The sequence below is a fragment of the Falco punctatus genome (assembly GCF_963210335.1).
Source record: "Falco punctatus genome assembly, chromosome: 7".
In the NCBI taxonomy this organism is placed as follows: domain Eukaryota; kingdom Metazoa; phylum Chordata; class Aves; order Falconiformes; family Falconidae; genus Falco; species Falco punctatus.
Window position 1 is genome coordinate 54,494,560 of NC_137587.1, and position 121,896 is coordinate 54,616,455.

General features: G+C 40.1%; 1 protein-coding gene and 1 long non-coding RNA gene across 6 annotated transcripts in view; both read right to left on the reverse strand.

The window, feature by feature from the left end:
* The window catches only part of LOC308067583, a 134,105-nt gene extending 85,616 nt beyond the window's left edge, over positions 1 to 48,489 (reverse strand). For 4 of the 5 annotated variants that reach the window (XR_013929666.1, XR_013929667.1, XR_013929668.1 and 1 more), the window contains exon 1: positions 37,386 to 48,489. This is a non-coding gene — a long non-coding RNA (uncharacterized lncRNA). The remainder of the gene's footprint in view (positions 1 to 37,385) is intronic. The other variant, XR_013929665.1, reaches the window with a different exon arrangement.
* Positions 48,490 to 58,029: 9,540 nt separating this feature from the next.
* On the reverse strand, positions 58,030 to 121,164 carry LOC308067483 (myocardial zonula adherens protein-like). The gene is made up of 18 exons (XM_080396357.1): positions 120,999 to 121,164; positions 114,825 to 114,914; positions 105,365 to 105,523; positions 102,683 to 102,775; positions 100,198 to 100,311; positions 99,184 to 99,336; positions 96,255 to 96,380; positions 95,264 to 95,392; positions 90,674 to 90,759; positions 87,888 to 87,993; positions 74,909 to 74,992; positions 74,387 to 74,487; positions 72,818 to 72,912; positions 65,984 to 66,006; positions 64,769 to 65,010; positions 63,264 to 63,959; positions 62,380 to 62,602; positions 58,030 to 61,390 (listed from the first exon to the last, which is right to left on the reverse strand). The coding sequence occupies exons 1-18, from the start codon at positions 121,080 to 121,082 to the stop codon at positions 61,253 to 61,255; spliced, it is 2,742 nt and encodes a 913-aa protein (XP_080252483.1). The 5' UTR covers positions 121,083 to 121,164; the 3' UTR covers positions 58,030 to 61,252.
* Positions 121,165 to 121,896: the final 732 nt, after the last annotated feature.

Below are 121,896 nucleotides of genomic sequence, written 5' to 3' on the forward strand. Positions count from 1 at the left end.
CTCTTTAACCATACAAGGTGGTTATCCTGATAGCAGCCCACGTATGTAGTCTAAGAATACTGCTATGTAAGGAAAATGTTACGGCTATGATACGTCTGGATCAGAGATACGACATACCTAAATTGTGGTGTCAATTCCCTGTATGAATGAGAAGCTTTATGATGGTATGCTGAAAAAATTAACAGTGAGACAACATGATACCTCGTTAAGCAACCTCCAAACAAGTACTTTGGGGGACAATCACAGGGCAGCAGTATTCTTCTAGACTCCAGTTGCATAATTGTTTTGACACTGATAGGATCTACTAGCTTGATGGCTGCAAGATAACCTACAATGGCTGCAGTGCACTGTGGCCACATCTGAGTTAGCTTTAAATTAGCTAACAGGAATACCAGCTACTGGTCTACAGTTAGCTGCTTTAAAACTTCCCAGACTTGGGCCATACATTAAGATTCACCCTGTTCACAGATGAAGGAAACCATCTGGGGCAGAAGTACAGTTATCAGTAACATTGCACAATAACATCAGAAGTGATAATGATGAATACTGTGTATCTTTGAAATAGCCTGTTGCATGAAATAGGCTGATGATAAACTTAAGTAGAAATAACTCCCCTAAGAGTTTGGACAAAGGACAAAATACTTCTGCAAAGGGGGCAAAATCCTGGCATTACCTCTCATGCAAAGGACAGGTGGAAAAAGTCTTTTTATATCTTGAAGTTTCAAAGACCACCATTTTCACGTTTTCCACTGTAGTTAGCTTTACCATGAGCACAAAGCACATTACATGGAATCAAAATTTTTACGCATTTTCGTAAGAAGTCAACTTATATTGAAAAAGAAGACTAAACATCATAGTCTAAAAGTCCTGGTCATGAAATATACCTATAGTTTCAAACTTTTCTTACCACCAGCAGAAGTCAGCCTCACAAGAGGAAGGTCTATGCCAATGTGAACAGTTTGGGGTTTTTTCCAAAGCCCATGATGGGACAAAACTGACAACTGTAGTGACTTAGCTGTTCCTTCTCTTTCATACTTCTGAGTTAAGAGAAAGGACAGATAAGAAAGTAGTTTGGAATCCCCAAAAAGTGAGACAATCCAAGAAGGAACAAACAACTGGGAAAAGGCAAAAACTGCTCTGTTTTGAGATCTGTGGATGGGCAGAACTGGGCAGAAAGAAGTATTATGAAGGAAGGGAGAAGAGGAAATGACTGGTTGATGAAAGATTCCCACTTATTCTAAGCATCAAGAAATTCATCCTCCCTGAAGAATAAGTCTCTGAGGAAGGCAAAGATGTTTTCTGCATGAATCTTTGTAGGTAGCGTAGCTGATATAGTCAGGATGTGCTAAGTCACACACCAGTGAAGAAAACGGATACTCAAGATTCAATTTACTCATGTGTAACAGCACGCAAATTTGTTGCAAGAGTGAGCCAGCAACACCAACACACTGAGCTGCAAGAACGTAAGCACCACTGCTGCATCATAAACATAAAGGATGGCCAAATCTCAAATGATTCCACTAACTAGAGCTGACTACAACACTTGAAAAGTTACTGAAATTCTAGCCCAGAAAATCAGTTTCCAGTAACATAAGTACCTAGGTCCTAACCATGTGAAAGACTACAGCTAGTAACTCTAGTCATGTTCTAGTATTTTCACCTATAAGGCAGCCACAGAAGGCAGAAGTACATTAAAGTCTCTGGATAAAAGTTGTCTGTGGCTTAATAGAGATACAAAGAACTCCAATACAGGTTTGGTTTAACTTGGAACAATTACTTTTTACTGTGCAAAACATAAGACAGTTCAAGAATGTTGGGAATAAGAGTTGGGATTAGTGAAAGAAGACAGACTTATTTTTCATGTTATAATCATACATATAACAAAACAGCATATTTCCTGTATTTTTTTTCCATCATGGCTAGGTATCACCTCTGTTGCAATGCAAGATATTTATTTAAAACCTTTATCACAAATACCTTCCAAATCATTTTTTTCTCCTAAACTAAAGCAACAACCAAACAGTGTAGAACTATTTTTCTACTCTCAACAGGATCTCAGCAGTAGGAAAAATTCTTCTATTCCACTAATTTTTTGAGGCTGAGTTTCAGCTCAGCATGAATGTGAACATATACAATATGAGGGAAACTGACAGAACAATGATAATACAACTCAACCTGTATGTTGATGCCAAAAGAAAATTACAGCACTTCTTACCCTTGTTCTGCATTGACATTGACTGACTGCCTAAAATAAGCACTAAAAGCAGAGCACATACACACTGACTCTGTTCTTTCTATCCAGAGAGATAAAAATACCTAGAGGATATGAATCTTGCAGGAATTTTATGAGCTTGAGTATTGCCTCATTTCACATCTGTATTCCAGAATGATTTTGGTTATGTTTATACTTTATGGCCAAAGCTTCAGGTACTGTCTACTGCCTTCTATTGAGGATGATGCCTTTGTGTCATTGCACCTGTTGTGAATTTTGCTTTTATTGTTTGGGGGTAAGGGATTGTTTTTAACACTTAGCTGGCTCCATGTCAACAATACCCAGTGAGATCTTGGGGAAATGTATGGAAGACACTAAGAAAAAAGACCATGGTGAAAGTGGAGAATACCTAAAGGGATGCTGTTCGGATGTATGTGCTTCCTCCAATTGTTCCATCTCTGGCTCTTTAGTGTTGCCACCTATCCCTCTCCTTATCATTTATCTTTCACACAGGCTTTTTTCAGTTACAGCTGCTGTTCCTCCCTATAAAAGGTACATTTATAAAATGGAAATGCAAAATCCCTGTTCTCTTCTGACTGATGTGCATTTTGCAGAACATAAACAGCTGGAGTTTTAAGCTCTGTGTTCTGGATTGTACGTGGCTAGGAGATGAGGGAGTGTGGGGGAAACCACCCTAAATTTACTGTTAAGTTTTAATACGTAGAAGAATCTAAGGAAACAATTAAAATGGTCTTAGTCATGGTGTGTAAGAGCAGATACCCATTGTGCCATGTGCAGTTACTACTGAGTAAAGGTTATAGTGTCAAATGACACAACATTACCACATTCCTCAATATTGTAGTATGGCTGACATACAGGGCAATATTTGTCAGTATATCTTTATTTAAGCAATTTACACCAGGGATATGTTTGGTCAAAAGAGAATTAGCATCAATTCTAAGGATTTCTTAGAGCAACTTCTGAAATAATAACCTTTTCTCACAGGTAATTACTTAATATCAAACTGAAATGTAATTGAGATTTAAGTTTCTCTCAGGAGAACCCAGGCGCTAAAATAGTCAAATCATTAATAATCAAATACTCTCCTTACTGCAAGTATACATAGGGTTTCAATTTAAGGAAGAAGTTAATGTTTTCGTATGGACCCTATTATGCCATTTGATGCTTGTACCATTTGATGCATCTATGATTTTCATAGAAGAAAGGATCGTGATGTTACTAGGAATCTCAATGCTATTAAACCATACAGAGAAATGTCAGTGGGCATCACAGAGCAGAGTTTCTATTCTGACAGAAATGCCTCTTCTCCCAGCCAGTCTTGTCTTACTAAAAGACTGGACCTCCCCAGTAGTGCCCCCAAAGATGTTGGCCTGCTCACCTTGCCTTCCCTCATGCTCTTTTGTGTGGCACGAACTGCAGATTATCACTCTCCCTTCCTGCTGTCAGCTGCCCTTGTGAGCAGCACCTTATCCCATCCGAAGCCTTTGGTAGGAAGGGGGATGCACAGTATCAGCAGAAGTGGGGGAAAAGGGGACAGAGTGTGGCAAGTCTGGGTGCCCCACACAGCCTGGCACAAGTATCACAGAATCAGCACCTTGTAACTAATTTTTCTTTGGTACTGTTTCTATTGAGAATCACCACATTATCCTATCAGTTTTCAGCCATTATTTCTGTGCTAATAGCCAAGCACAATGCCAGTAATTTGCTGCTCAGATGAATTATTTAAAAGGAAGGTAGCACTGGCATGAAGCACAAAGCTCTCCAAGTGGGACAGACGTCAAGATTAAATGTTGCATTTCTAGTATATTTACATTGGCATTGTCTGTTTTCAAGCAGCATGATGAAACATTTTATGAGAATAAGAAGAATTAATTGCAGCATCTCTCCCAAATTAATGAATGTTTTTATTTGCTTTGAAAATAAAAACATTGGTGTGTTCCATTCAATAGTTTGTTCTACAACACTTAATATTTCATATCACAGTGTTAAGGAAAATAAAGAGGTTTCTTGAAGAGTCCTGCTAGGGAGGGGGCTCTGTCCTGTGCTCTCCCATTCTCAGAACACAATAAACTCTTCAGCAATGCCTTCCAAGCTCCTCCTATTTCTCTCTCTCAGTACCTCCTATACCAGCATTCCCTGTAACTGGACCTTCTTCAGGAACTCTCCCTTTTATTATGATAGAACTGATTGTTCACTACTTAGTTTCTTCCTAATAAATGCCACCTCTCCTGTTAGACAGTCTCAGCTCCTCATTTCTCCCATTTTTACCACACGCAACACCAACTACCTCTCCTGCTGTCCACTGTCAAAACTGGCAAGCCATTACCTCAGGTTAGAGATCTTCAAATCCACTTTCCTCAGAGCCAAAGATATCCTCCCTAGCAAAAATGTAAAAAGTACGACAAAATCTCTTGCAAAACACTTCCCAAATAATCTCTCATTCACATCCATCTTTTATTAAAACACAAAACCTAGCATATCAAACTGACTTCTACTCCACAGCCCTACTTCTGGAGAAGTCTCAAGTTGTTCTTTTCCCTTCCTATCTAATACTGTTGAAGGAAAACTACCCGTTTCTTCGTAGCTTTAATTAGAAATTGCTGACTTCAGCCCTTTCCTATAAATTGAAATAAATAAAAGTGAGAGTTGCCATACCTTTCTAATAGTGCTGTAATTCCAAATACCCTCCACTTATCACCCATTTATTTCATGTCTTACAACACTATGCACTAAATGTGGTGGTGGTTTTTTCCATTTCTTGCTTGTTTTGTAGCTAAAGACTGAATTTCATAACAGATCCATTTTACTGATCTTTTCATCTAAATAGAGCATCGAAAAAAAATCTATTTTAAACATAAGCCCCAGTTCCAGAGAGCACCTTAACCTTATATAAAATACAGTTTGCATGCATGCTAAGGTGCTTCTACTGAACAACACAATCCTTTCTTGGATGGGGTCTAGAATTTGTTAGGTGTAACTGAACAATAGCTCTACTACACTTTTCTTATCCAGAGACCTAATTAATTACTATTACATACATAAACAGCATTAGAACTTTCATATGAAGGTTTGGGAACACTTATTAGAACCAGAAACTGTGCATCCTAAAAATTTCTGTCAAGAGTACATTTGCTGTAGCACAAGTGATAAAGCTATTACCGACAGCCAAGTTTCCTTCCAACTTTTCATTTCTGAGTAATTTCTGCAATGAAGACAGAAGTGTAATAGACATGAAGGAATGTGGCAATCCATTTGTTTTATTTCTATGAAATTATTGCTGATTGCAGGTTTGGAGGATGTGTGGGTGAAATTTGCTGATTTATTTCAGTTTGGCCAGGAATGCTTTTTTAAAACACCTTTAACCTTTTTCTTCCAAACAGTTAATTTGGGTCACTACTTTTGCACTGAAGTTTTGATTGTTAGAGGAAATACTTCTGCATACTTTTGCTCTGCTGTAAGAGAGGCAATATGTTGTGGGCCATATGCCAACAGATTTTAACCACAAACTTAGGGAAAGGAGACAGATTAGATTGTGGTGGTCTTATAATCAGGGTTTCTCAGTATTCTTTCCTTGCTAAGAGCAAGTATTTCACTGTATTTCACCACTGTATAGTCATTTTATCACAGAAGAACTTTTTTAAAGTGTCCAGCCAAGTAATATGCTTTCAGATCTTCAGTGAGTTCTGAACTAGTTTTCATCTGTCTGCATGCAAGAGTCTGCATGCAAGAATCTTATTCAATAGAGGGAGGTAATAAACAAGGACCTGGAGGTTTATGATGATGAGGAAAAGCCTAACTTCTACTAAAACCTTTACAAACACTGTTTCTTTTAAAATCTGGTGGTCAAGGAACAAAAAGAAACAAGACCTATTTGGTCACAGTCTGCCTGCCATTGCACATTTACCTCCAGTAGCAAAGAGCTGTTGGGCAATCTTAGTTTTAACCACCTAAGGCATGGATCAAATAGATCCTCCACCAAGTCTCTAGAGAGACTACTCAACCATTTAACAAATATCCATGATACTTTCCTAGTACTACTGGTTAAGGTCTTCCCTTTCTTAAAGTCTTCCCTTTCCATGAAACAGTCGGTCATTGTGTGTTTTTATGCTGTGCATTCTTTTATTCCATCCTTACTCCTTAGCAGCGGCACAGGCCAGAGTAGGATCAGTTGATGTGGTGACTCATCCAGTTAGCATCTGGGCCTGTCCAGATCAGAGTGTGTGAATGCCCTGGCCAAGAAAATGTATTAACACAGTGGGTGTTCCAGTGAGCTGTGAAGGAAGAATGAGCCATGCACCTCATAGGTGGGAACTCAAAAGTTTTTAAAATACATAGCAGGCTAGCCAGATGCAGTTTTTGTGATACAACAGCTGGGGAGGGACGTACCTCTTCCATGTTGACACTGTGACACAAAAGTACTGAACAACCTGACTGCTTCCATATTCCATTTTACTTGAAACACAAACATGCAAGTGAAAACACAGTCTGCTGTCACACTGCTGCAAGTCAAGAGCTCAAAACAAGGTATTTTTTAAGCAATGCAATAGATAATATGTAGAGCATGAACCCACAAAACCACTGATGCATCTTCAGAGAGACGGAGTATTGGCAACCACTGACTTCCATTTCATATCCTAACGGCTGAAATTTCTAATCCGGACGATGTTTCAGTGTTGGTTTTGTTTGGTTTTTAAAACAATCCTCAAGTTTATAGACACTTGATTTTGTAATTTTTAATTGCTTAGAAGATCTTAAATTAATGCACAGGAGCACCTGCACGACACTACAGACTTCAATATTTAAATAACTTCCTATATAAGTGAAACTTCTAGGGTTTATACCCATATTTCCTCCTGAAGCTATGTTAGTGCAGCACTGAGCCCATGCTAAAAAACTCCCGATTAAGCCTGCATGGATTCCTGTTCTGTAAATCAGTTTCAAAGTGGTTTTTCTCAGATCTCATCATCTCTTCGGTGCCTCTGCTGTGTAGAAAACTGGAATTTGTTACTAAGGAATGAGTCTCAGGAACTTGCAGAAGGAACCTCTCTTCTGAGGAAGAACGAGTAAATGATGGGCACCTACATGAGACAGTAACATCAGCTTTTGCTTACCATGTCCATTACAAATGCACGCAGGACTAACAGGAGGCAGCTCACTGTGGGGGGAGGCATGGAGGGAAATGGAGCTAGCAAGACAAATAAATCTGCTTCCTACCTTAAAAAAAAAGCATCAGGCCACAATTTAAGTTTCTATGGGGAAACAAGCCCTGTAATGCTGGCACATGAAAAAGGATGGTTGGAGAACTTTGTCCTGCAAATCAAGTTTCTACTCAATTCATAATCTCAAGGGTTACCTCAGAAGCAAAAGCAAAAAGCAGCGGCAGTTTCTTGCCCCACTTAAGGGGACCTGAAGTATGAACTTCTGATGGTCACTTAATTCCTCTCTAATTACTCCCATTCAGATATCCTCATTTGACGATACAAATGTATATAATACAGATGGTACACATTACATAGACATAAATAATACAGATGGGCTTAGACGAATAAACAGTCTCAAACTAACATACGTGGTAGCTAATTAGACTACAGTCTCCTCAAGAGGTACCACCATCACTAATACATTTACGTTAGCTGTAAGTATATGGCACTCAACTGAACACACTGGATCCCACACTCACGGGGATCCCCAGAGATCAGCTTTCCGTAGGATCAGACACACTGCTTCACATTTAAATATCCCCATCCTTTCCTTGTTCACCTCTCCTGAAAGTCACCTTTGCCATAGATTCTCTTCAGGAGAGGAGGCATAATAGACGTGTTATCAAGGATTAAAGTAGTATTGCTGGTCAGCTTTTGAAAAAGGTAGAGAATAAATCTGAAAGCTATAGACTAGCAACCCTTTCGTCCACACTGAGCAAGTGATTCAACACTGGAAGAGAAAACTGAATGGCATGCACCATACGAGAGAAAGAACAAAGTGAGAGAAGGAAGAACAAGCTGACTCTTGTAACCAGAAATTAAACCAAGAACTTTTCACAAGACACTAGAAAAGACTCGTCAGGACTCTCAGCTGTCACATAAAAATAAAAAAGATCCTTCCTTTAAGAGAGAGAAAGGAAAAAGTAGAGACTAAACAGCCATTTTGCACCACAAGTTGCAGCAGAAGTTGGCCCTAAACAACTGGAACAAGTACTGTTCAACCTATTCCAAATCATGCAGAAAATGAAGAGAATGGTAAGAAGGCACAGACTACTGATGCCACAGAATTCAGGGTAAACAAAATCAAAAATAACTATGAAGAGCTGAAAAAAAGTTACTGTTTTTGAACTCAGTGCTCAATAAGAATTAAAAGAAAATGGATTGGTAACAGTCATCAGGAACAAAAGTGAAAACAAAAAAGGATCATCACACCTCAGAAAGTATTACATGTGCAGCTTAAATGGACAAGTTTGAGAAGAGGCCAGCTATCTGTTAATTAGATACACAGATTATGGTAGAAATATGCATTAATTTATTCTTATGAAAATAACAGATTATGATGAAGAAAGAAAGAATTGGTCTGTAATGATGGAAATTATCCATGCCAGAAAAACACCACCTTTACTATTCTACCACTTCATCCTTTTCAGCCCAACACTGTAACTTGTGGAAAACGGAGTTCTGGCAAAGTATTCTGTACCACTTTTACCCCAAATGAGAGCATAAACATGTAGGTTTACCAAGCCATTCAAAGCAAGAAGTGATTAAGTAAAAAATAACTCTGTAGGAGTCATAGATTCATTTTATTGTGTTCCAGAACCAGTAATTCCAATCACCACTTCAGTCCAAAAATGAAGAATAATTTCTCTAGCCATTCTTGTCAACTTGCTTTCCTGAATTGTGGTAGAGACATTTGAAAGTGCCAGTAGGGATGCGCTTTTCTGCAGACATCACTACTTTGTATCTCCTACCCCTACAGCAAAGATACAAAGATATTTTCAGCTTCTTACTCCTTCCATCCTTTCCACAGATGATTTTTCCTTTGACAAAGCTTTGCTGTGGACAAATGGTGCCTTCCAGACCTCTTCAGAGCATCAGTCTAAGTGAGTGTATTTTACTATCAGTGTTTAGCATATTGATTAACTTGTTTTTAGATAAAAGCTGTGAAGGAGAAGATACCTCTTTCTTCTGTTCCTCAGCAGGGATCTCAGCAGTTTCTCATCACCTCCAGACTACATGCAGAATAGAGGCGTGGGGCCAAGTTGTCTGCAAACACCAACAGCTGTGCTTGGTGTAGCCAGCAACCCATGGACATGTCATCTCAGCATCGCCCCCCAGGTATGTTATTTACTTTTAGTGGGACAAATACCAGGAAAAAAAGCTTATGAGAGAAGTTCTATACAACACAGTAGGAAATATTATCCCATTAGTTCACTGTTCTTCATCTATCCTATAGAGTTGGTACTAATAATATCACATCTAGACTATTTACCAAAAAACATACAAACATACAAGGAGAAATAAGGTTCAACTTGTCATTCTTTAGTACATGTAGGTTTTCAAGAGTCCTTTTTAAACTATTGTATACATTTTACTCCTACCCTATCCTAAAGGCTCTTCAGAAAGGAGTGGAAAATCCAATATTCAGAATGATTCAAAATATCATTCAGGAATAACAATTTCTCGTTTCATTTATCATTTTGGTGATAGATATGGCCCTGATTTCCAGTCTTTACCACAGTTACAGTTCTGGTAACCGACTCCCAAAGAATTTTTGAAAGATCAGGGAACTTAACAGCCTTATGAATAGGGATTTGCAGAATTTCATGTTGTTCAGCATAAGCACTTCCAGCATTTTTCAAGCATTTTTAACATAAAACCTGAAAAAAAATGTTTTTCTCTGTCTTAAAAGTCTCTACCCTGCTACTCACATGAATCTGAAACAGTTTTGTCATGTCATTTATTAGCCACGTACTGTTTGAGGTCAAAGAGCACATAGGTATTCATATAGCCACTGCTGGATTTCAGGATCACCCTGCCTGCAGCAGTAATGCATGACTGCAGGCCATAGTAACTTGCCAAGACTGGCTCTCATCAAACTAGCCTGGCACAAAAGCAGTAAAACCATGAGGAGACAGAGCAGCAGCTTGATGCTAGGTGGAGGCTCAGAGCATTATGCAGGCTTTCTCAGGCTCAGCCAAAATTTTCATGGAGCTTCAGTTCATGCTATTGGCTATGACAGATTGTATCTTGTTGGGTCAAGACTGCAACAACAGGGGAGGACACACCAGAAAACAAATTACAGAAGCTGCTGCAGACCACTACATTGTGAAAGCTCTCCTGCTGGCAGGAGTATTCCTCACAGTAATGACACAGGGTGTTTCAGAATCCAACTCTCCAGGCCTTCCCTGACGCACTGGGATATGGCAGTGCACACTCTAATTGGATTATAAGTAAAGCAACAAAGGAAACCCAAGTTGCCTCCCCTGATTCAACACACACCCCGACTGGTGTTTGTTTCATAAGAGGATGCAAAACCAGAAGCACAAATTGTTCTCTTTAAAAGCTAGGAATGCAGCTGAGCAGCACTTTCTCTCAAATTCAGGTACCATGGGAACAAGGCCATGAAGTTTGTGATGCAGATCCATATGGTCTAACACTTTCATTTCTTCTCATGAAAGAAGTGATCTTTTTAATGTCATTCAAATAATGAAGAATAGTTGCAATGTCAGGGTTGACAACTACTCTTCAGTGTCATGCTGCTTTTAAGTTAACATCTTTAGAAGAAACGCAGGCATAGTCATGTCCTCAGCAAGCACATGAAAGAATATCACTAGAGAACCAGAAGTTCACTAACTAAACACATGGATCAGAAGCTGACCATTTGCTTGCAAGCATATGTAACATTTGTTTAAATTCCCATGCTATTGAGATGATTAACAAATACCTTATTTGCCCTGTTTTTTCCCCCATGTCCTAAAAAGCTCAGGTAATAAATAGTCCTTTACAAAGGTTAAAAAAAAGTGTTCCCCAAACTCATAGAAATCTGCTGAATCCAAATAACTGAAGACTACTAGTTTGAGAAACAACATACCAAAACAGGACACGTTGAATTGAATATAGTTGCTTAAAAAGTGTATGTCCAGGAATAGCTATTTTGGAAACTAGCCCACATTTTTCTTCAGCTTTTTACATCTAGCGTCATAAAGAAAATTCCAAAAATTGACTCGATACCAACAGTCCATAATGTGGTCAAGCAATGTATGAACAAACACACAAATCATCATCCAACATCATCCTATCACACATTAAAAGCAGTTAGAACCAAATGTACTGGGTTTTTTTTTCTGGTAGCACAATATTCATTTAATCCAAGTTAACCACTGAAACATACTGATGTTCAATTGTTTCCCTTTATTATTTCACATTCATACAAAATTAAGTATGAATTTCTGGAGTGTAGAGATGTAATCTAAAGATTCTTCCTCATTTGCCTGTCAAAATACTAGCTCCCTGATGTAGCAGAAGTTATCTATTACTATTGCACTTTTTAAAGAAAAAAGAAACCCATGTAAATTGAAGCTGCATATGCAATCCAGCCTGTTACAGGCAAAACAGCAGTGTTTACCTACCCTGTATTTGAATTTTACTTTTATAACTGCACCTGCATGAATTCCATCCATATATATACACTAAGTGCTTTTTATGAAACTTTTGTTTTTCTTTTGAATTCTCTGAATGATCCAACACAGATCTATCTGTCCACAAAAATATCTCATGCCATTTATCTGAGGCTGTATCAGGACCTTTGTACTATGAGCAGGTTTTAGAGGCATCAGTACTTGTGGAAAGCGTGTTGCCTTGGGATCTGCCAGTGTTCTGCTAAACCACAGTAACCTTTTATCAAAAATATCATGAGAGGAAGAAGGCCTGCAAATCAAATTATTGTTTTCATTTGCAATTTACATAGCTTGTAAGTGGAATGTATGGATTATTTTCAGGCAATTCAAACATATTGAGAAGTTAACATCAGTGAAATTCCTCCAGTAGGAGAAGTTAATGTTCTGATCAACATTTTTCTATTTTCAAGTCAACGTTTTCAACCATGACCACTGAAATAAATCTGATTCTTAGGAAATGTGCATTATACACTTTCTGAGAAGCCAGGACCCTGCAAGATATTTTGAAATAGTCACTCAGGAACTGAAGGACAGAAAGCCATAATCATTGCTGAAAGGCCTAATCATGAGTTATCCCACCTGAAGTGAAGTGGTAAGAGAACACACAATAACTTGACACTCATTCTGGTTACTTGGAACTTGGAAAGGTTTTAAAGGACACATATAAAAGTCAGTTTAAGAATGGATTGAAAAACATAAAAAAATACTTCAAAAGGGTTTTGAAATTTTCAAAATTATTTTGATGTCAAAGCAAATAGTTTTTAATTTACTTTTAATCAGTCATTTAAAATTTGTATTAAAAATCATTTTCACATTTGTTTTTTATACTCCTATTTGTCTCTTTCCTTTCTCTTTTCAGTTTTGAAAAAAAAGGAAAAGCAGGGAGGATAAAATGTGGAAAATGCTTTTGTCTGTTGGTATTGTTCTACAGAAGAGAAAATACCCACATGCAGATCACTGAAAGAGCAAGAGAGAGAAATGTGCATGCACACACCTGTTCTGTTACACATTACACGTACAGTTGTCTGAGGATGGAAAATCTCTAGTTAACACACTTGCACTTCTTTAAACCATTGAGATTTACATTTGCTATGCAGATAATTACCCCATGTGATGAATTTATCTATTTGCCTGTAGAATGGACCATAGCGTTGTACCTAACTAGCTAAAAATCAAAGTTCTGCCTGGGTTTATTTAATTTCCTTAGCAATGCCATTAGGGTATGGTACTTTGTGAAGGCAACAGATTACAGTTTGGCTAGCATCATATCCAGCTGCCTTGTCCTGTCTATGTGAGGAGGTACCCATTTTCATCTGGTTTGGGAGGGTCAGCTTTCAGAACAGACTAATCCTAGACCCAAACAAGCCAATCCTTTCTGCTCCTTTAGGCAATTTACCTTCTGAAACATGAAACCACATGGTACCCACATGCAGCTTTAATATTGCCTGAGACATTTTTATTCCCAAAGTAACTCATACTGATATCTCACTTCCTGTTAGGATTAGAAAGTAGAGAAAGCCAACTGTGGCTCTGTACAACTCACAATCATGAGCATTGCTGTATCATTGCCAAGATAAATTATATGTTGAGTAATACTTAGACATTACAAACCCTTCATACAAATGCTCCTCATAAGACTTCAAGCATTTGAACTACCCCAGCTTCACAGCTTTGTCTGTCAGGAGTTTTATGTTTAGGGGCAACTCTGTGATATATTTTTTCATGTGCCACAAAAAAAATAATTTTCTTAAGCTTATTTTTCCCATCAGTAATTTGGACCTAATCTTCCAAAACCTTCCTCAGATACATACAAAACAGAATAGACTACCCAGAGAGACACTTGGCAATGGGAATACTTGTGAGTAAAGCATCTCAAATCCTTTATTAAAGTAATCCAGTTCAACACTACAATACCACAAGTACCATGTATTTGAACTTACTCCATATTTCATATTTTTAAAAGAAAAAAAATGAAGTACAGAGGCTTCTCTTTCACAATGCTAACAGATTCTATCATTGGACATGCCTGGTTGTTAACAAGAAACTGCAGAACCCAGCTCATGCATTACTAAGCCATTTGTTTTGGTAACTACCTGTCAATGTTGCAAAGTGATAATCCAGCTGAGGTACACAGATTCACAGCTTTCTTGTATAAACACTGTACTTCCTCACCCTGAACTTCTAAAGACAGAGTTCAAAAGAAAAAGCCAAGTTCATTTTCATATGCTGAAACAGACAGCAATTAACAACACCTAGTTAAACAGAAAGGGGTTTACTCCTGACTTGTCAGTTTATTTGTCAATATGATTAAGCAACTGATGTGTCTGTCCACAATGCTAAATCTGAAACTCCACATTAAAATAGAAGTTATGCCTTTAAATGGGATGTGGTGTGAAACACACTTCACCATCTCTATTAGTACTTTCCAAAATGTTATTCACATACAGAAAAGTATATCTACATACCAAAGCAGCTAAGTTATTACAGTGGAGAACACAATTGATAAATTCAGCATTCTACTAAGACTTCATTAAATTTTATCAAATTATGCAGTACTGTAGCACATTTACTAAGTCAAACAGCAAAGATTTCCCCTCCTTACTAGGTGTTGCAAAATGAACAGCATAACATCCTTGCATCTTCAAATTTGAGCCCAAAGGTAACAATGTGTACCAAGGCTTCCATCACCCTAATGGCAGACCACTGGAAATTCGAATAATTTATAAATGCTTTGCTTTGTAAGCAATCGCCACCTCTCTGATGTGTTTACTAAAGAATAAACACAAGTTACTCCCAAAGTACTTTTTTTGAGGTGTAGTATCTATTGGAATACTTGGAGAAGACCTTACAACCCTGTAAAAAGCAGATACATCGCAAGCTGTGCCAGTAATGTGGCTGTTAACTGCAGTGAGCAAGGCAGCACTCCTGGAATGAAGCAATACCCTTTACCGGATTAAATGATAGAGCTGGGAAGGACAGACAAGATTTCAAGCATGTAGGTCAATCCCTTGATTGCGATACCTGACTGCCTCCGATATTTTTCAGCAGAGTGCCAGAGGGACTAAACATCCCTTCTAGCTACAAAAAAGATGACTCAAGAAATTTGCTATTTTACCAAATAGGTGTGTCTAAGGCAAATATTTGAAACAACAGTTTTCAATTCTTGGTAGAGAGTGTGTGTCTTTTAGGCTCCTTATCTGTCAGGTGTGCTGCAGTTCTGGTATTTCACCACACTTTCCATTTGATTAACCCTTCTTTGACTCATTTCTTCATTCATTTATTTCCACATACCTTAAGTGACTTTTGTGTTCTAAAGAGGCTATTTCTGCATCTTCTTACCATGAATGGCATTCCTCATGGAGCCCTTTAAGAAGCAGAACTCTAGGCAATAACATTGCATTGCCTCTCTGAAAGCAGCAAGCAAGAGCAGAAATGCAAGTTCAGGATTGAGAACACTAGTACTTTACTCAAATGGCCTTGAAAGATGTTTTATATCTGATCTCACAGACATGATGAACAGGATGAGAGTTCAAGGGTGCAAAAAGTCAACCTGAGTGCTGTTACTCCAGTGCCAAGAGATACAGAAGTCAGCAGTCTTGTTCTGGCTGCAGGTCATTCAAGTAAAGAGGTTTCTGGCCACAGCTGCTTCCCAGCATATCCATGATCACTGTCCCACTACTTGCTTCCTAATCTAGTTCAATTAAAATGACTAGGTTAGCTTAAACACTTAAAAAATATATGCATAATTTTTTTCTCAGATAGTCTGGAGAGCATTACGCATGAAGTTATCATGGCAGATCTCTAGGGAGTGGGAAAAGAAACAGAAGAGAGCCCCTGGGCAGTAACCTGTTCACCCTGCAAAGCTGCAATCAGAACAGAATGTGTGGCTTTATTGTATCTTCACATTATGGTTCCCTAGACAGTACTGAGCATTGTTTCCTTTGTCCACAGAAACAATGGCATGTATAACTCCACATGAAAAAGTTATTTGCAGAAGTTCCTTGACAGCATTGTATTAATCTGAGTTGGGGGTAGCAATTAAATTGTGGAATCGACAGAAAAGCACAATGAGTACATGCAACATACATAATAAAGGAAGTGGATATGACAAGCTAAGGGAAGGTCAAGATGTAACGGGTACCAAAGGACCCCAGAGGGATTGTAATGGAGATTCTCCAGAGAGAACTGAGCTGGCATGAGATTGACAACAGCTGATAATTCCCCAAGAGAAGAACCTTGTGCAAGTCTGCAAAACTGGCAGGTCCTCAGGAGAGCTGGACTTCTTGTAATCAGTGCATTCACCACAAGAAACAATCGGTCAATGCCACCAACACCTGAATGCCTGGACTAGAGGAAAGATGTTGAGAGAGAAGGAAGAATATTCGTAGAAAGCACAGTCTCTTGTTTAAAGAAATGGCAAAGCCTGAACAGGTAAATCAGCTGAGGAAGAATTCAGGCAGCAGTTCTAATTTCTTTTCAATGCAACAGTTCAACAAGCACTGACGATTCTGTATCATTAGTACTTGCATAAGTGATGTTATCCACACACATGCCAAGGGATGACAGCATCTGATCTAAAAAGGGGCAGTGCTGTCATTCTGACAAAATATTTGTTTCTGCAGTTATAACTAGAAGTTTGAAGAGACCCAGATTAAATCCCTCTGTGTAGTAAAACTTTAAAGGCCAAAGACTGCCTGCTGGGCAGCCCAGGACAGGCCTGCTGGAGAAACACAGGAGAGGGGTCATATAGCACAAGGATCATCCTGGCCAGCACAACCTGTAGCAGCCCAGAATACAAGATGCTCTGGAGAAAAGCCCTCTGCCCCCAGCTGATTATAGAACCTATGATAACTGGTTTGTGCCCTTCATTGCCGTTCCTACTAGTTATTTGCCTTGAAAAAGTAACAAATTCTTTTTCTTTCCCCCTTTTAAATTAAGAACAAAATAAAACAGCATAATCAAGTTAGAAATAAATTCTGACTTATTTTGTGACTCTAGCCATACAAACCCTCTGCAGGATATTGAGTTACACAATAACCTCAACCAACAAAAAAATAAAGGCATTACATCATCTGATCAGACCCAGAGGCAACAGCATTGTTACCTAACAATTTCAGACAGCTGATTAACCACTTTTTGTAGGGTGTCAATTACACCACGCCCTGCTTGTTCATAACTATGTTGTTGACAGCACAACACAGCAAGAGAAAAGCATACTACCCCCCACATCCATACCCCATGTACGCACACTAATGCAACTGCCAAAACGTGTTTAATTTATCATGAACTCAGCTAGAAGTACTTAGAAACCTTCAGTAAATAAAGAAAATAAACAAGCACAGCAACATAATGGAACATCTGGGCTTGTTACGAGACACTATAGTGAAATCTAAAATTTCTTCATGTTATGTCACTTGTTTGGGGAAACAGGGTTTTAGGAGAAGCAATGAAGACCCTTATGAAGGAAGTCATTCGCCCTTGACAACACTACTTTGAGATTCAAGAATCACGCTATGGAAAAGGGTCTTTTCTTAAAAAAAATGTCTTGTTTTATTTGATTTCCTTCACATTCTTTCTGCTCATCTTTAAGGTACATTTCATCATCATGTACATTATTGGCACCGAGGAATCTGAAGTGATCTTTTCAGTTTGACACCGAACTGATAACGCATACTTGCTTTATAACCTCTTTTTTACATGTGCCTGCTGGAAATTGTTTTTCATTGTTCGTAAATTCAAGGCGTGTTTATACTGGAATACAGGAAAAGCTAAAGGGGAATGCTAGTGTGTAAGCCATAGTGGCTTTTTTTGGCTTTTGCTGTGAAGTGATAAATGATTCTTGGTCCCCCATGGGTTAGAGGGCACCAAACTTCAAATAACTACAACATCCGATAACAAAGTTTTTCTCCATCATTTGCAATCAAAACACCAAGAACACAGCCCTCTGGACCTCTCATCCTTCATGTTCAATTGTAAATCCTGATTAAATAGCTTGCAGGTGTCAGGATTAGAGTATATTCATTGGGAGCCTAAACATAGCACCAGCTGGGTTCCTCATTTGCCAGTTGTAGTTGCTTCTTTGTTTTGAAACTGTTGACAGTACAACTAAAAATATTCCTTTGGGTAGAGACGGAGTTAAATAACAAGCAGGATGAGTAAGAGAACAGCTGTAGATATTTTTCTGTGTTTAACATACCTGCCTTGTTGATTTATAGTAAGCCCTCCATATAATGTACATTCTGTGTAATCCAAAACATTTAACCTTTCGAGCTGGGGCTCTGATAAAGCTATCAAACACAGGAAAGGATCTTGACAAGTCCTGTATTACCAGCCTTTTTCTCAAAGGAAATGTGAAATATAGTTTCACCTCACTTTTAGTATACAACAACAAGCAATATTATGCCTTATCAGCTGCTACCAACTAAACAGTACGCCAGACATCTACATAAACAGCAGCGTGGAGAAGGAGAAGAAAAGACGTAACTTTGGCAAGTTCTAAAAATCTTGTTCTAGTTAGTGTCCAGTTGGTTTAAGCATGGCTTACTTGAAGGGATGAGTTCAGTTCTTCTTTTAAAAACAGCACCAGAAGCCAGTAAGTAGAACTGACAGGCCATTTTCACAATTAGTCCTTTGCACAAAAGCAAGTAGCATCTGCCAGCCATCATCCCTTTTACCATGATTTTACAGTGCAAGGGTACTCCAGTACCAGTACTGTTCTCTTAAGATGTAACATTAGGGTTGCAACTCATTTCTATCACTAAAGAAATCCTATTGGTTTTGCTATTTTGTCCAAACCAATGCTCTCTTTGGAATTAAGTTCTGGCTACTTAAAAATCCCTAAAGTTTTCAAATAGTTATTCATTTTGACTTCCTGTCCCAAACTCTTGAGTAAAACATTACTATGTTGTAATCCCAAAGGCCACTTCATTTCAGTGGGCAGTGAACCAAGTCATACGGAATAGATGTAAAGAGACACACATATGTGTACAAAAGACATTACTACTTTCCCTATAAAAGAGCAGAGGGAAAAATCTGAAAAATTTAATAGTCTTTTTATTATATGGCACTGAAGCAAAAAAAAAAAAAAAGAGGGTTTCAGATAATCAGTCCAAGATAAGCTTAAACAAAATATTGACTACTTTACACATCTGTATTTATGAGGGGGGAGGATCATGAGTAGACATGAGCCAAATGGTCCCAAAGCAATTTACACAGTAGTGAGGCACTCACCTCACTCATGACTAATTGAACTCACTTTTCCCAACATCAGGTCTCAGGAGAAATTCAAAGCACACTGTAGCGTCTATCTTTAATACTGAGATTTTAACAAGTTAGCTTGCAATGCTGCTAGAGTTTTAAAGGCAAGTTCTTCCCAGTAAATAATATAATGAGAAAACATCAGCACTTAAGAGGATGCCACAGGGTTAATGCCAGGTTTTAAAAGACTTCAAAATGGATTTTACCCAGTTCACATGTCAGGAGGCACAGCACGGAATCAATTTACAGCAGGAGCCAAAGATCACAAATTTTAGGGGAGCCTGGGGACTGATTCTCCCAATCGGTGCCGTGGGGTGCACAGATGAAAGAGCAAACTTGTTTTTTTTCTTTAATGGTGACAGTGTATTCTGAAATTACGCACAGCAGGCAGGAGAAACCTGCACAGATTTCAAAAGATACTGCAGGTTTGTGTGCTGAAGCACATATTTAAGGTCCTAGTTAATGTGCTAGCCTTTCACCTCTGGAGGCCTGGGCTCAGATTAATCTAAGGTAAAATGAAGGAGAACTTGGGACTTCTATCTTCTTAACCCTTATTGGCCTTTAGTCCACATCACAGAAGTACAAACCAGTTATCAAACTTTGAATCAAACTCTTAATTACTTTTACTATTCTGAAGTCAACCTGAATCTACATACTAATAACACAGTTCTGGGTTTCCACTGATTTAAACTGAACTTGCTGAATGAAAAGCCAAATTCTGTTCTTTTTTATATCAGTGGAAACCTAGACCTGTACTGGTATTCAGGGAAACCACACAGAGAAATCAAGTACAGACATGAGAGAGCAAGACACCTACCCAGACTGGAAAGCAGACTTTTTTCAGGTCCACAGTATTTGCTCAGAGCCTGCTTGGAAGATCCCACATTCTCTATTTTTCTTGTCAGGCACAAATGCTGCATAAGTATACCTTCTAAAAACATGTGCATGCCTTTGGCTTTTACTAATGCTGCTCTAGACAGAATTAGAGTTCAAAATCTGGCTGGCAATTTCAAACACATCAAAATAATCCTTTTTCCTGAAAGTGTAGAGCATTACAAAGAAAACAAACAACTCTCAAAAAAAAAAACCCTGAAAAGTAACTATTTCCATGGAGGCTACACTGACAGAGTGGTAATCTAGCATCTGTCCGTTGAAGAACTGAGTTCTTAAAATAGGGGAAGACAGCTCAGAAGACCTACTGGATTATCCAGATGTGTAATTTTAGGGCTTCTATAGGACTGTTCCCATAAAGTCGTATTTCCAAGTGTTTTTCTTAATCTCATTCCAGAATTTCCAAGTAAAAAAGTACTCACCACTTCTGCAGCCCAGTTCTCACTTTTCATCTCATTCATGGAAGAAGTTTCCTCTCCATGCATTCATTTGCTCTCTTAATTTTCATTCTACTCATGTGAATCAAATAATTTACATGAAACCTCTCCTTTCTAGACCTACCAACTACAAATCCAAGTTTATATCTAATTCTGTGTATTTTAATGCCAGTTTTTATGTGTAAGCTCTATGTTTCAAAGATTTCCAGTTCATAGAATGTATCACACGAATGGATTATTACACAGTACTTTTTGTCTAGAACAACCATTTCTCTTGAAGCATGGTCAGAGGATAATGATGGTATTTTTAGCCTTATGTGCAATAGAAAGCTAGTCTGCATTCATAGGTCTCATACAGAGTTTTCTCTCACATCCTCTGTGCTGTCAGGTCTGTCAGCTGAAGCCCCCACACCTAGCCTTTAGGCTGACCAGTTTGTTCCCTATATCAAGGCCGGATGAACCCTTATTGCACTCGGGTACTTACTAGAGAAAGGTGTGATAATGAGTTTAGGTCCATGCTGATGCAGGTGAGGCTATGTAGAAAACCCACTGGTCCAGTATATAAATTAACATAATCACCTTGAATCTTCATCATCCTCTCCGGCAACAGTACGCCTGCTATGTCCTGCTAGTCCAGTATTTTTTGCAGGCTAACAATTATTTTGTTAGCAAGCTTCCTAGGGACAGACATAACTTCTTGGAGAATACAACATTCCTGAAAAGACATACAGCTTTTTTTTGTTTGTTTTAAAACACAAGGTCATCTTAGGCAGAAGTTTATCCTTCCATTTGTCTTATTTCTGTTATTTTTATGATGAGTGTAACACCACAGTAACTCATATTTACTGTTGAATTTATACATGAAAATGCACTTTCTTCTCAGTGCATCTGGTTGCAGTTTCCCTCCAAAACAAATTTAACTATCAAATTATCTCCATTAAAAAATACCTCATCATACTTTAAAGCCTTAAAGTCTTCATTGTCTCTGGAGTGGCAGAAAGAGCTACAAATGGCTATATTTTAAAAATACCTAAATAGCTTTGCTTAAGCTGATGGGGGGGTGGGGGGAATACCTGAATTTCCTCTGCAACCATTACTTTTTAAGTCCTGAAATTTAACTGTAAATAACACATGTAGCTTTAAGCCTAAAAATACCTCAAAAATATTCTTCCCACCTTGGTTGCAAAAATAATTTGTAGGAAACATGATAATCACCATTTCCGTTTCCTTGTTATGTTCCTCTTTTACATGAAGGACCTTTAAGTAAATTCTGTTGATAATGAACTTAAGAAGCCCTCAGCAGGTTGAGACACTGTTATTAGAACCATTTTTATAACCACCAAGCCAAAAAACTTCCCGTATATGTTCACTGGAGTCTCCCCTCTACACACACTTTCAGAGTTCATTCAGTAATCATGGATATAAAGAAGCCTAGCATACACAGCTGTTCCAATATTGCTGGCTAAGAACTCTGACATGAACATACAAGTTTGAAGCTTGGCAGTTGTGTTGCACGTGCTGAACAATAGTTTTGTCTGTACTTCCAAGTGACAAACTGGTTTTAGAAACACGTTTAACATGACAACATATATAGCGATGAAAAGGGCCACTTCTGTAAGATAAATGTCACCTACACAAATTACAGAGCTCACAGGAAAATATGTCAAAACAGAAAATTAGAGAACAGAAAGGAGTCAGTTATGCCCAGTCACTAACAGGAAAGATGCATTACACAATCCCATGCAAAGCAAAAAAATTTAACTGTGCAAAATATTACATGTCATAATCTGACACAGTAGACAAGCCTCTAATACACAGAAACATAAAGAAACAAATACACTAGACTGAAGGACTGAACATAAAACGACAAACTACATGTTCACACTGCAAGAGGCAGTCACAAAAGATATATTTTGCCAAAATTCTCTCTTGCTTTGACTCATTTTCTTTGCTTTAGAAAAACGTTTTTAAAAAAAGAAGAAAAAAACTCCAACGTATTAGCTTATTTTAAATCTTAAGTTTTTTCTGAACAGGACAAGTGAAGCAAGGAAAACAGGGCAAAATTCCTGAGCTACAGCTCACAACACGACAGCTTGAGCCACACTACATGGCAAACAGTCTGGTCATAACATACAGGAAAGAGCAGCTTTCTCTTTATAGGTTTCCTGCAGGTATGAAAACTCAGAAAACATGAATGTCACCTCCTATGATCAGATACAATATATGTTCATTCATTCACACAAAACTGAAGCAATGCGAGATGTTACTTTGTAACCAGGGTAAAATAACCTGAAGCTTTTCTTCAAGACAGTTCTACACCCATTGTTCCAGTTTTGGCTGGGATAGAGTTAATTTTCTTCCTAGTAGCTGGTGCAGTGCTGTGGTTTTGGATTTAGTATGAGAATAATGTGGATAACACACGGATGTTTTAGTTGTTGCTAAGCAGTGCTTACAGTAAGTCGAGGACTTTTCAGTTTCCCGTGCTCTGGTAATGAGGAGGTGCACAACAAGCTGGGAGGGAGCAGAGCCAGGACAGCTGACCTGAACTAGCCAAAGGGATATTCCATAGCACAGGACATCATGCTCAGTATATAAACTTGGGGGGACATTCAGAGTGATGGCATTTGTCTTCCCAAGTAACTGTTACACATGATGGAGCCCGGCTTTCCTGGAGATGGCTGAACACCTGCCTGCCACTGGGAAGTGGTGAATGAATTCCTTGTTTTGCTTCGCTTACGCCCATGGCTTTTGCTTTACCTGTTAAACCATCTTTATCTCAACCCATGAGTTTTCTCACTTTTACCCTTCCAATTCTCTCCCCCCCATCCCACCAGGGGGGCGCGAGTGGCCATGTTGGGTTTAGTTGCCAGCTGGGGTTAAACCATGATACCCATATATGAAGAAATGTATTTGTCCAAATGGCAATGTCTTCATTCTGATTTAATTCATTAACTGAGGATAGAAATTATGTGGAAAATATGAGTAAATTTTATTTTAATCTGTGTTTTAACTTTGTTTCTTATTGATATAAATTAAATGCACTGCACATTCTTTTCTGGAAAGACAAGTAATCTGATCTGTTCTTACTGAACTGCATTCATGTATTATATGCATGTTGTCTGTGTATATGTGTAAACAGAGAGAAATAAGAAAACCTGCATGTCATAAAAGCAGTTGGTTAAACAAATCACTGCCAATTTGAAGCTTAGATTTCACAATTAAAATACCGTCAATGCCACGAAAGTAATTTCAGGCAGCCTAGGTATGATGAACCATCTTGTGTCCAGAGTTGTCTGGATTTTGTTTGTCAAAAGTTACTTTGAAATAATCTTGATCTATCTACAGAGGCTAGAACAATGGTGTTCCAAGATAAATTATGGATCAACCTTCAACTCAACTCATGTCAAAGGGGACTTGCTTGGTTTCTAGCAAAGAGATCAGCCTGAAGCATGGCCACCACAAGCAAAGCATAAAGGCATTCATTTAACTTCAAACATTTGAATGGGGCTTTTGAGATTCCTAATCAAGCTTTTGCTCCTGTTCTACCATTCATTCTGAAGGGATTTTTTGTGTGTGGATGATACTCAACACCACCTGTGACAGTATTTTAGCTCTACTATATTTAGATGTTAAATCTGCATAAGATACCTAGCAACACACACCCCAAGTTCCATACCTCACAATTTGCACCCGAACAACAACAGATTTGTTTTTTGAAACTAATGTGTGCTAGCAGAAAACAGCATCAATTAAAAGATGCATTATTTAAAAAAAAATAATAAAATAAAATGGTGGCCTGTAAGTGATACTGCCTGTAACTGTTAGGTTATCACTGATTCCTTATGCCAACTAAAGCAAGAAAACTAGAAAAGTGGGAATCAGTTGCTCATGGCAAATAGCATTCAGAGGCCAAAATGACTATTCAACAGGAATCCAGAAAAGCTATGAGAAATGCCAATTTATACATTTTAGAAAGTATTTGGCATGGTACAAACTGTAGTTTAATATTAGAAAAACACTACCTTGCAAAAAAAAGGACAATTTTTTATCATACATTTTCATAAAGTGCATGAATTCCATAAACTTTTATTCATTAAGTAAAATAAATTTGAGATCAATATACAGACTGAAATTATTACAGCTATCTTGGTGACGTATGTCAATTTAGGATTTTGTCTTAAATGGACAAATTATTCCCAACCAATACAGGTAATTATTTTCATAATAATTATTTTCTGAATTAGTTGCTGCCATATGTTCTACAAATTCTGCCTCAGTACTCCTAAATATTTCCTAAAAGATGATGGGACTCCTGCAAATTCTTCTCTTAGTCATAAAAAACAACCCTCCTATACAATTTTCAAATACATCCATCAGGAAGAACTAATTATGAAATGATGTTTCACAGAACTTTATGCCTGATCTACCATTAAGTGTTTTCATCAAATATGATGGCTAATTTTACTCTAAGTAATAAAAAGCTCTTTCATGTAGTGTAATTTAAAATGACCACATTTTTCAGCAAATGAAACGACATGTTGTCAATGAAATTTAAGCAATCTCAGGAGTACCACAGAGGTTTGACTAAATAATGATCAGATGAAAAATTAGTTGGTTAAATCTTACCAAAGAACCAAAGATGTCCACACATTAGAGTTAAGTCTGGACTGAAATGCTGCATAAACATATACTTCTTGAGGGCTTTTTCCCCGCCCCCCTCTTTTTTTTTTTTTTTTTTTTTAAGTGAATGTTTTTCATTTGGAGATTATATCATGAACAGATGTAGGATAATGTTAATAGTCCCTTCTGGAAACATTAATCACAAGGTTTTACTTATTATTTGGTGTCAGCATTTAAAAGTTAAAGCATTTCCAGAACTGTCACCATTGAAATATTCCTTTTGCTTAAAGCTAAATTACAAAACAGTAATTTATTTTACAGTCCCAGCATCTTTTTTTAAGGCATATATAAGAAGGAATATGGCAGGCAATGCCCTGTTCTCATGGCAACAGTGTAGACTGACAGTAGTAAGCCTGTTTCTACTTTAGGAAGAGGGTTGAAAACCCAACACTACCAAACTTTTTAAACGTTTGAGCAAATTTAAGTCCACAAAAGAGATTTTGGTTGTCAGCATGATACTAACATGATGATGCTTTCAAAGGTGGATTTCCCATTCCCAGCTCACTGAGCAAACATTAACCAGAATAAAAATAAAAGCATGCTAGGGCCCTGTTACCAAAGAGAGCTCAACCTCTCTTCCATACATATTCCCACATGTAGAACATTGTGCAGGTGAAGCAGACTTCAAAATACTTGTTAATGTATGTGCAGAAATGTCCCACTGATGGAATTCAAAACACCTAAGAAAGTAACAAAAACAAGTCCAGATCTTTCTATTCCCAGGTGATGAATGATCTTGTTGTTACTTCAGTGTCCTGGAACTCAGGAACTCTGCAATATTCTTCCAGTACAAGATTTGCTATATATCACCCTGCACAGGTTCACCAAAGAGCTTACATGGACTTAGTATTTGGGCTATTGAAAAAAAAAAAAAAAAGTCAACATGCAAGCCTGTCCTTCAAGTGTCAATGAAATGTACTCAAACACGGCAGCACAGTCTCAACATCCCCAAAATCATTCTCTGTTCACATCTGACCAAGGTGAAAGTTATTAACTGCTTCACATGAAAATTACCTAAGGTTTTAAAGCAAGTAGATAAGAGAAAGACTATTCACTTGTTTAAACAGTGCTATATTTGTCAGCATTTAGAGGCCAAGAACTTTTTCTACAGCATCCTCCATCACCTCTTCCCTTTAAGAATATACAGGAAGAACATCAAATAAACTCCTCCTGGAGATGCCTGTCTCTCTCCACTGGCTCTAGAATTGAACCAGCTTCAACAAAGCACCAAGTTTTTAGAGTGCTCAGGGGATGTGAAATGAATCCTAAAGATCATTTAGCTATTCTCACATCTTCAGTTCTGAAATTTCAGTCTTAATCCTCCTCTGCCTAACTCCACTCACTGCTCCTTTAGATCTTGTTTGGCGCCTCTGGAGAACAATAGCAAAGGGCTGAAGTAATGGTGGAAATGCTTTTGTTAACATGTTTAGTAAAAGAGACCATGTCTTGCAGTCTGTACAGAAAAGTGGCTTAGGCCTGCTCCCTAGCAAACTAATTCTCTATTTAGTCTCTGCAGTGTAACTTTCAAGAACATCCATGTGAAAATGCAAGCACGTGCACCAAGGATTATTTTGACACATGGTATCCATCATTTGGATTTACTAATTTTCCAAAATAAACTGTTTTGTCAGTTTCCCTGTGCATGTGAATTTTTGAGTAAAGGCAATGTGTAACGTTACAAGACACATTCACGTGCTGACCTTTCACAAACCCAAAACTGTTAGTAAAGCCAGGGTAGTGGGAAGCACTCCATTTTTATTTTGGCCATAAGGCTAAAACACCCAGGATTTGAAAAGAGAAGCTGACTGGCACTAGCTTGTGGCCTAATTCTGCTGCCTCACATGAATGATCTGACTGAGGATACAGCATTAACAGAAGTTACTTGCACAACAAAATGTTTATGTAAGTTGATCCTTTCAGAAAATGTATCTGCATATGACATATACAAACTAAGCCTATGCAAGTAACAGTAACTACTTGTAACTTATTTCCAGATCTAATTCCAGAGGCTCTATGGTTCCTTTAGTTTGGCACTGGTATTGCCGCAGCACACACTCACAGAGCCAAGTTTTGTGTATTCCTTCCTATTCCTATAATCACAGCTTAACCCCTACCTTCACACAATATCCCCTATTACTTCCTATTCACAGGGTATGTACACACATCCAGTTTATTGACAGATTTTTACTGGACGAGATTTAATTTTTTTCATTTTGTATTTCCAATTAAATACTGCTATATTTGAACGTTTTTAGAAACCAAAATTCCAACCTTTATATAGAACCACCCAGCAGCTACGGGACTCCCTGAAACTTAACCATAGGAGGAGTTACCAATGGAAGTCACTTAAAGCTGCAGCATGCTGCCCTACCAGGATGCAGAACAGCACAGCTACAATTCCTCACTTCACTTGAGTCTCCATTCTGGAAAGCATTTGTAACACTGCATGCTTTTTCAAGAGGATTTGCATAAGATCATATAAACTGATTCTTTATTCTACTTGGACCAAACCATGGCTCACATTTTAACACAAAAGCTTTTTCAGCACTCATGCATGCAGTCTCACACAATTCACCTCTATTTGAAAGAGCTCACAATAACACAGGTTTCTAAGCTGCACAATCCAAAATTTAAATACACTGAGTTAAAACTAACTTCAGTTCAGGCTGGTCTCCTAGGGGGAGGAAGCTTACACAATCACATGCTCTAACTTTCTTTCCATCTGTCATTAAATTTTGACACCATTCACTCATTTCAACTAAATGCAATGAAGGCTAAATAGCTATAACTCTGAGACCTGATTTATTACAGCAAACCCTTAAAAAGCCAGACTTGTTCCCTCTCCTTTCACTTCCACCAAAGGCAGGAAGAAGCTTCAAAGAAGCAACAGCAGTCATTACCTTCATAGCACTGGATGGCAGCAGATCTGTTTCATCAGACCTCTTTTCCCCAACCTTAACTTCCCATTTCTAGCTCAGATATGGCCCAGGTCCTGTCCTCCTACTCCTCAAGGCAGTGAAATCTAGTTTTGCCTGCAATGCTGAAAAGCCTTTAAGTGGCAGTGGGTAATCTTGGTACCTCTTCATGAATTACATTAGTAGAGTAAAAATTCCTGCTTTGTGGACTCTTAATTTCTGCTTTCCTACAGCTGTGGTGTTCAGAATAGCCAAAACACTCTGAGGGTCTGAAAATGCATCTCATTTGTCTCAGCTTCTGGGTACCCAACTCCAGACAACATTGGAACTGTTAAGGATCATCATCAATTTGAGTCCGTGTTTAGAAAGTATTTCTGAAAACACAGTTATAGACAAAACAGTAACACTGAGCAGCTTTTAACTAAGAGTCTTTTATAGAGCTAAATGAAACCCTTACACAGTCCTTGTGGCATGCTCTGGAGCTGCATTTTAGGAACTGCTTAGGAACTGCTGTGGCTGCATGACCTGAATTGTGCACAGACACTACTACTGGAGATCTTTACTAATCCTATACCTTATTGCAGCTTTTAACTCAAATTATTTTGGAAGCTGTAAAGAAATGTTTCTCCTCCTTGTCTCCCTCCCCTCCCTACCTACTCCTGCCTCATAAAAATCCACATATTCCAAAAAACCAGATGTAAGAAAAAAAAACACCAAAAAACCCTTTTCTTCTCCTTGAAGAAAACAACATCAAGAACAATATCAAGTTAAAGGAATTCTGTAAGTGGGAATAATCAATTTAACTTCTTACAAGTAACTGTATGTAGAAATAACGAAACAATCCTTGAACTGTATAATCAGCCTTTGTAGCATAAGGAAGTTCACTCTGGAAGGACACAGAACTTTCCACCCACACAGCCCCAGCATGTGCCCATCAAGGACATCTGACTTTGTATCTATTGTATTACATGACTCAGTAATGGGGGTTAGTGTTTGCAGTTTCTGGCAGGATCCCCACAGTAATTTCCAATTAAAAGGTTAAATTCTGGTACCTGTCAAATGTGAAGACATACAGTGCTGTAACAATATGAAATAGCTTCCTTACAATTAAATTAATTTCATCAGGTATTTAAGTAGGGGTTGCAAATATTATGCCTTTGGGTAACTTCAAGAAATACCTAAGTTAAGTGCAATCATTTTCTGTCACTACTGCATCTGAAGTGGAATACAAGCCTGGCCTTCAAATCCTTTCAACTGAATGATTCAAATACACGTAGGTCCAACAAACGCTAGAAAATTTTTGTGTCCATTAATAACCTGTTTTTGTTAAATTAGCCATGTAGTTAAAAAACACATCATTTTTGTTTCCAGTACTAGTCTGGGGTATTTTCCCAAAATACGTAAACTAGCCATAAATGAAGAAATAGTGATGCTTCCAGATAATCACACAAAGAATCAACAACTTTGACTAAAAAGAGGCAGTACTGAATAAATTACACACACACAGAGGTTAAACTTCTTCAAATCGAACTGTTAAATAGTAGATTTATTTCTCTTTTAAAGGTTCATAAAATGAGGCTTGGGAAATAGAACACACCTAAACCAAGGAAAATGCAACAAATGATAGATAACTTGTGGGAACTGAAGGCTACTCTTACCCCCAGCAAACCTGTGAACAAGACTTTCATAATCTTCAATACATATATGATTAGTTATATGAATTAGTGGCCCAATTTGACTGATTGAGAATTATGAAGATACATGGAAGTATATTTAGTCAGAAGTTTGAAGCAATCTGGGCCTGCAGCTAAGGCTCTGGCCTGGATTCAGAGGATGAGCTAACAAAACTTTCATAATTTCCTGGATTCTAATACTCTTGCAAGCACTTAACTTCTACATGTTTCAGTTTCCTCAGGCGTAAAAGGGACAATAATGAAGCTTATCCTAATTTGAAATGCACTCAGACATTTGTCGATGAAAATATATCATAATTATTTTTAATATAATTAATTTACAAATCTCTTAAGTAAAATAATATCCTCTTGCTGCTCTTGTTTCATTAGGAAGTCAATGCAAAAATCCAGTGCCTGCTTTATTGTTTGAAGCATGGCAGAATTTAAAAAAAGTGTGATTGAAGCTTTGACTCGGCAGAGTCTTACAAATGAACTCAATGTTAGCGATGAGATTATCCCTGCATTTAAAATTAAGTATATACACAACTTATGTGATTAAATGCAGAAGTACAGCTTGGCTGCAAGAAACATACTGTATAAAGAAACAAAGCAAGAATAAGTCTTAATTTTCCTATGCAGATATAGGTGACAACCCCCCCCACCCCATCCCAGCCTTGTAACTGGTCCTTCATTCATCAGCTAGTGTGTTTATTTTTGCTATATGTGATGTGACTAGCAGAACTTAGGCAATGAAAACTTTTTAATCAAGTGAAGATCTTTTGAAAAAAAAAAAGAGGACCTGCCCCACTTCTCAGAATGCAAGGTCAAGAGTTATATACACACATTTAGAGCCTAGTTTCATTTTGTTAAGTTTACAACTAAGAAAACCAAACATTTTTTCACACAACCTGTGAAACCAGCGCCACACAGTTACTGAAATAAGTAACGTTTTGGCCGTAAGAGAAACAGAACTAGGTAAGATTATTACTATTAACAATTATGTATTTATGCAGATTATAACTCTGCACCAGATCACAGAGCACACATGGAAGTTACTTCCATCTGATGCAAGCACTACTCGCATCCCCAGACAAAACACTGCAGAAATGTGGTTGTATGCACCCACCCACTACCAGAGCATTGAGGTTTTCAACAAATAGATATATAAGTAGTCCTATATTGCAGTACCTAGGGCATATAATCAGAAATTAGTGTCTATCAGGAATTGTCCCTCCAACCTCACTTTGCAAGATAGGAGTGCAGTAAAGACTAACAACAACTTGGAGTAAAACACATACCTCACTATGGAGTAAGAGAGGTGGAAAGGTAGCAGAGATTTTTGAGGGATTAACTCAGCTCCTCTCAATTTTAACAACTTCAGCGAAGGGCATTATCTTATACTTATCACAGAACAAAGACACAAGACCAAAAACAGTCCTACCTCTGCTAAACATTTTTCAGAGAGACACAGCCTTCTCAAAACCTCTGAGCTCTTTCTTTGTACTCCTGGGAAATGTCCTGGGGAACCATGGGATATGTGGTCTTGACTTTAAAGTGCTAGCAGCATTTATTAGTGGTGGAAATGAGTTATTCCTACGTTCCAAGGAATGAATAGGAAAATTGGGAGAAAATTAAACTGCATATTTGTTCCTGATTTGTTATTTATTTTCCTTATTTATTTCCCTTCATTCTTTATAAAGCCAGAATATGCTCATTTCTCTTCTGCCTTCCAGGCTTGGTTAGAGAAACACAGTCAGTTTACACGAGGCTTAGAAGACAAACAAGTCATGGGAGAAGGAAGGAAGGAATCAAGCATACATCAGCAGAGGAGATGATACCTGAAACTGAAGGGACACGGGGCAGTGAAGCTGCCCGCATGGCTTCATCAGCACAAGGCACAGCTGTAGAGCAAACACCGCACTGTCTTTAAAATGATGAAAAGAAGCAAGTCAAAACTTGTAGCCTTTTCCGCTCTGTCGCCATTACTTCCTATATATGTCCAAGACTACTACTACTACTTTTTATTTAAGCAAAACCAAAAATCGCAGCTAGGTTTCCCTCTTCTGCCCAGTGGAACAGTAAAGGTTGCTTTGTCAATGGTCCCTGCTACACAGCCACAGTGCCCCGGCTTCCTTCAAGCCTCAAAGTTCCTCCCAGGATGATGGCCCCATGCTAGCCATGGGCAGATGCTTCAGCACTGATCCAGTGCAGGCACTCTCTACATTGCTGCAATCAATTCGGCAACCAGAGGTGGATTATAACATCAGTCAAACAGAATGTTACCTGCTTTCTTCACAGACTACCAGGAGGTTACCTGAAAACTAGGAGGTTACCTGAAAGCTAGGTTATTTCTGTAGTGATACATACCTCAAATGTCTGTCATTCCACGGTAACTACTTCTGTGTATGCTCTTATACACTGTTAACTGTGATAAATTAACCTGGTCTTCTCTTCTCTACCTGTAACTGCATCACGAAGCTCCTCTTGCAGCAGAACCAGAGCAGCGACAAAGGCAGTTAATGCAGATTACCTTATGGACTGGGGTTTCCCTTTCATCTGTTGCTCATTTTTGTACCCTCCTGTCCTTCAGCATGTGAAGTACACCAATAGGTTGCCAAATTGAAGATAAAGCTATGTTTCCTTATCTTGTTTTGTAACAACATTCCACAACAAAGGAGAACACCACTTGTGTCAGGAGAAAAAACTGGGGCAAGAAGGAAGCAAGTAAACATGAGAAAATGAGGGTAAGTGGAAAAACATGAACTGTTATAATCTGTAGACATCAGGAGTTTTGGTCTGATGAGAGTGAGAGGGAGAGAGTGGGAGAGAAAGAGATGCTGAAGCTTAGGAAAGGAAGAGTAGTTTAGCAACAATATTTGACAAGACCAAAAATGACATATTGGGGGGGGCAGGACGGAAGGAACGATGCAAGTAACAATATATTTCAGGCTTAGTAAGGTAACTCTTCCAGAATGCTATGGGTTCACTTTTGACTTAAAATTGTTTTATGGGAGTTAAGAGCAGAGTCAGCTTCTTTGCTCAGAAGGAAGCTTCCATTCAGGAAATTCATAATCACAGCCTTCAGTACCAATCAAGAGGATAAGATGGGATTGGGGGTTTTTTTGTGTTTGTTTTTTTTTTTTTTTTAAATTCCACAGGAAGTCAGTATAAGGAAGGGCTGACTACTTCACACAGGTATAAACTGTGGGGTGCATCAGCCCTAACACCACTCTGGCCATGCTTTGTTCTAAGCCATCAATCTTTAAAGAAGCCACAGTTAATGATTTGCAGCAGCTGATTTACAAGGAGAGACCCCAAAGTCTAGTATTTATCAATCTGGCGAGAAGATCAAGGGTGAATACAATCAGGATTCCCGGTTGAAAAATTAATTTTATTCACAAAAAAACCCAGGATTTTCAGGCTCTTAGGAGGCACTGAATGAACTTTTAATACAAAACAGATAAAGTATTTCCTTTACATAGTGGGCAGTATATTTCTTGACCTCAAGGCCAAAGGGGGTGGCAAGGACAGAGTGTATCAGCAGGTTCAGGAAGGGATTATATAAATTCATGGACAACAGGTCCATAAGCAGGTAATATACAATGATTGTTGGTGGGCTGTGCACATTGATATCCCTATATAATGACCGCAGATGCTGGGGATTCCAAGGAGAATGGACCATAGCAAGTGTCTAGGCTCATGTGCACTCCCTCTAGAGTCTCTGCTGTTGAAATGGTTGGAGCCACAGAGCTCCTCTGATCCAGTGAGCCATTTCTTATCTTCTTATTTAGATGACCTTAAGAAAACAGTCACTTTATGTAACCATTCATTAAGGAAACGTTACCTGACCTAGATACTAAAAACTTCAAGATAGCCACACATAGGTCAGATTATTTGTGAAACATGAAGCCAAATTAGGATGCTAGAGAACTGAGTGGAAATGTCGGAATGCATTAACCTGTATTGTATACAGATTAGGAACACATAAATAGAAGAATGTTATTTCTGTATTTAATTTGGAAGATCTGATCAATGGTGTAACTTATGTTTATCTGGAGTACAGTGCACTGGTATATATATGAAGAGTTTTTCACAGTTCAGTAATAGTCCCAACTGCAGAAGTCATACAAAATAAAAACTTCACATGGAGTACCATTACCATGTCAAACCAGTATGCAAATTTTGAGACTGTGGTTTTTATGATTTTTTTGAGGTATAACATTGAGAAAAACATCACCATCCTTCTTGTGAGTAATGAGCATAGCAAGTTCTCTGAACAAAAGCCCTTCTTTCACGACAAGTTCTCCTAAAACCACAAAGAGCTTAGAAATATACCTCAAGTAATGCATCTTAAATTTTTCAGGATATATTACAAACACATCTGCGCAAACGTTAGCATATGAAAAAAAGAATTTTAGCCAATTAGCATGCGAATCATCATCTAAAAGCCCCTTTTTTGTTTCAGTCAGAACAACTTACATTTCAATTGCAACTGTTCTGGGACATTTATTTTATGGCAATGCACTTTTCAAAAGTTTGAATTGACTACTTTCACTGAAAAAGATGTTCCTAAAATGAAACATCTGGCTAAAAGAAGAGGAGGAGTTTTGGCATTGCTGGTCTTTAAAAATCTTATATACATGAACCTATGGTGACATGCACATCAAAAAGAAAAAAATTAAGAGGAAAAGCTGTCATGGGCTTAATCCCGCCAGAAGGACAATTGTTTTTCTTCTGAAAGTATTACAGCAGCTTTTAAAGGATTTCAAAAGTACAACTTATCTTGACCAGAGAATATAAAACACTAATTGATGTCTACATAAATTTCCACACAGTGTATTTTCATACACTGCTGTTTTCTATTGTTATGAATGGAAAATACTTAGGAAAGATTCTTCTTTGAATACCATGTCATTCTGATTAGACCATGAATATGTGGCAATTTTATCAACAAGATTTTGTCTGCGTACAAGCTATGAGTCCTTTTAATGAGAAGAAAATTATTCTGGTTTCATGATACCTTCCTTCCTTGGGTGCTCAAGAGATGGAAGCAGGTAAGGAGGGACTTCAGCAAAGGTATTTTTGAACAAGTTATAAACATAAGAAACTGGGAGTGTGAAATATTTTTTTTATTGGGAAGTGAAAATGCCTGGTCTATCTAAATGCATTAAGTGGAATAAGTACCCCATTTGTACTATTAACTGGTGAAAAATGAATGTTATAAAAAAAAAGTTATAACAGAGCCTGTGAAAATCTGGAAACCCATGAAATTTGGAATAAATGTTGGCACTGTGGAGCAGCTTCTAGCTCTGTATACTGATATGCTAGTCTTTCAGAAGGGTAACGACAGGTGACCTTTAGCGCAGCTTTAATGCTTTCACTTCCAAAACCGTAAGGACTTGTTAAATTTTGTGACCTTCTAGAAAAAGTAGTTTTCCCTACAGCATCAAGGTTTGATCTACAGTGAAATGTCTTAATGCATTACCAATTCTCAAGTTTAACCACTAAATAAAAAATAAAATCTCATGCAATTTCTACATACTCGTTAAAATGCTGCCACCCAAGCACTAACCAAAGGGGAGTAACTTAGGATCAAGGAAGAAATTATGACACTCCTCCATAAGACTTTTGGGTCATGCCATCAGCTTCATCCACAGAAAAGTATACTGTACTACTTCTCTAATAAAGTGATACAGCCCTATAACAAAATTAGTTAGTTGTTATTCCATCCCACTGTGCTTGTTCCAGAACCTGGCTCTTCTGTTAGTTAGAAACCTAAACTGCAGGTCAGATTTTCTCAAGGCCAGTTTATATTGATTTTTTTGTGTTTAATATTGTCTTTTAAATAGCAGTGCTTTTCTGGTATGTTCTCCCATGGATATATTTTTGTCACATCTCAGATTTCATTTTGCTAGGCTAAATAAACCATTGCCAATTTAGTTTCTTCTTGCAGATAAGCTTATCATTCCCATGATCCCAGTAACTCTTCTGTGGATTTGTTGTGGCTTGAGTTCCCCTTTTTCAACAAGGAAAATTGGAGTTGTACATGGTATTCAGATACAGCTTTGTCATGCCTTGTCAGGCACAAATGCTTCCGTATTTCAACTGGGAAGTCTTGGTCAACCTCAAATTCCATTCGCCCTTTTGGGCCTGGAACATATTGCTGGCTAGTAGCTACCCTGTGATCACCTAATATACTCAGGTCTGTCCCTTCCTCCATTGTTTCCAAATGACTGTCCGGTTTATATCAGAAATTCTCAGTGATCCCAAAGTGCATGACCTTGCACTTCATTAACTTTCAGCCTGTTCCTGTTACGCTAAACCTACAGATCATCCATTTCTTCCTGTAAGATATTCCTGCCCTTTCGGCATTAGCAATGTGCCCCAACTGTGTATCATCACCAAATTTCCTCAACAATCTCTGTATTTTTATGCCAAATCAATTAATAGAAGTAGAAAACATATCCAGTCCCTGGACTGATCACCAAGGAACTTAATTTGTAACCTTCCTCCCTCTCCAGTACTTCCCCTCTCAACAGAACCCTCTCTCCTTCAGGCAATTCCTTACCCACGGAGCCTGTACAAATCTCCATCTCCTACAGCCTAATACTAGGAGTCCCTTGTTGCTCTCCAGCAAATGCTTTGCTGCAAAACATTAGAAAAGATACATTTTTTTCTAGACAAGCTATTCTTTTAAATACCGGTTTACTGGGCTGTGACCTATTGTGTTAAATGCCTGTTTAATGGGTTGTGATCTAACTTTGGCAAACAGCTCACATGTTGTTGCCTTTTTTTTTTTTTTAATCTCCACCATTAATTATGTATTTTTTTAACACTTGTTCTCAAGCCTTGAAAGCATATTATATCCACTACAGGGGTATGGAGTGGCGCACAGTTTCAGAACCTGAGTTGTATCTATTCTTGATGAATATTTTAAAATTATTTTTCTTCCTCATTGCTTTTCTGCCAATGCATTGGGGGACAGAGTGTATTACACAGAGTTTGGTACTTTCTAATTCTAGTTAATTTGTTTGATTGAAATCTTTACTAGAAAGAGACAGCAGATATGAAAAAGCTTCTACACAGTGGGAAACAATAACATTTTAGTTGAAAAGAGATAACTTGAAGGAAATCTGGTTGAACAGGGAATGACTAACCATTATTTTTTACAGTAAAATAAAAAAGTAGGAGTACCACATATAATGACATAAAATAGAAGAATTTGTTGCCATAGGGTATGTGGAAGTCAAAAGTAAGAACGTCTTATGAAAGGGATTCAATCAGTTCATGATAGATAGATATGCCCATGTCTATTAAACAAAAAACCCCAGCACAAGATATTCTTATTTATACCTGACGTTATAAGAAATGGCCACCATTGGTGCTTCATTAAATGAATATCTGGTGTAACACTGATTTTCACTGTAAAACATGATTGGGCAGAATACCTAATACAGCTAATTCATTTAATGATCCCCAATTACATCATCTATGACGCTGAACAGAACTCAGGCCCCTCCATCAATACATAGGAAATATCCCTAAGAAATGAATGAAATATATTTCCATGTTCACCCACCCACACCAAATTCCCAAAGACTGTACAATGCTATTTTATCATTCTTCTCAACAACTTACTCAGTTCTCTGCTGAAGTGGACTTGGTCCCACATCCCTCTTACACAGCACAGAAAGTATTTCTTCCCTTTAACTTTTACATTGTTTGAAATTCTGTAATAACAAAACATAAATAACTAGTCACATATTGAAAACCAAGACGACCAATTTTACAGGAAACCTTAGCACTTCAACGTACTCAAGTGAAACGCCTCACATCCAATACAAACTCTATTTGACAGTATACCTGTAAGATCCAACACACTCTAGAGAGTTCAAACGCAGCCAAAAACGTGTTTCCTGCTGAAGCGTAAGACAAAGTCACAGCCCCCAGAAGGAGGCTGTGGGTGGAAGAGAGATCAGGGCTGAATAATTTTTCTCCCAAAAATCAAGGAATTGTTTTGCCTTCTTTTTTGCTGAGGTCATTTTGTGTCTGCACAGATAATAATAAATAAATGCATACGTTGTAATCACTGTGGATTTATGAAGCAACTGAAGCTATTTGGACTCTTGCAGAAAGCAAGGCTAGGAAAATAAGCTGGCAATTTTTTTTACATGTCATATGCTCAACTAAAATAAGCTCAAATACAATGTCCCTTATTCACAGAGAATTAAAAAACAACAAACCAACAAACAAAAAGAACCAACCACAGCTGCCATTAAGCTCATCGTGTGTGGGCAGCTATATTATGTGCCCACTTTGCAGACTTTAGAAGGAGCACTCACAGGCTGGTTACAACACTAACAAAGCAAATCCTACCCCAGCTGATTCTCACACACCCTTGGCAATCAGTTCTCTTCCTGCTTATTTTTCTGTCTTAAAATAATTTTCCAAATCCTACACCACTAGCTGATTTTGTGTCATACTTATGAACACAATACAATCATTAGATGGTTTCTCCAGATGAGCCACCAGAGAAATAAACCTCACATTTTATTTTGTTTTGTTTTTCCTGAAAGCAAAAGTTCTTGATGTGGCATCTTAATTTGGGTATCTAATGACTGGTGTAGCAAGCTGTCTCTACCTCTAAGATCCAAGATGCTTCCGCTACAGATGTTAAACTTTTTGCAGCTTCTATGGGAAAAGGTCAAGGTTTAAAATATTAGGAAATAATACCGCAATATTTCTTGAAGTGAACCTTACAAGGTCAATCCACCCTGGCACACCACCTTATGAATATGATTTGCTGAAGTGACTTGAACCTACTAATGGTGCTGTTTCAGTTCTAAGTTCCTACTCATCTACAGCTTTGGAATATAAAAGGACACAGGGACCTGCTTTGGGACCCCTACCAACATGCCAGACAAGAAATACATACCTCAGGCTTCATACCATTTTACCAACCACCAGCTTTTTGCCATTTTGTCTGTACATTTATTTAGGTAGACTCACTTAAATAAAGAAGATACAGTATATTGCTTTTCCATGTTTAAGTTCTCCAAAGGACTCTAGATCTCATCTTTGTACCAAAGCCTTGCAGAGATCAGAGATAAAGGAAGGAGACACAAGGAACCCCAGTCATTTCAGTCATAAATGCACAGCTTTTAAGTGGTCAATGTATTTAATCTGCCCTGCCCCCAAACATACACTACTGAAACCAGCCAGATCTGTTACATACAATGAAAATAAAGTTTTGACTGACTTAGCAGGAAGAACTCAACAAATGGAGTGAACAGGATAAAAACTTTTGTAACAATAATGGCAGCCTTAAAGGACACCCCATTCAAAGCTGACAAAAAGGTATTCTTAAGAAAAAAACATTCTTACATCTTACCTAGGGATGGTGACACATCTCTAAGGATATCCATGAATAAGACCAAAAAATGAATCCCTACTCACTTGCTGAACATGGCATTTCTTTGTTGCTAATGTTACAATCACAGGTGGCAGTTTACTTAACAGAAAGTTCTTTAAATTCTGTTGATAACATGACTGAATATTAACTATCGCAACTACGACTTGAGGCCCACATTGTGAATGGGAGTGAAGATGTGGACCTTAGTGCCTAAAAACCTAACAAGGCCAGGAGTCCTTCCTCTAAGTATTGCCAAAGCTGGTGTACGCTGAAGCTGTTTAAGATGACAGCACAGACAAGCAAGCAGAATGAGCAACATTAGACCACCTACAGTCGTGCTAGTTCTACATTTACGTATTTAATTTTCATGGGTAAGATAGTATGCCACTACCAGCAACATAGCTAGCTGTAGTGAAAACGGGTTGCAGACCCAGAGCACTACAAATGCATATTTGCCCACCTGTGAGTTTTTGCAAGGTTTTAGGAGCCAGGAACAATATATGGCACAACATGGGTTATGCTGTGAAGTTCCAGCTTCCCTGAAGTCTACAGCAAAATTCCCATTGACTCAAGCAGAGCCAGGACTTCCTATCAGTTCCCAAGAGGTCAGCTGTGCTGAGAACTGTGAGCTGTGTGCATTGCAAAGAGCGAGTATCACCAGCCCTTCAGCTTGCACTCACTCTTCTTGTGATCGTTTTTGCATGTGGTGGTTTTAGCTTTGCATGCTTTACAGATCAAGAAGCCACCACAGCATTCTGGTTTTGTTTTATTTATTTCATGCAATAACGAGGCACGCTTAGTTTCTGGTTTCCAACCAAAAGTGCTGCAGGGATGGAAATTAGATAAAACCTCATAATTCATCTGGTTTCCTACCCCCACCACCTAGCTCTCTTTGTAATTACCCATTTGTTGCAGCTCAGTTACTAAAACATTTCCTTGCTCCAAATAAGCTTCAAAACCTTGTTTCTTCAGCTTCAGTTACACATTATCAGCAGAACTTGAACTGGTTTTGCCTTACCGATGCATGTATGGAATCTAAAGACAAATTTAGATTTGGATGAAATGCTGTCCCCATAAGGACAGTAACTGACAGTGGAAAGACATTGCAGTTCTTCGGCAGTACTGCTCCTGGCAGCTACCATCATCAGACCCTCTGGCCTCCACAGCCACGTAGCAAAGAGGAAGAGACGAAGATAATCTGTGTAAACAGATAAAGCCTGAGCTGTGGGAAATTTTGCAGGTTTGGTTTGCACAGGTTCTTGCAAATTTTTCCTTTGATTTTTCCATATATGTGTTTTTGCACCCCCTGAATTTCACTTTGAGTTTCAGGTTTGAACAAGAATGTTAAAAGCTCAAATTGAAACTCACTTGAAACCATCAGGTTTCATTCGCAAAACCATAAGCGAGCCTCAAGTCCGTTGAAAGGTGCAAATTAAGGAATTTAAGTGAAACTTAAGACAGTTTTACTGTCTTTACAAAACTTCCTTGAAAGTAGGAAAGTTTTGTGTGGTTCTGCAAGAAACATTTCATGCAGCAGTTCTCCTGGGCTTACTCCTGGTGTATGTAGAGAAATGTGCTCTCTGCGTAAGATGTTGCAATACTCTAATATGCCAGATTATTTTTTCTTTAAACCTCTGTTTAATCTCCCTCCTCCTTACTCTCTCTGGAGCAGAACTAGCACCAAGACCTTTGGGCAATGAACTTTTATAATAATTCCCCAGAAATCTGCTCTATTATAGGACCTAAGGGGTTCCTTGCTCATGGTTATGCACCATCTGCCATTATCTACAAAGACTAAAATGCCAAGGATGGCCTTCAGCTGTCAGCTCTGCCCTTCTGAACGGGGTGTTACAGGATGTCTCATTCAGCCTTTGCAGTCACAGGAGAGGGGAGATTCTTTCGTTCAGAGCAGGGAATAGCCTCCACAGCTGCAGAACACAGGAGGCCCAGCAAACTTCCTAAGGCCAGCAGCTGTGGAAGCAAATTTTGGCTGGATTGGTCCGTTATTGTTGATGTACATAAGGCCTGAAAATCAGCATCAGGAAACGGTGCATATGCAGAAAGACTCAAGGTCTTCTTTTTCATATTTAGCTATGCAACTGTATAATAGTTAAACCTTGCTTTGTTGTTATGCTCACTATTATTGGTATTAATAAAAACCTACGCCAGCTCTTCTGGTGTAGTCATATTTAAAGGAAAACTCAGGCCTGCCACGACCTCCCTTTTCAACTAAACCAATCCATCAGCGCAGTAATCATGACTTGAAAAAGTTGTCACAAACATGAAGTTAAACTAAGTCAGACATCTCTTCTTTCCTACTGTAGTAGGTATGAAGTTGGCAATGTTCAGTTTGTACTCCTACTGTGACTTAAGCACCAACTATTTACCAGCCTAAATTACCCAGCAACATAGCTGTATGCCCCATCCCATTGCAAAAGTTCATCTTTTAGAAGCTTCCTACAGACCTACATGAAGACAACAAAACCTAACACAGTCTTTGGCACTACACTTTTCTCTGGCTCTGTCATTATGCGCAACCCTGAAGATGGGGAGATTTCCTGTCACTCTGCTGCTTGAGTCTTCTTGTAAACTCTGGGCTAACTCATATTATCTTCACACTTTGATTTCAGCTCCTCTAACACAGAGGCAACTCTTGCCTAACTTCACACAGATGTGTGTTTAGCTCATGACCCTCTGATATTCTCAGATGTAAATTCAGAACATTATTAGCAATACATGTAACCCCAGCAAAGGCTAGGAAGACATTATCCCCAGCACATTCAGGCAGACACTAGAAACGATCTTTTCATTTCCTTCCAGTTTCAGTCTGAGGTGAGATGGCAAAAATTGCCCCTCCAAATTTAATGTTCTGCAAAGCAGCAGCATATTCAGCATTCCCTCCTTCATACCCTGCAGAGCAAGCCAAAATCTAAGAAACAGACTTGCTTAACAGCTGAACAACAGAGGCAGAAACAGATCCATCCTGCAAGGAGAGCCAAAGAAGGAGTCAGAGAGAGAGCCAAAGCCACCAGCTTCCTCCTGCTGGTTGTGCAAGCAAGAAAGGAGCCCAGAACAATGGAGGCAGCAGAATACGATTACACTGGGGTCACTGGGTTTAGTTCCCAAATAGCTGCTAACAGATGCCTCCCAGTAAAATTTGTTGTTGCTGCTGCCTCATCACCCTGGAGCCACATACCCCATGCTCAGTTTGGCAAACTGCTTCTCCTTGTCTGCTTCATCTATCCAGGCTGACACCCAGACATCGATGGGCCCATGTAGGGGGCCCAAACTGCACCGACTCCCCCGTGTTCTGCACCCATCCGTAGAACTGGTAGTTATTCATTTGGCAGTGCTTGCCTGCCAGACAGCATCTCCCAGCCCACCCCTGCGGGGTTATGAGAAAAGTGCAGCTGAGGAAAGGATTGATACAGAATGAGTCAGCTGACAAGCCAAAAAGAATCAAAGATCACTTGATAAGCACAGGAATAGAGGATAGTGAGACAGGAGAAGACACAAAAAGGGACAGACTGTGGGAAGGGAAAGAAGATTTGGAGAGTAAGAACATAAAGGGAATACTATGACGTGGTGGCTCCCAACCTACAGCTTGAAGGCAACACATTGTAATGTTGCCTGTGACACAGGAAATGAAAATGTTCTAAGGACGACATGGAAAACAAAGTATGATGTTGCCCACAGCGTTATACATGCTTAGTGTTGTTGTCAATAAGCCAACAGAGGTTGGGGAGCACAGCTCTTTGTTTCCCTTAGCTAGAAGTTAAAATTACTCCACCTGATTGCCCTGGAATTTTTTTTTTTTTTTTTTTTTTTTTTGTGACTGCATCTCTGGTTTTTGAGGAATTTGGCTCTGGAACTGGCCAGCTCTATCTGGCTACAGCATATGTAGGCAAATTCTGCAGCCAAAACAGCCCATTTCCCTACAGACAAGTGAACACCATACAAAATGTCCCCAGCAGTTGCCTGTGGCTGAACTGGCCTCTTCATTCTTAGTGCTGCTCGTTTTGGCACTCTCACCAATGACATAGTGACAGGCACAAGGACGGATGTTCACCGCTGCTTTCTGGGCTCATCCTGTTTCTGAGGGTATGAACTTAACTTCCAAAACTGCAAATCTGCCACACTTCACAAGTACCCAATAGATCACAAAAAATTAAAATTCCTGCTGGAGATCAGATGAAGGAAAAGACCCTCCTGTAAGAATGAGAAGATCATGAAATTTCTTCATTTCTAACCAAATAAACACTGGACTGTTTATTCTCTGGTCCCCATTTCATGTACATGATGATTTTGAAATATTTCTATTTGTTTTTAATATGCAGCAAAATGAATGCCCCTTACACACAGAAACAAACTTACCTTTTTTTCCCCCCCCCCCGACACACACACACACAAACACACAAAATTCTAGTAAGAAACTTCCTTCCACGTCCTTCCTTTGTGGTTATGAACTCCTCTGGGGCTGTCAGAACTCCCAGCAGAGCCAATAGAACACTTGCCATTCCTTTCAGTCAGAATATGATTGTGCCCTTTTCTTGTAGCAGGCAGAGAGTTAATTGAACAGAGTGGAAGATGTATTATAGGAGACAGGAGTAAATCAAATTATATGAAAACATTCCCACGGTTTTGATTTACTTCACAGAAAGAAGCAAAATATTAGACATCTTATATTACTTCACGTTTGCCTGGAGGGCAAATGTGAGGTAAATGTTCAGAAAATTCTAAAAATGTAGCAATAAGCCCCCTCTACTAAGTTCTGTATGAGTTCTGCATTGCTGAGAACAATATTATTCTAAAGATGCTGAATAGCAGTCTCTAATCCTGTTCCAGAGGGCAATAGATTCCACCGGTTTAGATGGGCTATTCCTTGCAAAACTGAAATTGGAAAACTAATTCAAATTGTAAACAGGACTCGCAAAGCTGTAAACTGAGCAAGTTTGTAGTATTGCTGACATCTACTGAGAGAAAGTGAAATTGCACATCTTAGCACAGGGATGAGGGGAGACTTGGCCTTTACTTGTTGTTTACCATCTTAGTTTTTAGCCGTATTTTATGCATGCATGCGTATTTATTAGTTATCTTGTATCAATTTTCACATGCTTCATTTAAGGTCAATAAAGACGTTATAGGGAACGTTTAAGAGGAAATAAAAGGGACATTCAGGAGATGGCTGTGTCCTGTACGTAAGTGCTGCAGACTTGCTCTTACAGTTGCAAAAGTCTGAATGCCCAGATTGACACACAGCATGGGGTATGTCAGGAAGCATGCCTAATTCATACTGACTGCCTCAAACTGTGGCAGCTGAAGCCAAAATCCACATAGTACAAAATACTAGATTTAGGAAACTATGCTGCATAGGTGATATTGAAAATGTATGTATCGTTTGTTTCCTATAGGAAATGAGTAAGAGAATAGTATTCCAAATAACAAGCCAGCGATACTTTCTGATCTGTCATCATGATGACATATGGCAATTACACTATTCAGGCAATTCAAGAAAATTTTCTGCTGGTATCTCATGCATTATAAAGCATATTCTTCGCCCATGTTGAACAGAGAAGAATCTATAGCCATCATTACAGACACAGATCAATAACTGTTACTACAGATATCATATCTAGGGATTTCATTCTACAAAGTTAACAGGAATTGTCTGCATATCTCAGTTTGTGTAATAGCAAAACTAACTGGGGGGCGAGGGGAGGATGAAACAAACATATAAAATTCTAATAGAATCAGTCAGGGTGATAACAATTTTGAGTGGATTTGTGTTTCTGCACTTTTGAGTGAATTTATCATCACTGAAGTTACACTGAGTTTACAGGATTAAAAATAAAAACTAATTTGGCCAATAAATATTTGTAATGTTTGGGAACACTATCAATAGAGCAGCTTAATTAATTTCCTTTTTGTAACATGAGAAACATCCACAGTCAAAATCAAATATCACATTACAAGATTTGATCTGTCATGAAGTTGTTATGAAAGGTCCCTCTTACCTTGACAGGGACAGGATTTCAGTGTCTCCTAAGGCTTTTTACACTAGTTTCTGCAGATTCTGAAATGGATATAAACATAAGATGAGATCTTTGGCTCATGTATCTCATGTATAAAATATCCCCAGCAGTAATTCTTGGTCACACCAGTCTAAATCCCAGCTTTTTTGTGTGAGTAGGTCCAATGAATAAAGCCGATACACACTTAGCTCCCGCTTAAGTTCTGCTTGGAGTATCACACACAGATGAAAAACTGCAGTGCAGTGTTGAAAATGCTCTCTCAATTGTTCTCCGACTGAAGGTACCTCATTTCCATCTATGCTCCAGTTAACGTTTTTTAAGTTTTCTTGGTACCTAAAGCTTGGCTTCTACATGCATTCTGACACACCACAATCTCAGGAGAACTATACAACTTGGTACTTATTTCTCACACCAGGGTCCTTCAGGATTCCTGCGCTCATCACTTGTTTCTGATCATTCCGACATGAAATCATCATTATTTCTGATTTGATACATTCCCATAGCTCACACTGGCCTCCTCAAAAAAGCAGTTGCAGCCTCATCTTTCCTTCTGGAGGAGGAATAGATGGGTTATAGAGCTTGTCCACCACAATAATGCTTCAAAGAGCAACTGGAACCTAATCTTTCCCTTCCACATGTCGGGCAGGTTGGAAACCCACCCATGTCCTCCCTCTCCCCATGGCTTGCTAAACTGGGTAACAGCTTCCCCTGAGGAGATAAGCTTACACCCGTACAGAATAGTTTGCAGGCCTGTGGCTCATGAATTCTTCAGGTACATAGAAGAAATAGACTTGAAGGGAATAGGCTCTCTGCAATAAAGGGATTTAGTTCCAGCAGAATTCTACAGTCATCTTATCAGTGGTGTGATTTTAGAGAAATGACAGTCACCTAACTTTTGAAAAGAAACACCCAGGTACCTTTTCTCCTGTCAAGACTGCAAACCCAGACGTAATTCCTTAATGGCTCTCTGTTTGCTTTCTGGTGGGATCTGGACTTTGCATGGATCTTTCAGAGGGGGCTTCTCACATGTTGTATAAGAAGCCTTGGCACCTAACTTATGGCTGTGCCTTTCACTCTTGTGCTCAGACTTGTAAAAACTGCAGAGCACAATGCTCAACACTGTCACATCTAAGTCTCAGTAAATCTCTTAATGAAATGCCATTTATACACTCTTATCAATGCACTTTCAGTGGGCATTTGGGAGGGTTAAGTATCTAGTGAAGCAAAATCCCACGGCCTGGTACCTGGATGGAGTTCTAACACAGTGTTATATTTGAAAATACACAGATCAGAAACAAAGATGAGGGAGCAGATATACTTGAACAGAAATTGTTTCCTTATTCTATTATAAATTTATTTCTGATTACCTAAAAAGAATGTTGAAACATTTGGCTTTCTAGAAATAACTTGGTTCCAAAGATGAGTCTCTGAAAAGACTCGTTCTGGCTTGCATTCAATGAAAACCAAGGCACTGAAATTAATATCAACATTTTGGCAATTCTAATAACAAAGACTGCCAAAAGTATGTTGTCTATCAATTGTACACGGAAGAAAGATGTTAGAATATTAAGAACAGATGTCACAGATATCTTCGAAAAATACTCATGCTCCCTAAGTACTCTGCAAGGCAAGAGTACAAAAGCTCATGAAAGATGAAATGAAAGCATTTTGTCCAAATGCCATCTATGTATGTAAACTTAGTTATAAAATATGTGCATTTAAACATGTTATAAAGAAGGATTGTGTCATAATTTGCTAACAGCCTTGTATCTTAAAATTTGAGAGTTTTAACACTTCTATAACATATTAAGGACTACTTTTTACAGGCTGTTATTTAAACCATTTTGTTCTCTTTCAGAGTGTGTGCAAGGCTTTCCAGTTACTATGTATTCATTTGTTTACATTTTAATTATTATCTGACTGACAAAGAAAGTTTACAAAAAAACTCATATTAGAAAAACATCTAAACAACGTAATGAAAAGTAATCTTTATATAAAAATAGCTTATTGTCTAAAATTAAAATACCACTTAAACAACCAACAACAACACCACACACCCCCAATAACCCTATTGAATATATTTTAAAGTTCATAATAAAATGATGGGCATTGACAAGACTGTGTTTCTTATGGTATGATATTTTAAAGCCAACAGCCAAGAAAATGGAACACAGCAGTTTCAGCTAATGATCAGGACTTTTAGATTTTCTTAGGGAAATCAGCATTTCAGTAATAAGTGGATCATGGCTCCATAAAATACACCACCAGCTTCCACTCACTTGAGCAAGCAGAGACAAACAAGACTTGTCGTAATATTTTAAGTTTAAACCTGTGTGCACACCTGAGGTAAAAGACTAACTATTTGATGTTACAGTGACTGTGCTGAACTCAAGAAACGTGATGATGTGGATAATAATAAATCAATACCATTACAACACAATTGCAGCAACACCAGTGACATTTTCTATTCTTTAAGGTTTTTAAAACAACCCTCATTTCTTCTTACCATATAGACCCAACAGGGTAAGAGCAATGCAACGATGACAACTACAGGAATAATAGTTTCTTGGCTACGGGCGGCCCGGGGTGCCCTCCAGGACGCAGCCTGTGGAGCTCCAGCCGGGCCACAGAGGCTGCTCTCCTGGAAAACACGTTTTATTTCCATGAGCAACAGCACGTGTGAGGGCTTGACTGGAAAGGGATCGATTTAAGCCTGGTTTTCTGAAGTCCACATGTACAGGCTTTGCTGAACCAGGCCCTAAACCATGACTTCTCCTCTTTTAAAATCACCCCCTTACAATTAACAGATGTGAAGGCAAACTTGGCATATACGGATGACTTAATTTTTTCCCTTTTAATAACCTGCTTATATCCAGTTTCCGCAGCAATTGTGTTTACCTTTTTTTTTTTTTCTTCTCATTTTCCTCTTTTAATAACAGAAAGCAGACGAGGTGCATCTGATTTATCTCAGGAGGCGTCGGGAGAGGAAGGGTGCTGCCGGCTCCTCCGCGGAATGTGCTGAGGGGAGTGGAAGGGGGCGCTGCGGCCGGAGTTATTTATTTTGTTAATATCTTCGGCCCCCAAGGGCCCCATTCTCGTCCTCCCTGGCCGGTCTCCAGACCAAGGCTGTCAGCCAGGGAGAGTATAATATCTGCAGGCTATGGCCCATTTACAGTTTTTTCCTCAGCTCTCACTGAGCTTTTCCTGCAGCTCAGGGGAAGCCGCACCGTCCCGCCTCGCCAGGCGGATGCCGCGGGCCGGGGGCGCCCCCGCTTCCCGCCACACAGCGCCCCCGCTTCCCGCCACACAGCGCCCGCCCCCCCCCCTTCCCGCCACACAGCGGGGCCCCCGCCACTGCTGTCCCCTCACGGACACCGGCCCCGGGCCAGCACCTGAGGCCGGCATTTTCCCCAGAGCCTGGGCCCTGCATGCTGCACTTCCCTTCTTCATAAGCTCCCTGAGGAGGTCTGATACTTAATTAAAGTGTCATGAAAGAGCTCGATGTTTAATCACACAATTATGTCAACTAGCCTAGTTTGACAGAACACCGTAAATCCTCAGAAAAACGTTTTAATGGCAGTGTTAAGCTGTTACCTAGAAATTGCAAACGGGCCAGCTCTAGTCCTCAAACAACAGAAACAGCAGCAGCATCAAGTAGGGTCACCTACACCTGTATTTTTCAGTAGAAATAGCAAAAGACATTTGAAGACCCTCTTAACATTCAGAATTTATGTTGGTTGGTTACTCTGCTGACACGAGAGTACACTAACACAGCACCTTTGGCTGGCAGGGCTCCACTAGCCCTGCAGCACCTGGTGCTAGCCAGGCTGCGCTGCTGCCCGGGCCCTGAGAAGCCAGCCAGCTCCTCGGGGTGCTGCCCACCACCACGTCCATGGCTCTAATGGCCTGACACCAGCAATGTACTAGCTAATTACACAAATAACTAGTTACAATTTTTACACCCTACAGCAAGTTCCAAACAAGGCCATTTTGGGGGGTGGGGGGCTGGGGGGGAAATTTGGTTTTTCTCTGCCTTAGTGTTTAAAATGACTACAGCAGCCTTGGCCCGCTGGCACAATGACAACCACCACAAAATGCCTCACAGCACAGGTCGGCACTGCAGCAGGGAACGGGGGGATCTCAGGGATATGGACTCCCCAGCCAGCAGCACAACCTGGACTTTGACTGAGGCCATGGCTCAGTCACGGCAAGCCTGGGTTTAAACTCCTAGTCCTGACCACAATCAAGACACTATGGAGCAGGTAAAACAAACTGCTATACTGGTTCTAACAGACCCCGGAAGTTTCACACTTGTTCTAGCTGTTCTAAAAACACCTTTCTCCTGGCCAGCTGTGTGCCGGGCCAAGGACTGCCCATCCTTACACTCTGGCATGAAATCATGAAGATCATAAACGCATGACCAGTACCACTGGCTTCTCCAGTGAAACTGCAGGAATAAGTTCTGTATCCACACAGTATCCTGGTTGAATTAGTACTGCTGGATGATCCTGTATTATACAGCACCAGTATTACTAACAGTAAAACCATAACCTGGGAAAAAAAAAAAAAAAAACATTTCCTGCTGCAGTGGCAGGCTATAAAGTGGAGAGTTTGTCCTTTGGTAAGTCTCCTGGTTCTCCACTGGCTAGACGTGGCCAGGTGGTCCTTGATCAAAGCCCATGTACAATGTATTTAAACGAGATCTTATCCAGGGCAGCCCTGTGATATATAGTGCTCCTACAAACATCACATTACTGCCACAGACATCCATCTCACTGCAGCGTCCAGGCAACAAAATATGGATTTCATATCAAGTTCCACGATAACGTGTAATCTGACCCCCACGTCTCCTTTACTCCCACTAGTAAAGCTATTTACTTAGACGTCAATTTGGAAGGGAACACATAAATATCAAGTATAGGCTAGGTGAGTGTCACACACCCCCTCCTGGCACATGGCTGGAAAAGGCGTTCTAGGCTTTCATCCTGATTGGATTCTTACAGTGTCCAAATATTTTGGAGCTATCCTTTCTTACGGACCGACACGCAAAAGACAGCACACCAAGCTCTCCAGAGCACTTGCCTCCTAGGCTGTGGCAGGGAGTTACGGACCACGTACACAGGTTAGACAGATGTGACACAGGCTGAAACAGAAAGTGCTGCTCCCTCCAGACCTACAAAGCTTTACCTCTCATCTCCCCGTTTTTAAAAGGTAGGAAATGTGCAGTTCGGATGACAGCCTCCCACAGATCCTCAATCCACTGGTAAAAGCACAGTCTGATCTCTCTAGCCCAAAACAAGAGGCAGAGCCCCTTTTCTGTGGAGGAAGAGTGTGATACCTCGTAAGACAGGCACATAACGGGTGAAATCTGAAACGGTGCTTTTCCAATTCCCTGTATGATAAAAGCCAAACACAACTGATAACCCTGAGCAACTACTTGTAAGACAGAGAACAGAGCTCCTCTGAACATCTGACTAAGATACCTGACCTGTACTCTGTTCTGCGGGAGGACTTTGATATCCAAATAACAATATAAACTGTTTGCTGGGCTAGTTTTTTGGTTGCAGGTTTGGGGTTTCAATTTTTTTTTGGGGGGGTGGTGGTGTTTGTTTTTTAAACAAAGTGCTATTTATGAAGAAGCAAATTGCAGCTTTACCATCTAATGAAATATTTCACTTTTTTTCTTTTTGAAACTTTCTCTGCATATAGTGCTTGCAGTGTATGTACTTAAAGGTTTGTTATCTTTGGATCTCTACAAAACTTTAATATCATTTAGGAAATAAAAATATCCAAATAGAGGAATGACTTAACATTTTACATGTACGTATGTCAAACGCCTCAACCGCTATGAAGTACAAACTTACAAAGTGCACTTCCTCTCTACTGCATGCCAGTTCGAGTCAAAGGAGGGGTCAAGACACAGCTCAAGCTCTTTTGCCTTTACACAAAACACAAAATGAATGCATAAGGAGAATTTAAATTACTACAAATAATCTGAAGTTCATTTTATTACTGTTTTCTACCAGCATTTTTCATTCTTGGGGGAAAAGTAATTGGTGCTGGAACAGGACACAGCTGGTAAGTAAAGCAGTTACACAGGCTGCCCCATCCCTTCAGCAAGATCAGAAAACAAAACTGGAGGAGGCAACCATAGCTGTTAACGTATTTCAGGTTCAAGATCTGATGAGCAATTTCCACTAAATTCCATGGGAGTGAAGGTCGCCAAACCAGACCACAGGTTTTAAAGACAAACAGAACTAACAAGAGCGACTGCCCTGTAGGAGAGGGGTATGCTGCAGTTACTGCACGGGGCAGCACACGGAACAGCAGCAGCACATCCCAGTTACCTGTGTACCTGGTCAGCGCGGAGCTGTTCTCAGCAGTCAGCATTTTGTCCAGTAGAGTTTTAAGCACCTGCAAATGAAAACCTAATGCTTCCCCGTAGGGGATCATTCAACATAATTCCTCTATTACAAGAGCTTTTTCTTAATAGTCACAATCTACATTTTTCTCTTTGCTTTATCCACTCAGCTTTATTCTCTGTCTTTTCTCAAATGCATCTGTCTGAGTAATAATCCCCTAAATAATTTGTCTTCCTCCTCTGTGTTCCTATAACATTGAGTAGATTACAGTGCCTGAACTGTAACACTAAAAATTTCCAATGAATAGTTTTAGCAATAAGGAATTAGGCATTCTAATAAATACAAGGTTAAAACTAGGGGAAATTAATTACCAAGCTATAGATCAATGAGCAAGAGGTGAAACTGCTGAAGAGATGCTCTTATTAGATTATCAGACTCAAGGCTGATTTATAGTTTTCACTGTGCTTCCTTATCCATCATTTTTATAGTATGTAAAAAGGGTTACAAAGCACAAATTGCCTTTTTTTAATTAACGTTGAAGTTTTAAATAGGCTCAGATCAGGATAACCAGGCCAGGTTACATGTTTTTTTTTTCCAAAACATGAAACCAGAAAACATATTATATTGATTTGGGAGAGCTGCAACAGAACTGAATAATACAACACACTTGTCAGCCTGCAGCTTCCTAATGTACTTGCCTAGGATTTGCCCAGAAAAGACAACGTGCCGGGGAGCAGCCCAGCTGCAAAGGTCCCGAGGGTCTTTGTATATGTATATATGTATATATGGCAAGCTGCATGAGCCAGCGGTGTACCTGTTCAGCCTGGAAAACAGCAGCTGACGAGTACCTATGAAGAGGACATCAAAAGACAGAGCCAGGACTAAGCTGAAATAAGAGAGGGTCAGACTGGGTTTAAAGAAAAGCTCCCCCTCCTCCCATCGCCAGGAGGGCAGTGATACTTGGGAACAGGTTGCCCTGAGAGGCTGTACAGTCTCCATCCTAGAAGTTTTCAATATGAGGCTGGATTAAAGCCCCGAGCAACCTCATGTGGCCTCAGAGTTGACTCTGCTTTGTGCAGGAGGTTGGCCAAGACCACTCCTGAGGTCCCTTCTAACCCAAACTGCTGCACAAACCCAAGCCCGGCTCAGGATACAGTAATTTTGACAGCCAGCACAGAAAGGACTTTCTGAATTGTACCCAAACACAATTCTGCCTTTTCCATCTCTGAAAGGGATGACAAACTGTAGGTCAAGCTAACACAACAGTTCCTTAAAACTTTCTTAACCTGTTGGTATAACATAACTCAACCAGTGGCTCAACAACATTGGCAGCCAGCTTACACCAGTGCTCCTGCTAGTGACAGGCAAGGTAGCAAACTGTAGGAACACGTGCTTGTGTGGCCACCTGGGCTGTGGGGACGCATAAATTAAACTGAAAGTGGCAACGAAGATTTCTACATCCTGAATATTCTCCAGAAGAATCCCTCAGCTTGTCCAGGGCCCCTGGCAACAAAAGATACAGATAATCTCAAAATAATCATTAAGAAAAAAATGTATGAATGTAGGCATTTTAATATAATGTGTAAACAACTTCAACCTCAGAGACACGATTCACTCCTGAAATAAGTGATTTTGCAATTACAGCCCACGCTAGAGGCTTTTCTAAGGAATATAAAAGTTGCACAAACTCTGAGTCTGCTTTTACTAGCCATTCCCTCATGACAGTTGTAGTATTGGGATCAGATCTGGACTGCAACCAGTGTTTCATTCAGTCTTGTAGCTTCATTGCTACCTCTTTTACTTTGGTAGACATAAACATCTCTTCACTGTCTGTAAGGGATACCAGGTTCTTAGCACTACCATGTTACCAAAAGTAAAAAAGATAAGGAAATAATCTTTAAAAATACTAAGAATAACTTTTAAAAATTATTATCTATAATTTTATTTTCAGCACAATTTAAGCAGTTACTATAGCTGGAATGAATTATAGTGCATTGCCAGGATTTTCAGAAAAGGCCCTTCCACCCCAGAAAAAGTTCAGTTGCATTCTGTTTTAATGGTTCTTGGCAAGCTTGCCAAAACAAAAACTATTGTTTTTGTACAAACAGAAGTAAATTTGATATAAATAAAAAATGGAACTTTATGTGAATGAAGCAAACATCAAATTCCTTAATCTTCAAAAGAAATTCTGTCCCTGAATAATTAACTATGATATATTTATAAAACTAGAATAATTGAAAACAGAATTCTAAGTTGATTCATGTGGACTGCGCTGAAATATTTATTATTGCAAGTCCAGAAGATCTGTCTGGGTTTTGTCACTGGAAATGTCTAAACTCAGTGTCCAGATGTTTATTTAAGTTGCTCCCACATAGTTCTAATGTCAATTACCAGGGGTTATCAGAGAGCATCACTGTGTATCTTCCTTGACTAATATTCTCATTTCTTCTGCATCTTTGATGTTTTCTTTCATTAAAATTCCTGGCTCACAGCCACAAAAAATCTGCTGCGCAGGCAAAAATACTGGTCTGCAGACATGACACATGATGATGCCCAATGTCTGTGCAAGGATAGTATTTATCATCGGCTATCGTTTCAGCAGTACTATAATCAGTACAAAGCCAATTTAAAGCAGCTCAGAGAAATACATGTGAAATCGAGGAGTAAGAACTTCTAGCCAACATGAAATAACTTGGGTCAGTAAAGAAAATATTATTGCATATAATGAAGATTTTGTGACTCGGGGTGGGGGGTGGGGGTCCTTCAGGAAAAAGCCAGGAGGAAAGCCAATGACAAAGTAATTTCACACATAATTACAAATGGAATTGATGGATCTGTAACTCTGGAAACCACAATTACATCAAGACTTTTATAGTAACCAGGAGACAACACAGGCCACACATAACAGTGACTCAAACTGAAAGAGATTATCACACAGTCTCTGAAGATTTCCTACATTCAAATGCAAAAAGTTGGCTAACACAGCTCATTTTTATATATACCTCTGTGTGTGTGTGTATAAAAACATCTCTCTCCCTCTCTCAAATCTCTTGCCCCAAATCAGTTGGTTCCTTTGGTTTGTAGGCAAATTCAGGAAGATTTATTTTTAAATATTTGTAAGAAAATCAAATTAAATCAATACTAATTCAATAGAAATGGAAACAGAGATATAAGATGGCTGGAGAAAATAGTGCTGATGCCACACGTTAGTACCCAGGTAATAACACCGGGTTCCTCTCGGTGAGGAATGTTACCCATTTTAGTACTCATAGATCAGTAAGAGACAGACACCTTGTGACTTCAATGGTCTCTATGACTTGGAAATGTCTGTCTCATTGATTATGTAATTTACTTCTCCCCCTGCACTGCCAGTTTGGGAAGGTTCACCCACCTACCGGACAAAGCCCTAACAGTTAAACAGTCAGATTTGCTGAGAGTCATCCTCCCTCACAGAGATCTTCTACAAATGGTGTCACTGTACCTCCAGATTCACCTCAGCCTATTTAAAACTGAATCCACAATCAGATTGCAATTCTGTGTGTGCAGTAAAAAATCTCATAGCTTCTTGCGGAATTGCAAGTTTTGTCACAGAATTTGTGCTCACAGCAGCACAGGCTGTATGCAACCTGCATGCACTGGGAGGGCAGTGCAGATGGTAGCTTCAATTTGGAGACAAATGCAAGAGATCACATGCTGTTATAACCAGAGCTACAGTACTCCCACCACTGTTTGACTAACCTCCAAGTAAATTTGATGTATATGTTACCAGCATCAAGTAACAATTGAGAAAACATTTACCGGGGGAAAAAAACAAACAAACAAACAAAAACCCAACAGAAGGAAAACACGATTTTGCAACTGACATTTCTATTCAGGAGAGGTGTATCTCCTGTTAAGTGCTCAGCTTCGGAGACTTGGAAAAGCCTTGGACTACAACTACTTGCCACATTATATCACTGCCTTGATCTAATAAGCAACTGGATTAATACCAGCTGTGTGGATAGAGGGAGGAAATATGAATATGTTCATTAAGCATTATAGCCCCACTTATCTCCCGCATGACTTCAGTGGAGATGTGCCAATTTGTGCATGATACTATTATGGTCCCCAATATCACACCTAAAAGCAAGAAATGAGGCTGTCACTTGGTGCAAATTCTTACAAAATTCTCTGTCAAAAAAAACTCTCGTACTTAACTGCTGGAGGACACAATCACTTGTATTTGGATGATTAGAAGTGAAATATGTAGCTAAATGATTCTAGCAAGTTGAGAAACCATTTACTTCCCATACACATTTAACTGTGCTCATTTGTGTCATCTCTTCACATTCCGTAATTGGTTCACAACTTTTATTCACAAATTCCCTTGCACACAGAGATTAAACAAAACACAGTCAATATCCCAGTCCAACAGAGCGCTTGCACATAAATGTTCCTAGAGGAATCAAGCTTTGACTTTAGTACATGCTTTCATGCTTCACCAAATCAAGGGCCAATTTCATAAAATCTTAATAACCAAATGATCAAAACGATTGCTTTAAACAAGAGATGACTAAATGCCTCTAAAGCTTTGCAAACATATGGAATAACAATTACAGTATTTACAAAGGAGTCAAATGGAGTTAAACACTCATATGCCATGGAAAGTCAATGTGAATATGAAATATTTGGACTACAGTCAGCTAACATTTGCCTGCCACAGTGTCAGCAGTGACACAGCACTGCAGAAGTATGAGAATAAAACACAACCATCAGCTTACTGAAAAAGAAAAAATACCACAGCAAAATAAATGTTGTTTTCACACAGCTGTCTTTTCTACTTCCCTTTCCCTCCCAGAACGTGGGAGTTCCCAACCTAAAAACAAACACTAGGAAACCAGGAAATCTCAGTGGTGATATCCACACATACCACCCTAAGAGCAGTGGACTTGCAACAAAATGTGAACCACAAGCTCAGGAAAAGTACAGTTTAGTTAGCACCTCCCTGAAACAAGACCACAGCACGCAAGACCTACTCCCTGAAAAATTTGTCCTTACAAGACACTTCGGAGAAATTACCCTTCCTTCTTATACTGCTCTGAAAAAGAAGCAAGGCTGGCAAAGCAGAGAACAGCCACCTTCTCCTACAGCAGAGTCCCCAGGGTAGGGCACAGGTGCTTTCAACACAGGACTCCCATTCCCTGCCCCCTTTATGCCATTCCTTTGATGTAAGGGGCCAAGAATTCATTGCAATTCCCCTGGCCCAAGGATACTTCTTGCAGGCACTAACTTGCTAAGGCAGATTATGAGCCAGATGCCACTCAAATTAGGCTAAATTGTCCAGAACAGGGTCCTGCTACAGATCAGTTTCACCAGCAAAACTCGGCATGGTACACAACTGAGATGCCAGTCAGCCTCCAGGATCCAGGGAATACAAAACTACCAGCCAGCCAGATCTCCCCTAACTCCAGCTAGCCAGGTCCTACCTCCTCCACGAGACTGCTGAAGGCTGCCAGCTTGTGGTGTGTCAGTGATGGGGGAATCGTCTGCACGTCCATACAGAAACCCCCAAACTACTGCCCAGGGCTGCTCATGGAGTTCGCACAGCCTTTGCCACGGCTTCCTGCTCAAGTTTCAATTCATCAGTGTGTGGTGTCTGGATATTCCTTTCCCTGACTGCTGATCCCCTGTCCCAGCGGCATGTTCAGAAATTACACAGCACAGAGCCATGGTTTTCAAATTCTCTCAATTTGCAAGCCCCGTTTCCTCCACACAGGAGCTTGCAGCTTACTGTCACTTACCTTTTTTTTCTTTTTTTTTTTTTTTGATTGCGTGGCCCTTAGAAGCAGCCCACAAGCCATCAGACAGAAAACTACTAACGGAACTGCTGACCTGTCAGGTCCAACTCTAAAAACCACAAAAAGCTTGTGCATCTTTTCTACCCTTAGTTACTCATATAGTCCCCTCAAGTAATTAAGTACAGCAGCATTTAGGTCTTTCTTCTTTCAGTGTTATTTTCCAAATACTTAACATAAATTTTTAGGCTGCTAAATCCTCTAAAGCACATTATCACCACAGGTGGCAAACTAGATTGCATGTTTTCTCCCTCAAAGCTTACAGCTGTGAACAGAAACGCTTGTTACAGTGCTTTTCTTCTGTGCAGTTTGGGGATCAGGTGCTCCTAACGATGCATAAATCCAGGGACTGCCGCTGCTGCTGCACAGATACCTGCTCACATGCTCTTGGACCTGGCAGCACACCATTTAAGCTCTATCTCTGTGCCATCTTTAGGCCTGCACCATCACCCACCTTTGGTCTTACAAATCTTTTCTGTCCATTTGCATTCCCAAAGGTTTTCTTTCCCTGTATAACAATTGTTTCCTCACTCCATCTCCAGTGTTTTCCTAGTAGAGAACTGAAACAGAAGGTTCCCGTTTTCCCCAAAATTGACTGCAAACATTACATGGTCAAAACAAAACGTTATTCACACGAGGAACTTCAGAAATATATTATCAGTTCTTTATTTTCTACAAGTTTAACAGCCCACTCCAATAAAACGGTCCACTCCCCAAAAAGACAGCAAGCTCCCCAGTTCTCAGTGTATGTTTTGAAATGTTCTGGAACTAGAGAACAGTGAAATACACGACAGCAACACCATATGCTCTCAGAAACTCAACTCAATATGACTAAACCATTCCATGATTCATCCTCTTACTCTAACCTTTTACAGACATCTGGATCGCACATCCTCCTTAACATGGGACACTCTTCACACCCAACTCTTTGCTTTCTTATCACTCACAAAATCTAAATTCCAAGTACGTACCTGTGCTCAGAACCCAGGACCAACAACCCCTCATGAAAGCTTCCAGACTTTGTACCTTATGCTTGGTTTTGTACTCACACAGCACTGTGCTGACCAGCTGCTAACTGTGTAACAATACATAATGCGCTTCACCTGTTCCGACATTGACTTTCCTCACCCACACCCACCCCCCTTTAAGGGTGTGAAGTTTGCCCATTCAGGGGATCTGCTTTAGCAAAGTCCGAACATGCTGAATGCTATCAAAATACAGGTCAAGAAAACTGCCTCAGCTTCACAAACTTTAGAGAGCAAAAGTAAGCCTTAAGAGTGCAAGGGAAGAGCATAACTGTGGTTAGCTTAAGAGAGTGATCAGCAGAAGCTCACATTAAGCTAGATTTCCGTAATCTAGAAAACAAATTCTTACCTGTGTAGTTTTGCATAAATTCCTTCCTTTTCCTTCAGAAAAACCAGCATGGAAAACCCACACGCAGTAACTTAAAAAGGTGCGACAGCACAATCAGTATGGGGACAAGGGTGATGGTAGTAACAAAGGGGAGAGATGCAAACAGGCCTGAAAGGGGTAACTTGTGCTTCATGCAACAGCAAAGGCAAAACCAATGCACTTCTGAGGCTTCTTGTCCTTGAGCAGTACAACAGACGATGGCAAATGGCAATCTGAGTGATGAGCTGCACCCACAGAGGCAGAGCCACATGCTGAAGGAAGGCTCCAAGGGCAGAAATGCATACAGCGGAGGAACAGATGGGCCATCAGCGTGGGTGCTGAGGGATGAATGGGAATCAACCATGTAATCATAGAATGCTTTGGGTTGAAAGGGTTCCTAAAGATCACCTAGTTCCCACCCCACAGGCAGGGACACCTTTCACCAGCCCAGGTTGCTCCAAGCCCCATCCAGCCTGGCCCTAAACACTTCCAGGGATGGGGCACCCACAGCTTCTCTGGGCAGCCTGTTCCATGACTGACAATGAAAATGCGCCAAAAAACAGTGCTGACGAAGACAAGCGATGGTGAGAAGGTGGAAAGGATGAAGCAGGACCACAGAAAATAGAGAAAAGAAGGAAAAAAAAAAAAAAAAGGTGGCAAAAAGGAGGATAATAAGGGCTGGAAGTGGCAAAGACCTGCACAGTCTGCACCAAAATAGGAAATAAGAAAGGAAAGCCTCAGCAGGAGGGCAGCTATGGCAAAAACATAAAGACATTCAGGTTTCTGCAAGCTGCTCAAGTGACCCAGGTGCACAGCTGGTATTTAGATGGAGTTACAGAAGCAAGAGAGCGACAGCAATGGCAGGAGGATGCATGGCATGTGGCACAAGTTAAATGCAGACAGAGGCAGCGTATGTCACGTGAAAGGGTGGTGCAGGGACACAGAATATGGATTTGCTTTATTAAGAGGTGAATAAATCTTATAAGGAAAAGGGAAGAGCAGAGAGCTGATGAAAAGCCAATGAACAAAGAGAACCAGAAACCTGTGAAAAGGTACAGGAAAGAGGGATCACAGGTGAGCAACAGATGACCTAGTCAAAAAATACAACATACTAGCTTCATAGCAGTTCCACCTGTCAAACTGCATTGCTGGGGTATGAACTGTGCCACAGGAAGTGCCTGGGAGAGCTTGTGGAGCATCTGGGAGAGCTACTGCCTGCTAGCGAGGTGCTGTATGCACTCAAGAAGTGGCAGAGACTTTCACCCCCCATTTCTAGATGATATCATGCAGCTTTTTGAATGATCCACATCTGGAGACACCATTCCTGCAGGAATATGTACACATCCAGGGAGAGCCCTGCACACACAGCTGGCCTGCACACACTGCTGCTGCAGCATCTCAGAAAACAGGTGCTGCCAGGCTACACAAGGAATCTCTGAGGTTAGTTTTTTAGAACAGAACTCACACTAGGCTTGGAAAATCCTAGTCAGCAGTGGAGTATCAATTGTGAAATACTTTTCAGCTATATTTTTTATCTTTCAAAATTCATATTAAGAGGCAGAAAATGTTACTGTAAGGGAGATTTTTTTTTATCTTCAAAGAACAGCTAAAACTTCAAAATACACAGACCATTTTCTCCAAGAAAACCAGAGGGCGGATCTCTTTAATTTACAGTATCGGACTATGAAAAAATAGTATTCCAAAGTATGAAAGCAGTGTACAAAAATATGGAAAAACACCAAGACCTTTAATAAAAATATTAAAGTCTTCAGATCAGCTTGATCTCTTGATGTGCTTTGCAGTAATAACAAAAAATTAAACAGCAGAGTTCCTTAAGCCCAAACAAAATCTGAGTTACAAAATAATTTGAAATCCTTACCTATTTACAACATAAGGGCAGAAAGTGTTAATTTAAGGTGCGGGCACAGAAACAAGTTCTGATGCGTTAAGAAGCCAACTTACAGCCTAACTGCCACATTATTTATTGTAGCTGTGCCGGCATGTATTTTCACCACATGGTAGAAGCAGGATAATTTTAAACAGATAAAAGTATCTCACATTTATACAAGATGACCTTTCACATATGCAAGCAGTTCACAGGCACCTTAGCTTACTTTATGGACACCTGTGCTGATGCCCTTTGCAATCACATTTCTGAGCAGAAGAAACCTTCCCTTGTAGATGACTCATCACAGCCTGCAAAAGTGTATTCAAGAGCTCACTTTGCCATAGCTGAAAACTATGAGGCACTCCGTAAGGGTTAACTGCCCCAAGTTCTCAAAACCCAGCCCCTAAATAACACTGGGGTTACCATTTAATAACACTTACCTCGAACCCTTCCTATAATTGTAATGTTAAAATTTTAAAAGAAAAAAATGACTGGATCAAGCTTTTTCAGTATGTAGGTTTGGGTTTTAGGAAGTACTGCATAAATATCAGTTACATGGCTCATCTCAGACATCCCTTCTTGAATTCAGTCCTCTGCTGAAAAATAATCTTCATCTCTTACTTCTCTGTATTGCATTGAGGCCTCCCCCTCTGGTTCAAACCTGAGCATTTTTATATTCAATCTCTCCGCAAGCTTCTGTGCCGCAAGCTTGGCCTGCATTTCCTACACGAGAGAAAGAAAAGAAAAAAAAAAAAAAGAACATAACTTAGAAAAAGTGTTTGTTTGTAACTTTTGTCGTGGTGGTCATGAAAAAACTAATACACTGAAGCATAAACTTGACATAATAGTATTAGTAATTTCAGTGGTCGTAATTACAAGTTTTACTAACTAACAAATTTCAGGTTTCTTTTCACACTTACGCATAACTGTGCTATTGACATTTGAAGACCTTTTTATAAGAGTTTAAATGCTCCACGTGGCAGTCCTCACACGCGATACACTAACCATCAGCTCTAACAGAACAAAAATCAGTCCACATAAGGGAGCAGCTGTGCACCATAACCACACAGCAATGGCAATGCTTGTCATTCAGCTACCTCCACAAAAAAATCTGCCTCCATTTTCAAAATAAATTACCTCCCTTCAAGTGTCAAGATGACTAAATTAGCAAGTGCTTTTAAAACAACAAGCAGCAAACACTTTTACAATAGCGTCTGATTTAAACATTAGCTTGGCACTCCCTGGAAAGTCAGAATCAAAATCCATTACAACAGAATGTGAAGAAGCTCAGAACTCTGATTCTTCAGGTGCAGCATAAATAAAGGCAAACGCAGACACCTGCTTGTTTTAAGAACAACAAATACTGCCAGGCCTTCATCTATGCAAGGGCCAAAAACTCGTTAAAGACTAACAGACAAGGTAGACATTTAAATTTCTAGTCAGAGGCGAAGTGAATGCAATGAAGTTAGCATATCAACACATGAAGAATAACAAGAGATTTTAATGCAGAAATTACAGTTTCAGAAAAGCTTACTACATTACTTAATTATATTGTTAAAAGAATCAAACACAAAAAAGTGCCTTTCTCCGAAGTCTGCCCATTTCAATTTCACCATCAAATTAATCAGTATGAAAAGAACCCTTTATGCTTTCTTATTTAAGAGTTATCCCAATTATATGATTACTTTTCAAACCAAATCAGAGATTCGTACCTCATACGCTTCTTTTTGCTGTATCTGAATCGCTATAGATTCCTCTACGGATAGCAGCTTCGCAGGGGAATGGTGAAGTGGTGGCAGCCGAGCTGCTGTGATGTCATTCAAATGTTTCTTATCTCTAAGTCGTCTTTCTTCACTAGTAATTGAAAAGCCAGATCCCCCAGGTGACTGACTGGAGGAGGAACCCTGCGATGATCCACTTTGCTCTCCTGACAATCTGGAAGAGATAAAACATAAAAGTTGTGACCCAAATTTGCAGTACAAGGTTGAACAACTTCCGTTCCAAAACTCGTTACTTTCAACATGTAAGAGCTGAAAAGAAATCTGGAGTGTTATGACAACAAATAAAAAATCAGCAGCACTCAGAAAAACTAAAAAGATTTCTCCTCAGACATGCTACTCCTGATAGCGAACAAAAAACTTACGCCAATTAATTAGCAAGCATGAAATAGCAATGCTCTGGAAGTCACACAGAGTATAAATTCCTGCTGCTACCAGTGCAGACAATGTGAATTGTAGTTTCTCAGGAGGTGCAGGAAAAGCAAAAGGGTACCTGCTGCTAAAGCTCTACGAGTTCTAGAATCGATCCACAAGGAAGTTTTGCCAATTGTTTAACAGTTTTGTAGCTTAAGCTATGAAACTCTATGGAGATTCATAACAGTCGTTTCAAATGGGCAGAACAAGACCACTGCTTAATATTGAGATTCTGTGGAACTTAATGGTAAAGATCACACAGATTAATTAACCTTGCATGTCAAATGACTTTAAATCTCTTCAATCATCACAAGAAAATACACCCACCATGCCTGTTCTATACCATTTCCAATTTTTACAAGTCAATTATTTCACAAAAAGTTTTCCTAGTCCATAATACTTACACATGTGTTTTAAATTTGCTTTTTTTTATGACTGGGTTCTTGGCTCTAGCCTCTAGAACTTCAATAAAATGTGGTGTCTTGGGGTGCACGTTTCCAAAGATATTGCCCTTATGTTTAGCCACGTTCTGCTCCTCTTCCAACACTTTTTCACTATTATCCCCATCTACAATTGTAATGTTTCGAAAGGCATCAACCAAAGTGTCTTTACTGTTGTCCAGAGCACCCGTAGTTTCTCTGCCATCCTCAGTACTGCTCTTAGATACCTGCTGTTCGTTTTTCAGATGACTGCTCGTGGCTGACTTGGGGACAACGTCACAGAAAAGACTCTGATCTTTCATAACAGTCTTGTCTTTACCATTTTTCCTCTTAGTTCTTTGATTTTCCAGAGTTGTATTTGTGGCATCTGGCTCAATACATTCTGCCTCCTGCCTTTGGGAAGAAGTCTCAGAAACTTCTTCAATATTACAGTTTTCATGAAAGACTGAGGAATTGTCACAGTTTGGTGTGTCCTTATTTAGTATAACTTGCTGTTTGCTTGTATCAATCTCCTCTTGCTTCACCTGAAACTCCAATCTGACAGCAGATAACAGCTCAGCCGTCCTCGCTAATTCTTCCTCTTGGAAAATGGCAAGCTTCAGCTTCTCAGCAAAATCAGAGATCTTCTTACCCTTGTCTGGGAGCCTAGCAATGAATTTCCTACGGCCAGAAACAAACCAAAATTATTCAACAGGGTAAACAATCCTGTTTCAACCTCAGATAAGAGAACTGTTTTGTAAGAACAGTTAATGTGGCAGGTTTCTCAATCTAACATTAAGTTTCTGACTTACATATTAGGTTTCTGAAAAGCGGTGAGATGCTGAGCACTCGCGGCCTCAGGGGTCCGCTGTGACAAAGTCACCAACACATTTTTCTCCTGCTGAAAGGCACAGCCGCTGCCCTGAGCGCTGCCGGCTTCTGCTCTCAGGGAAGAGCACACGTTTTCCTGCCCGTAGCCCCTGAGCACAGGCCCCGCACAGGCGCTGTGACCCCCCCCAACCCCCGCACAGGGCGCTGTGACCCCCCACCCACGCACAGGGCGCCGCGAGCGCCCCCGGCTGCCCGCCCACCCGGGTATAACGGGAAGGACCCCCCGCCGTGCCCCCGCAGCCTGACGCCGCCAGCGGGAAGCGCAGCGGGGCCGGGCCAAGCGGCGGGAGCCCCCGGGTGGTGCGCGGCCTCCGGCAGCCCCAGCGGGGGCGGACAGGCACAGGCGCGTCCCCCGCCGCCTCCGCGGGCCGGGCGAGGCCGGCGGCAGGCCCGACCCGCTGCTCGGCCGCGCCTCCTCTCACCGGTCCGCCAGCAGCCGCTCCTGCCGCCGCAGCATCTCCCGCAGCTCTGGGAGGCTCCGGCCCCGCAGGTCAGCGCCGCCGCCCGCCGCTGCCATGCCGCCCGCCCGCCGCCTGTCACCGGGGCGGCCGCCCGCGCCCGCCGCCGCTTCCGCAGCTCCCTGCGGGCCGCCATCTTACCGGAAGCGACGGCAGAGCGGCAGGGCCCGCCCAGGCGGAACGCGAAGGCCCGCACGGCCCCGCCGCGGGGGCCCGCGAGCGCGGAGACAGCCGCGCCCAGGCAGGCGGGGGAAGGGCGGGCGGGGCTCCTTCCGGGGCGTCACGCAGGCCTGAGGCGGCGCCCGACGGCGGCCGCGCTGCCGGTGTCCCCAGCCGCGGGGCGGGGCGGGGCAGTGCCGGGTTGCAGCGCCGGGCTCGGCACCCTTAGGACCCTTCGGTGCCTCCCGCAGTACTTCGCGTTGTCATTTCGACAGCCGCGCCCCCCCCCGTGTGCTTGGCAGCCCCCGGCGGAGGGCCAGTTCCTGCCGAGGGCGCGAGCTGCACTTTCAGAGGCTTGTTAACGTTTTCTGTACGTGGCACTGACTTGTGCCATCATAGACCCCACGGTCTGGCACGATGCAGACGGAACCCAGGAGCTCCGACTGCCGCATGGCGCCGGGCTGCCCGCTTGGAACCTTCCTCACCGATGCCAGTGCCACAAGCCTTAGTCAGCCCGCTGCGCCCAGTAGCAGTAAGGTTATCAGCCGAGCGGTGGCTCCCAGGTGGCAGAGGTCAGCCTTTTTAAATCAATCCCAGTGAAGGTTTCTCGATCCAGGCACTGGCAGGGGCGTATTTCCCAGCGGCTGTTAACGCGTGGCTGTACGGGCAGGACGCAGGGGACCTGCCGGGCCGCAGCGGGGAGGAAGCCCCGGGACGTGGCTGCCGCCCCGGGGATGCTCAGCTGGACGCGAGAGGAACGGCTGAGGGCCGGGGAAAGGGGATTAATCGAGCGGGCAGGTGCCCGTGGGACACAGGCCAGCGCCAGGGTGAGGGAAGCCAAGTTAAGCCGCTGGAGAGACGGTTTCGCCGTCTGTTGTGCGCAGCCTGGACCACCCTCCCGTGGGGAACCCCTCGGGGAGGTTTCCCTGAGGGCGCAGGGAGAGGAAAAGGCCACCAGCTTCTCCCGCCAGGTGACCCACTGCTGAGGGACACAAGTGCTCCGAACTGCTGCCTCTGCAATGCGGCCTCAGCCTGCGCCACCTGGGTAACGCTTACGCATCTTTTTTTATGCAACAAGGAGCACTTACATCTTGCTTTTTAGCCTTTTTCTCCAGTACAAATCAGAGACAGCGGGAAGGCTGGGCATGGAAACCGCACTGCTCCTGCCTGCGTGGCAGTGAGTCCAGAGGGACTGACCTCATTAGGGCACTGGTCGGCACCTGCACAATATAATGATGGTTCGTTATCTCAGTTCAGCTTCTTCACTGTGAGGGTGGTGGGACACTGGCCCAGGCTGCCCAGAGCAGCCGTGGGTGCCCCATCCCTGGCAGTGCCCAAGGCCAGGCTGGATGGGGCTGGGGGCAGCCTGGGCTGCTGGGAGGGGTCCCTGCCCATTGCGGGGGGGTGGAATGAGGTGGTCTTGAAGGTCTCTTCCAACCCAAACCGTTCTGTTATTACTGCTGTTATTACATGTACAGAAAAGTAATGACAGTATTTACAGCAGGTTTCAGGTTATGTACTAAACTGCATAAACATGAAAAAGAGCAAAAAATGAAGAGAATAAAGTCCTAATAATGTGACTGCTGGGAATCGCGACCAATCATTCTGTAGCCCCCCCATGTAATACCATTCACCAAGTCAGTATTTGCCCAAGGTCATTGGAAAGGAGTATTTTTCATCTTTACAGTTCGAGAGTGTTACGTTTTGGAATACCATAGTCTGTTTGCAGGTAACACACAGTTCCAGAATGACGAATGAATAGCTGAAATTTGGAAGGTGCCGAAACAAATATGTCCTTGTTTATGGAGAGACAGGCAGCATCTAGTTACAATGCAATCTAGATAGTATCAATTTAGATACAAATGTGAAGAAGGAGAAATAGATTGAAGCTTTCTTAGTCTAGGAGCAGAAGTATGGAGCACTTGTGAGAGAGGAATATCATATACTTGGGTATTGCTTGCTCTGGGGCAAATACAGGTGTGTAGGAAAATCCTCACTAGCCACCCTCTGAACATGAGTTATCACCATCCAGCAATACCTACTACAAGTTTACTCTTCAGGCTTTGCTCTTGCTTCTCTTTGGAGGCTTGACAGTGATTATTTGCAGTGCACAGTCATGTTTTTATAGTTCTCCTCAGAGCATTCTTGATTAGAGGTTTTATTTTTTATCAATTTCTTGAATATTTTGATCAGCATTCATGTGAGCCAAGTCTATAACAAAACTGGTGGGTTTATTATTTGAGTAATGGGCTTTGCTATGTTTCTCACTTAGGACATTATCTCAAGAGCTATTATTAGATACAGTTTTCAGTCAGTCTGTTTTCTGTCACTAGATATCTAGAGTTAAATATAATTTATTCTGCAATAGCATGGCTGGAATTACTATGCAAGTTAGTATTATTTCTACAAGAAAGTGAAATCATTAGAATGGCAATGCAGAAGAAAACCAGGTATACTAACAAAAAAGAATAAACTGCATGAAGAAAGCAACAAAAAGCAAGGTGTGACCCAGGAGTATTCAACTTCATATATAGTATGGTTAAAAAGAAAGGTATTAAAATAACTATCTTATTCTAGCAAGTTTGGTTTTTTTAATAGATTACATCAGTTACAAGAAACACTGCCACACACATTTGTGTCTGAATTTTTAGTATTTCTGTTTTATCAATGCCAGTTAGGACTAGGCTGATGTTTTCTAGTCATATGACGTGTTGCTGGAGGTGGCCCTGAAGTACAACTGGCTGAATTTTTTCAGGTGGAAAATTTCCTGCCAGAGAAATCTGAGTCTGCCTTAAATTGGTATTAAAAGTAAAACTAACACTCGCTTCTTTTCTGTTAAATGAATAATTACCATTGTCCTTTTCTCCTTTCTTCAACTGTATAAATACATAAATGTTACTTCTTTTCACTGGGAAAAGGGGCAAAAGGTACTTTAGAATGTAGGTTTTGAGGGGTAAAAAACTACTTTTACAGTTTCTCTGCTCCTAGGTGGAAATATTGAGGGGCAGGAGGAGAGAAATCAAGCCACACATACAAAATAAACCACCCCCAAATTACAGAAAAAATGATATTAATATTTGGAATTTAAATTAATAATTTTATTTAAAAAAAAAAACTTTTTTAATCAGCGTGATACACCTTCACAATAATTCATTGTATTTTCCTTAATTTAAAGAAAATAACACCTCCCTTAACCTTCTTTCTCTAAAAATGTCCCAAACACTTCAAAAGTGATCCTATATATGCTTATGCCCATCAACATCCAGGTTTTCATATGGGAAGCAACAGATTACTGTACACCTGCACACCACACGCACCTTTACAGAATATTGTAACCTCACAGATGTTCACTTCTATGTATTTTCTCTGTAACCACCAGGTCCCTTTTTCTTTTGAGAATTTTCACATACCTTAGGTTGCAGACGGCTCCTGTCACCTTGTTTTCCTGTGTTTCTTCCATGTTCTAGTGCTTGAGGTAGGGCTGGAAGGGCCTTAACTCATCAGGTCTCTTGAGCACATTTCTTCTACACATGCAAATAGCCTCAAGTGCTGAATGGGAATGAAATAAAATATAAGTGGAGTGTAACTCAGCATGTATGTCTCAGTTCTGTGGAGCAGGCATCTCCTGTACAGAAATACAGACTTCATGCAGGGAGAACTTACTTCTTACCTATTTGCTCATCTTTCCATGTCTAAAAGTCTTCAGAATTTAAAGACTCTCCAAAAAGCTGTAATACCCAGCTCCCAGAATGATATGTTGTAGATTCAGCATTGCTGATCTCAATGAGATTTTATGAGGTCCTTTGGCGATCTGTACTGAATACACACGGGGAAGCATTATTCAAGTCAAAACCTTCACATTCTGCAGCTGAGCACTGCAAACCAGGCACACTGCAATTGTCAGCTTTGCATGACCTCGTCTTACTTAGTTGATAAGTAGATTGTTTCATTGCGACAGTCTTAAAGATAAATCTTTATTTACAGTGAGTGGATATAAACTGTTAAAAAAAAAAAGAGGGGGGGGGGGGGCTACAATCATCCCAATCTCATTATGCTGCAGCCTGGAGAGCATCATCCCAGATGTGTTCAAATGTTATCTGTGGGATCTGAAGTTGTTCGGGTTTTTTTGCAAGAGCTGCGCTGCCCAGTTCTTGTTTATCCTGTGCAATTCAATAGTTCTTTATTTCATCTACTTTTGTTACTTGGCTTCGAGAAGAGTCTTTAGCAAGGGAGTGTCTTCCTGTTCTCAAGAGCCCATCTGCCAAAGGAAACACGGACAAGAACATCAAGCCTCCAGAGAAACCGCTTTTGCATTCATACATGTTTTGAACAAACAAGATTGTGTAGAGTAAGCGTTCGCAAGGTTCTAAGTTAAGTTTAGTTCTAAATGAATGTTGACACAACAGAATAGAAAGTTTAAATACAATTATTTATTGCAATTTATCTTTTCCATGTCCTACATACAGGATGTATTAAAAGCATACAACATAACTGCATTATTTATACAGTGTATATGAAAACTGTATCCCAAAATACTTTCCAGAGTATCTGGAATAAATCACAAAAGAATACTTGTAATCATGATACAAATGCAGTCATACAATTGACTTGTATCCAGTGCACTTTCTGGGACCTACCTACATGGCTTTTATTGTTGTTTACAGAAATTTTACTAGTTTCTAATGTTATGGTGCTAATTAACCCAATCTCAAATTGACAAAATTTACACTGAAGTGTTACAGTCTTTTCATTCAATTTGTTATTATCTATGCTAATTTACATTGCTGCTGCCTTGACTGGAAAGCTCTACATTTTCATGTAACACAATTATATAAATACTGTTCCTCTCCTGTTCTTCAGTTACCAAATTTAGAGCAGTCGTCCAATCAAATTATGGTCATCCAGCTCACTGCACATCAAAATACTCTTAGAATATTGCATAGACTTCAATCCCTATTTGGTTTAGGGAAAAATGGCCTATTTCATCAAATAGTCAAGACAGAATTCACACAGAAAACTTTTACAGGAAAAACTTAACACCTTGGTAAACACCTACAGCCTTGGTAAAGTCTTGAGCCGATAAGTATAATTTTGCGAGTCTCAGAGCTAAAATAGCTTGCAGTATTTTCAGAGGAGATCCTCAGGAGTGTATTAAAAGTAGAATGAACTTCCCTTTGAAGTCTGTGTCAAACCAGCATTTTTTCTTACTTCATCCTGCCCTCTCCCACCATTCACTGAGCACCTCCCAGTCACAAGGTGGTTTTCTGAATTCTGGCCAAAAACAGAGGGATAAAGTATTTTTACTTATTTAAACTTGTCAGCTGGTGTCTTTTACAACATCTATCCTTTTACTTAAAAATATCACCTTCATCCCTTCATCTTAACTTTGAAGGTAACTTTCACAAACCACGGTTCGGAATTAAATTCCTGAAATACCAAGGGACTACGGGCACACAAAGTGCTACACGGCATTGTGTCATGAGCTGCAGCTGCATCCCATCCCTAACGGACATTAATATGGCCAGCTGGGATTCATTTTTAGGGTCTTTCTGTTGAAAAACAGACACTGTCCAACTATTTGCTGTTATCAGCCACGAGAGGGAGGTGTGATCACGCAAGTACAAAGCTTATCCGTGAAATTTCGAGTTGGGTCATTACCCACCATCTTCTGAGTCCATCAACATACACCTCCCATTTAAATGTGTTCTCTCTTATTCATTCATGATCTTAGTTGATCAATCGCTAAATTAATTATGTTTATATGAACACATTAACCGCTACGTGGGGAACTTTGTTCAGCAAACTCAGTCTCCCAAATTGGCTCAGGTGTCAAAACTTCAACCACAAGTCCCCAAGTACCCCACACGCTGTTACGATTACAGCTTCTCCATGTGCCAGCTCTTTCCACGTCTCTGGTACTCGGGTGCAAGACAATTCTTCTACTTCGCATAACGACAGGGTACTTTGTTTGGGGGCTATTTTTACAGGGAGCAGGCTTTACTCCTGGGGACCTTCTCTTCAAGCCCTTTCCCACTCTGCAAGGGTTTTGCACCTCTTCTGTGGGAGAAGCTATTTAAGTAAATGCATGGTATGTATGACACCTGTCTACTAACGTGACAGCTGGAGGGTTTTCTTCGCCTTTTTGATATCTATGAGATCTTCTGCACTCCCTCATCACATGTAAACTGAGTTTCCTTCTAGAGCTATTAAAACTAATGATGTAGGTTTTATTTATTCTTTTTAAAAGAAATATTGAGCAGCTGTTAATGCTTGCGACTTCTATACCAGCGAAGATTATTACAGGCTTCCTTCACACAGTAGATAATTACCTTTTTGTGAATGGCTTTGATTGCAATTATTTCTTGAATTCTGTGCATAACACAATCCATAATACTGTGTTTGACTTTTTAAGAAGAATGACAATTTTAAGTTCTCAGGAGCTGAACATGACACAAGTAAAAAAAATAGCTTCTGTGCAAAGGATGATCTGAGCACAAAAGCTGCAGAAATTTGAGCTTCCCATTTTATTCTGTATACGCTTTGGTTATATCAAGCAATTCACATTCCTGCAAGGTACCTGTACCACATGAAAACATCCTTCAGTCATTCCTCCAGTACAGGCTTCTTTATTCCGTAGCTGTGCTGTTTCACTACTAAATAAACAAACTTCTCTAACAAATTCAGAAACCCATGAAATAATACAGGAATAAGATTTGGATTATGAGGTCAATATTGCTATTTTAAATACAACTCTACTGAGTATACTTTATTTGAACAGACAGTACTGAATTTAAGAACTGGCATTAGACTGGAGATAAAAGCAATCACTTTGTGAAGCCCTGTGGCAAGGTGAGTACCTCCTGGGATTGACATTCAATGCAAGAACAATATTAATCATACAAAATGTAAGTTGTTTGTTTTCCATAGCAGTTACTATAATAAAAAAAAATGCCCTTCAGTCATGTTAATAGAACTACAAGAAAATATTCATAATTCATTTTAGTTCAGTAAGACTGGGAGATCAAAACAAGACGTAAAAAAATACCCTATATATATATTTAAATAAGTTCAGTAGTAGATACAGCCATTCCTGCTGGTACTTTGAAGTCAAGGATAAGATTTTAAGTGCTTTGGGAAAAAAATTTTTAAAAAAATACTCAAAAATCAAAATCCTGATTCAGGATTGATATTGCTGTAGGAATTGCAGGGACTGCTGCAGGTTGCTGTAGGCAAAAATCTGTTTAATGAAAACTCCTTCCTCTAATGGAAAAGTACAGGGATTTTCCTACACAGTTACTATTGAATTCATCACCAATAGTCACTCTGTCCTATGACTGAGAAAGTGCAAACCAGTGCCTCAGTCCAGCAAAGCAAAATCCATTAGCATCTGCTGTATCGCTTACTGTTTTGAGCAACAAACACGATATTCATGTGCATGGTGTTGAGGGAGTTGTTTGAAGCAGTCCAGTTGCATCTCTCCCTCCCATCAAAAGTGTGCTAGTTATGAGTGAACTTCTTCCAGGTGAAGAGAGCTCCCAACTACACCAGGTCTGTCCGACAGGCTTGAACAGCCCTCCCAGTTTATACGCGGATGAAGGGGGAGCTTTCAGACCAATGCCTTCTGCCAGCACAGTTTCAGATACTGCTTTGAGTAGTATTGAAAATAAAATACATTAAGCTTCATTACACAAACAGGATTACAACACAAATGAAGAAAAAAACCTACGTACAGCTGTACAAGTCCTTCCTTACAGGCATTTGAAATGACACATTGCACTAGACAGCTTCTGAAGAAGCAGTAACAACTGCTGTTTCACTCATCCCGCTTCTTCCGTATCCCACTCACAGTTAATGTCAGTGGTAACTTCAGATATGAAGTTACTAAAAAGCTGCTTTCAGGATAAATTTAGCAAGACTCCATGCTGCTGTTCTTCTCTATGACTTGATAAAAATTTATCTAATCAAGCTGCAAAGGCGCAAGATATTTGCTCGTATTTATAAAGCAGGCTGACTTGAATGCTCAAGATGTACTGTTCTTTGTGCTAAATTCCAACACCCGCTTGAACGGGGTGTATGTCCTCACTGGCCTTGCACTTTCAGGAGATCTTCTGTTCTCAGTACTTGTACTGTTAAGGAGACAAGAAAAAGCTTACAGAGTTAATGTCAGAGTATCAGACTGCTGGGCTGGAAATGCCACTGCAATTAACTTATGCTTTGTTATTGATATTGACAGGCTAAAATTAAACTGTTCAGTGTATTTGATACGTTCCATATTTCTTTTCTATAATGCCACAGAGTATTTGATGAAAACCGTGGCAGATACTGACAAGTTTACATGCAGGCATCTGCTGGTGCTCATGTTGGAACGTCCAGCAACACAGTTACTAGGACTAAGGATCCTGCAACAATAAAGACAGCAACATTACATTTAAGAACCCCATTGTGAAGAGTAATTTCATAAAATCTAAGCTGCATAGAGATAAACTTCTGCATAGAGATAAATCTCAAAAATAGAAAAACTATCAGATAGGTAGGGGCTGTGGTTACATGCAGAGGGCCCCCAGAGAAGACAACAAAGATCACTTTCTGTTGGCACCCTGACTGAAAAACACCGGTTTTGAGGTTTCAAAACTGATGCCATTAAAATATGCTCTAGGCTGAACACTGAAATTAGTGTCTTTTTAAACTGGGAAAGAAATTTTAGTTTGTATTGCAGCTTGCTGATTTCATATGCTAATTTACATTCCTCAACCTAAATGATTTAATTTGCAGGGCCATTAAGACAAACAGGTTTACTTGTTGGTAGTAGTATGTTGTGTATGGTCCTTATTTTGGTCCTTACCATGTGCATGGTCCTTATTTTGGTCTCTGGTTTGCCTCCCCTGTGGTGACATGGGGGGAAGGCTCAAGGGCCAGTCTGTAGCCTTACTGCCAGGGCTGGGCGCAGCCCTGCTGCAGGGTTCGGGGCTGAGAAGGGGGAGCAGAAGGGGAGGCACGACACCCCGAGCTGTACAACGTCAGGCTGCCATGGATCAGAGACAACCGCTCCAGCGCAGAAGTGGCAGTGGTACTGTGCTGTTTACTTGGCAATCTCCCATCTAGGGCTGGGCTATCTCCAGAAGCTGCTGGAGCCCTAAACTCTTAGTGTTGGTGTTGCCTGCCCTTTAAAACGGTCCTGGATGCATTTCCCAGAACACAAGAAATAAAATGTGTATGAAGCCAGCATTAACCAGCCTCAGGGTAGAGCTGCCCATTGTCTCCTGCGCTGGCAGCAGAGACATTTCATCAATATTTCCCATATTTCACAAAGTCAGATCTCTTGACTTCCAGCTTTACTCCCTGCTTGAATCACTGTACTGTAAACAAGTACTCCCCAAGGGTTTGCGATATGTTTGCATCTATAAAAGAAAAACAACCAACCTACTCCGTAAGTCGCTGAAGTACACTACACATAGCAGATGTGCTCTTTTAAACTTAGGAAAATTTTGCAGAACTCCACAACCCACTCTAACAGTTCATTAGCACAACGGTTTACTAACACAGCACTGATAAGGGATGTTATGAAGAAGCTTTCTACAAACAAGCAGAAAAAGTAAATACCTGCATGGAAGATCACATCCTACACCAGTATCTCTGGTTTCTATATTGGTCTTTGGTTGGTTTTCCATTAAGTAGTCCAATTTATCTTGTAATTCTTTATTCTGGAATACAGTAATTTTCATCACAAGTTTATTTTAGTTAAATTATGTTAATTAAACAAGGAAATAAAATTGCACATTGGCTTATCCCCACAAGAAATAATGTAAGAGCATTTATTGAGAAAATAAAGGAATCCTTACTTCTGGGGGAAAAAAACCCACCCTGAATTAAGCTGACATTTTTATTCAGAAGCTTCTGTTTTAAGTAATTATAATACTGTTACAAAATTGTATGTTGAGAAACTTAGCATGAATATTGAGACTTTGTATTACATACATTCCTCATGTGACTGGTGTTGTAAGTTTGATTTCCATACTGAAAAATAGCAAATACTTCTAGATAACATCAGGTGACATCGGTTCAAATTTTATTTGGTTTCCTAACATAATCACAATAATATAAATTCAAAAGGCAATGCCTTACCTCACATTCTAAGAAAGAGATTTTTTCTAAAAGTTGAATTATAAATAATTCCTTTTCTTTTACTTTCTTCCTTAGCATTTCAATCTATGAAGAAAAATAAAGGCATTTAGTCTAATGGGACTGGGAAGAGGAGGAAAAAGACCTAGATACCACAGGAAGAAAACATGTTTAATTTCGATGTACAATACCTATACATATTCACAACCTGCTTTAATCCACGGATTAGCTATCATCCTACAGAATTAGGATCGTGTATATAAAGATGATACACGTATACTAACATGGTTTTTAAGAGTTCGTATTTTTCTGGAAAGAGAACGGAAACTCAAACATTGTCATGTAGCAAAGCGAACCAGGGAAGACTCTATCTTTGATTCAAGGGCTTTGCTCTAGTCAATTTTAATTACACCCAAAAATATGTTGCACATTTGCTAGTTTCTTGAAGGTCTTATTTGTTCAGTTATTTCCTGGCATACCAGACTCCTTGAAAAAAAAGTGCATTTTCATTTTATACCTAGGGAATGGGAAGAAGTTCTTTACAGATGTTCATGAAAATGAAAAGAAAGTCAGCTGCACCAGAAGCACTGCATCTTAATCCTGTTCTGTATGGAACAGAAGACAGACAATCTTCCCTGGTACGAGCAGAGGAACAGGGTATGGCCCAGATTTCATGCCAGTCCCTCGCTGCTGGCCCAAAGCTGTTCTGATTGCATGGAAACGACTTTCTAAAGCTCCTAAAGCCACAGTTTTCCATTCTTCTGAACCCTTTGCTTAAAGCAAGGTTTGCTGTGTGAGGTTCAGCACAGAGACCTGTTGACGAGCACAGAGGTCAGTTCCTTTCAGCTGATCGCGTTTGGGAGACAATAGCATCTTGTGCAAACAAACTGAATTTTCTCCTCGGACCAAAGGAAAAGTCACTTGTTATTCTTTCTTAGCCCTTGCTGACTACACATACTAAAATAGCAGCTAATAAAAAGAGCAAAACAAAACAATAGCTAAATAACAACTTCAATTGTTACTGCTTCCCCAGGAGGCAGCCCAGGTTATTACTCATTGACAGCTGTAGACACACACCACTCTACAAGCACAGAAGACAAGGTGCTTCCTATAGCTGCAGTTAAGAGTCTACTTGCAGAAAGCAGTGTCAAAAATGTTCCTGAGGAGAATCATCAGAAGTGCGCTGAAAGGTCAGTTTGAGGGAGAAATGGGATTCTGTGTCACGTTTGCGTGCAGGTAGGAACAGGAAGAAGCCTGGTTTCCCGCGGTGTTCTGTGCTTGTGCAAGCCTTGTTCTCCAGCAGCAGCAATGAAAGCCAACAGCAGTGGATACTCCTTTTGCTCTCAGTGTTAAATGGTGGCACATCGATAATTTTTCCAATTAAATTCCTATCCACCTTTCTTAATGAGCCATTTCAGGTCAGATGACATTAAATTCAAAACCCCCTGCTTTCCCCCCATGAAGTCCATGGGAACGTGTCTGTCAGCTGAGGTGCTGCAAAATCATGAGCTAAACCCCTCACCCGGCTCCACACCAGCTCTCTCACCAGGCAGAGCCCAACCAACAACAAACTGCGTTATCTAAGGCAACTGTCTCCACGATTCATTGAAGTAAATTAAAAATCTGAAATATTTCTGGTCTTAAGCCTGGAAGCAGAACGAGAAGCAAACCAAGCTAGTTCGGAGATGGTCCCCATCCCAAACGGAATGCCACGCACTGCTTTCAGTGAAGCCTCTATTAGTGTACATATCAGAAAGTGCACCCCTTAAAGCGATGTTAGAGGAGGAAAGATAGATGCTCAAACTGCCGTCACAGCATTAGAAAAGTGTGTATTCTGCACATGCCTTCACATTTTTTGGGCAATATGCCAACAGTGGAAAAAGCCAGATCCTATGCCAATAGCTTTTTTATCCCAAGAAAACTATAAAAATACCTATGCATAGTAAGAAATAGGTATTTTGTATGAAATGTCACATTAAGTGAAGTAGCTTTATTTTTGTCAGTTTATTGATTGGCTGAGCGCTTCATTAATAGTTTTAAGTAAAAAAGTATTCATTAGTAAAAAATTTAGTGGAGTTCTACTAAATTAAATTCATTTTGTACAACAGCCAAACTGAAATGAATGAAAACTTCATTTTCCCTGGCAGTCATAATGTTACATTGATATGCAAGAAAACCATTTCTAAGTAACTGGGTGAAATTTTCTGTACACTCTCAGCAATCACTTTTTAACTCTTTATCTTAAAATCATTTTTGTGAAAGAACATTAACAAGTCCCTTCAAAATCACCAGTGTAAGACTTTCAGCATGTCTGGAAACAACAATTAGTAGAAATACATCCTGCTAAAAGAGAATGATTAAATACTCAAAGGTACAATAATGAAAACATCAGTAGTACTATCACCTTGCCAAAAATTTACTGCTAGTTATTATAAAACATTCCAACCAAAACAGACAGAACTACGAAAAAAATGAAGTAAAACAAATGCATAAAATAAACCAAAAAATGAAAAGTTATAAAATCAACTCAACTATAATTTAGCTTCCATTATCCTCAGATATCACATCTCATTGACACAATGATCAGTTATTATTTGGAAAAGCTGTAACGTAAACGCCATACAGTAAGTGTTTTCAGCTGAACAGTTACAGAATATATAAGTGCTATCATCATTCATCTTTTTCAAAGTTAGGTATTTCCTTTTCATTTCTTTTACTTTAAAGTGCATGTAAAAACTACCCACGTCATCTAAAGCTATTACCACTTCAGTTTTCAAATCACAGAAACACAAAGCTTGCAGCATTTTCAGAAAATCTTAGAACATATTCTGATCATCATATTTAATTACAACTTTGTTTAGTATTATGACTAAATCTAAAGTCAGCTATATTTTTCCACTGGTTCAATAGCTTCAGTCCTGCCAATAAATCCCTCTTCAGAAAAGACAAAAAAAGTTCTTTTAGGACTGTCAAGTGGGTCTTCCGTACTAATATTCTGTACTCCTACATGCATGGAAGCAAATAATTTTAACACCAGTAATGAGTACGGCACAAAGACAACTGAAGCCAAGCACAGTTATGTGATCGGGAAGGGCTTTGCCCTGACAGGTATCAATCCATTTGTGTTATTGAGGATAATCAATCAGCTCGTCAGCTGCCTATTCGGGTTTTTACATCAAACACAAAATACTTCTGTTTCCAAATCAGTGACTAAATTACCTGTTATTCAAAAGCAAGATCCAGCTCCTGGGCTTCATAGTCATTTACCTTAAGTTATAGTCACTCTATGAGACTAAGGCTCTAAGATGTGAAATAACCTGTGACCATTATGTTTGCCAGTATTATGTAAAAACAGGTTTAGTGTAAGTTAAAAATTAAACTTGTATTTGTTTATTCTTCACGTTGGCTACAGAGACATAAACTCCCTAGGGACGTTTTTGAGTTATTTTAACTAGAATAGGCTGAAGGCAAAAATGAGCATGGGCACCTTAAAAACTAACAGAGACTACAAAGAGGAAGACTTTGACAAACAGCTTCCTCCCCTTCCCAAACACAAACCCGAACTCCAAAAAGACATTTTGTAATTTGGCAGGAATGACACTGCTTGTGCATTATTTTTTTGTGTGTGTGTGTGTGTGAGAGAGAGAATCCTCTAAGGACTAGCAGACTGAAGCACACACAACAGTACTCCCTGCCTCATTTTAATGTGTTTACATAGCACCAGTCAGAACCCATTTAACTAATATACTTAGCCCCTCTGAAGAATTATGCCAGAATTTTAAAATACACCTTTTCTTCTACAGTACAGAGAAGAGACAATGTGCTACTATATGATCACACGCATGAAGCTTTAGTCTAGCAGTAAAGCAGAATGGAATGATTAGACAATGCAGATTACAGATATGATAAGGCTGTGAACTGGGTAACTTACATCAAACCTCTTGGTGGATCTTTAGAACGTTATGAACTGAAAGACACAGCCACGCAGACCAAATACATTCCAGGAGAAATAAATTCAGCAGTGGCTAAAATAGGAGTCTGTTTCAGCGCCAGGAAAAAAGTCCTGCAGTCCCTGCTCCAGCAGCGCTCCCCTTTGAGGCCACGGAGGAAAGCAAGCGGGGCCAGATATAGCAGGGCACCCCAAAACACACGGCCAACTGGTTGTCTCAGCAGCTACTGCAGTCCAAAGGCTAAAACAACTTCCAAAGTCATGACACACCTTTAAACCTACCCACAGGCCTGACAGAGATAACACATCCCACCAAAGTAGTTTACTACAAAAAAAGTTTATTCACTGAATAAGGACTTGAGTACACATCATCTTATGTCATTAGCACCAGGAGTGAGCAAACCTGATCTGATTAATCCTTTAAAGGGTATACCACAGGAAAACAGGAATAACTTTAGGGGATTACATTACTGTATCTATATATTAAATAAAATGCAACCTTAATTCAATACATTTATATAAGTCACATTGCATAAAGTAAAAGTGATGCTTTCCTTTAAAAGAGGAATGTAACAAGAACACTGGATCACAATGCTGATATTGGGTAAAAGCACTTAAAAAATAAAATTCATGCCTTGCTACATAATGTCATTTTGATTTTTCCATAAAAACTTTAGTTATGGCAAACTAAAATAAGACAATAATACAGCACCATAGACCTGTATTGCACAAACCCAAGTCCCGAGAGTGTCTTTGTTTCAAGGAGTTGCATAAAGCAGGAGAAAAGCTTGCAGGTGACAGAGCAGTAGATTTTGACTTTTGTTTGACTATAAGGTAAGAAGGAGAGGAGAAGCAAGACAGGTCAAACACACCACCGACGTGAGGACCCAAGTGGTGGCCAGAACAGCCTAGGGCCAGAGACAAATCAGTGCAAGCCAAAGATTCTCAACTTTCATGGACTGACTCTTGGATCGGAATCACTTCTGGACTGACTCTAGGACAAAATTTTCACCAAGATGCTCCTACATTTTCTATGCTTAGTGTCCAAGGCCTATAATCCACCTCAACCTCATCCTTGCTGTGTCTGCAGACTAGCATTTCAGCTCTCTGCCAGCTCAGCAGCCTTCTCCCAGATCTGGCTTTTGCACAACTACCCTCTCAGATTTCTCCATCATTTTCTACAAGCACTATTCAAGTACACCCTTCAGCCTCTCCTCTCCCACCCTTCTCTGTAAGTGCCCAGACAGACTTTCCCTAGCACTTACCTCTTGACCTGACTTGCATTGTTAGATGGACTAGCTGTTCTTTTCCCTCCATGTTTCTATCATTATTTCTATGATCTTCACATCCACATTAAACAGTCAAACAAAACTGGCAACCTCCTTAGCAGTATCATTTTACATTAATGGTCCACTCATTCCTTTCAATACAATTCTGCTGACAGTAAAAATGTGAATTTAGCAACCCTGGGCCACACCACCACCCTTTTTCCTATCACTTCATTCTCTCTTGCCTCCCCACCCCACTGTGTTCATGGCTCCTGCTTTCCCTTCTGCTGTTGGGAGACATCTGACTATTCCAAAGCTAGGAAGGGAAGAGCTACAAGGCCCAATCTACAGTTTGCAATTTATCTGGTCTGCTAGCAACTGAGGAGCATCATGTGCTCTCTTCGGCCATCCCAGGGGCTGGGGAGCATTCGCCCCAGCGCTGTCACAACTAGAAGAGCTGAACTCCCTGGCTTAGTCACTCGGTACACACACGCTGCTCAGGGGCTCTACACCAGGCAACAGGGCAACGTGGCGGGGTGCACGTGAGCTCAGCCTTCAGGCCATCCCACTTCAGTCCCAGTGTTTGGCTGGCAGGCACAGGAAGGGCACCTGATCTCTCCACATCGTGGCAGGAGCCGTGAAGTTCCCTGCAGACTGTTGGGTGTGCAGCTTGCATTTCACAAACCCACTTCAATTTCTAATTATCTGAATCACCACATAAGGCCCCCTGTGCAATGTGAACCATCCTGAATTTATCCACTGGCTCAGGATTAATATGGCTGCAGCATTCTTTTCAAGCTCTCTCCTTGATTCAGTCCTATTGCAGGTAACATTTCTTATGGTTTTGCCCCTTTCCGAAACCTTAAGGTCATTTCTTTCAAAATTCCTCAACCTTGACTTTATCACCTTATCTTGTGGGAACTCCCAGAAAATTCAGTTCTTCTGCCCCATCCCATCAATGAAGATCTGTTTCTTTTTCTTTGCTGCACCTTATAGAGTCTCCAGTACATCTCCTCAAATACCAAACAAAATTGCTACGCTACTTGAATGGACTGTGTAAATACTCACTAGCAAGTACTGCACTTCTGCATTTCTCTTGCTCCACCAAGCAACTAAACTTTGCTTCAGTAAGATGGAAAGCTAGAGGTATGAGTCAACAGCGTTAAATCGATCTCATAGATGGAACACCTAAGAACAGTCAAGAGGAGAACTGCAAGAAACCTAAAGGAGTCTCTAAAGAAATGCTGGAGATGCAAGTAGTGGTATTAGAAGGGAAGTCAACAGAATTACAAAGCAGTTAAAGCAGAAGGAAAAAGCATCTTAAAAGAAAATTAAGGTTTGTCCAACTGTACAGGTTTTATAAAGAAAGTATGAAATAGCAAATTATTTTATTCTGTGTACTCAGACACAGTTCTGGAGGCTTGAAATATACAGGCATCTATTGGACTGGAAGAGATCCAGCTGTTAGGTAAGTTCAGTCAATATTTACTACTTGATATTATCATCCATTAGTTTAAAATATTTATCAGGACATGACAGTGTTAATATATTTATGTATTATATATTATTCAAGTACCGTGTGTTTTCCTTATCCACCTACCATTCATGGACTGGGCATCTGTAACACTGATACTGAGACATGAACAAACCGGTCATAAATATGACTAAACACGGGACAAACACATACTATATGATACAAGACAAGACAGACAAGACATTGCAACATCAGTCTGAACTCCCAGAGGTAATTGCTGTACAAGGAGAACAAGATTTTACTCAGTCCAATATTTCACTGGACCTGAAGTGGTATTTATCAGAGGCTAGAAAAGAGAATTGAAATTGTTCCAGGGAACATAGTACAGGAAATAAGAACGAGCACCTTTGCCTTTTAATCCTCCTTAAATCACTTGAGTGACCCTTCAATATTTGTTCCATTTTAAAACAGATACTGTATTTAAGGAAAAAGTAACAACTGATTGATTTAAGTTAATGCACTAACTTAGAGACCTTCCTAAACTAACGAGCTGTATGAACACATTACAGCAGTCTTAGATGTACATCTATTGCTAAAGCGAGCCCACAGGGCCCAGGTGTCCTAATTGAGTTACAAACATTGGCACATTGTCTGAACAGTTCAACCCACCTTATTAAGAGCTACCTTAGTAATGTGCAAGTTTTCTAATTAATGACTTGGCCAGGCAATTCCCAGCTGAAAGAGCTAATGCTCTGCATGTATAAACACTCTAACCAAACACCAGAAGTGGTTCTACTTCTGCCAATAGATAAGCATTGCTCAAGTCCACTGAGGCATGCCAAACACTTGAACTGGGGGGGCAGTGAGTTATTTATATTCTGTCATTTATCTTCTTCCTCCAAGCTCCCAAGGTAGGTTTCTCTTTCTACATTTGCTGTTGTGTGTTTTGTCGTTGTTGTTTCATTTTTACTGTGCCATGCAGATTTTGGTTAAAAAAAATTTGGCATCTTTTGTGGCTGGTAATTCCATCTTCTCATCCTCTATGCTTCTGTGTAGCTTCTTTTACTTGACCTAAAATTGAAACTGTAGTTCCATATTAAAACTAGGCTATTTTGCTACGTATCTGGAGTTGCAGTATCTTGATATAGAAGGTTTCAGCTGGTTATTAAGTCTTTGGTGGGAAAATTTCTTCTTTATTCCCCAGTTGTGCAATACAATGTATCTTCTGTATTTGGGATATCATTTGCTCATTAGCACTTTGTCCTTTCATGCAAGCATCTTCCACAATAGAACAGGATACAGCTTCTCCCTGGTCTTTGGTCACCATTTATTATCCAACGAATCTGAGACTAAAGCTGGAGAACAGCTCATGGGCCATGACCTAGAGACAGTTCAATTCAGCAGTTAGGGGAATCTCATGTGAAATCTGAGTTCTGTAGATAATTTCTTGGCACGGAATCAAATATTGTTTTCTCTTCTCAGTCCCCTTCAGAACAGCTCCCTATATCTGCATCAACCCACTTGTCTTGCTTACCAAACGCAAACGCTTATTTCCTTCCCTCTCCTGCTTCTCAACAATGAAACAATATTACATATAAAATGAGCTTATTGCACCATGAAACTGCAATCCATTTCAATGTCAATTGCACAAATTCCAAAACTAAAGCTCTCTTCAATCTCTTGAGGTTTGAAATTGAAATAAAACCAGGAAATACTTTTGTGGCTGATTTAAAATCAATGTTTTGTATTTCATTTGAAGACTTTCAGCTTTATCTTACGATAAGCTCTCTCCCATCTCCCACACTGGCACAGACAGGATGAACTGATAGACCATCTCAAATAGATAACTCAAAGACAAGCTTTCATCCTCTTACAGAACAACAGAAATTTCAACCCTGAAAGAAACAATGTGGTAGCAGCTTCCCATGCCCTTCCATAGTGCCTCTGTGCCTGCATCTGCCTGCCCAACTCCACCTCTGCAGTGGAAACTCCTTAATGCAAGGGCCTGAAGTTTGCATGATTCCACCTTTCACGCTGTAAGTCTCCCTGCAAATTCTTCCTCTGATGGAACTGGGGTTTTCCTGGATTGTCTTTGAAAGTCTCTCCCTGCCCAGCCATACCTTAAGATGGCTACAGAGGCAAGGGGTTAAAAAAAAAAAAAAAAGGCAGCTAATTGAGTCTACCATTATTAATGTTCACTGATTTCACCACTGAGCTCTGGGTGACCCACTATGGCCATCTGTCTCTTTATTTTTTTGAAAGTCTGCTAAGTACAAATGGGTTTCTACACACTTGCCAAAGGCAGGTCCTGCACTTCCAGCTGCCAGCACTTCATGTAAAACGTACTGCACTAAGCTGGGAACAAATAGATTTATTTAACAAACAAGTTAACAAATAAATCTGTCAGCCTTAAATCATCTTAAAATCTTAAATCATCTGCAGTCTCTCTCTAATGAGAACATGAGGCTCTAAGCCTACGCAGGGTAACTTTCTGCTCCGCTGGTGCTCTAATGGGCTGCGATCTTGGCTCTCACAGCAGAGAATCCCTATGAGGCTGAAAAACGAGTTTGCATGGGATCTGACACAGAGAGATGTTGAAGGTCACCAACTCCAACAAACTTCCAATTTTATTTCTTCCATTTATTTTCTTCTGCAAGTTATTTTCCATGCTCCTGTTTAATTTATGACTGGTCTGACTAGGTCAAGTTGAAAAAGGTTCTACTAATGCCTAAGATGGAAGCATTTCTTTCCAGAGAAAAAATATTAGAAGCAAATGATTTCTTTGCTAAGGAGGGTAAGCACATTGAACTGTGATTGTCCTTTGCCTGGGCTCAGTTCCACATGTCTACTGCATTTGGTACCAACAAGATGGGTCCTATGAAGAGGAAGGCTTTAATACTCTTTTCCTCCATGGCTTCCTACATTTGGTGCTTCTCTGCTAGCATCCCCTTTCACGCATGCCTAGATTAGGACCAAGCACAGCCTCCTAACACATTTTTAAATGCCATCAGAAGAGCACCAGAGGTGTTAGAGCTGCCTATTGCATCACAAACTCCACTGTAAAGCTTCTCTTTCACTTCCTCATGACTGCTTGCTGTTCTTTCACAGAATGCCCTGCATCTGTCACCTGCAAATGATCCACCATCTTTCCCTAAAAAGGCCTGAAAAGCAATCTATTTAGTGATTTTTCAGCCAGCAGATTCATCTCAGTACCTGCTCAGTTTTGACAGTTCTCTATACGGGTTTGAAGCAGTGTATCTTGTTTGCTCAGCACTCCTCTGAAATAATGTTCATTTCTGTAGCTACGCTTTGTCTAAATTGGCGATAACAGCATAAACCACTGTGGTTTACACTGAAAGAATAAACCTCTCATTTATACTTCAGATCTCTGTCCAAATATACCAAGATTAATACTAAATAAAGCTCATCCTGTAATGAAGCAGGCTTAGCCCATTCTCACCTAGCTCATACAGCAGCTGTTTCAGCATCTAACAAAAGCACTGCTGATAATTTTGACTATTTATTTACTTTCCATTTCTTTTCTGAGTTTCCAAGGTTAGCCTGTCGTCAGTCTGTTCTGAGGCAACAGAGAAGCTAAGCATTTCAGAAAGCAAGCTTTCTAGCTGCTTTGATCATTCTTTCTTTCTCACTTATAATATTTAAATGCAAGTTATTCGTCATTATAATACCCTCACATTCCCTAAGATGGAATGTTATGTTACAGATACCAGCCATGAAAGTATTGCAACAACAAGAAACATGGCAGGTTTTCATGACACGTTTCTAGAGATTCCTAGCCATACATTCTGCATTCAGTCAAATTTAATGTAGAGAGGATGTGCATCCAAATATGATGAACACATTTTCTGGGACTTAAATAGTAGCACAATTAAAAAATCTTCCCTGTTTACTCTAGAAAGTACATTTAGTGCTGCTGCTCACTAGTTTTTAATTTAGCTTCAGAACAGACTCTTCAGATAGCATTCCTTTTCAACAGCCTACCTTTTAAGAAGTATTCTTATTGCCCATTTCTCAGCTCCTACAGCATGGTTAGTAAGTGTAGTGAGCCTAAGAATACTTTTCTAATATTTATGTAGAGTAGAGCACAAAATTATGAAAAATACCACATGGGTGGCTTGCTCAGGGCATACTCATCTGCAATGCTTTTCATTTTCCCCCATGGTGAATAGCTACTCCTCTCTGTACTATTAAAGATGCTATTTTTAGGCCTTTAATTAAAGAGTCCAGTTTAAAATAGCGTATGCCAACTATATCCCAAATATTTCCTCAAACACAGTATGAACACAAACCATGGATAGCATGAAATTAAAAAAAAAAAACACAAAGTGCCTAATGTATTTGGTCCATCTGACTTCATGAAACCTCTGTTGCAGGAGTCTTTAGTTAGCTACATCTGTATTTTCACTAGTGAGCTACAGGTGTTCATACAGTTCTCAAGGAAACTGAATTAAAAGAAAAACTAACACAGAGAAGGACTAAAAGAGAAAGCAAAAATATATTCTCTATGGCTACTTGGCAGTCAAGGATTTGTACAGAAATTTAATTGATTTTGAAAAGCGGGTAGTCAGACATCGATTAAAAGCAGACATATTTGACAGCTAAGATATTCTACTTGTTAAATAGGATAATTAAAAGATCTAGAAGGGCTTTCTGTGTATATGAAGGCATCAGCAGAGATACATTACAAGGGATCTGCAAGCTAAATACACTCATTAAACCCAATATTTATGAAATAACAGTCATTGGCCCAAGCTTTATACACGTTTTTACTATAAAATCCCATGGAACTGGACATATCTGTTAGACCAGTGCAGCCTGCTAGAGGTCAAGTTACATGAAGCAGTTTTTAAAATATATTTCATAATAAAGGGCAAAGTTTAGGCCGCCATCCTCATGTATTACTAGAATCATCTGGTTTACCACATGTATCACAAAGTGACAAGTCCTTGAGAAATTTTGGTTAGAAAAAAAAAAAAGCTCATAATATGATGATTGGCTTACAGAGATACAAATCAGATTAAATCATAGTTCCCATACTCCATTAATTAGATGGAGTGGATTATTAGATTGAGTTTTCCTTAACAGAATACCATGGCATAAATATTTTTAGCTCTGTTTTAGAGCACCTCCTATGATGATTGAAAATAGTGAAAATGGCAAGCTGAACTAGCAACAAAACCTCAAGACTTTATACCAGTCTTCTGGTATATGTGTGTGTGTATATATATATATGTATATAAAAAGACAGGAGAACTTTAATGCAAAGAGGTAGATACATTTGCATCCCTCTGTGTAAAAGACACTTAGTATCACACATCTCATCATACAGTAGGACTCATTAGGATCTTATAAACCAAAACAGATACAGGTAAATAAATGTATATATCTTTATAAATATAGGATATACATATATATTTATAAAAATACCGCTTTGATAAAAATGGAAAAACTCCATGTCTAATCAGAAATCCTACAACACCACACTGGGTATGCAGAAAGCATGCTTTAGGTTAGAATGGTTTGCAAACATTGATTTTGTGAATGTGTGATGTCCAAATAAAAATAAAAGATATTTCATGAATGCCTATTCTCTGTGCAATAGCAACTCATGCAATAGTGCTGTCTGCTTTATAAAGTTCAGATTTAAACTTAGTTTACCTATTTACCTTGTCACGCTTTCATCCACTTGGAGAAACAGAAATGTCTGCAATCACAGACAGATTCTGGGCACGTAGGTGGTCTGTAACTTGCAGCTTTCCAGCAGAAAGCCACTTAAAGTTTCAAAGGAAATTGTATCAGCTAAGATGATGTCCCAAGACCAAGGTAAAAAGCAAGGTGATGAGCAGTGAAAAACTGTGTTTGCCTGTCTGTTCCCGTGAGGAACAACATTTAAAAAAAAACAAAACAAACCAAACACAAAAAGGCAGGTTTTGCCTTCCACTTCTGTACAGAAAGGAGACCCATAGTAACTAGTCTGCACTGTTTCTGCAGTTACCTTCTAAATGCTTCAAATTAAGTTTGAGTTCTATGTTGGATTTCCTGGACTACCACCAAGAGTCCCAGAATTAGTGTCAGCCTGAAGATTGTCACAGTAAACTGCTTTCACCTAGTCTTTCTGCTTCACTAGCTCCAGATGCTTAACTCATCCTCCATTGCGTTTATAACTAGGGTGGCATAAGGAACTTGCAGACAGGGCAGAGGTCTCTTTGGATTATGCACTAAAAGAATGAGTGTTCCCAAAAGACTCGGAATTGTTTTACTAGATCTCACCTCCTCAACCATATGCTTGACTTTCTTCTGTTGGCAGTGGACCATATCATCCAGATGTTTGATTCGCTCTCTTAGGCTGGCTGCTACCTCCTCCAAATGCTGTGACCTAGCAAAACATGGAAGAATGAAGCAGGTAAGCGGGGAGCTATGCACTGTAAGCCAAACAAGAACAACTCCCACAATCCTACCACAAATCAGGAAGACTGGGTCAAGAGGTAGGTAAGTCAAATTCCACTGACAGATGTCAGTTTGTCCAAAGTACATTTTAATAGCAGTCTTTTAGTCAAAGCGGCTGTCTCCACCCAAGTTAACTCACCTTTGTCTGGCATACTGGCATGCTTACTCAGAGTCTGAAGTGCTGACAACTAAACAATGTGATAAAGCTCATCTCCTTAAGATGTCTGGTTTTCCTTGAAGTGAATGGCATTCAGACAACTAGATCTTTATCATCAGAAAGACACATCCTGATTTATTACCACCTGCAAACTTTTGGGAAATACATACTAAATAAAAGCCAGGAAGCACATCTGCTGGTGTCCCTTTCAAAGCTCTCCTACTACAGGGAAGCCTTGAGTGAAGGTTTTGGCATAGTTGCCAACAGCAGCAGGACACTAACTAGGGTAGTATTAACTCATCAACAGTCAGCAGGAATTGTTGCGGATGTTTTAAGTTTGTACGTATGACTCATGAGATAGATTGTGCGTTCCTTCAAATCTGTTTAACACAGAGATTGAACACCCACAAAACTCCTGCCACAAGTTGGTTTGGCAGCTTGCCAGAAAAGTACTTTTAGAATAGGCAAAGAAACAGGAGGGAAGCTTTTTAATAAGTTTTTGGCATGTTGGCCATGGGAACCTCCATTTTTATCTGAATTCTTGAAATTCTTCAGAGAAGGCAATCGCTTGCTTACAAAATAAACTTCTGTACTCCTAGATTCAGGACTGGACAGAATTTGAGAAGTGGAGGAGGGGAATCAAAAACAAAAAGGCTTTTTTCCATTTTGGTCTGTGCACAGCAGAAGAAACTGTTGAAGCTGCAAATAGAACAACCATTCTCAGGCAAAGCAGCAGATGGCAAACTGCATGACATGATTCCAATGAATGATTGAATTGTATGCTGTTTCCCCCCAGAAAGAGTCTCAATTAACAGTGAAGTACTCTACAGAACTGTAACTGCAGCACTTTGACAAGGACTCAAAAAAATCAAGGCACTGCTGCAGGTTTTTCAATCCTGCATATTAAGGTCGCACAAACCTCCATTTACATTTTGATTACAGTTGTAACACATATTTGGTCTCACTGAAAGATTCAGAATTTTAAGCACTGATAACGATATGGCAATGGAACAGAAGTCCTTCCTTGAGTGGAGGTCAAGTGTCTGGTTGGGTACAGACAGGTAAAGAGAACTTAACAGACTTCAGCATCTGACACAGATTCATTGCTTGCATTGCATAGATTGCAACTGTATGTTGTTTGCATTGCACAAACTCCTGTCTGAACACTGCCTTTACCCTTGTTAGTGCAGCATAACTTTTCATGATGAGAGAACAGGACAGGATTCGCTGAAGCCAGAAGAGGATGTTATACAGAGGTAAAGGAAGAAAGCAATTATCTTTCATTTCCATATTCTATGTTGTATGTGACATCTGTTCACTTTAAATAACTATTTTAAGAGGCTGCTGTGAAAAGCCATTACTACCCTGAAACTGGATAGGCTGGTCACAGACCAATACAACTAGACAGTGAGATGCTCTTTGTGGGACGTCCTTTTATGTTTATGCTTCCTATAGAACAGTAGGATGCTAAAACCTTAAAACTGAATTTCTGGGTGCCACAGAGATGTCGGTAGTAATCAAGTAAAATTATTCAGTCTCTGCTTGTAATTCATCTTTACCCACTCAAGTAGTGTCATATAAACCTTTGAGTGGCAGATGCAATTTTCACTCCAGTGGCAGTTATGCTATTTCAATGCTGGATAGGTTTCTGTTGAAACTTTGCCTCTGCCTTTGCTTGAAGCTCTTTTGCCTGGTCATGGTGCTCTGTCAGTCTCAAAGAAGCAGTAGGGGATGCACATGCCACCTGTGGGCAGAAACAGCACATCCAGGTACCACCACACCACTAGGTCTCTCTTCTAAGCCTCTTGCTTTCAAGAACAACCATTCACAGAGGTCTCACTGCCAATAACATCATCCTCGCTTTCCCCATATAACTTTATAGCTTATTTCTGCACTGTAATGCTACATGACAGATTTCTTCCACACCTTCATTTTGCTCATGTGTGTATGTTAATGTGCACCACGTGTAGACCTGCCCCTCCCAGCCTCAAACATATTCCCTGCTTTCCCTCGTTTATAAAAAAAAAAGACGCCTCTGGCAGTTACATGCAAAACTCTTGCTCTCTTGAAGAGTTCACCTTTTCAAACGGGATGTCCTACAGCTTAATACAGGATACAGAATGTTTTCTACGTATTCATAGTCGGAATCATATTGTGCTGAATTTGGGAATGCAGCTTAAGAAAGATGCAATCCACAAATACGTCACAGTTTGCTCCATTTAAAATGTCTTCTGCATGCTTGCAAACAACTTTTCAAGAAAGATGCATGAAAGTGGGTTTTGTTGCAAAAATTAATCCTCTTGATATTTTTTATGTAATAAACTAACATTGAGATGGGCAATCCCTACCAGACTGCAGTTTTAAAATTAGAAAAAGTAAAATTCAGGTGTCTTCCAAAACAAACAAACCCCTATAGCAATACTGGAAGTTACAAAGATAAGAAGTATCTCACCTTTCACTGTCAGAGTTGTTTTCAGATTTTGCTCCAGATATTTGTATTTCATTTAGTTCAAGTTGTTTTTGCAGCTGGTGACGTTCCTAAACAAAAAATGTTATCCTCAGTTCTCCATGTGTCAAAATGTAAAGGCTTCACAAAGCGTATTTCATTGCAATTCAGAAGATAATTTTTGAAATTAAAATAGAAACTGATTAAACAAAATTCACGCATTTCCTATAGCCAAGAAGCACGGAATGCATAATAATAAAATCAAATCCCCAGCTATGCATGGAAATAAGACCAAGTTTTTCCATTTCCTATTTGAAGATGTATGGTACTTGAAACTGAATTTTTTTAATGGAAAGATGAATCATCACAATCTTTAACTACATAAATGTCAAATTTTCCATGTTATCCCTTCAAAAAATCTCTCAGTCCAAGACTGAGATAAAATGTATTGCTCTGTTTTCTTCCCCAGAATATTCCTGTTTATTTTTTGGGTGTCCACCAGCACAGTGCTCGTGAAGATATATGAGGTCTTGGGGACTGAGTCACCACAAATTAACAGAAGAGTCTGCTATCCACTTTAATGGGAATTTAAGAGGCGTTGAGTTTTACTCTACAAGTATCAGCCAGAAAAAAGAGCAAATTAAATAACCAATGTGAAGAAACTCATCTGTACTTAACTATACTGCAATCCTTTATTCACTGCATAATACTTACAAATTGTAGGCTGAAGCCCAGATGAAGTTAATCTGCCCCTTTAGTAGCTCCATTAAGCTGAATGATTTCTCAGTGTAATCACTAACTCTAATAATACATTTGGAAGCATTAGACAAAAAGGGCACAATACAAATGCACACCAGACTAACCAGTAAAGCCAACAAGACTGGCTTATAAAAATCTACTTCTCAGCAACAAATATTTACTATACTAAACTAAAGCTGGTGAAAAAACACTTCACTTGTAAGAACAGAAGATCGTATTCCCTCTACTTACTAGAATGCTCTCTGCTTCTGTATTTTAGATAGCAAGACACAGATCTTTAAAGATAATGTCTGCTATGGAATGAAATGAGAAATGCCAAAGTACATCCAAGAGCACTGGTCTTTTGCAGGGGCTGCTCTTACACCATTTAGAGTGACACTATTCAGACTAAAGGACTAAACAACAACATTCATTCTCAGTTAAGCGATTGATACCAGAAAATGAAGAAGAAACTTCACTGTAACTGTTTGAGACAGAAGATGTAAAGCTTTTTCAAATAGCTGAAAAGGTTCAACAAATGTGATTCTGATGCGGTGTACTATGCAAGGAGAGGTACTATGATACTCTTAGGTTTAACAATACATTAAAATAATAATCATTTGACTGCTAGTCTGAGTTTTGCCCTGGAGAAAAGCCCTTAAAAGAGAAGGAAAAGCAGGAAATAAAAAGAAGCAATGCAAAAACTGCTACAACTAGTTTTACAGTAGTGGTGCCAGTGTCGCAAGAGGTAAATGACTCAAAGCATTTCTGCTTTCAGATCTTTAGAGGTAAATTATCAGAAACCTGCTCTCAATTACAGTTTGGTAGGGACTAATTAGCCAGGGAGAGGAATAATTAAGTTTTTTTAAAGCTAGCAGGAAGGAAGAACCTAAGTTTTGGATTAAAAGGGAGTAAAATTTCTTTCTTTCTTCTTCTCTCCTTAAAATATCCTGAGCCATAACCTAAACAAGATATAGATACGTCCAAGGAAGATTAAGTGGCTCCTACATGCCCAGAAAAAACCCTCAAAACATTTGTCTGAAGCTTTCAAGTATGGCATTTCATCCACATGTGGGAAAATCTGGAGTTACAGTTCTAATCAGGACTATAAATAGAAATAGGCCTTACTATTTAGCTAACTAAACCACATTTAGATCGATCCTAGAATCACAGAATGGTGTAGGTTGGAAGGGACCTTAAAGACCACCTAGTTCCAACCCCCCTGCCACGGGCAGGGACCCCTCCCAGCAGCCCAGGCTGCCCCCAGCCCCATCCAGCCTGGCCTTGGGCACTGCCAGGGATGGGGCACCCACAGCTGCTCTGGGCAGCCTGGGCCAGTGTCCCACCACCCTCACAGTAATGTCTCATGAGAGCAGAGTAGAGGGGCAGAATCACCTCCTTTGACCTGCTGGTCACACTTCTTTTGATGAGCCCAGGATACGGCTGGCCTTCTGGGCTGCAAGTGCACATTGCTGGGTCATGTTTTGCTTCTTGTCAACCAACATGCCCAACTCCTTCTCCTCAGGGCCGCCCACAATCCATTCCCTGCCCAGCCTGCATTTGTGTTTGGGACTGCCCTGGACCACATGCAGGACCTCGCACTTGGCCATGCTGAACTTCATGAGGTTTGCACGGGCCCACCTCTCCAGCCTGTCAGGGTCCGTCGGGATGGCATCCCTGCCCTCCAGCATGTCGGCTACACCACACAGATTGGTGTCATCAGCAAAGCTGCTGAGGGTGCTCTCAATCCCAATGCCCAGCATTACCAACAAAGATGTTTAATAGTGCCGTTCCCAATGCTGATCCCTGAGGAACACCACTCATCACTGGTCTCCACTTGGACACTGAGTTGTTGACAAACTCTTTGAGTGTGACCATCCAGCCAATTCCTTATCCACTGAGTGGCCCATCCATCAGATCCATGTCTCTCCAATTTAAAGACAAGGATGTCATGCAGGACAGTGTCAAATGCTCTGCACAAGTGCAGGTAGATGACATTAGGCACTCTTCCCTCACCCACCAACACTGTAAACCCATCACAAAGGCCATCACAAATTTTTCAGGCATGATTTACTCTTAGTGAAGCCATGTTGGCTGTCACCAATAACCTCCTTATTTCCCATGTGCCTCAGCATAGTTTCCAGGAGGATCTGCTCCATGATCTTGCCAGGCTCAGAGGTGAGACTGAGCAGCCTGTATTTCCCCTGGTCTTCCTAATTTCCCTTTTTAAAAACGGGGGTTATGTTTCCCCTTTTCCAGTCAGTGGGAACTTCATCGGACTGCCACGACTTCTCAAATATGGTGAATAGTGATTTGGCCACTTCATCTACCAGTTCCCTCAGGGCCCACAGGCACATCTCATCAGGTCACGTGGACTTGTGCACCGCCAGGTTCCTTAGATGATCTCGAACCTTATCTTCTCCTATAGTGGGCAGTTCTTCGTTCTCCCAGTCCCTGCCTTTGCCTTCTGTGACTTGGGCGGTGTGGCTGGAGCTCTTGCCAGCAAAGACCGAGGCAAAAAGTCATTGAGTACCTCAGTCTTCCCCCTGTCCCAAGTAACAGGTCTCCTGTTTCCTTCCAGAGAGGGCCCACATTTTCCCTAGTCTTCCTTTTCTCACCAACGTACCCATAGAAGCTTTTCATGTTGCCCTTTATGTCCCTGGCCAGATTTAATTCTGTCAGAGCTTTAGCTTTCCTAACTCTGGCTGCACAGACAACTTCTCTGTGTTCCTCCCAGGCTGCCTGTCCTTGCTTCCATCCTCTGTAGGCTTCCTTTTTGTGTTTGAGTTTGTCCAGGAGCTCCTTGTTCAACTATGCAGGCCTCTTGCCATTTTTGCCTGACTTCCTCTTCGCTGGGATGCATCGCTCCTCAGCTTGGAGGACGTGATCCTGGAATATTAACCAGCTTTCTTGGGCACCTCTTCCTTCCAGGGCTTTAGCCCATGGTAGTCTACCAAGCAGACCCCTGAAGAGGCCAATGTCTACTGTCCTGAAGTCCAGGGTAGTGAGCTTGCTGTGTGCCCTCCTCACTGCCCTAAAGATCTTGAACTCCACCATTTCATGGTCACTGCAGCCAACGGTGCCCTTGAACTTCACACTCCTCACCAGCCCTGCCTTGTTGGTGAGAACAAGGTCCAGCACAGCACCTCTCCTCTTTGGCTTGCCTATCACTTGGAGGAGGAATTGATCATCAGCACATTCCGTGAAGCTCCTGGACTGCTTATGCCCTGCTCTGTTGTCCCTCCAACAGAGATCAGGGTGGTTGAAGTCCCCCATGGGGACCAGGGCTTCTGAGGGTGAGGCTGCTCCTATCTGTCTATAGAGGGCCTCATCTGCTCCGTCTTCCTGGTCGGATGGCCTGTGTGACTCCCACGATAATGTCACCCATCTCTGCCCTCCCTTTAATCCTGATCCCTAAGCTCTCAGTCAGCTCCTCATCCATCCCCAGGCAAAGTTCCATGCACTCCATGGACCTGCCAACAGTATATCTAAGAGACTTTGGATCATTTATGATTACTTCATTAGGCTTAGGAGACCTTGAACACTGAAGGAAGACTGAATGATCTTTTTAGAGTCTTTCTTTAAAATAATGGTTAATTTACTAAATAAATTTTGAGACCTTAGGCAGCCCTGACTGTAAAGACCACTAGAAAGACAGAAGAACCACTTAATGACAGTGTCTCTGTGGTAGTCCAGGTCCATTTACTTATCTGGACACAGTAACTGAGATGCAAACAGCAGTGGTACGGTCACAGAGCCGGGTACTGAGCAGCAGACAAAAAAATAATAATTTTTTTCAAATTTCCTCCATGCACTTCTGCATTTAGTTTAAAGGCAGCAATCAACTAACTCTCATACCTCTTCCATACGTTCAATCAGCCGGTCCAGCTCACCAATTCTCTGGTCTTTTTCCTGTATGCTTGTTTCTGTAATCTGCATCTTTTTATTTGCCTCTTCAATAGCTTTCAGAAGCCGATTTGTTTCCTCCTTCAAATATGAATATTTACAGTCACATTAACATCCAAGGAATTCTTATTTATTTTTCTTTAGGCCACAGAGCCAGTGCTTAAAAGCTAATAGCTTTTAAGCAGAGCTTAAAGTTTTTCACTACACCTGCCCAGAAGTCTGGAAGAGTTGTGACCCTAAATGTGAACCGTATAGAACAAAAGATTTAGGGTATTTTGAAGTGCATAGGTATTTGTAAAACATCATTATGAAAATCTGAGAAAAGCTTCTACCTATTTCTTAGATATCTGTTTTCCCTTCTGAGGATGTAATGAAATAACAGCATAAGAAAAACATGCTTTTGCAGAAGATAGCATTTTAAATACCAAAGTTTGCCACATTCAGCTTTGTACTTTCCTCATATGTAAAACAATATGAATAGAAAGAGACTGGGGAATCTTTATCACTATGTATCTTTAGCAGTTAGTCATTGCATTTTTCTAACTGCTAATAGAAACATTTTACTTTGGGGTAGAGTGAAACCAGGGGACAGGAAGACTTTTGCTCCAGTGAAGTTGTTCCCGCTGCACTTCTTAAACTATCACCAAAATTGGATGTTATATTTCCCTTTTTTTTTTTTTTTTTTTTTTTTTTTGGTGAATCAAAAGTTAAAAACCCCAACTTACTCCATTTCAGGCTTTGAAATCTACATTATCATTACTGCTGCTGTATTTGAACACATTCTTTTCTTAGCTCTACAACCCCAAAAGCTTGGAAAGCTTAGTAACTGTGGCATGACTCATCACAGAGATAGGAGGAAAGGCACACGTCAACTCTGGAGTAGTAAATGATTGGGAGGTGCCACCCAAGCTAAGTACCACTCTCACAGACTGGCTATACGTACTAGGAGGATTTCTTTCTCAGCTTTATGTTTCTGCTCCTCTTCTCGCATTTTTTCCTCATACTGACTATACAGTTTTCTTGTCATCTCTCTCATTACTTCAGCATTGGCTTCCTGTGATGATTCCACCTATGAGAGAGAAAAGTTGACCCATCAGTCAGCACAGCACCGCTGGCAGCAGGAGAAATGCAGTTCGCACAATGTTAGAATAACACTTTGAACTTCAGCTTCACCTTGTCATAAATTTGATGCTGCTGAAGTAGATTTTCATTTGCACCAAGACCATTTACAACACTCTACCAGTAAGAAGTTGCCGTTTCCTGTTGTCTGAATTTAACTGATCGTTGATTATCTAAGACCAGGCTATGCCTCTTTACAGAGCCCTTCCATATCAGCCTCCGTATCATTTGGCTTGTTTCCCCACTGAAAACATACCGTCTCCTGCCATTTTACAGAAGCATAATTTAGAGATGGTCTAGACAACTCCTGTTTCTAAATGACCATGAGCACTCAAAGCAATACTTACTTTAAGATGGACCAAAGTACGTGTTGTTACCTAGAAGACAGAGCTGTAACCCCCCCTCCCCTCTCTTGCTTTTTCACATACTGCTCTTTGTGTAGGCACAAGAACTGGGATGACCATGGAGCAAAGCAGATCAGGGAACAATCAGACTTAGAATTAATATTCTCAGGGGTGTGTAAGGGTTCATTTTTAGCCATAGGACCAGAAACGTTACCAGTGCTATAGGGAAGAGGGCAGGAATGGTAATTCAGAGACAGGATTTCCCCCTTCTGTTGGCTCAAAACACTGACTAAACTACACCTTCCGTGATGGAGCACCAGATAGGATATTCATAGCTTAAACACATCTACTCTGTAAACTGCAATAAAAGTGAAGTAAAAAAGCTAGTCCAGGATTTAGCTCTTCACTAGAGATGCTACAGATCAGACAAGGTTATAGTGAAGTGCTGTGGGTGCTACAAAAACGTCAGGAAGAGGAGGAATACACTGTCATCTGGGAGAAGAATGAAGTGTTCCCTGCTGATCACTGTAGTTTAAGCAGCTACAAAATACTTGGTTCTGATGATTCAAGTTTTGGGTTGGTTTGTTGGGTTGGTTTTTTTAATTTCAAGGACTGAAAGATTTTTTTAAACCTTTGTGTTTATCTTGCATGGTAGGAACAAGCTGGTTTACTACCCTATAGGATAAAACAATGTATTTAATCCTTTGAAAAGTGACAGCTCTGACGAACTCCACCTGTACCTCAGTTACCCCCTTTGGCACCTCACCTAGCCCAGCGCTGGGGCAGGGGTAGTAACCTGCACTTTGTGAGAGAGCGTGGAGTTAAATTATGTTTCAGTACAACTCAAAACCTTCCACATTTCAGGAAGCCTGGAAGAATAGTATCATTCAGAAAAAGCCAACAACCCAGAGTCCTTCGATGTACTAACTGCAGTACGATCTCTGGCGCTGTCTCTCCACCATTCCTTTGCTTATTGCTTCATTATGAGCAATCAGGAGAGTAAAAACAAGCATGAAAAGGTAGACGCATTAGGGCATCTGTTATAGTACTCTTAAGCAACATCTCCAACTTCAATTATTATTATGATTGTATGAATAAACCAAACCTCCTTAATAAGCTACATGTGTGTATTCTCCTACCCAATAAAATAATCATGGCATACAGTAATTACTGCTTTTCAACTGCTAACCTCCCAAATTCCACACCATCCTCTTACATTCACCCCTGGAATTAAGTCCCAGATGTCTTGGCATCCTCGACATGCAATTTTGTTTAACTTTTAAAGACAGCAATGAGGTATTTTATCCACTAACTTTGTAATAAAACTGCAACTTTCAGGGTAAATTTAAACATCTTCCTCATCTGTATTCTGCAGAACTGGCATGCTTGAAGATAAATAAATCCTTAAGCATTCAGTCGAGCTGGGACTTAACCTGCAGTTCCCTGTCATCAGAAGCAGACATACCTTTCCCTGACTTGTTGGTGCATGTCCTTAAGATTATAGTATAGTCCAAATTTCTGTTTCGGAATCTTAATTGCATCAGCTTTGCTTTCTCCTTTTAATTGTTTTTTTCATCTCTTTTTATTTCCCGCTGACAATAGCAGGTACAAAATACAGCTATTTGTATAGCCTGTAGAGCTTCACTAATGTTTTCTCTTTAAACCTTTCATCATTAAGCATGAATACAAGTCACTAGACAGCCAAAAAGAAATATCTTTTCTGACAAAATTAAACATGAATAAACTAGCAGTCACCTTAATTTCACAGTGACAAATTCTGATACAGTACTATATCCAAATTAATCTATTTTGAGCAATTTCAAGAGACACAAGGGTTTCCAGAAGAGGTTTTTTCTCGTGGTTGGGGTTTTTTGGGGAGGCTTTTTGTTTTGCGGGTTTTTCTTTAATTGAGATTAAAGGAATACATTTGGCAGATGAGTGGAGAATATGGTTGAGCTTTCTGACATATAAAACTTTCCAGTTTGCATTTTATTCACTTGCATTTCTCTAAAAGAAAGAGCTTAATTCTCCTTCCAAGACACTTGCTGTTATAGCATATACCTGCTGCCCGTGTGTTCATAAGGCTTAACAGAGTACCTATTAAAAATTGTACAATACCACATAAACAAATTCAACAACAAGAAATTCTACAGGACTGTGTAGATTTAACAGTTTGACTTTTCACCTGCCAACATCCCTGAATCGTCATCCCATGTTATGGAAGGACTGACTGCTGCCAGATAAGATTCTGTTATTAAAACAGTATTGATTCACAGGAATATGTTAGCTCTAGGGAATGACAAACACATGCAGAATGAAGAACCCTTTACAAATTAGACCATGGAATTCATTTAACATACTCCTAATGCCCTTACTGTGCAATATTTTTAGGGGAGTTATATACTGCACCTTTAATTTCAGTAACTGATTTTCAATTTGTGCTGTTTCCAGTTGCTTCTGCTTCTCTCTCAGCTTTTCCATAGATTGCTCATGTGTATGTTTTAAATTCCTTATTTGTTCCCTTATATCAGTGTTCTCCAATGTAACATCCACTAGAGTTTTCTAGAGGAAAGAGGCAAACCACATATTAAAAATCACAAATAATTTGGTGAACTAATATAGTCAAGCCATTATGGAACAGACAGAACATTATAAGAGTTTCCTGATGCATCAATGTAGTGTGAACAGTTTTGCAAGTTTTAACATCTAAATTATGGCTTTTGTTGTATTTTGTTTGCTAGAAGGTATTCCCATGAAGAACATGCTCAGTGAAATCAACTCCTGGAACCCTATAAAAAAACAGAAAGGAACATGGATACATTCCAGTTTGAACGCTATCCCAGCACTCTTCCTTTCTTCTCTCCAAGGGCCATGCTATACCTATTAAATGCACTAGACTGAGAAAAAGTGACATACATGTAATCAGGAACATTAAGTTGTTCAGCTCATATACATGGGAATTCGGAAATCTTTACACCAGAAAATTCATTCCCACATTCTCCCTCCCCTTACATTTCACAGGTATGTAAAGCGTCACAAGTGTTTAGCATCCAAACATGCCACTTCCATTTCTGTTAACCAGTGAAGGCAGGAATAAGTCAGGCGATGTATCGTTTTGCACAATACAGAACAAACCACATTTTCACCTTAGATAATCTTTTTGTGGAGACGTCACAAGTGGCATTAGTCTGCTGCAGATCAGTATCTCTTCACTGTACACTGGTTTTTAACAAGTTTTTTAAAAACACAGGTGGTGGAATCTTTTTCTTCATTTCCTAAGTTAGCTGCCTTAGATATCCAAGGCAGTACGTTATGGGCTTGTTTAGTGTTAGAATCTGTATTTATCATTCATGGTTTATGTATGCTTTTAAATCCATGTCAAAAAAGGCAGTTGTCAGCTGTGAAACAGCTATTAAAATGTACCTGCAAGTCTATTGATGCTGATGTCAAGGAGCTGTTCATTTCACTAAAGCTATCTAAGGCTGCAGCCTGCACTCGCACATGATTCTCTAAGGATTCCTGATGAGCATTTGTCACCTGAGCAGGAAAAAAAAAAAAAAAAAAAGTTTTATATAGAATAATGATCAAGTTTACCTATTCTTTCAAAGAGAGCTACTGATGTGAAAGACTCCATGGTTAATTTTCACACTATTAGGAGGCTTCAAATATACAAGCCTCAAACCATATTCCTGCACCTCAGAAACAAACAACCAAAACTTAGAATCCAAATATGCTAACAGAAATAAGACACAAGTATATCTATGTTTATTGCTAGTCTGTAATCACTCCAAAAGCTGTTCTTTTTGAAAGGACAAGAGGACACTTGGCAGGTGTTTATTCAGAAAGTTTATGTACACAGAATGGGCAGATTGTAAAAAGTCAGAGTAAAAAGCAGAAGAATGCAAGAGAGGAGGCAATCTAGAAAGGTTTGGGTGAACTGTAGAACAGCCTTAATTAAGAAGGAACTGACTAATCAGGTATATAAAGAAGCAAAATCAAGAAGACTTAAGGATGAAACAATACAAAGCAGGTAGAAGTCAGCAGAGAGCTTTGTTGCGTGAAAATCTGTCATCTTCTGTGTGTACACAAACACACTTAAAAACTGGAGGGAAAAAAAAAGCACAAAATTACATCATTTAAGAAAAGACCAAAAGCCAAACACAGTAAATAATTTTGAAACATCCAATAATAAAGAGGAAAAAAAAGGTTACTAACGGAGGCCAGCCCAGCTCACATTCTCAGAGGGACCAGATTTGTTTCTTGATAAAATCGTAAGAACACTAGGGACTGATAGGGAGAACAATGAGTGTTTAGTAACAAAGTCATACACAGATTAGGTCAGCATAAGGAGTAGAAGCCAAGTAGTTAGTGTTAACCCTATATAAACAAAAAAACAAACAAACAAAAGCAGATGTGCTTTGGATGGATTAAGAACGTTACAAGGTAAGAACTTGCATGAAGAAGCATACTGCCCAGGGCAGGATACTGGAAGTACAAATTTCAAACAAACTTTATGAACAGAAAGTAGTCCTGGAAACTGATGGGGGAAAAAAGCATAGTGATTCAAAGCTGAAGCAAAGAGTATATAAAGGATTTTAAACAGGATCCTCAAATAGCATGAAAGATATTACCCATGTAAAACTAAAACCAAAACCAAAAACCAAACAACCAAACAAAAAAGCATATATTATTAACAGAACAGCACTTGGGCTTTCTTTCAGGCAGTCGAAAGTATTAAAAAGCAGGGAGGGTGTCTCATGCCATTTACGTCAGAAAGAACCCTTCACAATCTGCTAATTTGCTGCAGAACTAGAGATTCTGTCAGAGCTGGTCAGAAACCCTTAATTAGGAAAGATGTTCAGACTCAGATGCATGATTTCTACTGGTCTGACAGAAGATCTGGAAGTGCAGGGTATCAGCACTCCTATTCAGTAAGGATCAGCTGCAAAGACGACAAAACTGACTCACCTTGTTGGCACCATTAAGGCTATCTAACACAGTTTACAGAAATTCAGTTTTCTCTGCCTCCTCCTCTCAAGTCAGGATGACTTTTTGTGTGTTGTTCTTCTTTGAGACTAATTGCCACGGAATAAAAGTACCAGTTTAACAGCAAGTTCTGATCTTTATACATAATACAGCATGCGGGAAACTGACAGCCTCTAAACAAGGATGGCAGAAGAGAACAAGTCAGGGGCCCAGTCACCTGAAGTCAGAACAGGTTTAACTGCCAAGCTTCATCTGAACCAGGGCTATGAAAATCAATGTTGAATATAAAATCCACAGCAAGTTTTCAGGGAGATTTTCTGGACCAAAGAACTCAGCAGTTTAATATGAAGGATACTTCTACAGACTGCAGCAGCTTTTATTGCTAAAGCAGCATGTCAGAAGAAAGAGGTCATTGAATGACCATTGAAAGGTTCAATTTAGAACCAAAAGGTAAGTAATTTTTAGAACAGTCAAGCACTTTAATGCTAAAGAACACTGCTGCATCTTTTACTATAGTGTTTAAACAATAAAGTCAGTAAAACAGAGCAAAGTCTATTGAAATGACACCAACTAAGTTGCGTGTTATTCCTAATTATTTAAGTTATTTATTCAGTTCACCTAGCAGCTTACTGGTACAAACATCTCCACTAAGTACCAACACACAGAGACAATGTTATCATTTCTTTTTTTTTTTTTCTAAGAAGCAGGCAATTAGTAATTCCATATGCAAAAGCATCCCTGTCCTACTTTACGTTCCTGGAGGGGAAAATAAATAAATAAATAAAGTATAGATGTCACATAAAACAATGAAATGGAGTGGTTTGAGAAATTATTTCTGTTCTGCTGAAGCAAAAAAAAGTTTCTAGATAACACTGGGACAGCTATTCTCATATGCTTTCCCTACAAATGTATGTGTACTTACTTTCAATTCATTCGTAAGCTGCTGTATTTTTCGTTTCATTTCATCATATTCACCATACATTTTCTTTCTTACTTTTTCCAGAGTTGCTCTCACCTGATGTCAGAAAAAAACACAAATGCCTTTATCAAACTTATTGATAATACTGTTTATATGAGGACATGATTATCTTTTTCTGTCCTTCATTGTTAACTGTTACTTTCAGTAATTTCCATTATTAATCTATCTTTTCATCAACAGCAATTTACTCTTAAGAGCAAGACAAAAACTTAAGCCTCAAGACTTATCTACACAGGGATGATACAAACAAACATCTCTGAGCAATTCTAAACTGTACACACTTAAACATTTGTAAATTAATAATTTAAATAATGAATTTTAATTAAATCATCCGTTACTCATTCCACCCTGAATTAATATTAATTTAGTTTAATAATTAGCATATAATGTTTTTCTGGAAAAAAAAGCATCCACATACGGATTTAATACACCTTCATACCTTAGAAAGTGGTTAATTAACTTTCCCTGAGTATGCTTTGAAGATAAACCCTTTAATTTCAGGCTTTCAGGCTTGTAGCTAGCTAAACAGTATATTAGCACAAATGTACCAATGCAATTTCAAATTTGAAGAACAGATTAGTACTGAATTTGATTTTATTTACGAACTATGGGCATAAATTATACTTTGCCTTTCTAAAACAGAAAAGAAAAAAGAAAAAGAAAAAAATGGCATGCTGAGAGCCATCTTGGGTTTACATGCCATTGCAACCATGCACAGAACCAATCTTCTCAAGAACTGCAGTAACTACTTACACGCTGTAAACAGTAGTTAAACGTTTGCCTACAGTCTACCTTCCAGCTAGGTAATCTGAACTCATTTTTTTTTCCTCCCTCCCCATACCAAACACAGGCTGATGGCAGATAATCTAGGGCAGTGATCTTGCCTTGTCGATGCACAGGCTTAGTTAGGGAAGGCGCAAGTGGAAAACAAGTAGGGCCTTATAGAAGTGGGGATGTTTCTAGCACCTCTGCAGGTGCAGAAAGAGGGGCATTGGCCACCAAATCTGTTCAAGGAGTAGGTACAAGCCTACCCCAAACTATGTGCTCCCTTTAGGACGAGAAACGTGGAAGGAAGCTGCCTCCTGCACTTTGCCTCAGGGAAGCACCCCCCACCCTGTCCCTGCCCACACATATGCCCACGCACATACATGCACTCTCTTGCAGGGTGCAAATTTGACTCATACAGAGGAAACCATCAGCAGTTCTGACGTGGCCCATCATTTTTGGTCTATTTAAGTCTGCGTATACATAGCACAAGCTGAAGGCTCTTGTTTAAGACTCTGCTTTTAAAGATGAAACTTATTTGGCAGAACAAAGTTCACAAATTAGCAGAGCTGAACACAGCTTCTAGAAGAGGGGATAGCAAGAGCCACTATGCCTCTTCCCGTGCCTTTCCTGCTTTTTCCTGGAAGGATCAGTACCCTGAACACACACGCAAGACATGCAGTTCACCTGCCTGGACATGTCCCTCCATGCCACAAGGCAACTATGAAGAGAAAAGGGCAGGGATATGGTCCCAGTCCAGGCAATCTGCGCCAGGTGCCAGGCACAGTGCAGCCCAGGGAGCTGGACCTGCCACATGCCAATTCACCCATCCCCTGACACCACCCCAGCAGGGCAGAGAAACCACCCAGGCAGGAAACCAGCAGCAAGGCAACTCCTGTGCGCCGCCTGCGCTGCAGCGGTGACATACCCTCACTGTGAATGTGAGTGGCGAATGCTGGGAGCTAACAGACTGAGTAATAAAGGAGAGAAGCAAGTGCTGATAGCTAAAGGCCAGGCAGATGTTAAGAGCGCACATAATTACAGTCTCTTACGCTGCTGGCTTGACTCAGTGTTCCTTCCTTTCATATTTGTTTGCACTTGAATCAGTGTAACACGATAACACTGACCAATAGCTTCCCTGAAGGTGGATGGAAAGAGAAGGACACGATATTTGCCCTGGGTTTATTAGGGGGTTATTGCCAAATCCTGAGAGGCAAGGACTGACAGGCAAAGAGATGCTGAGTTTCAAGCACAGAAACCAGCAGCACCAGATACTCTTTCTGCCCCGCCCCCCTTTCAGGAGAGCCTCTGCCAATGATGATAAATGAGCATGCACACAGAAAGTAGTACAAAGTCATCCTTATTAGGCTGACTATTTTAAGGCTGCCCCAAAATATACCCAAGTGATTTTACTATGTCACCTAATTTAGGAGCCTTTTCAAAACTGGGGGATTTGGGACAGGGGAAGCAGAGGAAGACAGAAGAGAGTTTATCCTTTCAGGTGTCCTATGTAGTTTCTTCTGTATCACATTTAAAATCATGAAGGCTTCAGGACTGGAACTCCAAGATCTGTTTGGCAGTTTGCTTGCCCAGCTCTAGCCCAGTCAGCAAGCAAGTACCACTTAGCAAGTATCACTTGGCACAGAGGCCTCGAGTCTGGAACCCACAGTTCCCGGGGATATAGCATGCTTTTTTTCCCAATATGAATACTAACAATGCAAGCCTTTAGCTTCAGGATAGGTTCCCAATTCAAATTCAGCTGTTGGGCTAGACATCAGTCATCCCATATACACTCAGCAGCTCTGTGTTAATATATAGAAAGGCCATTTGACAAATTTTGAAGCTGAAAGCATAACTCACTTCTTTAATGTAATTCATCTCCTCTTTCAACTGATCAGCTGACCAGCCGTAAACCACCATTTCTCTCTTATGGTTGTTGTCAGTTCGGTGCACGACACCATACACCATCCCATGAGACAGCTTCCCTGGAGACATGCCATTTGGTACATGGTACAGCTCCTTAAAAGTAAAAAAAATAAAGTTATTGTTAAATCAGTACTAAAATAAAAACCCAACAAACAAAAATACAGTAACATAGGGCCAAGAGAGACAGGCAGCTATAGTTAAAGCACCACAGTACCTCAGAACACTAGCTCCCATATGTTTTGGGGGCACCCTGTCAGCCTTCATGTTGCTGGGAAGATCAGTGACCAGTTTATAAATGATAGAGATACAGAGATGTCTTAATTTCCACTGGCTTTAATGGAAGTGACATAGGTACCGCTAGAGATAACAGATTGAATTTGCGCAAGTAGAGGTAGAGACATGTGAGAGAGAAAGGTATCCTTGCTTATTTTCATTCACCAACATATGCTACTTTCTACATTCTTCCAGAGCATTGTCAGCTCTCACGGTGCCCCTTAAACTCTTGCAGCCACAGAACTGCCCCTCACTCCTCAAAATCCCTGCTGCAGGAAATATACAATTCTACAAGTTTAACAAAAAAAATTTAGAAAGTTCTCAGAAGAAACTGAAATGAAAACATTTTAGGTAAGGTTCCTTAAACAGAGCTCAGAAAATACCTGTTTATCTTGGAGATAAACAAAGTAGAAATTCAGTTTGCATTTAAAGCTCGCTGAGGACCTCCAATGCAATCAAACATTTATTTCAGGGCTGCATTTCTGGTAAAGAAGTTGTAGAACTGACATTGTAAGAGCAAAAGCAAAGCTATGAAACAGCATTCATGTGGGCGTTAGTTTGAAATCAGGTCTTGACAGGTAAATAGGCTGTTTTAAAAGTGCCTACATTTGTTCTTTTAATGATATGCAGAAATTTTGAGAATAGAATAATTATATGTCTTACTTTAAGGCAGTCTTTGCAGCAGACTCCTCTTACTCATCTCATCAATATATTTAGTAAGAAAAATATTCATGCAAACAATAGGAATCATTTCCCTCTGCAGGTTGAGATTTAACCACCTGACCTGACTACTCACCCAGCCTCCCTTCTAATCAACCCAGAGAAACATCCTTCTCTAGCAATCATCTGAAATGAGTCTGTCTCCAGAAGTACTAATTTCTCTTCTTGATTACAAATAATTTAAATAACTAGCTTACATGAAGATGTCCACATTATGACTTTTTAAAAAGAAGAGAAAAAAATATTCTTACCTAACTGTGAATATTTGCAAACTAGGAACCTAAAATTACTGATTATTTCTGAATAGAAAGTTAAGACAGAATCTTGGAAACAGCTCTTACTGCTTAGTTTTGCATTGTGTTTTTGAAAGTCCAGTGCTGGGGACAAATCTGTTATAGATAATTTTACTGAACTTTCTTTCTCATGCTAGATAGACCAGGATATGGGTAAATCTGAGAATGTTTACTACACTGACCTTAAAATACATTTGGGCTTGTTTTGTTTTTCAGTAACAACACTGTATGAAAACTGACAAACTTTGAGATTCTTTGCTAAAGTAAGAGTCTAAGCATTGTCTAAATGCTCTCTTTGATACCAGAGGTGTCATCTTATATCCATCTGCATCAAACATCTTATATCCATCTGCAGCTGCATCCTACAGTCTCCAGTCCCTACCACGACAGAGAGCAGTGATAGCATCTGCAGTCTCAAGCAGTAGCACTTTCAGTTTTTAGCAGTTAAATTAACACAGCTACGGTGGCCATGTGAGAAAACTTCTTTGGGTAAGGGAAAAATCAACAGAAAAATCTACTAGCATTAAGAAAAATGGGTAAATATAGACATTTGGTTTGTATTGTGTCCTTCCCACATGGCACTGACAGATGTTCTCAACACGTTTTCCTACACATTTTCCTTTACTGTATCATTAATCGCTTAGCCATTCTGCCGAAGCTCTGGGGGTGTGTGTGCAGGGCTGGGAGGGGAACAGTCACACAGCAGACACCTGATAAAGAATGTTTCGGGCAAAGGACAACAAAAGCTGTAAGCAAACATTTAAAAAGAAAGCCTTAAAACCACTTAATGGAAAAACATTGGGCAACCAGCCCTACCTATACATGGTATCATTTTGCTTTTTGAAAACATTATATACAAGGCTTCATAACATGATAATCAGAAGTTTCATAATTACGTATTATTAGGGGGTTTGTTCTGCTGTTTGGATGCATACAAACAAAAACCCCACACATGATTTTTTGAGTAGGGAAAATACAGAAACTAGATGGGGACATGACTCTCAAGTTCTTTGTGGTTTTTTGCTTCCAGCGTTTTACAGTTTCTTTGATAGTTTCATCACGACTCCTCCCCTGTGTCTGGATGAAGGGATTACATACAAGTTTCCATCTTCTTGATAAGCAAATGAATAATCACTTTGATTGTTTAGAGGTTACTAAGGCACCAGTCACTGAATTCATAAATCCATACCCTTTATCCATTTTCATTTTTTATGAGGTGAACAGCTGACTGCCAGCAACTACCAAGATCCTTTGTGCCTCTGAAACATTAGCAGAATTGTTTAAAGTGCTGTTTGCAGAGTTCTGTATGAAAAGTATGACCAAGTTCCTTATTTTTAGAATATTACATTCCTAAGGAATGCTTTGAAGGATTATTCCCCCCCCCCCCCCCAAGACAGAGACACAAATTCAGACCAATGGGTTTGCAGCTGGAAGTCACCCATGGCACAGACTTGAATTTACATCATAATGGGCAGTACATGAAGGATTAAGTCTGCACAAAGCCAGACTGATTACATGTCACTTGCAACAATACTAAACTTGCCTGTTGTCTATATTTGCACAAGCCTCCCAAGATGCCTTTGTCACTGCTCTTTCAGAAGATTAAAAGAATCTCCATCATCTGTTGAATGTTGCAGTTCTACTATGTGATACTTAAAACACAGGATATTGCGTTTATGCCCTCCTTATTCCTCTTTCCTATCACGATCCCCAGGCAAGCACCTGTTGAAATTTCAGTACAGTTCTTGCTTGATATAAAGCTGTGTGAACCAACAGCTATACAAAGAACTGCTCTCATATGTCTTTAGTCTTTCTCCTTGCTGTTCTATCCCAGCTACGTTTACCTTCTACTCGCCCTTTTCTCTGGTTGATAACTCTTAATTTCCACTCAATGTTTCAGGTTCAGTGTATGCCCTGACAAAAAAAAATAGGGCTAACCTGATGCAGTCTCATCTTAGAGGAAGGGTTACAATCAGAAAACTTTGCTCAGTGCAGGACTGAGAGGTGGATGGGTTGCTTTGCTGGGTGACTATTTTTTTAATGTTACACCTTTGCCTCTAAAGGAGGCCTTGCTGAATGGCTCAGTTCTCAAACTGCTCCACACAACTGTCACTAAGTAAACATCCAATGTACTTTCTGCCAGTTTCTCTTCTCTCTTAAGCTACTTCTACCCATCTTTGTTTATTTTTCTCCCTTCACTGTTTCTTCCTTTTCTACCTTGTCCCTGTTATGTCCTCTCTCTCCCATGTTTCCTCTTCCAGATTTCCACATCCCCGAAGACTACAGAATGTTTAAGTCAAATGTTTTCCTTTCTTTTTGCGTACATCCCATACATATCCACTCTCAGAGTTTAGATGTTTTTCTGAGAAGGTCTTCACCTGTCTCCACTCTGATCTGCAGTGAGGCATCTCAGTGATGATAACAGAATAAGTGAATACACACAAGTGTTTAGGAGCAAGTAAATACTGTAAAGCTAACCAGAAAAGTGCTTGAAGATGGAGCATTTCATTAGATTAGTTAACCATTGCTGTTTACGGTTAAAATACCAGCCAGCTTCAGAGTACAGGGAAGTTCTTGCTCCCCACCTGCCTGTGTCCTTGCTGCACTGGAACAAGTGCAGTTGTTGCCCCAAATAGTGCTCCAAAATCCCTTTGAATGTGACCTGCTGATCTGAAAAGGCAAACTTAGCTTATCCCAAGGTAACAGCAGGAACACATCATGTTGACACACATGAATACTGTAGCAGCTTCCAGGAACAAGCTTTGTCTATGTTGCAGGAACAGTGTGATCACACAGCATGCACTAAAGAAATGCACTGTTTACTTAATTAACAAATATTTAAAGCAGAAGCCTACGCCCCGAGGTTGCAAAAGTCTTGATAATTGCCATGCATCCTGTTTATGACTCTGTCCAAGGAAGCAGCACAAGTAGCATGAAACGGGTGAAGCAAAGACACTATAAAAACAAACCCTAAATATGAGCTGTCAGCTGCTTTTTGTATTACCTGTGGTTTTATTGGCATTAGCTAAGTAACACAGATGGATGATTTGCTTCCTGATCTAGCTCCATCAGGTTAAGTGCAAGTCAGATACCCCCATACCTTAGTTTCTCCCTGACACAAAACTGGAAGCAGAAGAACAGAAGAGGTATCTTATTTTGAGGGAAAAGGACATCTAATGTAATGATTAGCACAATTCTGAGTTTAGTACTCATATGGCCTTAAAATTATGCTAAATCATGATCCTCTGTTAACCTACACCATCTTAAAGACTCTTCTTTTAAGCAGAACTATATCAGTTAAGCAAGGCTTTATCTTCTCCTCAGCTGCTACATTCCAGAGGTTTCTGAAATATCCAGTTACCTTTTGCTTGTTCACTAGCTATACAAGGGACAGGAACATTCACATTGTTAGGTTACATATTTCCTGTTCAGTAAAATGCCATATTTATAGTACTGAGCTCACCAAAGAAAGTTACTGTGCTCTAACAAAAGGTAGCTATGTTTTCATAGTTTTTCATATTCCTCTCCAATCCATGAAACTCACATTATCTTTAGGGATTTATCATATATAGATAGTATTAAAATAGGGAAAATATGCCAAGACTTTGACATGAGTGCTGTTAAATCCATGACACTAAATAAGAAGCTTCGTTTAACACATTCCAACTTCTAAGCTCCTTGAAATGTAGAATTTAGGTGCCTATCTCGAAACCCAGAAGTGATAGGCGCTATACAAAGGCGTATCTAATCAATGCAATCCATGCACAGAACACCAATGTTTATACACAAAGAAAATAAGATACAAGAAATACAGCAGTATCCACAGAAGTCAGTGGAATTCTTTCTGTGGTCTTCATGTAGCGCTGGTTTTAATGAAGGTGTCGCTTAATTAACACACATCAAAAATCAAGCAATCTGTGTTGGAGAGGCTGAGAAACAGTAACATCAGCCACCTGTAGCAGGTGAACCACATTTGTTATGACACAACTTCTGCTGTGCTGATGGGAGTGGGCTGGCAGCAGCAGATCAGCAGAGAAAATAGGCACTGTCCTAGATTCAATGTGCACAACAGCCCCGTGTTCATTGCACTCATATTCTTTGATCCAGGCCTGACACAAGCTTCTGCTTGATATTCTCCATCACACACAAGAGCAAATTCCCCTTCTGGCTTCTTTACAGCCTACTTTTTTGCTGGGGAAAAAGACGTTTGCAATGCTTCTGTATTCCTGCTTAGGAAGCAAAAAGAGTTTCACCTTTTGGTTGTGATGCTTTAAAAACATAAGAAAATGAAAGAGCTTGAGGATATATACAGCCAAAGTACCAATTAGAGTTTAAGACTAAACACTGCTCAAACTATGTTGAAAGCCACAAAGACAGAAAAGTAACACAAATTTCTAGAGTGTTATCTCATTTTCATCCTCTTGTCCATGTGTGCAAATGAAAAAGAAAAACCTGTCTATACATATCTCCATATTCTGCCCTCAAATGCCTAGCTGCAGCTTCCAATGACAGCTCCAAATTTAGCCATGACAGTGAAGAAAGGGACTGACATGGATAAAAATAAGCCCAATCCCAAACAGGGACGATACAGTTGTCTGGGAGCCCTTTATTATGCAAGACAAGGCAGGCTTCAGGACATGCAGATTTTGCATACAATCTGACAAGCACAATATTCCTCTGTACTTCTTGGTGAAGTAAACAGCCTCACACTACTGTCATCCATTGTCCATCACTAACAGAAGTAACGGAACAAAAGCAGGACAGTTTCAGATTCTCTTTCTAAAGTGCTAACAATTCAGAGATATTTAGCAGTAGGCTATCAGCCTGTAAAAAGCAAACCAACCAACCAGCCTCTACTTGTGACTTCAGTTCTCATATGCTTCTTTCAAGGTATTATACCCTAAATATGAATAACAACATCCAACCTGACACACTGGAGCACAAGCTCACTCCCCCTTCAGGTTTTGCGATCAGATTCTACCTGCGTACCGTTTTTCACAAAAGATGGGGAGAGGCCTTCCTAGAAAAGTAGTATCTGCAGCAGGTTTGTTGCAACAAAACTGCTCAGGTCAATCACTTTGTTTTAGTCTCTTATACTGGTTTGGTTTTATTTCATGGATATATAGCAACAAAAAATTCAATCTGGAAACTTAATACTGATACAAATTTAATGAAATACAGCCTACATTTTCTGCTAAACTTGGACTGCGATGAAAAAAGCTAAGCTAACAGCTACTAGCATCAGCAATAAAGAATCAGTTCTGGTCTGACATCAGCTCCCACACAAGTTATTGGGAGGATCAGCACAAGCAAGAGCTTCTGTACAGTTCCCTGGCTGATTTTGGAAATGAAACATCTATTAATGATACCGAGCCCCAGAAAGATACAGAAGAGTGACAAATAGTCAGTAAGCCATGACTATGTCACATTAGGGCAGCTCAAAATCACCTCCTTCTCATGAAAGATTGGAAAGAGGAGATTACAACCAAATGTCATAGCATGGTATATTTATAGTTTTCTGGCATTCCCTTTGACACAGCAAGGTCTCTGCTCTCCTCCCTCCCCAGCAGCAGCGGCAGGGAAGAGTCTGTCTCTTTCCAGCACTTGTCCTGCCCAAAGAGGAGAGTGCCTGGTGGCCAGGCTCAGACTGCCTGACCTGCCCGAGTGCTCCAGCAAAAACCGTACAGTCCCCAAATACACCTGCAATTCATTTCTGTAAGTCACACTAGTACATTTTAAATATCAGAATCATTTCCCATTTTTCCATTTTCTTAATACTCAGCATTCGAAGACAGCACAGAACTCTAGATTCCAACAGGAGACCTGCTTTGGATTTTAATTTAATTTTGATTTAAATTTAATTCTTGGTGAAGCTGTACAATTTGACCTTAAATTGTGAAGCACAAGGCAGAAAACTGAGCAGTTCCCTAAGTTCTATTATCCCCATTTACAAAAAGAGGGCACAGTTCTCACAGAACTGTGTTAAGGATTATCTAACATTTGTAAAACCTGTTATTCTCAAAGTGTTTTAAGCAATTTCATTATCATTGAGTCAGTTGAACATGGGTGGATCAGCAGAGATAGCTGATCACTGCGTTTAGGAGATGCTTTTTTTTTTACATTATATTTTGCAGTAAAAGTATCACAGCATGACTAGTCAAAAGTCCTGTGTGCACTCTAAGTTACTGTGTAACTAATTCAAATACATAAAGCAATACATTACGCAGACAATAAAAATCTACAGGCAATATATTACATGTTTTAGAGACATGAGCTAAAAACCAGTTCATGATCAGTGACTTTTGTAGCTGCTCCTAAACACTATGACTCTACAATCTGTAGGGCTATTTTTTTAAATTATACAAAACCCATAAAAGTAGATGTACAATTATATATACATCATACAAGTAGATGGCACAATTATTCTGTGTTTTTTAATTGCTGTGAAATTGACTAATTAGATCCCATCTAGGTCTGAAGGCTGTATATATGCTTTCTAAAAGTCTTTAAATTGTGTAAACACACTGAACTTTAGAAAACTACTCAGAACATACAATAATTATATTACATACTTTTTTTTCCCCCCCTTTAAAAAAGACCCATCTCTTAAAAATCATTGTGCAATATACTGGAATGTAAGATGAGCCCAATAATGTATTTATTACCTTTCATACCTCTCCTTAAAATTATCTGATATAAAACCCACTTGCCTTTATTTGTATTATGGGGAGAAATACAGCTCTCATTAAATACAAGGTTCCACAGAGAAAAAAACTGGTCACATAAGGAAGTCACTACAAATAATCTGAGCCCTAATCATTCATACTTCTTTCTTATTATTACGCTACTCAGCACAGTAAAGTGAGTAAGCCATGAGTCCATAGCTACCCTCCTCAAAAACAAACTTATATTACTCTTAGGGCAATGGGCCCATATGCTCTGAGGGTTTCTGCAATCGGATACAAACTGACAAGAGACTGGCAGAGTAAGTGGTGGGGGAAGCTGCTTTAAGTGCTACAACTAAACACCTCTGTACAAAATGAATTATTACTGTTTAATGGTGGCTCAAAATTAGTGGGCATTAATGTCTCTTTAATCCATTCTGTAAGTAACATTTATAGATCCTCAAGGACCTATTACTCTGCCAAAGCAGCATATGAAAAGCTGACTGTATACAAGATTCCAGCATGAGAAATCTCTCGGAAGGAATCTTTATCTTGACCATTTTACTTTACATTTATTTTTATTGCTTTAAAATGTTTGTCTTTCAGACTAATTCTACATTTACTTTTACTTCTGAGTACCACTAAGAAATTACTTCAAATAAATCCAACTGCTATACAGACATTGGGTCTGGTAAACTTAGCCAACTTCTTATTTGATTTTGGTTTATAGAAGTGTAAATGTGGTAAAGTTGTGGAACCTGTCCAGCTTCCCATTTTAGACTCCATCCTTAAGACAAATTAAACATTATTCATTGCTCTGAAACGGCTCTTAAAGAGCAAATTCTCCACCAAAGCAGCTGCAAGATTTTTTTTGTGTGTGCATACTACCTGCTTCTACAAAAAAATTGCCCTGCTGAAGCCTTTTATGCACATGACCTTCAAATCACTTTCACTTCAGAACAATCTTAAATTCTTCATTTTGTATTTCTTATGAGTACATCACCCATTACCAAAATTAGCCAGCACAGCAAAACATTGAAGTCCCAGGCAAGCCAGCTCCTGTTGCCTACGTGAAACATAAAATCTCCTTCACGTGAGGATCAAGATCCTGTTTAATGCAAGACCTGGCTCTTGATAGCGATAGCAGTTTTCTGCTCTTTAACATATAAATATTAAATAATCAAATCTTAAAGGTACCTTAGCCACAAATCACAATCTCCATGCTGTTCCTCTATTACTGTCCTATTTTACATGCAGTTTTGCTATCCCCGACTCCAAGGCTCAGGCTCAAAGCTCTCTGCTGATTTGCTCAGCTTCCACATGTTCTTCAGTCTTCCAAGACCACTGGGCTTTGGGCTCCCAAAACAACTAATATCAGCCTCTGTGGATGGTAATATTTACTCCTTGTTTATACAGAATTTAACTTTGATTGTTAAAACTTACATTTTTCTTTCTTTCAGGTTCCTTTGCTCCCTGCTCAGGCTGTGAGCTGTCGTCAGGTGGTACTGTTAAGCGTAACCTACAGACATTCATCTGAAAGAAAAACAAAGATTTGCTTTTAGATTTAAGTGTTACAAACAGTTATTTTCATAACTTGCTTTACAGAACAAACCGTACTAACATTCAAGTTCTATTTTACTATGTTCTACATTCTGCCACATAACTGAAAAAAGATTATTTTTTAAAGCTTGGAGGGGTTTTTAGCTGGCAAAAAATAATTCAAGGGCATCCCCATAATTACATACTGAAATAGCAAAAATCCATTTCAGTCAACAACATGTTCTTATGTACTCATAAATGACATTGAGAGCTGAGATAACAGAACAATGAACATAATTTTCTAGTTTCTCAGTTTTGTTTGCAGTCTTGGCATACTTCGAATCTTCAAAAGGGATTATTTGGAAACACAAAATGTATTCTGGAGTGAATGCCTCTCTTCTGCTCAGTATATAACCAAGTATTTGATCCAAGGATACCTCAGAACTGCAATTCAACTGAATATGAACAGGTGTATTACTGAAATCTGATATATACAAGTTGCTTGTAAAATCTAAGCTATAAAATGCTTCAGAGAAAGTTTAAGAGGAATTCTTTCCTATCTGATTTCAGAATTTCATTCTCTTGCCGAGGAAACAGGTCAATAGGGTTGATATCTTTTATTCCCAGTTGTGGTTTGCCTTGCTTTTGACCGAGATATCTTCAGTGTAATGGCATTTTTAAAGCAATGCATTTCATACAAGAAACTTTGTTAAAACTTTAGTCTTAGTCCTACTCATGAGACACTTTTGAGGAAAACAACTGTAAGTCCTACACAGAGAAAAGCAAATGATGAAATAAGAAATTTGTCTGTCCAGATTTGAAGCTGCACAGTTATCCTCCCCTGAAACGCCAGCCGTCTGTTTACAACAAACAGGGCTCTTAAAGCTCTTCCTCAAAACGTCTAAAATATCTTTTTCATGATTACTGTGGGCCATCACCACTGTTCTTCTATAGCCCTGAATCTCATCTGATCAAGATCCCTCTTGTTTCTCCTAGCTACTTACCTCCAGTCATGCTGAATGTGTACCTTCTCTCTGAAATACACCTTTCAATTGCAGTTGCCCAAGCTCACAGCTTCTATCTTAGTCATTACAGCATTTCCTTTTGCCTTGAAAATGGCAATCATGTTCTGCTCACAGGCATTCAGAGAACAGCGGCAGACTCCTTCTCACAGACCCCAAATTTAACCATTTTATAATCTGCTTCTTCCAACTGTCTCTCATATCAATTAAGTTAACTTCACTTTCAAGGCTTTTTACAACATAACCTCCTCAGAGCACCATTCAGCATCATGACAAAGATTCCTGTTTTCCCTGTTGCCAAACAACAGACCTTTTTCAGCTTTTCAAACAAGCTTTAACTTTTTCTTCTTCCTAAGCAAAAGCAATTGCAAGAACTATCCACAAAGACCTGCAGAAGCGTCACTATTTTTCTTCCAGACTTTCTTTAAATCTGTTGAGACAACAAATCAACAGTGTCCAGACTACTGGTATGCTGTCAACTGTATTAAAAAAAAAAAAAAAAAAAGCTACTTCACATTGCCTTCCATCTTCCTCTCTCAGGTTGGTCTTTTAGGTCTGCAAGGCCTTTCACCAATAAGGAACAGTGTCCTGAGATACGGATAAAGTTCCTATAGTATATGTGAGCTGGCTAGAGAGGTCCATAATATCAAGGTGAAATACAACCTACTCTTTAGACACATCTGTGGAGACTACTTTTTGTGCAGGAGACTCCTCACCAGTAATTCATCATTCAGTTGTATGCTAGCAGATCTAGAAGAAGCCACAGAGAAAGTGACAAAAACTCCCCGAAACTTAGTACAAAAGGTGTTTATGCTTTCTATATTTTCTAAAGAATTCTGAAACAATGAAATGATGAATCCTTGCACATTGGCTTTTGACACTGATTGACTGCTGTATTTCTTCTGAGAACACTAAACTCTCCCCATATACTGCACAAGCTGGAAGTGCTTCCTGCTTACAAGTTAGTTATCAAGATATATTAACATAAATACTCCTCAACTTTGGAGTTCGTCGATTCATAAGGTAATTAATACCACCTTTTCTCACCTATTTAATCTCAGTTTCTGCCTGCTCCTTCTTCCTATTAGCTTAGCAAGGCTCTTTCCTCTTAAAAGAAGTCTGTTGACAATGAGAAGGGAAACAGGGTCTGGCACTCCTCCACGTAGGCAAACAATGACCAGACCCATAAATAGGAAATAGAACTGGATTTGTGCTGTGCTGTGCAGGAAGTTATAGACGAGGCCAACTTTTTCTTACAGTGATCTCAAATGAAGAAAAACTGGACTAAAAGGAATGAAAGGACTGTTAGGAGAAAACATGAAAAATACCTGAAATAGATAGAAACAGATAACGACTGGCAACTCAAAGTTCGGAGAAATGGAGTTGTGTATGATTCTCTGAAGCCGGCAAATGGCCTGCCTGTTAGTATGGGATTAATTATAGCCAACATACATACAGATTCACAGTGCAGTGACTGTGAATAAGTAATTATCCCTGTACGTGTATACCAGTTAGTGAATCATGACTGCCTGTCACATTACAGCAATTGACATGTTACAGGGTTACTATGAAGGGAATAACAGAAGCCCAGTACAGGTGGCAATCAAATCATAACTAGCTTAGAAATATAAGTTAATAGCAGCAATTTGTTGAGAATAAAACCACTGTACAATCAAGGGGTTGTTATAATTTAAACTTTTTCTTGCCCTTTTCACATTGTGTTCTCTATTACTCCCCTGAATCATGTTTCCCCCCTCCCCGCTTCCTCATTTCCATGCTAGCTCCTTACTTTTAAAACACCTGAAATCAGTACAATATTTTTGGCATTATTTCTGACACAAAGTTTTAATGTTTTACTTTGCAGCCTGTTGCATGCAAATGCCAAACAGAGCGTGGCATTGGCAATCATCTAAGGATTCCACCCTTGAAGTTATGCCCAGTGAGGCTTGTACAGCAGTAGTAAAGTACCACACAATTCCTGGCCAGGAAAAACTTACACAGGCTCTACTCTTGCTATTGTTTATAACAATAGGACTTCCTTAGCATCCCTAGGGAAACAGAAGCAAACTTATAAAGTAGCCATTCACTCCTGCACCTCCTGGGCCACAAATGATGCACTCTACCCAAGGACAGAACTACAGACTAATCTGTTAAAAATCAAGAACACTACAAACACTGGAAGGGAAAAACAACAGGCACTGCTTTTTCCTGTAACCTCCAGAAGCAGTTATGAATACTGCACCTATACTGTTCTTGCTATGCAATGCTTCCTGAATAAACAACGCACTGTACCATTTGTCAGCAAGTTTATTTGACCAAATGAATGAGCAGGCTCACATGGAAATCACAGCAAGCCCTCCTCCAACAGCAAAATACTGCTGCAGCAACGCCTTAAAATGGAAATGAAATTGTAACAGAAAGAGCCTTGACTCAGTGCCAAACAGCAGCAGAACAATGTGCAACTGAGGATGAAGGAGTGATTTCCAGAAACAAAGTGGGTTACACAAAGAGAAAGTGGGAAGGAGAATGAAAGAGAACTCCCCCAGCAGAAAAAAGGCTTTGATTCAATTTCCTTGAACTGCTGACTGACAGTAAGAATAAATGAAGAAAAACGGGGACAGACATGGGTCCCACCCTAACTGTATGTCATTGACATTGTAACTTTGTGACCGCAACTTTTAAAAAGAAATACTGAGTAGAAGAATCAGATATCAGATTTTCCAGACTACAGATTTTATCTTGATTTGGAGCATCTATAGCTTTGAGAAGCCAACAATATCAGTAATCCTAATTGTGCTAACATTTTATGTTCACTCCTAGTTTTTTGACACCAACAACCCACGAGCGGTACTTCCAAAGCTCATCTGACATAATTTGTGAAAAAAATATGGAGACAGGAAAACAAAGACTGACAGGTTCAGCCCAGCACAACACTGGACAGCTAAGGTTTGCTGAGTGCAGTGGAAATTAAGAGGTGAAGACATGCTCTTTCACCAAATTTCTAAGAGGCTAGTAGGACAGCATAAATAAGAGCTACCGCAATAGAGCAGTTAAGAAAAAAACCGATCTAGGTTAGTTAAAAATGTTAGGAATTCACAGCCCAGATCCACAATCCACATTCATGTTTGTCATCCTACTCAATTCAGTAGGTGCAACTTAAAACAAATACAGATAACAGATTCAGTTTGAATAGTTCTTCAGTCTCTTCTTCACCCCTTCTAAAAAACAAAGCACCCAGAAAGGCATTGATCATAGTTAACTATGTACTATTAACTATTATTATAACATATATATATATATAACTATATATAACATATTAACTATGTAATAGTTACAGAGCTAACATTAAACGAACAAGCAATGTTTTTATAGAATAACCAAAAGTTACTGGTACAGCAACAGAAACATACAAGCTGTTCTGCTAACAACCACTCCCATTCTAAGCTTTTTTACTGTACCTCCACAGGGAAGATGTGATTCAATATTGGTCTAGCTTCAAATCAACTTCAGAGCTAACATCACCAGAACTGAATATTGTTGATCTTTCTAATGTCTGATAAGAGAATGGTTTAGGGCTAACACGTTTGTTGAGTAACTATCTGCTAACCTACCAGCTCAATGGCCAAAAATCACTCCCTTTGCCTAAGACCCAATGTTAGTTTTAAGACTTTTGAAGGTGAAAGCAGAAAAGGAGTGAGTGTTTAACTTCAGTCAGTCCTAAAAGACAAAGAAGAAATACTTTCTTTGGTCGTTTATCTGTTGATTAGCATGCTCCACTTATGAAATCTCTACTCTGAGGTTCCCCACACAATTAAAAGGCACTTTTCCTGTGACCACAGGCACACAGGAATGTGACACACATCTTTCATTTATTCAGCAGTTATTCTAACTGTTGTCCTCCCCTCTCTTGACAACTCACGGTAAGGGAGTCACATTTCACTATAAAAGAGGATCAGCAGCTTCCCAGTGGGTTTTATTCGCAAATTAGGTTTTTATCAGTTTTCTGAAGAGAATGTATGAAATACAGTTCATTTTATATTGTCCCTGGGAAATAAACCATGGGGATGAAAATAAGAAAATTATCACTTAAACACAAATTCTCTTAGCTTTAACTTCCTTAAGAAATACTAAAACAGGAAAATTCGATGGGAACACAACTATCATTTCCAAGTCATCTTAATTTTTCCACATACATAGTTAATTTCTTTTATATGAAAGCCAAAGATATTTCTGTGGAAGAGCCTGTCCCTCCTGTTATCATGTAAAACACGACATTCTTCATTGTTTCAATTATAAGCTCATATTTTTGGAGTGTCAAAGCAATCACTGCATCATTCAAGAAGCATCACGAGCACATGATTGTGTTTCTTCGTAAGGAAGTTTGTCGCTTATTTTGATTCCTTTCTTCACACATGGAATGTGCCCTCACAATGCTAGCAGCACGGTTACAGCAGCAAAGAAGGGCTATTGGAAGCCGGGTGGCTGTAGAGACATTCCTGCCATACCTGCCCAAGTTGTAACCACTTTTTAGAAGCAACTCCCCACAGATTAATACATCATTATTTATCTAATTTATGAAAATTACAAAAGAAGACATCAGTAAATCTTATTTTTGTATTTGAGGAACTGATTATAAAACTAAATTATCGTTGCCACCTAAATCATTACAGCTTCCTCATGTTCGGTAGAGCCCAAATAGGCAAGTTCTCAGCTGTAAATACCAAGAGGCGTTTTGGGGAGTAGGGGCGAACCTCCAAGACACGCACACCTTCCTCGCAGGCTTCCCACCAGCTAAGGACCTGCACCCCCAAAAGCCTTGCAGGACACCCCCGAGCTCTGCATTGCCCAGCACCGACTACGAACGCGCAAAAAGATGTTTTCACGCACCGCAAGCACCACCTGAAAACACCGTAAATAACCAAAGCAAAAAAAAAAAACAAAAACACGTTCCGAAGATAAACTATAAGTGGGGGGGAGGGGGCGTCAAACAGCCGCTTCGCCCCACGACGCCGCCCGTGGGACCACCCCGCTGCCCCCCCCGCGCTGCCCCGCGCACCTTCCGCCGGGCGCGGCCGCCGTCGCTGGCCGGCCTCCGGGGGGTGGTGGCGGTGACCGTGAGCCCCGAGCTGTAGCGCAGCATCCCCGCGGGCCGCCGGGCTGGCGCTGACTGCGGCTCCCTCCGGCCGGCGGCGCCGCTCCGCCCCCGCGCACATGGCCGCGGGCGGCCGCAGGGGCAGGGCTGCCCCGGCGGGGGCGGGCCGGGGGGGGGGGGGGAGCGGGGCTCCGCGGGGGGCGCTGCCGGGGCTCCCTCCCCCTCCGCCCCCGCGGAATCGGCGATCCCGCGCCGGCTCCTCGCGTGGGGCGGGACTGGACAAAGTCGCCGTGGGGCGCCGCCCCGCGAGAAATGTGTCCTTGGGACGCCGAGGTGTCATTCCCGCAGCTCCCGGGAGCGCTGGGGTGCAGCATGGGCAGGGGGGCTCGGTGGGAGGTGGGGGGAACCCGGACGGGGCCACGTGTCACTCAGCCCCCTCCGGGCAGTGGAACTGGGGGGTCAGGGCTCGCAGGAGCCACTGGAGGCCACTCAGTGCCTGCTCTCGGGTACCCACCCCTGAGCGCCGTGAAAGCAGGGCACTGCCGCCCCCTCCTCCCCCCGCCAGCGGTGCGTGAGCCACCCGGGCGGGTCAGCCCCTTAGCCCTGCTCCCGCAACGGGCACCGGAGCGATGAGCACGCACCCGGCCCCCGGCGGCCTGGCGTGCCAGGCACAAGGCTGCCGCAGCGCACTGCCCGAGTGGCAGCTGAAGCCTTAGTACCAAAGGTCCAAGGAGGAGGTGAGTCTGGCGCACTGGAGGGAGCTGGCCCTGAGCCAGGCTGCAGGCACGGACTTTAGCACTCCAGATGCTCAGCTCCTCCAGCGTCCGGGCTAAAGGAACACCATGGCTCTGCTGGGCTGTTC

Bases quoted from the DNA above. Each gene is read 5' to 3' on its own strand.
- LOC308067483 (XM_080396357.1), bottom strand. From the start codon at position 121,082: ATGCTGCGCTACAGCTCGGGGCTCACGGTCACCGCCACCACCCCCCGG. The intron at 114,915-120,998 runs GTGCGCGGGGCA...TTTTTCTTTCAG, and splicing joins GCGGCCGCGCCCGGCGGAAG to ATGAATGTCTGTAGGTTACG. The intron at 63,960-64,768 runs GTAAGATGGCGG...TTCTGGCCGTAG, and splicing joins CCGCTCTGCCGTCGCTTCCG to GAAATTCATTGCTAGGCTCC.